At 40.4% G+C, this 144179-nt stretch overlaps 3 protein-coding genes and 1 pseudogene across 3 annotated transcripts in view; 2 read left to right on the top strand and 2 right to left on the bottom strand.

Annotated features, from left to right (window-relative positions):
* The window catches only part of KCNK12 (potassium two pore domain channel subfamily K member 12), a 54841-nt gene extending 54535 nt beyond the window's left edge, over positions 1-306 (top strand). Inside the window, exon 3 of the mRNA XM_040453808.1 lies at positions 1-306. This exon is cut by the window's left edge and continues 4394 nt beyond it. The gene's annotated coding sequence lies outside the window, so the exon portion shown is untranslated.
* Positions 307-23098: 22792 nt separating this feature from the next.
* MSH2 (mutS homolog 2) lies at positions 23099-105755 on the bottom strand. The gene is made up of 16 exons (XM_040453809.1): positions 105480-105755; positions 94414-94568; positions 90332-90610; positions 89226-89372; positions 86614-86763; positions 84863-84996; positions 72110-72309; positions 58037-58146; positions 39186-39309; positions 37560-37710; positions 34647-34744; positions 31498-31743; positions 30103-30307; positions 28668-28915; positions 26303-26478; positions 23099-23546 (listed from the first exon to the last, which is right to left on the bottom strand). Exons 1-16 carry the CDS (start codon positions 105688-105690, stop codon positions 23376-23378), a joined length of 2805 nt encoding a protein of 934 aa, XP_040309743.1. The 5' UTR covers positions 105691-105755; the 3' UTR covers positions 23099-23375.
* LOC121016219 (ragulator complex protein LAMTOR5-like) lies at positions 77584-78025 on the top strand (annotated as a pseudogene).
* Positions 105756-117111: 11356 nt separating the features above from the next.
* EPCAM (epithelial cell adhesion molecule) lies at positions 117112-132040 on the bottom strand. Its single transcript, XM_040453811.1, has 9 exons — positions 131744-132040; positions 129448-129555; positions 128902-129142; positions 127971-128036; positions 126690-126753; positions 125168-125269; positions 123045-123245; positions 120680-120724; positions 117112-119059 (listed from the first exon to the last, which is right to left on the bottom strand). Exons 1-9 carry the CDS (start codon positions 131817-131819, stop codon positions 119018-119020), a joined length of 945 nt encoding a protein of 314 aa, XP_040309745.1. The 5' UTR covers positions 131820-132040; the 3' UTR covers positions 117112-119017.
* Between the last annotated feature and the right edge of the window lie 12139 nt (positions 132041-144179).

Raw genomic sequence — 144179 nt, forward strand, 5'->3', positions numbered from 1 at the left:
AGGCCTGGCACTTTCAGGCACCTCGTTAAGCTCTGAGAAGCGATGAGATTTCTGTACTAACCTGGCCCAAGACCCTCTTCCCCTCTCTTTCAGCCTCTTCCTCCTCTCTCCCCTCCCTAGGGAAGCTCCACCTTGCTTTACAAATCATTTTCTATGCTACTGTGTTCTCTCAGGAGGGGGTTAGAGCATGCGGGGTGAGCCTGCAGGGTTTCTTAAACAATACATTTATTTTTCTGAGCAGTAACTCCAAGACAGGAGTTGAAGGGTGTTTAAATTAACGATGAATAAAATGCAGCCTGCCACCTCTTTGAGCTGTTTGCGGTCTGTCTGTCAGAGTCTCCTGCCTCCCCACCTCCCTGATCACACCTCTTCTCAGGGGGCCCCAGGAGACCTGTTTCTTGGATCCAGGCCCTAGCAGCAGCTCCCTGGGGAAGTTACTCAGCAAAACAACAGTGACATCCATCTGGAGGGTGGGGGGCACCAAAGGATCTCGCAGGCAACTGGGCTGAATTGGGCCAGTGTCCAAGGGCCAGGTCTGGAAGGAAGACAGGCACAGAAGACATTGGCCTCATTGTGGCAGGGGCTTTCAACCCTTGTGGTGCGCCAGATTCTCCAAAGGACACTTGAGAAGATACTGATGCCCAGGACCCACCCCACCTCTGCCCCCCACCCTCATCCCCTCACTCCCAAGATTTGTTCAGGAACGCTGAACGGCACCTTCCAGTTTTGGAAGCTGCCCAGGTGCTCCTAATGGACATCCAGGGCCTTGAACCCACACTCTAAACACAGAGCACTCTCGTCACGGTGTGGAAAGTGCACTCACTTGGAAGCTAGGAAGTCTGAATTCTCGTTCTGCCTCAGGCAGTCACTGTGCTGGCTCAGATCCTCAGTCTCCCCATCTCTAAAATGGTTAGATAATGATATTGTGCCCCCCCCCCCACACCTCTCAGGAGTCTTCTAAAAACTCAATGAGAGGTTGAGAACTCTGAAAAGTATAAGCTCACCATAAACACAAGGTGTCACCCTGAGAGGGACCAGGCAGTCCCCACTGCTTCTGCAGTGCCAGCTGGGGAAGGAGGTTCCATCTAGATGATTGCTTCTGGCCTCTGCAAACCTTGCCTTTTTTGGCACCACCTTAATCAGCATATTAGTGCAAAGTCCACAGCCTCATGGAGGTCATCTTTTTCCCTCAGGGTGTCTTCCCTAGAGATGAGAAGTAGTTGACAGGTCCCTCAAGGATGGGTCCCGTCCCCCTTAATCTACAAAATCACTCTCTCCCCCTACCCCAAAAGTTTCACAGACTGTAGTGTGACACAGTGTACTATTTTCTATTCTGTTTTGTTTTAATGCTGGTCAAAGCTATTACATTGATTTCCTGATGAATCACACTCAGCAGTTTGAAAAAACACTGGCCTACAGTGTTTCTGGAATGAAAGCTTCCTATCACCCTGCTTCCAGCTAAGACCCATTAGCTAACCCATTAGTGGTAGTGGAGGAGCCCAGCAAGCCTCCTTTCTCTCTGGACCCCATGCCCCAGCTGCATAATCTGCTCAGGCAGGTGATTTAGCTGCACAAAGGAGTCCTTGCCTTCCTTCCAAGTTGGAGGCCTATGATTCCTCTGACGTTTTAGACCCCCAGGCAGCCATGCCCAATGGACTGCCAACCCTCTCCCTTCTGTGTTAGGTTACCCTTCAGTTCGCCTAAGAAGAAAAGGAGCTTACATTTATCAAGCCAGGCCCTTGCATATTTATCTCACTATCCCCTACCTCCCCTAGGAATTTGGTATTTCCCCCCATTTTGTCCTGGGTCAGAGAGTTAAGTAACTGTCTAGTTTAGGGCCAGCCCCCCGCCTCGTCATATTAGGGGCTGGAGAGACAAGGGTGAAAAGGATAGCACAGCCCTCACCATCCGGGAGACCAGGCCCCGCAGTATGGCAGGATGGGAGCCACACATCCACGGGGCAGTCCGGGCTGTGGGAGTGCCCAGGGGGAAGCAGCCAGCTCTTCATCCAGGTGGAGAAGGCCCTCAGAGGCAGGGTGTCCAAGGTGAGCATGCTGATGAGGGACAGAAGTGAGCCAGGCAGGGGGAGTGGCAAGTGAGGGACCAGGGAGGGGAAGTGATCTCTTGGCTGGAAGAACTGGAGTGTGGGCAAAGCAAATTACTCCCTGGCCCCTTCCTACTCCATTTTCAAGGAAACGGTCAGTGGAATCACTTAACCAGAGGCGATGAGCGCTCCCTTCTGCCCTGTTGCTGCCTCTCTGGCTGCCTGCCAGCAGACCTCTTGCTCTCACTGAGGCTCCTCTTCCACATCAGCAAAGTGAGGGCTGGCCCTTGGGCTCTGTCACTGCGGCTCAGGAGAGGAGGGGAGGGGGGAGAAATGCAAGTGTCCATGAGGATTCCTTCAAGAACCATACTTAGCAAACATCTGCCAAGTGGCTAACCCAACATGGACAATTTATGCCAGCTCTTTCTCCATGGGCTGTGCTAAGCAGGACTGGCCATCTGGATGCAGGATGGAAGGAAATGTGCCCACTGAAGGCTGGCCAGCTTCCTGCCGAAAGCTGCAGCTTCCACACACATTCCCAACCCTGTGAGAACCTCTGTGAGCTTCAGGTCACCGTTTCCATGTGTCTCTGCTTCCTCCAGGACAAATATAGGACCATTCTCTAGAGTTTTGCTGTTCAAGGCAGTGCCCACTAGCCACACACAACTATTTAAATTTAAATGAATTTAAAATTAAATTTTAATTAAATTACAAATTCAGCTCTTCAGTTGCAGGAGCCACATTTCAAGTGTTCAACACTCACATGTGGCTAACAGCTACCACATTGGACGGCACAGCTAAAAACTATTTCTGTCACTGCAGCAAGGGCTATTACAAAGGATGGCTCTAGGTAGCTCTGGGTCAGAGAGCTTGAACTCCAGGGCCACCCTGGGATGGGGGGTGGTATTTATCAAAATCTCAGTGGTCAATTAGGAGCACCTGAGTAGCTCAGTAGGTTGAGCGTCTGACTTTGGCTCAGGTCATGATCTCATGGTTCATGAGTTCGAGCCCCGCGCCAGGCTCTGGGCTGACAGCTCAGAGCCTGGAGCCCGCTTCAGATTCTGTGTCTCCCTCTGTCTGCCCCTCCAGTGCTTGCACTTGGTCTCTCGCATTGTCTCAAAAATGAATAAACATTAAAAAAAAATTTTTTTTTTAATCTCGGCGGCCAATTAACACCCAAGTTTATAGACCTTCTCTACCTATACTCCATCGTCTCTGTTTCTCCAGATCCAGAATGTTCTTAAAGTCCTTCTGCTCATAATCAGGTCACAATCCTGCTGAGTTTCACTCAGTAAGCACATACCCACAGTTTGAGTGCTGCCTGAAGGGGAGGGTTTAGGGGTGTTGAGAAGGCCCATCAAAGTAGATTTTGGAGCCTTTCCTTTTGTCTGCCCAGGATGCTCTCCTGTCCCTTTCTTCTGGGACCGATATCCCTGTCCTTCCTTTTGAAAAACCTGCCCCACCTCCCTGTGGTCTAGCGGACTTATCAATCATAGGGTGCCTCCTGTGTTAATTAGGAATGTGTTTGGCTGCAATTAACAGAAAATCCAACAGAGAGGAACAAAGAGACAGAAATAGGGTTTTATTTGATGTTTGCCAGAGGTCTGGGAGCAGGTGCCATAGTAAGGCAGTAAGGCCAGCTCGCCTTCTCTCCCGCTCACCATCTTCAGCATGTTGGCTTTAGTCCTCATGCTGATCACCTCAGGTGCCGGAGGCAGCCACACCTCCAAGTTTCATGTCTATGTTACCACCAGCAGGCAGTAGGAAGGGCGACTTCCTGGTAAGTGGCTTGCCCAGGCCTTCCTGGGGAGTTTCTGCTGGCATCTCATTGACCAGAAGAGTGTCACATGTTCACCATCACCTACAAGGGAGGCCAGGAGCCAGAACAATCCTCTTTATAGGAGCATGGCAAGGGTGAGAGCCTTTGGATGGTAAGGAGTGAGACCACCTACATACTGGACCTGGCATCCTCCCTCTAGGCTGGATCACCCATGGTTCCACATCCTCACTGGTATAAGGGAGGGCACACGCCGCAGGCCAGGGGAGCACCCCATTGGCTTTACGAGGATCGGGTGTGATGGAGTGGCCCTTTCTTCTTTTAAATTACAAGCTAGGTCTGGTGCACCAGTCAAGGCAAAGTTAATGCAGTAGAATGCAGTCCACCTGGTTTAAGCATAACACATTTATTATAGGTGGTAAACTCTGACCTGGCCACCTAGGTCACTGACACTGACTCAGTGATGCTGCAGGGCACTGCTGCCATAGCCCCCAGGCAGGGTCTTATGTGCTTGGGAGAGACACTTGGGCACCAGAATCCTAAGACGGGCACCACAAGCAGCCAGGAGGCCCCGTCCAACCCTCCGTGCTTACACAACTGACAGACCCAGTCAGCATCACTAGGAGACTTTGCTTTCCTGCTGTGGGACACAGAGAGAATTTGCAATCTTTTAAAAAAAGACCTACTCAGGGCGCCTGGGTGGCGCAGTCGGTTAAGCGTCCGACTTCAGCCAGGTCACGATCTCGCGGTCCGTGAGTTCGAGTCCCGCGTCAGGCTCTGGGCTGATGGCTCGGAGCCTGGAGCCTGTTTCCGATTCTGTGTCTCCCTCTCTCTCTGCCCCTCCCCCGTTCATGCTGTGTCTCTCTCTGTCCCAAAAATAAATAAACGTTGAAAAAAAAAATTTTTTTTTAAATAAAATAAAAAAAGACCTACTCCATTTCCCCTCCCCAAACTTCATCTGAACAGCCCTCCCAGTCCCTTTCCTCGATCAGGTTTTCTGCTTGGCTGTAAAACTTATTCATTCTATTTTTAGTCTCCGATGGGCTTTACTTTGTATTTACCCTGGGCTAGCAAACAGCCTGTACATCACTGGGAAAGCCAAAAAGGCTCTCAAGACAGACACACCCAGAGAGCCAGGGCACTAAGGGGGTTGCTACATCTCCTATGATCGGGGAAGCAGCTGTTTTCACAAAGGCCACCATGATGAAGAAGCCACTCCAGAAAAATCAGACAGACCCCCTTGCCAGCAGCAAACAGCAGAGGCCCAGGCTCTACCTCCAATCTGCCTTTCAAATCTTGTCCAAATGCATCTAACATGCAGAATCCACATCTCATCCGATTGGTAGCTGCAAGAGAGTCTGGGGAATATAGCTTTCAGCTTTCTAGGCTCTGCAGTATAGGACAGCCCTCTAGAAGGAGGGTGGGATAGGTGCTGAGTGCCAGTCTACTGCATCCTGCCTGCAGGGGCGGTCAGGAGGTAATTGTCCTCCCTCTCTGCAGGAAGAGAGCGGAAAATCACTATGCAAAGGGAAGAAGAGGCAGCCCAGCTGCGCTCCCCAACGCTGGTGCCTACAGTTCTTCCTCCAAATCTGGGAGCCTTCTCAGCTTTCTTCCCATGAGGGTGAGCCAATAATTTTCCCCTTCGTCTATGGGCTGAATTAGGTTATCCTGCAACTGAAAAAATGTGAGCTAACATTGTCCCTACACCTAAGCTAACTCCTTCCTTGCTCTTGGACAACTGGAATGCCATTTGTAGCAATAGCAACTTTCACGGGAAAGTTCAGTCTTGGAATGCAGACATCTCCGGGACAGGGAGTACAATGACATATTCACACTAAAGTGTAAATGACCAGTAGCAGAGCCTCTTCCAAGACCAGGTTCTGATGGAGCAGGAGAGGAAAGCCTTGGCTCCTGGCAGATGGAGAAGGGAATCCTACAAATCAGATAAAGGCCACAGTAAAGGCCATTTGAGAACATCATGGAGCCACCTTGCTGACTTTGGGCTTCAGAGGACTGAAGCTGAATGTATGCCCCAACTAACACTCCTTCCCTTAGAAAACAAAGTTCTGGAAGTACCTGGATGGCTAAGTCGGTTAAGCATCTCTCTTTTTTTTTAATGTTTATTTATTTTTGAGAGAGAGACAGAGTGTGAGCTTGGGGGGGGAGGGGGCAGAGAGAGAGGGAGACACAGAATCTAGGGCAGGCTGATAGCTCAGAGCCTGACGCAAGACTCCAACTCACAAACCGTGGTGAGATCATGACCTGAGCCGATGTCGGATGCTTAACCGACTGAGCCACCCAGGTGTCCCCGAGCATCCGACTCTTGATTTTGGCTCAGGTCATGATCTCACGGTTGTGAGTTTGAGCTCCGCGTTGTTGTGCTGATAGCACGAAGCCTGCCTGGGTTTCTCTCTCTTCCTCTCCTTCTGCCCCTCCTCTGCATGCTCTGTCGAGAGAGAGAGAGAGAGAGAGAGAGAGAGAGAGAGAGAGAGAGGCGCAAATTTCCAGCCATTCCTCATTACATTTCTAACAATGCTATCTCCAGTGTTGACTTAATGTTTCAGTGACAGGGTCTCTGCCAGCCCAGCTTCTAATACTATTAACCAAATGCTCCAAGTGCAAGAGTCTCCTTCTTCCATGTTCCACCTTCTCTAGATTCTCTCCAGAGCCTCCAGAGCCTGGGGCAAGAGGGCTGTAGGGAGATTTCTACTGGCTAGAGAGCATCTCTGTTCCAGAAATTGGGAACATTTGCCCCTCCACAGCCCATTTCTCACCTCATCTCACCCTCCCCAGTAAGAGATTTCTCTTGCCATTGGTTAAAAGTCAAAATAATAAAACGGGGAGGATTTTATTATTATGGCAATTTTATTCATCCTAAACAAGCTAACAGGAATAATGCAAAAGCACTGGAGGCGGAATCAAGCATTCTGGCCCAGAGACATCTTAGGGAGCAGCTTTTTCCTGGGTGTCACAGCCCTGCAACCCCTGCCCCTGACAGCATCAAAGCCCCACTGCTCCCACAGCCTCAGCGCAGTGAGCACCCCATCCTCTCTGCACCACACCTGCGGGGCCTGTGTGCGGGCTCCAGGCTGGGCTCACATCAGGCTGTTCCACTGTCAGTGATACAAGAGCTTCACTCCTGCTGTGCAAACCAGATCCCAGTGCCCCCTTAAAAGGCAGTGGTGACATAAGCCACCTGGTCACAGAAGGAGCAAGAAGAGCATCACTGGCATCTCATTCCCCACTCCAGCTCACCCACTGCACACCCGGGAAGCCAGTGACACAAGGAAGGGGGAGCCACAAGAACAGTGCCCGAACTGCAGAGGCTGCACTGGCCACCCTTAGCCACGGTTTGGCTTGCCCTCCTGTGTTGCAGATCAGGAGGCTGGCTGGAGAAGGGAAGTGACTTCCCAGGCCTCCTGGTTGTATTCTAGGCTTCTCAGCCTAGAATAGAAGCAGAGCTGCCTCTGAGATGAGATTTCAGGACATCTCTCCCTCATTCACCACTTAAAGAAAAATAACACTGCCCACCAGCTTCTTAGAGCTGAGCATCAGTAAGACCACATGCTCTAGGGCCTTTGAAAGAAACATGGGGCTCAGGTCCCCTTTCGTTGGGGGGTCCTTGAGACCACCCTCAGGTTCAATGAAGGGTTCACAGTTGTGGCTTATTACAGAGAAAGGGTATGATTCAAGTCAGCAAAGGAAAGAAGAGAGAGCAGAATCCTGGAGAAACCAACTGCAAGCACCCAGTGGTCCTCCCCAGTGGGATTACATGGAGGGCATGTATTCTCCCAGTAATGATGTGAGACATGTAAAGTCTTGCCAGCAAGGGAAGCTCCCCTGAGCTTTAATGTCTAGGGTTTTTATTGGGGGTGGGGGGTCAGCCCCACAGCCATGGAGCACCCGCATAACTGACCGTAGCTACTCACAATTCAGCCCCTCCAGAGATCAAACTGATACGGCATTGGCCAGGGCCCCAGGTGAACAGACAGGTGTTGACCATGAATCATGTTGCAAGCGTATACTATCTGTCATAACACAAGGGTTCAGGTGTACAAGGACACTTCTATAAGGCAAGATCTTCCAGGGGCTCAGACGTTATTTCCCAGGAGCAGGTCAAGGGCCAGTTCTTCGGTATGTGTATGGTGCAAGCACTCCAGGCCTGCTGGTTGACCCTCTCCTGCACATGCCTGTGCTCAGGCCCAGTTCTTCACTGATAGGCAGCCTCTGCCTCTCTGGGTCATGCCAGCAGAGGCCAGTGGCCAAAGTGGGCAAGGAGAACAGTGGAACATAGCTGCCCTTGGCTCCTTGCCTCCCCAGCAGAATCAGCCCAGCCCCCAGCCCCAAAGACTCTTTCTCCTGAACAGGGACCTCAGGGGCTGATGCGTTCTCCTTGGTGGCCATTCAGTTGTCCCCCTGTGTCCGTCAGTGGTGACCTTCGCTACCCTGTGGAAGCCTATGTCTTGTCCCTTCTACCTGCTGATGCCCTGCAGTGAGTGGGGGGCCAACACATGTCTCACCCATGACTACTGTTGACACCCCTCTACTGTATCACTTTCACACACATCTCATTTTCTACTCTTTTGGGGGTTGGGGGTTCTCTCCCAAACAATGTTATAGTTCCTAAGACTATTTTCAAAAGGGGCCTGGCTGACTCTTTTTCCTATAGCCCTGTTGCTCAAGAAGCCAGGGACAAGCAGGGTCAAAGGGCACCCATAGGGCCCTACCTAGAACCCTAACCAAAAGCGCCTCTCCCGCTAGCATCACAAGGTCCAGGACAAGGGCCTCCAGTCTTTTCAACCTCATGGGGACTTTCTTCTCTACCTCATCAACTCCCTGATGGAGGGGAGGGGGCAATCTCTTCATCCACCTGGGGGATGTGCTCCAGGAGCCAATCACCCACTCCAAAGGCCACAAGGCCACCCTGTACAATATGCGCCAATACAGCCTGGGCCTACCAGAGCTGTCAGGTAAGCAAACGAGTCCCCCCGGGGATGCAATAAAGCGGCATTATAACAACCCCAAAAGACGACATACATGAAAAAATAATGTGTACTATTAAAGGCCTTATGAATAAAAATGATTAGTCGTCTTTGACTGACAAACTTTTTTCTCCACAATATGATCTTGAAGTGTAAATAACCAGGGAGAAAGGAGATACTGTGGTTTCCACTTAGACTCGCTTGCCAGTAAATGACTGATAACAGAAGCCTTGCAGAGGGTGGTTTATGGCAAAGCTTAAGGAAGAAATAGTAGGCCTCCCTGGTACCTCAAGGGAGGGGGTGGGAAGAGGGGCTTATGGGGAGTTCACCAAAGCTGAGTAGCTTCGTGGTTTGTCAGAAGCTCAAAGAGGACAGAGCAATGAGGGCAACTGAACAAGGGGTGGGCCTGCTGAGGGAAGTCCTGCCCCTCACCACACAAGACAGGGCATCTGTGAGGGACAGGCCCACTCAGTTTGGTGGGGACAGGTTTTGGAACCCGGATGCTTCCTCAGGGCAGACCACCATCAGGCAGGGAAGTTACACAGAGGATTCAATCTCCAGAACAAAACCCACAGTGTAGGCTCCCAAACCCTGCTGCCTGTTGGCTCCCAGCCCCGTCTTCTTTGATAATAACATCAGCAGAGCCAGGGCTGGCCAACACTGTTCCGGGGCAGCCCCCGGCTCCTGGAATGAAGCCTCCTCTCTCTCCTCCTCTGAGGCTGCCATTCAGGTGACATTTGCTCTTAGCTTTTACACTCCGCAGTAGGCACTGAGAAGGGTACAGTCTGCTGCCTAGCGGGGAAGGCAGGGCTGGGGGACACAGAAGGGGAGAAGGCCATCTGTCCCAGCATACAGCATTGTAGGACAGGTATGCTGAGGATATGGCCACACCTGTCCTGACTCCTCTGAAACCAAAGAGGGGAGCAGTCTTCTGGGGCTGACACTTGAGTCACCCAGGCCCTGGGGAGGCCAGCTGCTCCCTCATCCCCCACAGCAGACCCTCAGTCAGGCCCAAATCCACTCCACATTAATCTGCATTCACATAATTTCAGGGTCAGCGTACTGACTAAACAACACCGTAAAAGTCAACTTTTGGTGCCTGCTTGGTGCTGGATTGAGTTTTACAGTGTGGTGGGTTTTCCATTCAGACTGGTCTAGATGAGGGTCCCAATAAGTAAATTCTGGAACCCTCTGAACATCAAACACCTTGAAACGAGAAAACAAACCCATCTAACTGCACTGATGGAAGGAATTGGAATGGTTATAAAGTGCCAAATGCAGTATCTAGCAAGGACAGAGACATACAATGGATATCAATTCCCCTTCTCCATCCCCTCCTCAATCCACAAGTTCTACTTTTCCTATAGGAAAGGAGCCACCCATCCTTCCATCCATCCACCCACCATGTATTTATATTACATCATATATTGAGCACCTTCCACATACAAACCACTGCAAGTTGCCACAGAAGTAAATATAGGGATGCACCATCTAAAGGCAAAAATTAAACATTAAGGCCAGACGTAAATAACTTGGCAGAAAGGGAAGAGTGTCATGAGGGAGGTACAGAAAAAGTGCTGGGAGATGAAACATTCCCAGGCCTCTCTTCAAGCTCCAATAGAAAGCAATTGGCAGGATTACATATTGTTTAATAAAACACTTCTTTCTCTAATGGAGACCACCAGGACAGGTTTTTTTCCCCCTTTTTTTCCCTTCCCAAGGAAGAAGCCTCGAATTCTAATTATCCTAACCTAAGCAATGGCTTTGTCTTGCTTTTCATTTTACTCTTTTCATCTCTTAGTTGCTCCACTGAGGACAATGTACACAGCCCAGATTCCTTCCAAGATCTTAATTGAACCCTCCATGAGGGATTCTGAAACCAGCAAAATGAGCTAAATAAGAAGGTGATCGATATGTTAAAGACAGCTGCCTCAGGCCTGATGGTCCCTCCGCAGCAGGGCGCAAGTGAGTGGGTGGCTCAGCATCAGCAGCCAACCTCCACAAAGGTTGGCTTAGACACCTCTCCCCACAAAGGGAGTCTGGCCCATACCTAAGTCCTCAACCCCAGGAAGAATTAGAGAGAAAGTATCTTGCTATAAAAGTGCCCAATAAACAGCCTGGAGATGCAGTTCTCAAACATGAAAGAGGAAAATGTGACACATTTTGTTGCCACAGTGAGAAAGAAGGACCCATCAGCATGATAAATCAAACACTCAGAAATCTCAGCAGACCACTACTCACCCTGCAGGTGGAATCTGAGTGCAAGATCTCTACAAAGATGCTGAGGAGCCAACATGGCCGCCAACCCTGCCAGCCAAGCACGTTTGGGCAAAGTCCCCCAGCTCTCAAATCTCTGTGTCCTGCTTGGTGCAGGGGGAGTGCAGCAGCTGGTTTCATTCTGACAGTGCTCTTCGGTGAGCACTCGGGGGCAGGAGGTATGGGGGGAAGCCATCCTTCCATCACTCAGCTCAGTGACCTCTAGCAAGTAACTTCCCTTTTCAGAGCCTCCATTTCTGTATCCGCATCAATTATAGGCTTGTGTGCAGAGTGCACGGCACAGACTGGCTGCTCATTGGCTTTAGTTCCTTTCCTCTAGACCTTTGTTGTCCACGCTCAGTTCCCCTCAGCCTAGGTCAGGGTCTCCCTGGGTCCCCCAGCTAAGGCCTTGAGTAACACCTCTGATGCCTTAGGCTGATTTCCACTTGGAAACCAACACAGGCTCAGTAGCTTTTGGCTTCTAGAAAGTGATTTTCCCAAACCCTTCCTCATTTCACTACACCACCAGCCAGAAATTCACACTCCCATTCAGCATTCCTTTACAAGATTTCAGAATCATTTTTCCAGCTCTGGCCTTTGTGAGTTCAGGGATTTTAGCTCTTTGTGTCTCGACACAAAGACACTTTTTTTTTTCCCCATTAGAGGCCATCATTGCTCATACAGGTCCTTTGTGGGAATGAGAAGGAGGCGGCCCTCCGAGCAGACAAAGCCTGGGCCAGGGCACAGTGCAGCCAAGGCTGGCATATATCCCACTCAGCCACCAGCTGGCCGCCCTGAAGCAAGGCACAGAGCACAGCAGAGCCCTGCTCCTGTTCCTTCCATTTCCTCCTTCTCCTCCTGCTCCTCCTCTTCCCCGTCACTGCCACCACCGCCACCACCACCAGTCAGCAGCAGCTGATTGTTACTGAGGGCTTGAGACCAGCAGACACTGCTCAGTTTTTCTCCTGCCATATCTCTTCAAATCCTTGCCTCCTGTAAGGAAGTGTATGGACATGCTGTTCTCAGCCCAGCACCCCTTCTTCACTCCTTTGGGTCAACATGCTCCCCATTTCCTCTAGGGAACATGTCCTCCCCAAGGCAGGGAAAGGGGTGAAGCTAGACAGCAGGAGCCAGCCCAGGCAAAGCTGAGAGCAGGAAGCAGCTAGGCTGGACACAAAGGGAAGACTGAATTGTGTGTGGTAAGGAGAACTGGCCTGAGACATTCAAAGTGGTGAAAGTGCTCCAGGAACTCGGTCCTTCGGCTGCCTGGATGAGTAGGGAGCATTTGGGGCCAGAACAGCAGAGATATGGAAGCTCCACAAGAGGAACCAGAGAGGGTAAAAGCTACATGTGGAGTGGAAGCAACTCAGCTTCAGGCCAAGGAGGCTGGGACTTTTCTTACTTGGCCATTGGGCTGCCAGGGCCCAGGTGGGATATATAAGAGGACATCTTAAAGCTAATAAGAAGCTGAGTCCCCAGGGCTCCCAGGAGGTGGTTCCCTCTCTGAGCTGTCACCTGGGACCTCACCAAGTGTGACTACAGAACCTGGGCAGGAGTCATCATGGGACTAGCTCCGGGGGGCGCTGTGATGCCCCTATAAGCTCACCAAATGTTCCCACCCATGTAGATGGAATTGCCCTCTAATCCCTGAGAGACTTGGAGGGAGGGCTGCCTGGGAAACCATGAGGCCAGCTGAGGACAAATAGGAGTCTACTTCATGTAAGAAGGAACCAAGAGACAGGCACGGATTGATTTCAAGCAGTCTAAAAGACAGTGTCCTCAAGAAAGCCACAAATATCTACTGAGAAAAGTCAGAAGAAAAAAGAAACGGCCTCAAAAAACAAAAAACAAAAAACAAAACCAAACTTAGGAGGTGACCCTGGGCTGGGCTTCTGGACTTCTGTCAGCAAGATTCTGGGAAGGCAGGAATTTGGCCAATGACTGTGTAAATCCCAAACCGGCCATTCTTCCCCTGGAATTTGCTCTCCGGTTAGGTGTCCTTGAAGCACGATTTCTTCCCCAAGGGGAGGACGGTATTTACAGCACTGCCCTTTAGAAATATGACACAACTCCTAGAAAAAAGAAACTGTTCTTTCTTCCAGCTCATTTATGTTCTGGCTCCTCAGTTCTCTACACCAAGCGAAAAACTGGTGGGGGTGTGTGGGAGAGAAAAGGATCATCTTAATAAGTATTATCGTCTTCCAAAAGTCTATAAACAAGGTATAAGAACAGTAATTACCACTTAAACCTGGTGCTCAAAAATCAGTCCAGGTGCATTATTTCCAGCTAACTTAATCAATCCCAAGATGAGGGGAGGAGAGAAACAATTTCTGAATACGTAAAAATGTATTATCCATTTCTGTCTTCTTAGTGACCCCGTGGGATGAGGCTTTGCCTTGAATTCAGTGTTTGATGGAGTTCTGTGGTGGGAGGCGCCGCCTAAGGGTCAGGAGGCCCACCATCCAGGAAGCTCTGCCACCAACCAGCCATGAGACCCGGGGCCCATCACCCCAACTCTGCATGCTGGCTTCAACACTCTACCAGTCTGTTCTGTGCAGGGTCATTTTGTTCCAGCCAAGCCGATGTCCAAGTCCTCCACAACCCTTCATGACAGCCCAGAGGGTGTCATGTCACCCATGTCATATACCCTGGGGCACGCCAGAGTCCAGGCTCAAAGGTGTCAATAATAATCCAGGTCCCCCCAGAGTTCCTACTCCGTGCATAGGTGTTTCCTAAAAACGTACTCTATGCCTACTGTGTTCAGAACTGGGGTCAAGACAGACAAAGTCCTGAGTTTGTAGGTTAGTTGGATTCAGTGGAAACAGGATTACGGAACAGAGTGGAGTCCAAAGAAGTTATTACATGGGAAACAGAAGGAAAGAACTGAAGCCAAATGATGCTTTGAGAGGAAATAAATATTAAAGGTGGGGCTACGAAGATGGTGGGCAGAAGCAGAAACATAAACACCAAATTAAAAATCCCTTGCCATGCCCAAAATGCACTTTACAGAATGAATTTTGCTCAATTGCCCTTTGGGGGGGGCGAACAGCTAAAAGACAGCATTTCCCAGCCCCCTCAGCATGGGCATGCGACTCCGTTCCAGCCGAGAAGATGCTAGTGAAAGCAATGCGTACAAATTCCATGTTTCCTTAAAGCTAGGAAGAACATCCTTACAAGCTCTTCCTTCCTGCTGCTTGAAATGTGGGTGCAATGGCTGGAGCCCTGGTCGTATCTTGGGCCATGAGGGGACCTTGAGAAGAGAAGCTGCACACGGCGGAGAAACAAGCTCAAGGGATCCAGGGTCCCTGATGTCCGCAGAGCCACCTACATTTACCTAGACTTCCTACCTCTGAATTTCTTTTACATGAAAGAAAGTTTTTAAAACTTTATAGTTTTAAAAACTACATAGTTTTTAAAAAAGAAATTGGGGGCGCCTGGGTGGCGCAGTCGGTTAAGCGTCCGACTTCAGCCAGGTCACGATCTCGCGGTCCGTGAGTTCGAGCCCCGCGTCGGGCTCTGGGCTGATGGCTCAAGAGCCTGGAGCCTGTTTCCGATTCTGTGTCTCCCTCTCTCTCTGCCCCTCCCCCGTTCATGCTCTGTCTCTCTCTGTCCCAAAAATAAATAAACGTTGAAAAAAATAAAATAAAATAAAATAAAATAAAATAAAATAAAATAAAATAAAATAGAAATTGTATTATCATGAGGTTCATAATAGAAAACTGCAGTCCCTTTCTCAGTACTGCCCTGTTCATTGTCCAGAGGTAGCCACTCTCAGCTCCTGGAATCTGGTGGCATTTGTCTCCACATTTTATAATAACATGCTTACACTGCTACTTCTTTATTTTGCAACTTTAGACATTATCTTACAGAAAGAGTGGCGGATTTATGCTCTTAAAATACATGGGGTTTTTTTTTATACTATTTTTCTTAAATTGCTTGTTTATTATAACTGAACAAAATTCATAGTTGAAGTGGGCATTACTCTATCATATTTACTTTTTTAAAATTGAGTCTTGATATCTCCAGAGTTGATAATCCAAGCCGCCTTGCTTCTTTTTCTTTGTTGCTATTATTAATTGAACCCCATACTCCTCCACTATACTCAGACTCAGCAGGTCCACCCTTCCAGGGATTCCTGTCGCCCAGCTGATTGGTGTCTGGATTTGCTTCAAGCTACTATTTTTCCTTATTTTTTTTAATGTTTTTTTAAATTTATTTTTGAGAAAAAGTGGGAGAAAGAGAGAGAGGCAGACATAGAATTCAAAGCAGGCTTCTTGCTGTCAGCAGAGCCCGACGTGGGGCTCAAACACATGAACTGTCAGATCATGACCCGAGGGGAAGTCAGACGCTTAACCAACTGAGCGACCACGCACCCCTCAAGCTACTATTTTTCAGTCATGAAGGTTACTTAAGTCAGAGCCAAATCCAAAGGTTACAGCCTGCTTTATCTCCTCAGCCCCCACTCGCCCCAAAGCCTGGACTTAAGCTCATGGAGACTTGGAGGTGCTGTTTTGATCCAGACACCTCGCCTTTCCTTTCACAGGTAACCAGACATCCTCCCCCATTCTACCTGCTTAGAATTCACTGCGTCTTTTTTTCTTCGTGTCTGATTCTAGTAAAGGGACTCCAGAAGAGTTTCAGGGAAAAACATCATCAATGAATATTTCTACTCAACATACTTGGATGTTAAGATCACAGCTAGTCATAGAAAATAAAGCAGCCACATGTGCCATTGCTGATGAGAGAATGGCCAGCTAGATTAGAAGCGTGGTGCTTAGAGAGAGAAGGACGAGGACAAGGACCACCTCAGGGTAGCTATTTGGATGCCAGCATAGACAAGCTGCAACAGAGGCTTGAGTCCTTTTTTAGCAGGTATGCAAAAATAATTCATATCATCAGGAAATACTAGACCGCCCTAGAGGACACAAACTGGTGACCCTTGGACAAAGTCAGACCTACACACATATTCTCTTGGCCAGCAGTGTTTCTAAAGTTTTGAATGCTTTCACATTGGACGTTCACCATCACAGGGCTACCTCCATACCCTGCACCTGCCTGGCCCTCGTGTGGCCATTTGACTCTAACAATGCAACCCCTTAAAACACAGAAGGCTGGGGGGGGGGGGGGGGGGGGAGCCAAGGTGGGGCGGTTTCAAGTCACGCAGCTAAGTGGTGAAGCAGGGACTAAGCAACCCAAACAGCCTTCCTGATATACCACACTGCTGCTCACTGTAACTCAGCCACATGTCCTGGCCTGTGCAGGCTTAGTCATCAGTTTACTCACTAGGAACATATTTAGAGCACAGCGATTGAGAGAACCTCCAGGGTTATTCCCCATAGGCGGGATAAAACATTCCCGGCTCAAGAAGGAACATACATAACCTCCAAGTCAAGTGATCAGAACATTTGAGGGCACCAGCTTCAGTGTCCTGCTATAAACACTGCTGACTTTTCATTTCATCCTCCCATTTTGCAAGCTTCTGGCTGATCATCTTTCATTTAAACAATCTTTTGTCCAGAGTACAATGCAATCACTTGATTAGATGTCAGTATTTGGTGACGGGTAAACTTCTGAAAGAATGTAGCTTCTTAGCTTCTCGGCATCCTTTGGGTTAATAAGCCCCTGAGAGTCACCTTGTAGCCAGAAACCAGGTGGGCAGCAGGGCCTCGGTGCTTGGACACCTCTTGCTGTGTCTGCAGCAGCCCAGAGAGAAGCCTTCCACAGGAATGTCAGCTTCCACAACAGAATTAGAAATACCTAACATCTGCACCACACCTCCCTCTATTTTCCTTAACTCCTGTTCCATTGCCTACACCACTCATTTTGACACTAAATAATATTTAGAAAGATTAAATTTATCACATGTGTGCCTTTCAGATTCCTAACTATATTTTAAGGCTCTAAATGGAAAGCGGGAAAAGTACAGATTTTGGAGACACGTGTACTCCTGGGGTGCAAATCCCGGCTCTGCCACTTACTGGCTGTGTGACTGAGACAAGTCACCATACCTCCGAGCTTAGGTGTCCTCTGTTGAGCGCAGACTGAAGTGTTGACCTTTAAGAGCTGTGAGAGAAACCCAGCACAGTACCTTGTCCTTTTCAGATACTCATCAAGTATTCAATGTGGCCAACTTGTTCATCCATGTTGTAATACTAAGGATTCAATGTGTAAGGTCACTTTCATGATTGATTTGGCTGAGCCACACAATGTTTAACAATAAAATATCCCATGAAAATTGATACTAAATAGGAAGTCCTGATCATTATGTGAAGAGAGGATGGATAAAATACATCTCACTGGTTAGACAGTGCATATTAAATTTTCAGATCAGCGGCTGAACTGAAAATAGTTGCACTGTCTTAGATTTAACTATGCTTAATTTGGTCTTAAACTACTTCCATTCAAGACTATTTGTAAAATCAAACTAACTGCTAGTTACGTGCCACCAAAATTCTAGGAAATAAACACACTAGTAATAGCATGATAATACAGGTTAATTGCTATGGTTACATTTACTGGTTGGTTCTGAACACCAAGGAATTCACTGCCATTGTTCTTTCTTTAGAACTAATTAAGTGTCCACTGACAGAATATTCCTTCCTTCTAAATTTAACCATTTAAAGGAGTTTATAGTTTCTCTTTACCTCTTTGAGGTGAACCAAAGGAAACAGCAGGTCTTCTATTCACCAAGTCTAGAAATAAGATCAGGATGGTCCAGTGAAGGCTGTCCAACATCTCATATTGTTCATGCCACTGCTGAATTTCCCACATAGCTGGATGAAAGATGTGTGTGGGCACTTCTGTTGGACAAACCACAAGCCAAAGCAAAAATATGCTAACATACATTGAATTTGGACCATGTTCTGAATGTTGTCTGACACCATGAAACACTGCTTCCAGGGACGCGGGGAAGCTGTTGTGTCAAAGGCAAGGCGAGGGCTCCCCATTTCCCTCTTCAGAGAAAGGGAGGCATCGCTACCAGCAATGTGACGTTTTCTACAAGGGACTACTTTCTCCGTGACACCCAAGCAAGAGAATTATCACAGACATCTGAAGGCAAAATGGGTAAATTCCGAAGCAGAATTAAGAGAAAGCAGCAGCTCTATCTATCAAGGAAAAGTGGAGTGGGGAGAACATCAGGCAGAAAACTATTATTTTAATTTGGGCTCCACTTCCAGTTTTAGCCTAAAACTATACGTACCATTCTGGGCATTTTCATCCCCGTCCCCAGCCACACCCTACCCCCTTAACCCAAACACACCCGCCTAGGAAGGCAATGATACATTTCCTTACAAAATCTTCTTTACTCATTTCTTCTTCTTCATAAGCTGATTAGCAGTGTTTAATTTATTTCAGATCAGGAACTGGTTTTTCTTCTGACTGTTCGGCGCACCATTTTGATCAACAGAATGTAGCTAACAAGCTTAAAAGAGCCACTCAATACTGAATCAGCAGCTCATACCATATGCTGTGGGTAAAAACATACTTCCCAAAAAAGCTAAATGCAGAAAGACCAAGGATAGAAGATGCATTTAATACTTAAGGAGTCTAACAGGATGTGCTTAGTATGTGGAACATTGAGATTTTAAGGGGAAAAAGTTATTCTTTAAATAAATCTATCCTAAAACATCTTTCTTCTGTTCTGTTACAATTTTTATCCTCAAAACAGTATTTTAGGGAAAGAAATCAAATTAATTACAAAAACAATTGCATCTTGGATGGATTCTTAGTGCTAACTTTTAAAAAATGCAAAAATCATGGATTTTCTCAGAAACGTGGTTATGTGGCCAACAGATTTCATTTGGTAACAGTATGGCTGAGTTCTAAATCTTGGAAAATATATATTCGGCTTTACTCTGGTATTATCCAAGTTCATGTCTGAGGGAGGAAAAACCAAACCACATTACAATTAAAAATTTTAAGTGCAACTCTCTTTTGCTTTACATCCACCATTCCAAAAGGAAGGGGACTCTAATTGAACGCCTGGTTGCTTCATTAGCATATTCATGTAATAAGCTCAGCTTAAGTATGAAATATCTTAAAGGGCTCTATTATGTGTTTTTCATTTTCAAAAACATCTTACAACTAAACACTAAATCTCTTTTAGAGAAATGAAAGCAGCCTGATTTATCGGAGTTCAATAGACTCCGTTTTCGTAGCATCAACACCCCCCCCCCTCCATTTCGTGTAGGGCTAACAACTAAAACCATGGGCTGATTTCCATTTTATGCATGTTTCTGTGTAGCAACCTAAAAACACTTTCAGGGCTAACTAGGGGGTGAAATATTTCACTGGAATTTTAAAATTGCTTTTGAATTATATAAAAGTCTTCCACTTGGAAATGACTAAATGCTTTTGTCACCAATAAAAATTTCCACGTTTAAATTTTTCCTCTAAGTTCACCTTCTTTCTAAGCTTCTGGGATCCAGAAGAAAAAAAAAAAAAAAACTGAAAGAACTCATTCTAAACTATCGATGATGAAAAAGAGCATGGTAAATTAAAATGAGCATTTTAGGGGCGCCTGGGTGGCTCAGTCTGTTGAGCATCCGACTTCGGCTCAGGTCATGATCTCACGGTCCATGAGTTCGAGCCCCGCATCGGGCTCTGTGCTGACAGCTCAGAGCCTGGAGCCTGCTTCGGATTCTGTGTATCCTTCTCTCTCTGACCCTCCCCCGTTCATGCTCTGTCTCTCTCTGTCTCAAAAATAAATAAACATTAAAAAAAATTTTAAATAAATAAATAAATAAATAAAATAAAATGAGCATTTTAAAGGGCCCACTGGCCTTAAATTTTCATTTGTTCTCACACCAAACATAATGGCAGTTAAACAAGAATTCTAAAGCAAGCACCTGTATAACCACCACCCAGGTGACAGAACGGCATAGCACTCTGGAAGCCCTATAGGAGCTGTCTTCCCATCGGCACCTGGGTCTCCAGAGACAACTACTCTCCCGACTTACATATTCAATGTTCACAGCCTCTATGAATAGACAGTATTTTACCTATTTTTCACCTTCATATGAATGGGGAAAAACTATTATTCCTTATCTCTCATTATTTTGCTTACTGTTAAGATTCCGTCCATGTTATTTTGTATAGCTGTAGAGCTCATTTCCATAGCTGGGTTGTTTCCAGTTAGGGTCCATCACAAACATTCTTGTATATTCATCGTAGTACACGCACAAGCATTTCTAGAGTATTCACCTAGGAGGAGAACTGCTGGGTCACATGCGTATTTTCAGCTGTACTAGAGAATTATTTCCACCAGCAGCGTTGTCCCACATCCTCACCAACAGTTGGCACTGTCACACTTTGAATGACTGTCAATCTGGTAGACAGGAAGGGGGAATACAGCAGTTTTCATTTTTCTACATGGTGAATGAAGAACCTTTCGTGTATGGACCATTTATATTTCTCTTGGGTGAAGTGTCTGGATTTTTTTTAAACCAAGTTTTATGGAGGTAAAATTCACAAAGCATACAATGCACCTATTTGAAGTATACAATTCAATGGCTTTTGGTATAGTCAGATATGTGCAACCACCACCAATTGTGGAACATTTTCACTTCAAAAGGAAACTATACCCTTTAGCTAGCATATCACCTCCCTAGCTACCCATTTTCTACGCACCAGCCCTGCGTAACTGCTAAACCCCTCTTTCCGTGGTATTCTACATTCATATGAATGGAATGATGTAATACATAAACTCTTGTGCCTGGCTTCATCAACTCATATCCATCCAAGGCTCATCCAAGTTGTAACATGTATCACTTTCATTCCTTTTATGGCCAAATAATATTCCACCGTATAGATATCCCACATTTTTTATGTTTATTAATTCATCCATTGGCCTTGGCTAATTGGGGTGCTTCTACTTTTTGGCTATTATGAACAATCCCTGCTAATAAACTTTGTGTACAAGTTTTTGTGTGGACATGTTTATTTCTATTGTATATATACCTAGGGATGTTAAAATGCTGAGTCATACAGTAACTGAGAAAATGCCAGACTGTTTTCCAAAGGGACCGCACCATTTACGTTTTCTCAGTGTGTGAGAATTCCACTCCCTCATCAAAGTGTGCTATATGACTTTTGATTTTAGCTATCCTAACGGGTGGGAAGTGGTAGCACACTGTGGCTTTGATTTGCATTTTTCTGATACCCTGCATCTTTTCATGTGCTTATTGGCCATGTGCATAACTTTTAGTTGGAAAAAATATCTCTTCAGATCCTTTGGCTTTTAACTGGATTATCTTTTTGTTATTGAGATGTATTAAGACCTTTTTAGGTGAAGTAAGACAGACCCATTCTGTCAATCTGGGTTTTCACCCTGACTGTAGGTTCTTGAGTATACCTTTATCCAGTCCAAAATGGTATCCTCGGACTTCCTTTCTAAGAAAGCTTTTGCCCTCCTTCCCTAACTCATTCTCTGGTGTTTTAGTCTTGCTCCTCTCTCTCATTATCCTTGTTCCCCTTTCTCTTTCATCCCACTGTGCAAAAACATTATCCATCTAAAACCTGGCTTAGCAGGAAAGATCCACAGGAGAGCACGGAGGACAAAGGATAAGTTAAGAAACATACACTACCATCTTAAGTGTCTACTAGAGAGACAGGAGACTTGGCAGTGCTTTGATAGTCATGGAAACCACTACTAGGGAGAACTGCGAATAGAATTTGGGTGGGAAAGGAGGTAGTTCTGAGTAGAGCTCTGAAGAAGCCCCCCTTACCTCATGGGGGTGGTAAGAACCACAAAAACCACAGCTAAAAGGAAAAAAAGAAAACTCCACCACCGGCTTTTTTCCAAGTGTGGCCACCTTCCACTCAGCTCAGTGCCTGACACATGATGTGTCTGAATCCTTGAGGAGCAACCTTTGCAGGCGACCGTGCTTATGCTATCCCTGTCACCTCAAGCAACTTAAACTGCACCTCCTGCACTGGGGATAGGATCCAGGTGAGCGTAGCCACCAATGCCTCCTTCAATCCTTGTGCCACTGGACCCGGCAGCCCAGGGGCCCCACCAGCCACCACTGCTGCTGCCATCTTTCTTCCACTCAGCCTGCCAGCCCCAAGGCTGGACCTGCCCCTGAGCGATGGCTCCTGCATGACCGACTCTGTAATAAGACTCTTAAGTGCTCATGTTCTTAGTAACGGTATAGTAGTGCTTTATATATTCTGGTAATAAATCTTTTGATATCTTATGTAGTACCAACATATTCTCCCATCATGGATCTAAGCCTTTTCACTTTGTGATGACTTTTAATGAAAAAAAGTGCTTAGTTTCAATACAGCTGAGTGGGTGGTGTTGTAACTTAAGAAATCTTTCCCAAAGCCAAGATCATGAAAATATACTTCCCTGTATTATTTTCTGTAGAACTACAAAACTAAACACTAAAAGCTTTGCAGTTTTGCTTGTACATTTAGATAAAAAAATTCACTGGAGTTTATTTTCATATATGGAGTAGGGATCCAGTTTCACTTTGTTCTTTATATGGATACCCCATCATCCAATCACTATTTATTGAAAAGATGGTCCTCCCATCCCCCCACCCATATTCAGCAAACTAGCCACTAACTCTTAACCACTCCATCTCTTTCCTGTAAAATAAGGAAATAAGGAATTTGTAACAAATTCCTTGGCTAATGTGTATCCAGCTACCCTGGCTCCTGCCAACAAACAGACACTCTGGGGAATCAATGGAAATAATTTCCATGGTTCCTTCTAATTTGAAGATCCTTTACTTTTACAAAGTCTTTGGGTGATACTTGTTTCTTCCATACCATTTGGGAATAAACACATATAGAAGTCCTATTACAGGGGCGCCTGTGTGACTCAGTTGGTTAAACATCAGACTCTTGATCTTGGCTCAGGTCATGATCTCACAGTTTGTGAGTTCAAGCCCTGTGTGGGGCTCTGCGCTGACAGTGTGGAGCCTACTTGGGTCTCTCTCTCTCTGACCCCCCCACACTCTCACTCTTTCTCTCAAAAACATAAATAAATGTTTAAATAGAAAGTCTTATTACAAAGAAATATAACACATATCAAATTTCACAAACTACATGATTTTATTTATAAAATTCCACACACTGACTACTATTGCCCATGTCCATTTATGTATTCCTCAGTTACAGCTCTCATTCTTCAAAATAAAGATCTTTGAAATTGTACTCAAAGTGTTACTCAATATTTTATTAAGGTGATATCCCATGGGCATCAAATTGCCAACACTATGAAAAAAAGGGTTAGTATAAAAACAATACAAAAGTATTACAGACCATAGCTTATCAATATTATCTTCGTTCCTTTGATGGGATTTCCTCATGTAGTAACTTTGATTCGTGAAATGATTTCATTTACAAAACTATTATTCTTTGCTATTACCTCAGCTTTCAGCTGTTTTAACTTTTTCGTGATGTTTTCTTCTGACATTTCAGTAAAAGGCACTTGCTTCACCTTGGATAAAAATTCTTGAATAATTTTTTCACCTTGCTGAAAGACATATGAATGATCCATTAGTCTTTAAAATGTCTTTTTAAAAAGTCACACTGAACTGTAATGAATTGTTTCTTTAAATTTCAATCTAAACACACCACCCGATATTCAAAGAATATTCTTTAAACTACAAGTGTGCACTATCTAGAATATACACAAAGGCCTTAGTTGACCATATTTCTTAATAGCAAGTTATTAAAAGACATTTATAAATATCTTTTCAGCTGCTAATAAAAGGGGCTGAATATTTTAATAGTTTCCAAATCCCTCACCTTTTATAATCGATGCATAAACAGTCTTCTGGGAGAAAAAGAACTCAAGGTTTATAAATACTGTAAGGCATAAATAGTCACTGAAAATTCAGTACTCATACACATACAGAATTTTAAAATCAGTATTATTTTACTGGCCATTTATTGCCATTCTAAAAAACATGGCTATTACTTGCCATGTCATTTGTGGGCAAATCCCTTAACCCACATTCCTCATCCATAAAATGGGATGATAATATTACCAACCTCCACAGGGCTGTTAGGAGAAATGGAGAGTGAATATGCGTGCTTAGAAGTGCCTAGAACAATGCCTGGCAAAGGTAAGTACTATGTAAATGTTTATCATCACATATGAAGCAGAACTAAAAAGCCTGTTTTTCATACAGGGAGCTAGTTGGTGATAAGTACCTTAAGGGTTGAAAGGTAGATATTCAAATGGTAAGAAATGAAGAAATATTTCTCTATTAAATAACAAGTGCACTTTTTCAAATAAAGATAAAATCTAGACTGAGCATCTTCTTTAGCTTAAAATTTTTTCAAAAAAGTGTAATTAATATTATCAAAAGTACATGGTTTCTGTTCTAATTGGAAACCAGGAATTACATGAAGGAACCTATGTAACCCCAGATCACCACTAGGTGTGCTGGTGACACCAAGACCATTTCACAGCAACCTTCCAAACTTAAAACTGGCAACGAGATAGAATACGTTTCTCTTGCCAGTATAGGTACAACAGATGAAACTAGGCCTTTTCAAAGCTTAAAAGTCATACACAATAATCTACTGTAACAATTATCTATCCTTCAACAAAGAACACCACCAAAAACTCACTGGTTAAACCTAAAGACATGACAAGAAGTTCACAATGTATAACTACAGTAAATGCTGCCAGGACCTAGCAGTGAATTAAGATTCTTTTATTTTCATTACTGCAGAGAATCGTTTAACTTCTAAAAAATACACTGGGCACATGCTTGTACCTTCCTGTGCTAGTATCTAAATTTCACCCATCACTGAGAGATAAGGCCTGACTTAAGATGAACTTCTCCCATGAGAACTGAAACATTCTGCCCTCAAAGAGCTTTCCAGAATAAACATTTGTCATATACCACTTAATTAATCTCTATGACATATTTTTCTTTTTAAGATTAAAAAAAATTTTTTTCATGTTTATAAGAGAGAGAGAGAGAGAGAGAGAGAGAGCACACGAGCATGAATGGGGGAGGGGCAGAGAGAGAGGAAGACAGAACCTGAAGCAGGCTCCAGACTCTGAGCTGTCAGCACACAGCTGGACACAGGGCTCAAACTTGCAAACCGCGAGATCATGATCTGAACCAAAGTCGGATGCTCAACTGACTGAGCCACCTGGGCACCCCTAAGATTTTTTTTTTTTTAATTTTTTTTTTTCAACGTTTATTTATTTTTGGGACAGAGAGAGAGCATGAACGGGGGAGGGGCAGAGAGAGAGGGAGACACAGAATCGGAAACAGGCTCCAGGCTCTGAGCCGTCAGCCCAGAGCCTGACGCGGGGCTCGAACTCACGGACTGTGAGATGGTGACCTGGCTGAAGTCGGACGCTTAACCGACTGCGCCACCCAGGCGCCCCAGATTTTATTTTTAAGTAATCTCTACACCCAACATAGGGCCTGAACTTACAAACCTGAGATCAAGACTCACATTCTCTACCAACTGAGCCAGCCAGGAACCCTATGACATATTCATTATTCTTATCTCCCCAGCCAGATTCTAAACAATTGGAAGGCAGGAACTATGTTTCTTTCTTTGTTATCATCTTAACTAAGCACTGAGTAAATATGCAAATAACTGGATTTGATCTATTTGCTTATGAGGTAATCAAAAAAGTGCTCAGACATCTTTTACTCCTTTGAATTACTTACTTCAAACCTAGACTAGGGGTGGCTCAGTCAGTTAAGCCTCCAACTCTTGATCTCAGTCAGGATCATAAGTTCAAGCAAGCAAACACACACACACACACACATACACATACACACACACACACCAAACTTTTAAAGGGGGCACCTGGGTGGCTGAGTCTTGTTAAGCATCCAACTCTTGATTTCAGCTCAGGTTATGATCTCAGGGTCCTGAGATGGAGCCTGTGTTGGGCTCCGCACTGGGCTGGAGCCTGCTTGAGATTCTCTCTCCCTCTCCCTCTGCCCCTCCCCAGCTTGTGCATGCATGTGCACTCTCTCTCTCTAAACAAACACACACCTAGACTAATATTCCTGTCGTCATAGGTTTTAAATCTGGTACTTTGAAATGCTCTCCTTTGGTCATGCACATAGTGTAGAAAGAAAAAGAGATGAATGAAGTCTTTGCCATGCAAAGAAATCTAAGTGAAAGCCAACAATGAATGATCAACAAATAAATATTAGAATCACATAGGGAAGAAATAACTCATCTTGGTGACCTGACAGATATAATACAGGATTAAATAATTACAAAAACAATCTGACAAACCTCTCTTTCCAGATAGCACCTCTTTGCTGCTGGTTCCATTTCACCATAGTCTTGTGATTTTCCAATATTCTGAAACTCCTCTAGTTCCAGGGCTTTTTGTTTAGCACACTCTATTACATGCCTAGGGAAATTTGCAAGCTCTGCAACATGAATCCCGAAACTTTGGTCACAGACACCTATGAAATTTGGGGATCGTGAGGAACAGGGTAGAAAAAGACAGCAATTAATGTAAAGAGAACTTATCCATCTCACCCTGTAATTAGGAAGCTTAATTTTGTATTTCAAATACATTAGCCAAATGTTTCAGAGTAACTTAGATGAAGGAATTTTAATTAGGCCTTAATGGAAAGTAACTAGGACTTGGCACAAAACGTTATATTCTATCCTTAACAAATGTAGTAGGAAAAATTTCAGGGAAAAAAAGGTTGGTAAGAACCCTCAAAGGTCTACACAAATATCAGATTCTGAAGAAAAATTAATCAATTCAATCTTCCTGAGGTCTTCTCATTTCGTAAGTGAGGAACTAAATGAAGTATTAAGAAAAAAAAAAAAGATAAATGTGCATCACTAATTAAGAGCATTTAATTCAAAACATACAGACTTATTACTCAATGGTCTATCCTCTAGATCTGCCTACATCATTTTCTAGAGATAATGACTTCAGAAAATTGGCTAGATAAATATAAATATTTACAATACTGGTCTTAGAAAAGTTACTTACCATTCTTACATAATCTTACTCTGATTCTAAGCTACTGCAAACACATGACTACTGATTCTAAACTACTGCAAAAATTCCAAAAAACGGAATTTTTGACCCAAGTCACTAGTAAATTTATTGATTAGGTAGCTTATCTTCATCCCCATTTGCAGAAAATAAACTGACTTAAGACATTCCTTCCAGACATTTAATACAAGTGATGCTCGCAGACAGTTAAGATGGAGATTCCATTTTTGCCTCAACTATGTATCAACTATAAAAATTTTTTTGCCTAGTTACATTATCTCTGACGTTCTGGGGCTGGAGATGGATTGGATGGGTTTATTCCTATCATCTCTTCACATCATCTGGTCTTTTAAAATTCTGAACCCATTTCTTTATCACACAAAACACAAAACGCAACCTCAATTTCATGCTAAATTCCAGGTCCAACTAAAAGTATCTTTATTTTTTATCAATAATAACTCAAAAGGATTCCCAATGAAGCATAAGCAACAAAGAATAAAAGAACCAAAAATATATCTCACTTATGTGCAACCCACTAATGCAGGAAAATGTGTTCCTGGAAAATCAGAAAGTCATCTGAAAAAACTATTCCAATGATTGGTGAAATGTTTAGGCAGCATGTTAATCTCATCAACCCTGTAAGCTCATTAGCTGCCAGACCCACAAATGACAAACTCTTCTGAAAGGATGAAATGCTAACAAATAAGTCATTTTGTATGTGAGAACTACCAACAATTTCAGGATTTGTGGAAACCCTACCTTTAAATGAACCTATTCATGTAACACACTCTTTAGGGGCACCTGGGTGGCTCAGTTGGTTAAGCGTCCAATGCTTGATCTTGGTTCAGGTCATGATCTCACAGCTGGTGAGATTAAGCCCCGAGTAGGGTTCTGTGCTGACAGCACAGAGCCTGCTTGGGATTCTCTCTACCTCTCTGTTCCTCTCCCCACTCTCCCGCCCCCATCTCTCAAAGTGAAGAAATAGGGGCGCCTGGGTGGCGCAGTCGGTTGAGCGTCCGACTTCAGCCAGGTCACGATCTCGATCTCATGGTCCGTGAGTTCGAGCCCCGCGTCGGGCTCTGGGCTGATGGCTCGGAGCCTGGAGCCTGTTTCCGATTCTGTGTCTACCTCTCTCTCTGCCCCTCGCCCGTTCATGCTCTGTCTCTCTCTGTCCCAAAAATAAATAAACATTGAAAAAAAAAATTAAAAAAAAAATAATAATAATAATAATAAAAAAAGTGAAGAAATAAACTTAAAAAAAAATACAATTAGATAATTATAATATAATAAATAGTTTGTTAAAAAGCCTTGGAACTTCAAAGCTTATTATTGTCATTAGCTGTAGGTAATCTGATAAGAAATCATGCTGCCATGGTAGAGATAGTACAAAACCCTCTGTGATAATGTTGAAGAGTTATTCTTTCTGCAACTGTGTTATGATGAATGTCTACTATGAGACACAGAAATATAAATAATGTACCACATCCTTGTACCCAGATTATGAATTTAAAGGTAAATGTGTTCTGTACAGATATCAACAGTTGATACTTAGAATAAGGCAATCACTGATGATGTCAAGGGTAGTAAGTTTCTCACTGTCACACCTGAATCTACGGTACACTAGCAGTGCACACTCACCTTTCTTCACCTGATACAGCATAGTTAAGGTCTCTTCGGTAGTTAGTGCTGTGACATGTAGGTTATTAACAGTTGGTATCTGATTGGCCAAGGCAGTAAGTTCATGAAAATGTGTTGCAAACATGCAAAAAGCACCAATCTTTGTTGCAATGTACTCCGATATAGCCCAGGCTAATCCAAATCCATCGTAAGTAGAGGTTCCTCTTCCCAGTTCATCTATGATTATTAAAGAATCTTTGGTTGCAGACCTGAAACACATAATTAATGAAAACTCCCCATTATATAATATGTGGTAATGCAAAAAAAAAAAAAAAAAATTAAGGCAATGTAATAGGAAAGATGTGCCACACACATAACAGATTATCTTAATATATAAAAAATTTAACAGTGAATAAAAAGTACTGAAACTTAAAAAAATGGGCATGGCCATAAATAAACAACTATGGAAAAGGAAACAGTGAATATTTTTTAAATTACCAATCTCACTAGCAGTAATCAATTTCCAAATAAATCAGCTATCATTCATTTCTTGCCAATCAAATCAACCAAGATTTTAGAGATTAATACCACAAGAGGATGGGAAAAGGCTGTCAGCATATGGACACCTGCATGTACGCACAGCTGGTGGTCATGTAAATTCCTGTGCCTGCTGCAGCCCTACCAATCAGACATTAGCATTCTTTCTTTTCTCATTTTTAACTAAATGTAAGGAGGGGAATTTTTTTCCCTCAATCAGAGAATGTAACAGTTCTTCATGTGCTTACTGGTCATTTATTTTTCTGTGAATTGCCACTGGCATCTTTTGCTTATTTCTTTAATTTTTAAATTACAAATATTAGCTTATTGACTAATTACTATACCAAATATTTGTACCACCTCTCTAATCATCAATAGTAATTTACTAGGGATCTACTATATGTGATGTACTTTAGAAGATACTAAGAAACAGAAGGCACAGCTTCCCTACCTTTAAAGAAGCACCTAAAAGTGAAACAAAGAGATTTTAGTAACCTCTAAAATAAAAAATCTAATAAAGTTAAAGGCATGTTGAAGAGTTCACAGAAGAAATATCCATGACCTGAGGCTTATGTGACAAGGAAAGACATCAGAGAAGTAGAATGTCTGTCACTAAGGCCTTTAAAGATTGGAAAGGACATGGGTAAACACTCCACATAATTGTGAACAGCACAAGCAAAAGCATAGTAGTGGCGGAGGTTATAAGGTGAACAACTGCCAGAAATCTTAAGAAGACAAATTTAAAAATCAAAGAAGCTTTCCCCAACTATTACCAATCACCCTTTAAGACAAAAGTTCATAAGAAAACTATTAAACTAGATGAAGGTTCTCAGATGTTTTGTAGATGAATCTGCAGATGTACTTCTCACAGGACAGGGACATTCATTTTCATTTTGAGGGGACTGGGAAATTCACTCACCTGAGAATAGAAGCAGTTTCTAGCATTTCAGCCATGAATGTGGAGACTCCTTTCAACTGACTGTCGCCAGCCCCTACTCGGGCTAAGATGCAGTCCACAATGGACACTTCTGCTGACTCACATGGCACAAAACACCCAATCTGGGCCATGAGAACTATCACCCCAGTTTGGCGAATATATGTTGATTTACCTCCCATATTAGGGCCTATAAAATAAATTACATCGAAAAGCAAGATCATTAAATTTATTTCTGCGAATAAATTTTTAGTCTTCAACTGCACATTTATGACTAATCACCTAGGTCATATGACATGGCATACAAGCAGCAGAACCACCAACTACCTAAGTAATGGTATTTTCTCTTCAGTCAAACCTACACTGCACCCTTCACCAAGAGGACCCATGAAAAATATACCTTACCTGTAATTTGCCTAGAAAAACCATAGATTTTCTCACAGCTCACAGAACCGCCTACGTGATAATTTGATGTCATCCAGAAAAGTAGTACACACCTAAATGATTAACTAAACACTATAACTCATTAATAAACAAGGCTATTAGTGAATGGATTAGTATGGTCAAATGTTTCAAATTACTTAAACTCCACACTAAAGCCCTAAGAAACAACCCCATTTTCTGCAAAAGTACAATTTCTTTGTTTGGGTTAGATTATATTAACAACTTGAAAATCCATTTGGGGAACTAGAATATTATCACTGACTATTCCCCCAATATATTTGTCCAAAGACTCCCACCCATCCTCCACTTCTGTTTTCTAGAATCTGGTTAAGACGTAAAAACACTTTAGTTTGAAACATGCTACATTAGTCTATAAGCAAACTTTTCTCAAATTTCACATGAATATAGTCCCATGTCTTTAAAAGAACTGCTACCTTAAGCTGAGGTCATTCAGCAGTCCATTCTACTTGACCTTCAATGACCTCTGGCTAACGGTAATCTTTAGGTTGAAGGGATGTTCTTTTTTTTAAGTAGGCTTCACGCCCAGAGTGGAGTCTAACGTGGGGCTTGAAGGTATAACTGTGAGATCAAGACCTGAGCTGAGATCAAGAGTCAGACGCTTAACTGACTGAGACACCTAGGCACTCCGGAAAATTCATTTTTAAATACACTAATAAACCCCTTGGAACAAAAGTTTTATATAAAGATGACATTCTCTCATACGGGCCTCCCCCTCCTTCCAAATCTTCCCTGTAACCCAAATGTGAATATATTACTAACCAGTATGATTAATGTTGTTTTTCTAACATCAAGGATTAGAATTTGCTTCATCAGTCTTAAATATTTCCACTCCAAAATAAAAAAAAGGAAACATTACCCACCCCACCCCCAAAAAGCCCATAAATTAGATGTTTTTTGGGGTTTTTTTTGTTTTACCAGTAATGATGTGGAACATCTGTTTATCTTTTTCAAAGTGAACATCATTAGGAATAAATGCAACTTCATCTTGAACTTCAACACATGCATGTCTGGATGCTTTCAACGTAATTCTTCCTTGTCCTTTCTCCAGAATGACCGGTCGTACATATGGAACAGGTGCTCCATTTGACACATGTGCAAAGCTGACAACAGCATCTAGCTGAGCTAATACATCATTGAGTGTCTGCATTGGTTCTACATAACCTGTATAAAAACAGAAAATGTGCATAGGAATACTGAAAAAAAAAAATACATATAAACAGCCACAGAAATATCTTTAACTTCCCTATTTGGGAATTTAAAATCCATTTTCTAATTTATATACTTAAAATATTAACAGAAGTTTGCCATGCTAAATTTGAAAGGAATACCTAAAACCTCACGAGTTTAAAATGTATTACTACATCTTCCCCTAGTATGAATGGATTTCAAAAATAGAGTGTGATGCCTTCCCTTACCGAAATCCATTAAAATTAAAAAGCACACAGCTGCTTATCTTAGGAAACATACAAATACTAGGTTTAAAATATAATAATGTGACCATCAAGGCCTGTGCATGTATAAACTTGACCATATAACTGTTACTTGAGTTTTTTCTTCCCACCAGTACCACATGCAGTTGAAATTTAGCATAATTTAGATCCCTAATTGTCACTTAAAACACTTTCAATGAGATTCTCCTCTCCAAGAAGATTAATACTAAAAGCTATTATGTACACTAAAAAGTCCCTGACACATGCCAGGCAATGCATGTTTAAGCAATAAAAATGGTCAAAACTTATAGAATAGGTTCTAAATTTTAATAGCTTGGAGGAGTTGGTGTAACATAACACACACACATTATGTAGAACTATCACACGGGCATCAGTGTGTCAAAAGCTTCAAAGGACATTCAAGAGAACAGTGTTTTAGAAAAACATTTATGAGTTTAATCAAATGGCAGGATATATAATTCATCTTTGATTCCCTTGTTTCCATAAAAGTGATAAAATGTTTTGAAAATAAAAATTAACTTATGAATGGTTGAATACAAATAACTCTCTTACTGTTTCACCATTTTCAAATTTATTCCGTTTTACCTAACATGTACTTCTTTTAAAAAAAGAAACAGCTCACACTACTCTATAATGTAGGAACAAGAACCTGTGAAATTACTTAAATATTAATGGAGTACTTACTGTAATTACTTTAAAAAAGGAAAACCAAAGCCTCTTATTTAAGTCTATACTTGGTATCTTACATCATCTGGCTCTTAACAGCATTACCTTTTCTGGTGTAATAGCTAAGATAGAAAACTACAAAAATGAGGGGCGCCTGGGTGGCACAGTCGGTTAAGCGTCCGACTTCAGCCAGGTCACGATCTCGCGGTCCGTGAGTTCGGGCCCCGCGTCGGGCTCTGGGCTGATGGCTCAGAGCCTGGAGCCTGTTTCCGATTCTGTGTCTCCCTCTCTCTCTGCCCCTGCCCCGTTCATGCTCTGTCTCTGTCTGTCCCAAAAATAAATAAACGTTGAAAAAAAAAAAAAAAAAAAAAACTACAAAAATGATCCATTACATTTTAAAATAAAAATAATGCATATATTAGACAAGAAAAGGCTTCATTTAAATTCAAGGTAACTCTAAATAAAAAAAAACCTTCCATTTAAATGTTTAAAGCTAGCAGCTTTAACCTAGTAGGTGCTTGATGAATAGGAGCTAGTAATTTTTTTTTTTTTTTTAAGGAAGTGTGAATATATAGTATTTACAGCATCCTTAAAAACGCAATCTAGACTCAGGAATGTAATTCAACTGAGACTGTCATGCCACGATTATCTGATACTGCCAAGCAAAAATGTAATCTTTACAAATCTCACTCACCTCAACACCAATATATAAAGTGTATTAGAACCCTTTAAGTTTTATATTTCTGATTTACTATGAAAATTGCTAATAGTAAAATAATCTACAGAATTATATAAACACACAGTTTTCAAATGACTGTTTACTCCTAAATAATTCAGCATGAAAACAAGGACATCCTCCTACTTACTCACAATACACACCCAAGAAATAGGACACCAATACCGTATTATTTCCTTTTAAACTTCGCCAATTTGTCTCAAGGTTCTTGATAGCTATTCCCTACCTCCAACTCCTAGTCCTGGGTCCAATCAAGGACTGTCTACTGCATTTGCTTGCCGTGTCTCTTTAATCTAGATAGAACAGATCCTGCCCATTCCTTTTTTGCTTCCACGACACACACATTTTTAAAGAGTACAGGCCTTAAAAGTAGTGTCTCACAAATCTAAATTTATCTAAGTTTTTCCCTTCTCATTCATTATAACGTTAAACATTTTTGTCAAGAATACCTCATGGGCAGTACCGTGCTCTTCCCTCTACATCACATCAGGAAGCATTATTTATGATGTCATTTGTCCCATTATTGATGATGCCAACTTTGATCACTTGTTTGAAGCAGTTCTTTGGTTATCTTTTTGAAAGGCACAATAAAGGTGTCCGTGATGACAGGCAAAGCCTTCCAGTTTAACATATCAGCCCTACCCTGTGCTAACCACACATTCATTCCGTACTACAGGCAATACCAGTGTCACGTCATGCAGTCTGCTCAACAGTGCCCTCTAGAATAAACTCTGGAAATCTGCAAAACGGCACACAAAACCCAAAAGAAGGCTTCTTGCCTCATGTGTAATTTCTATTTGTTTTTCAGTGGTACTTATTTCCAAAACTTAGAGCATGAACCCATAGATAATCTAACATTATTAGTGCCTTGTAGCCCTTGGTGTTTCTTTTCCTTGTTACAATAAATTTGTGCTTTAAAAACAAAAAAACAAACAAAACAATAAATTGCACTTTTATGTATATCTGTTTTTCAGGCTGTTCCCATTGCATTCCTTAGCCTGCACTAACTTATCTTTCTACTTACAAGAGTAACTTCCAGCTACTTGTCCCACCACAATACCTATAAAATACTTATACGCAGTCTAACATAATAAACAGTCACAACATTTAACAGCTGTTAAAAAAAACCACTTTTCAAACATCCTGATGTTTCTATTACTAAAAACCAGATTATATTCAGAACAGTTAATGTACTGGTCTATTCAATTTACCTGAAGAAATATTGACAATTTCTTTAACAATTGCATCCTGGGCTTCCTCATACTCAGTTTTATTTTTGGTATACTCTTCATTGAGAGAAGTCAGTTTACTGCAAATCAAGATAATGATATTATTAAAAATATCAAAACATCTACTGGAGGTAATACATACTACATAAAATATATACAGAGTATCTATCCTCTAAAGAACCAAAACAATAATTAAAATGAAAATGTGAGTAGAAAATGGGCAACTCATTAGGAGAAGATGTGGCTGGAATTCACTATGTTAACATTTACGCTGTTTAGAAGAGCCCTTCTTTTGATACTGAAGGCTGTCAAAGTAAGGAAAATGTTTTGAAAACCAAATCTCATTGAGTTAAGAAAAAATGAAACTATAGGTTGAAATAAAAAGTGAAGAAAGATAATAAAGTGAAGGAAAAACATTCACTAATATCAAAGGAAGGGAAGGACATTGAAAACAAAAAGACAATGAGGTGCCTGAGGGGCTCAGTCGGTTAAGCATCCGACTCTCAGTTTCGGTTCAGGTCATGATCTCACGGTTTCGTGAGTTCAAGCCCCACATTGGCCTCTGCGCTGAAAGCAGAGCCTGTTTGAGATCCTTTCTCTCTCTCTCTCTCTCTCTCTCTGCGCCCCATCCCTACTCATGCTGCCTCTCTCTCAAAACAAATAAATAAATAAACTTAAAAAAAAAAAAAAAGATGGGGGGCACAGAGAAGACAAAAAGGGGGAAGCATTCACTAGATGAAGGAGGGCATCAACCAAGGCAATAATTGTGAAGTTGATGGATTAGCCAATGGCATAATACACATACACAGCTCAAGAACAGTGCACAGGCAAGGAGCAGCAGCAGACCATGAAACAGGCAAAGAGAAAGAATTAAAGGAAGAAAAACAAGAGGCAAAGATATTATAAAAGTGAGACCACTATGTGAAGGAAGAGTAGCAAGAGAGGAAAGTGGAGGGGGCCAGGGACAAGACTGTGCAGGTTACAATACAAGTTCCAGATTTTTCTGGATGGCAGACAGACACTGGAAGTTTTTAAGAAGGAAAATCATAGAGGCGCCTGGGTGGCTCAGTTGGACTTCAGCTCAGGTCATGATCTTGTGGTTTGTGAGTTGTCAGTGCAGAGCCGGCTTCAGATCCTCGGTCTCCCTCTCTCTCTGTACCTCCCCCACATTCACTCTCTCTCTCTCAAAAATAAATAAACATTACAAAAAAAAGGAAGAAGGAAAATTATATGATCAAAGACTCAGATACACAGTAAACGTTTCATTTGTTGACCAAAATGAATTAATAAATTTTCCACAACTTTTGGAATAAATGCAATCAGTTCTATCTCTTCTACATATATTATAAATTAATCAATGGTGTGCTTCAAAGACGGTTATAACACCCCACAAGTTCTGCCTTATCTAAGCCAAAATATACATATATATTTCTTGAGTCAGGGATAGTTTACTGGAAAAACAACTACTACTAAATTTAGCGACAGGAGATCTAGGAGTGAGTATCTAATGTTGCTAGCTGTCTAACCCTGGGAAATTGGGAGTTTCAGCTTCATGTAAAAAATGAGAGAAATAAACCTATTTATTTCAGAATTGTAATGAGAAATCTAACAGATGGATTGTTTTCATTCCTGGGGTGTCTGAACACCTAGAATAATGTCTGCACATAAGAGGCACTCAAAGACTTGCTAAATAAATGGATAAAAGGGGATCACATATACAAAAACTACTTGTAAAGTACAGGGACTATTGAAGAGGGGTGGGTGTTAGGCTGCCATAAATTCTAATATAGTACAGAAGGAAAAAGATAAATGCCCCCACCCAAGTAATGGAAGATTTATTTTCTTTATGAAAACAAATTTTTTTAAGTTTATTTTTGAGAGAGAGACACAGAGAGCAAGCGTGGGGGAGGGGCAGAGAGAGACAGAGAGAGAAAGAATCGAGAGCAGGCTATGCCCTGTTAGCACAGAGCCCAACACGGGGCTCAAACTCACAAACCGTGAGATCATGACCTGAGCTGAAACCAAGAGTTGGACACTTAACCAACTGATCTATCCAGGAGCTCCACAGAAGATTTATTTTAAAATAATTCTTTTTTCACCCATACATAATTTGCCTCAGAAACTTAACATCAGTGAAGGAAAAGAAAAACTCGCAAAATCTTTTGTCCATGTTTATTTTTGAGAGAGAGAGAGACAGAGAGACAGAGAGAACGAGCAGGGGAGGAGCAGAGAGGGAGACACAGAATCTGAAGCAGGCTCCAGGATCTGAGCTATTAGCACAGAACCTGACGTGGGGCCCGAAGCCACGAACCACAAGATCATGACCTGAGCCTAAGTCAAACGCTTAACTGCCTGAGCCACCCAGGCGTCCCCATAAAGAAAAATTTTTTAAAAAGCAATAATCTAATGAGTGACCTTGCTAAGGCTGGTAGGCATCTCCCTAAACTAATTTATAGATCCAATTGATATAGCAGAATTTTTTTTAATTGGTAAATTATAGCAAAGTTTTCTTAGAAAAACCAAACATGAAAATAACTATAAAGCAGAGATATGATGGGGAACTAACTCTAACAGATATGGAAGTATAGTATAAATAACTGTAATATAATTAATCTATTTCATATTAACAAAAGAATTATGGGACAGACACGTGAAAGAATCTTAAAAACAGATCCAAAGTGTCACTTCAGTCAATGAGGAAGAGAAGAGTTATTTAACACGGGGGTGTTGGAACACCTGACTAGGCACTTATAAGAAAATAATGTTTCACTCTTACCTTATGCCTTGTATCAATTAATAAGGTAAAACTTCCTTATCATACAGCATTCACATTTCACAGAACAATTTAGTTCCATGGAACTAATGAAGACTTAATAAAGTAATATAAATACAAACCTGTTGGTAAATTTAACACCATTCTTCTGGATATCTACTGTACTGAAGTTTTTATTGTTACGAAGGACTTTTTCTTCCTTACACGTTACACGGAAGTAATAACCAAACTGTGCACTGGAATCCAGTTTAATCTGTTTGCCAGGATCCAAGCCTTCAGGATAAGGAAATAAAGAAAAAGTATGTTACAGATGTCTAGAGCCATTTTTTAATAAAATGTTTAAAATAATTAACTCTAAATGGTGAAAAACATACTTTTATGGCAAGACAGTGTAGTGGAAATGATTAAGATTAACTGGGAAAGAGTCAAACTTCACTTCATTCAAAAACTACATGAATGAAGGCTGTCTATAAAATCCTTAAACTCTTGCATTAATGTTATTAGCTTCTGATGTCGAAGCGCTTTCTGGGTATACCCATTCGAAGGTGCAGAGTACAGCAGTGGGCTAAGATATGGCCCCTTCCCTTGGAGAGTTCTGCACCAGGGTTCTTTACTTCACTAAAGCATTTCTCTGGAACTATTATAAAGGATGATTAAAGTGAACAAATACACTTTCCAAACAAAAACTTAAGACTCTTGACAATGAAACTCTAGAAAAACTGTAACATGTATTTTCTGTTAAGGGTAGGAAACTTCACAAAATAAGCAATTATCAATCAGCTAGAGTTTGTACACCTAAGATTTTTAAGTTTCTCTAAGTCTGTCCTCATCATCTTGCACATCAATGTGATCTTTAGAGTACAAACCAGAAGAGAGATCATACCTACAAATTTAACTGCTAAAGCATGGCTATGAAATATCACTAGCAGCAAACAACTAAAGACAGACCTCACTGGACTGGGGAGGAAATCACTGTCCTGGAGAGGAAAGAGACTGTAGAAAAAATGTAGACAGCGCTATGAAACGAGAAGTAAAGTAAGGCAAAGATTCTTTACCTAGGGTCTAGTCCATACATGAATTCTCCATGGAAACTATTTGCAAAACTTTTTGTATATGTAGGTATGGACATATTTCAGGAAAGAGGATTCATAACTTTCATCAGATTCTTCAAAAGTTTAAGTATTACTGCTCAAGGGGTCTTCTAATATGCTAAGATTTATTTATTCATTTAACATACATGTGAGAGATGCTCAAAGCAAAGAGGTTTACAAATTCAGAACAAATCTGTGTGAATAGTCTGAGACTAATTGGGGGAATTAATAATCTGGTAGGGAAGGCAGCCATTAAAAAAAAAAAAAAAAAGCTGAAGTTACTGAAGTAGTAGGGAACCTCAAAGCCAAATCAACGAACTATTCCTAGTAGAATTAGGCTTGTAGTGGAGGTGACGTTTAATGCAGACCCTGTTTAAAGGAAATGATGCAAGGGACTCTTGGTTGAACTGTCTGGAAGGAATGTGGGATCATCCTTGGGTTAGCGAGTTAGTAAGAGAGAAGTCTGGAAGAGGGTGTGGCTCTGAATGCAAAGTATTCCTGTATGTTAACCTGAAGTGTTTGTAATTTTACTGTGCAGAAGAAAGGCCTGGCAATTTAAACAAGGAACTGGCAAGATCCACTGTGTCCTCCTGGGAAGTAATTCTGGCACCAGTGTGGATACTGTATAGACAAAAACCTCCAATGAACCCTTCTTACCTAGATCTCTTGCTGCACTTACTAACGTTGACTGCATCTTCTTTTCCAAGTCATCCATTATTTCTCTTAATTCACTCAGATTAGGATCAAACGAAGGTTTTACAAGGAATTCATGGTTTTCCACCTACGGACAGAACAAAGAGCAGCATTTTTTTTTTTTAATGTTTGTTTATTCTTTTTTTTTTTTTTTAACGTTTTTTTTATTTATTTTTGGGACAGAGAGAGACAGAGCATGAACGGGGGAGGGGCAGAGAGAGGGAGACACAGAATTGGAAACAGGCTCCAGGCTCCGAGCCATCAGCCAGAGCCTGACGCGGGGCTCGAACTCACGGACCGCGAGATCGTGACCTGGCTGAAGTCGGACGCTTAACCGACTGCGCCACCCAGGCGCCCCTAATGTTTGTTTATTCTTTAAGACAGAGAAGCAGAGAGAGAGAGACACAGAATCTAAAGCAGGCTCCAGACTGAGCTGTCAGCACAGGGCCCGACGCGGGACTGGAACTCACAAACCAAATGTGGGATCATGACCTTAGCTGAAGTTGGAAGCTTAACCAACTAAGCTATCTAGGCGCTATCTAGGCGCCCCGAGAATAGCCCCAAGAATAGCTACATTTTATAAATGATGGGTAAAGAATCCCAATGTATTTTCTTTTCTTTCATTTAAATGTCACTGTGTTTTGGGGCGCCTGGGTGGCGCAGTCGGTTGAGTGTCCGACTTCAGCCAGGTCACGATCTCGCGGTCCGGGAGTTCGAGCCCTGCGTCGGGCTCTGGGCTGATGGCTCAGAGCCTGGAGCCTGTTTCCGATTCTGTGTCTCCCTCTCTCTCTGCCTCTCCCCCGTTCATGCTCTGTCTCTCTCTGTCCCAAAAATAAATAAATGTTGAAAAAAAATTAAAAAAATAAATAAATAAATAAATGTCACTGTGTTTTGAGTTAAACTTATGTTTTAAGTTACTCAGCCAATACTTTAAAGAGTTTCTATTTATTAGGAGATGTAAAATCCTGTTTATAAGGAGCTTATAGAGCTCTAGATGTCCAAAAGTTACTTGGATGAAAAAATGCAGTGCTTCTTTCACTAGCAGCATTCAGTATTTTTAATTACAGTTCCCCCTAAACAATGTTCACTACATTCTTCCTAAACATTACTAAACAATGTTCAATGTTCATAGCCTATAACAGAATGTGTAGTTTTTACCCAAACCAAGGATGCATCTTAAGATCTCAAAGTTTACCAAAAAAACTATAGAATTTTATTTCTTAAAATGGTAAGTTCATCAAAATCTCTCAAGTACTTTGTTTCCCCTAAATTCTTATCAATAACAGCCAGCAAGAAATCATAATGAAAGCAGATCTCACTTACAATGGCAAATGTATACACAAGGTATTTAGAAACAAAGTCTTAATTATATAAGACTTTTATGTTAAACTCACAATTTACTTATTTATATATTTTTGAGGGAGGGAGGGAGGGAGCGCGCGAGCAAGGACACCCATGCAGATTCACAAGTTGGGGAAGGGCAGGGGGAGAGAGAATCTTAAGCAGACTCCATGCCCAGCACAGAGCCTGACTTCGGGCTATGATCTCACGACCATAAGATCATGACCTGAGTCGAAATAAAGAGTCCAACATTCAATGGACTGAGCCACCCAGGTGCCCTATATAGGACTTTTATTTTTTTATTTTTGTTTATTTAGTTTTGAGACAGAGGGAGAGCAAGCGGGGAGGGGCAGAGAGGGAGGGTGGGAGAGAATCCCAAGCAGACCTCGCACAATCAGCGCAAAGCCCAACATGGTGCCCAAACCAACCAACCTCAAGATCATGACCTAAGCCGAAATCAAAAGTTGTACACTTAACCCACTGAGCCACCCACACACCCCACTATAGAGGACTTATATATATAAACTGCTTATTGGAATATTTAAAACGATTGGTAAGCAAAAAGGTAAACTATGAAAAGAGGAAACTAAATCAAACATTAGCATTTCCTCATTCCTAGTGACAGTCCAATAGGAATCCCTTTTTGAAACAAAATGACTAAAAACCAGAGACAATTAGAATATTTTTAAAAATGAATGAAGCATATCCTTACAGCCATTAAGAACTATTAAAAAGGATTAGGGGATGAGTGTGTGGCTGGCTCAGTTGGGGAAGCATGCAACTCCTGATCTCTGGGTTGTAAATTTAAGCCCCACATTGGCTATAGACATTACTTAAAAATAAAATCTTAAAAAAAAAAATTAGGGGCGCTTGACTGGCTTGGTCAGTACAGCATGCGACTCCTATTCAAGCCCCACAATGGGTATAGAGCCTACTTGAAGACAAGGAGATATTCTTTTTTTTTTTTTTTTTTTTAACATTTATTTATATTTGACAGACAGAGTAGGCACACACATGGGGGAGTGGCAGAGAGAGGGAGACAGAGGATCCAAAGCAGGCGCTGTGAGTGCAGAGCTGGAACTCATGAACCATGAGATCATGACCTGAAATGAAATCAAGGGTTGGCTGCTTAACCAACTGAGTCACCCAGGTGTCCCAAGGAGATTTAATTTAGCAAACAAACTGGGTGGGGGGTTGGCGGAGTGCCTGGGTGGCTCAGTTGGTTGAGCATCCAACTCTTGATTTTGACTCAGGTCATGATCCCAGGGTCCTGGCATCAGAACCGTGGGTTGTCAGGCTCAGCACAAAGTGTGGAGCCTACTTAAGATTCTCTCTCTGTCCCTCTCTCTCCCACTGACCCTCTTCCCCACATTCTCTCTCTCTCTAAAAAAACAAAACACCTTAGTACATGGGGTTAATATAATTTCTTTCCAATTACTTTCTACTTAATGAGAACACACCTTCCTCACATACCAAAGGCAAACACAAGAAAAAGGAATTAAAATTACAAAAAGCTAACCAAAAAAGTTAGCTTAATTTCTCAGTTTATCACATAAATTCACATAAATTTCTCAGTTGAAACTGATAAGAGATTTAATTATATTTGTAAAAAAATGTAAAAGTAGAAAGGTTAAACACTTTCTTTTATAAAGGAACTTGGTTTTGCATGTATGAGAAAAATATCAAGGTCATTCAATGGGCAAATATGAAAATATACAACTCACAAATGAGAAAGTAAGTAGTAAAATAAGTAGTAAACTAAACCACAGGAAAATGCTAAAGCTCAACAGTAAAAGATATGAATATTTAAGCAACCTTAAGATCTTATTCTACAGCTGTTTTTTTTTTTTAAGAAAAATATTACCATCAAATACTAATGAGGCTACAATGAAATTAGTGTACTCATTCATTTCTGGTGAGAACCTAAGTTGTTATAACCTTTAGAAAAAAAGCAATATTCGACAAGATTCAGAGATATTTGTTATACCCTTTGACACAGCAATTCTACTCCCAGGAATTCAACCTAAGGAATAATGCAACAGATGCAAAGCCACATAGGGATGAATAAGATCTCTGCAGATTTATCTGTTACAGCAGAACCCAGAAATGATAAAACATCACAGTATTTGCACAATGGTACCTCAGTAATATTATACAGTTTATTCAAACAGACAGTGAAGATGATGCAGAAACAAGAACTAAGAGGATAATTTCAGGGAAAATAATGCAACGAGGGTGGATTGACATAGCTAAAGAATTTGCCTCTTCCAATGAACTTAAAAAGAAGTGACGCAGAGCCAAATCATATTCCTTTCCTCACCCCCACCTTCCAGAAGCCCATTCATTGGTAAATTAACCCTGAGAATCATCACTAGTAATCCCAAATCTGGAGAGAAGAAAGTTGAATGGGTATCCTTCCATTTTCCTTCCACGGGAAGGGGAAATACTGTTGTGAAAGCACTGCTGAGGAGACTGGAGTGAAACAGGGAAAGTGAATGACTGGGTCCTAATGCACTAAAACACTCTAGGCCCACACTCCAAACAGGGTACCCTTCAGCAAGACATCACCCCTCCCAAACAATCTGGGATATTAGAATATACCACCAAACTCAGTATTCTAACCCAGAACCAAGACATATGACCTTTAGTCTCTAGTTGTCTTTCCAACAACATCACCCACCTATCACCAGGAAAACCCACACTCTCATTACATCAGACTACACAAAAAAGATGGAGGAAAAGAAACCCAGGCCTGGAACTCCAAAATGGGAAGATGAAATTCAGAAAAAAGATCAAAGAACAAAGAAAGAAAGATCCTCATACTATCATTTAAATATGAATAAACAATATACCAGAGAAGAGAAGAGATACCTTTGAATCAAATTACCTGTACCAGGGGCACCTGGGTGGCTCAGTCAGTTAAGCATCTGTTAAGCATCCGACTCTTGATTTTGGTTCAGGTCATGATCTCACGGTTCTGAAGTTTGAGCCCAGTGTCAGGGTCTGCACTGACAACATGGAGCCTGCTTGGGATTCTCTCCCTCTCTCTCCATCCCTCCCCTGCTTGCACTCTCTCTCAAAATTAATAAATACACTTAAAAAAGAAAAGTGTTCCTGGCTTAATTACAATGTGGGACATATGGCAAAAGCAAAAGGGCAAATTTTATATGGGGGGTGGTGTATAATCTGCACAGACAGAACCCAAATAGATGAGAATTCGTAATCTAAATATACATAACAGGGGCATAAGAGTCTGACTCTTGATTTCAGCTCAGGCCATGATCTCAAGGTTCAGGGGATTGAGCCCCACACTGGGCTCTATGCTGACAGCACTGAGCCTGCTTGATATTCTTTCTCTTTCCTCTCTTTCTCTGCCCACCCCCCTCTAAATAAATAAATAAACATTTAAAATAAACAATGGACAAGGAAAGAAGCCACCAACAGTGAGAGTAAAAACACAAAAAACAAAACAAAACAAACAAAAAAAACCTCTGCAGAAACAAGGAGCAGATTTAAACCAAGAAATTTTTGACACGGAATGTTAAGTATATTAAAATGTTGGGGCGCTTGGGTGGCTCAGTCAGTTAAGCGACCGACTTCGGCTCAGGTCATGATCTCGCGGGTTCATGGATTCGAGCCCCACATCGGGCTCTGTACGAACAGCTCAAAGCTTGGAGCTTGCTTCGGATTCTGTGTCTCCCTCTCTCCCCTTCCCCAACTTGTGCGCTCTCTCTCTCACTCTAAAAAATAAACATTAAAAAAATGTTTTTAAGTATATTAAAGTGTTTAAAGTAATATAATAGAGAATGGAACACATGAGCAAAGAACAAAATATTATTAAAAAAAAAAAAAAGGTCTAGGCAGAGTTAGAAATGAACCAAATAACTTTTATAAATAAAAAATGTAATCACTGAAGAAAAAAACCCTATGGACTGGTTAAACATCATATCAGAGCTGAAGAGACACTCAGTGAATTGGAACATCTGAAGTAATCACAAAGAGAGCAGCACAGACACATGGCAGAAAAAAAAATGTGAAAGTGTAACATATGTCCAAACACAGTTTCAGGAGAAGAGAATGAAGGAGCACAACATTCAAAGAGGTAATGATTGATAATTTTCCAAAATTGATAAAAGACATGAATTCTCTGATTAAGAAAACACAGTAAATCCAAACAGGAAAAAGAAAAAGAAATCCACTTTTGGACACAGAGCAGTTAAAGGAATCAGTATCTGGAACCAAGACTTCTAAACAATAATAATGCAAGCCAAGGGACAGCACAATACAATCTCATAGATATTAAGGAAAAATAACTGTTAATCTTCAGCCTGGAATGTATACCCACAAAAAATATCCTTCAAGAACATGGGTGAAATACACATTTTCAAACAAACAAAACCTGACTAATAATAAAAGAACTCCTAAAGAATATTCAGGAAGAAGGAATCAATAGCTAAGAAACTGGTAAGCATATGGGCAAATCTAAATTTAACACTGACTGTATAGAATGGAAATTTAAGGGGGGAAAAGACAGAACTAAAATACCAGCCAATAATGAAGAAAAATACATTCTGATCTCAGATATCCTAAAGTCCTAGTATTTGGGGGGTTAAGTGAGAAGATACTGACAGACTTTGAGTTATGTATACACATTTTGTAAAAATTTGTGAATAAATTCCAAACCAGTGCATGTGTGATAGGATGGGGGAGGGGCTACAAGGAAAGGCAAAATGGAATTTAAAAAGCCCAATCAATATACAAGAAAGAAAGAGCAATAAGGAGAACCAGGAAGAATAGGAATCACAAAATAATGTAGAAATAAATCCAGAGTGCCACTTAAAAAAGATCATGAAATGTGTGCCTGGGTGGCTCAGTCAGTTGAGTATCTGACTTCAGCTCAGGTCATGATCTTGCAGTTTGTGAGTTCAAGCCTCGCATCAGGCTCTGTGCTGACAGCTCGGAGCCTGGAGCCCACTTCGGATTCTGTCGTCCCCCCCCCCACTCTCTGCCCCTCCCCCACTTGTGCTCGGTCTCTCCCTCTCTCAAAAATAAACATTAAAAAATTTTTTCTTAAGATGAAAATAAATTTAAAATAAATAAAATCCAGCTATAAGCTTTCTAACCATAAAGACTCACAAAGGACAGAAAAATATATACCATGTAAAAAAACTAAAAAGGAGGACTCTGGCATAGCCCTTTACTATCAGACAAATTATATCTAAGGCAAAAAGCATTACTAAGGATACTGTCTCTAAAGAATGATGAAGGTTCAGTTCACCACAAAGAAACTATAGCTTTGTGTCTTAAAAACATATGAAGCAAAAATGGACTGAACTATAAGAAATCCACACTTCTCTTAGTAACTCAGCAGATCAAAAGTTAGCAAGCATACAGACAATGTGAACAAAACAACTAAAGCCCTATCTAACCTAATAGACATATAGAAAATTCTGCAACCAAAATTAGGGAGCACAAGTGATCCTCAAGTACACTGAGAACTTTTATGAAACTGATATGTACTAAAAGCTTACAAATTAAAAAACATATATTTCTAAAAAAATGATAATGGGAATAAAATTCTTAAAACTGAGTAAGAGATTTTACCTTTAAAATCTATGGGATACATTCAGCTAAATATATAGAAAAAAAAGTGTAATCTTAAATGCTTACTGAAAAAGGCTGGAAAAACAGTGAACACTAAATTAAAGTAAAAAAAGTAGATAGAAAAAATGCATAAGAACTGAAATTAATGAAACAAAAAAGCAATGACACAAAAGAGGATTTAAAAAAAATCACAAGTTGGGTGCTTGAGTGGCTGAGTCAGTTAAGAGACAGATTCTTTATTTCTGAGCAGGTCTTGATCTTAGGGTCATTGGGCTACACACAGGGAATGAAGCCTACTTTAAAAAAATTAATACAAAATAAAATTTTGTAAAATTTGTATTTGTAAAATACAAATTAAAAGTCATAAGATGATTCTCTTAAAAAACAAACTATGGAAGGGAGGAAATGTTGGGGGAGGCACAAATTATATTAAAAATAAACAGGGAATGGGGTGCCTGGGTGGCTCAGTCGGTTAAGCATCTGTCTTTGGCTCAGGTCATGATCTCGCAGTCCGTGAGTTTGAGCCCCGCGTCGGGCTCTGTGCTGACAGCTCGGAGCCTGGAGCCTGTTTTGGATTCTGTGTCTCCCTCTCTCTGACCCTCCCCCGTTCATGCTCTGTCTCTCTCTGTCTCAAAAATAAATAAACGTTAAAAAAAAATTAAAAAAAAAAAAAAAAAGGCAAATCACTACAAACAACTTGTGGCAAGTAGAAAACCCAGAAAGAAGTATTTATTTCCTAGAAAAAGGGTCTAGTGTCCAGAATATATATAGAACTCTTACAACTCAAAACACAAAAAGACAACCCAATTTCAAATTGAGCAAAGGATCTGATCAGACATTTTCCTAAAGATTACAAATAAATGGGCACCAAATATATGAAAAGATGCCCGACATCATTAGCCACCAGGGAAATGAAAATCAAAACCATAATGGCAGCACCTGGGTGGCTCAGTTGGTTGAGTGTCCGGCTTCACCTTGGGTCACGATCTCTTGGTTCGTGGGTTTGTGGCCCACGGCAGGCTCTATGCTGACACAGTTCGGAGCCTAGACCCTGCTTTGGATTCTGTGTCTTCTTCTCTCTCTGCCCCTCCCCTACTCCCACTCTGTCTCTGTCTCTCTCTCTCTCTCTCTCAAAAATAAATAAACCTTAAAAAACAAAAACAATATCACTTCACACCCACTATTAAGACAACACCCCAAAAAACAAAAAATAATAATTATTAGCAGCAACGTGAAGAAACTGGATTCCTCCTATATTGCTGATGGGAATGTTAAATGGTGCAGACACTTTAGAAAACAATTTAGTGGGGCGCCTGGGTGGCGCAGTCGGTTAAGCGTCCGACTTCAGCCAGGTCACGATCTCGCGGTCCAGGAGTTCGAGCCCCGCGTCAGGCTCTGAGCTGATGGCTCAGAGCCTGGAGCCTGTTTCCGATTCTGTGTCTCCCTCTCTCTCTGCCCCTCCCCCATTCATGCTCTGTCTCTCTCTGTCCCAAAAATAAATACACGTTGAAAAAAAAAATTTTTTTTAAAAGAAAACAATTTAGTGATTCCCAAAAAGTTAAACATAAAATTACCATATGACTCAGCATTTCTATTTCTAAATATATACCTAAAAGAACTGAAAACAGATACTCAAATACTCAGTACATGACTGCTCATGAAAGTCCTAATCATAATAACCAAGAGTTAAAAACAACTTAAAGGTCCACCAACAAACAAAAAGCAGAAACAGACCCATAACTACAAAGAACTGATAACTGCCAGAAAGGAGGGGTGTCCGGGATGGGCAAAATGAGTAGAGGGGAGTAGGAGGTACAGGCTTCCAGTTATGGAACGAATAACTCACAGGGATGACAAAAAGTGCAGCTCAGGAAATACAGTCAATGGTATTGTAATAGCACCGTATGGTAAGCATAGCATTACCTACTGAGTTGTATGCTTGAAATTAATATTAACATAGTGTGTCAACTATAGTTTAATCAAAATATAAAAATAGAAAACAGAAAACAAGGATAACTATAAGCAAAAATGTCAACACGTATTTAGAATTAAATCTAGGTAGGAGAATATGAATACTTCCCTTTAAAAAAATTTTGTTTACTGTTTTATTTATTTTTGAGAGAGAGCAAGAGCAAACAGGGGAGGTGCAGGGATAAAATCAGAAGCAGGCTCCAGGCTCTGAGCTGCCAGTACAGAGCCCAACGTGGGGCTCAAACTCATGGACCATGAGATCATTACCTGAGCCGAAGTTGGATGCTCAACCAACTGAGCCACCCAGGCGCCCCATGAATACTTCCTTTATATATATATTACATGTATATTTATTTCCAAGAACAAAAATATTGAATCACTTATATACTATTAGTATCTTTACAGCTTACATATACAATAATCATTTAATTGTAGTATGATCATGGAACTGTGGCTTTTTAAAAACTATTTCAATTTTTTCTGTCCCAGTATTGTCAATAAAAATTTATCTAGGGGTGCCAGGGTGGCTCAGTCGGTTAAGCATCTGACTCTTGATTTCAGCTCAGGTCATGATCTCACAGTTCATGAGTTCAAGCCACATGTCGGGCTCTGTGCTGGCAGCACAGAACCTGCTTGGGATTCTCTCTATCCTCTTAAAATAAATAAATACACTTTTAAAAAGTTATCTAATATTACTACTTTTCCAATAATAGAAGATATACCAATAGTAAGTGTATGTGAAAACTAATATTCAACTCACACCACTGTTGTTTAACATAGTTTTGAAAGTCTTAACCTCAGCAATCAAACAAAATGAAATAAAAGGTATCCAAAGTGGCAAAGAAGTCAAAACTTTCACTTTTTGCAGATGACATGATACTCTACATAGAAAACCCAAAAGACTCCACCACAAAACTGCTAGACTGATCCATGAATTCAGCAAAGCCGCAGGATATAAAATCAATGTACAAAAACTGGCTGCATTTCTATACACCAATAATGAAGCAACATAAAAAGATATCAAGAGGGGCGCCTGGGTGGCTCAGTCGGTTAAGTGTTTGACTTCTGCTCAGGTCATGATCTCGCAATTTTTGAGTTCAAGCCCTACGTCTGGCTCTGTGCTGACAGCTCAGAGCCTGGAGGCTGCTTGGGATTCTGTGTCTCCCTCTCTTTGCCCCTCCCTGACTCATGCTGGATCTCTGTCTCTCTCAAAATAAATAATCATTTAAAAAAGAAAAAGATATCAAGGAATCAATACCATTTACAATTGCACCGAAAACCATAAAATACCTAGGAATAAACCTAACCAAGGAAGTTAAAGATCTGTATGCTGAAAACTATAGAAAACTTATGAAAGAAATTGAAAAGGACACAAAGAAATGGAAAAACATTCCATGCTCATGGATTGGAAGAACAAATATTGTTAAAATGTCAATACTACCCAAAGCAATCTACACATTCAATGCAATCCTAATCAAAGTAGTACCAGCATTCTTAGAGCTAGAACAAACAAACCTAAATTTGTATGGAACCACAAAAGACCTGAATAGCCAAAGTAATGTTGAAAAAGAAAACCAAAGCTGGAAGCATCACAATCCTGAGCTTTAGCCCATACTACAAAGCTATAATCATCAAGACAGCGTGGTACTGGCACAAAAAAAGACACATAGACCAATGGACCAGAATACAGAATGCAGAATTGGGCCCACATACAAATATATGGCCAACTAATCTCTGACAAAACAGGAAAGAGTATTCAGTGGAAAAAAGACACTCTCTTTAGCAAAAGGTGCTGGGAGAACTGGACAGCAACATGCAAAAGAATAAAACTGACCACTTTCTTACACCATATACAAAAATAAACTCGAAATGGATGACAGACCTAAATGTGAGACAGGGAACAGTAAAATCCTAGGGGAGAAAACAGGCAGCAACCTCTTTGACCTTGGCCACAGCAAATGCCAGAAAGCAAGGAAAATAAAAGCAAAAATGAACTATTGGGACCTCATCAAGATAAGAAGCTCTGCATTGCAAAGGAAAACAATCAGCAAAATTATAAGGCAACCAATGGAATGGGAGAAGATATTTGCAAATGGCATATCAGATACAGGGTCAGTATCTAAAATCTAGAAAGAACACCAAACTCAACATGCAAAAAAAAAAAAAAAAAAAAAAAAAGGGAAGACATGGGCAGAGGACATGAATAGACACTTTTCAAAAGAAGACATCCAAATGGCCAACAGACACATGAAAAGACACTCAACATCACTCATCATCAGGGAAATATAAATCAAAACCACAATGAGATACTACCTCACACTGGTCACAGTGGCTAAAATTAACAACTCAGGAAACTACAGATATTCGTAAGGATGTGGAAAAAGGGGAACCCTCTTGCACTGTCAGTAGCAATGCAAACTGGTATAGCCACTCTGGAAAACAGTGTGGAGGTTCCTCAAAAAATTAAAAATAGAATTACCCTATGACTCAGCAATAGCAGTACTAAGAATTTATCCAAAGGATACAGGAGTGCAAATTCACAGGGGCACATGTACCCCAATGTTGACAGCAGTGCTGTCAATTATGGAAAGAGCCCAAATGTCCATCAACTGATGGATAAAGAAGATGTGGTATATGTAAACAATGGAATACGACTCAACAATGAAAAAGAATGAAATCTTGCCATTTGCAACAACATGGATGGAACTGGAGGGTATTATGCTAAGTGAAATAAGTCAGTCAGAGAAGACAGATATCATGTTTTCATTCATTGATATGTGGAATTTGAGAAACTTAACAGAAGACCATGGGGGGAGGGAAGGAAAAATAATAGTTACAAACAGAGAGGGAGACAAACCATAAGACACTCTTACATAGGGTTTCTTCCCCAGAGAAGAAACTGAGGGTTGACTGGAGGTGGGGGAAGGTGGCGGAAAGGGAAAAATGGGTGATGGGCACTGAGGAGGGCATGTGTTGGGATGAGCACTGGGTGTTGTATGTAAGTGATGAATCATGGGAATCTATTCTGAAAGCCAAGAGCACACTGTATACTCTATAAGTTAGCTAACTTGACAATAAATTATATTTTAAAAAAAGAAAAAAAAATAGGGGCGCCTGGGTGGCTCAGTCGGTTGAGCGTCCGACTTCGGCTCAGGTCACGATCTTGCAGTCTGCGAGTTCGAGCCCCGCGTCGGGCTCTGGGCTGATGGCTCAGAGCCTGGAGCCTGCTTCCGATTCTGTGTCTCCCTCTCTCTCTGGCCCTCCCCCGTTCATGCTGTGTCTCTCTCTGTCTCAAAAATAAATAAACGTTAAAAAAAAAAAATTTAAAAAAAAAAAAAGAAAGAAAAAGAAAATATTCAAAGATGAAATACCCAAATATAGTATAAAATGAATTTTAAAATTTAATACATCTCATTGAATCATCCAATCTAACTGAAATTGTTTACTTTTTTGTGAAAAATCATTGCCATTTTGAACCTTGTCCTGGGGGTGGTAGAGATACATTTATATGTACTTCAGAAATAGAAAATCTTTCCATAAGATATATGGAAAGTAGACACAAAAATACCTTAAGTATTACATACGAAGCTAAGCCTAGAAAAAAAAAAGAAATAATGCAACTACTCATATAAATGACTGTTCCCTTCGGGGCGCCTGGGTGGCTCAGTCGGTTGAGTGTCCGACTTCGGCTCAGGTCATGATCTCATAGTTCGTGGGTTTGAGCCCCGCATCAGGCTCTGTGCTGACCGCTTGCTCAGAGCCTGGAGCCTGCTTCAGATTCTGTGTCTCCTACTCTCTCTGCTCCTCCCCCGTTCACGCTTTGTCTCACTCTGTTTCTCAAAAATAAATAAATGTTAAAAAAAAAAAAAAATTTAAAAAATAAATAAATAAATGACTGTTCCCTTCATCACATGAGCTCCTAAGTGCACAGCTGGAAAACATGAGGAAAGCTTTCAGGAATCATACATGAAATGATTGCTATCCTCTTGAGGTTTGCTCAAAGTAGTTCTGAGTCACGTAATTTAAATGCCTAAATTCACTACAAATATCTACAATGACAGTGAAGGGTTGAATTCACTTTATAACCCCAAGCTAAGTTTAAAGGTTTGTAACTGAGAATAAAGAAGATATTGTATCAGGTCAATTCCCTAGAGAATCCAGAGAAGGTTTTAAGTAGGAATTGTATTTATTTAAAAGGCAGCATCACACCATAAAACATGAAAGCCTTCAGTTACAGGACCCTATCTTAGCAGACAAGGCTGGTTGTCTACACAACAGTCATTCATTCCCTCCTTCCCCTTCCCAGTAGAGCTTTCATTTTGTTTACCTGCAACAGAGGGATAACCCATCCCTAGCTATCTTAGGCCCATCATCACATTTTAGGATCTCTGGCCAAAAGCACTGCTTAAATGGTCCCATCAAAACAAACTGCAGGACTCTTCCTAGGAATGTTACGTGAATTACTACTGGTAGATACTCAACGCAGGGCCAAAAGAGGAACTTGCGTTAGGTTGGTATTAAAATCACAAAAGATAGACGAGATCAAGAAATTAGGTCCTTTGCATGGTATTATTGAGCTGGTGGATAAGCAACTCTAAATTAAAGCCTACCCTATCTCTAGACTTTTAATTTCATGAGCCAGGGTGTAGTGAGTTTTAGGTTATGTGAAAAATAAAGAGTCCTAACTAATACTAAGTTTAACCTCAGATAATCTACTGGGGGCAGGGAGGAAATCCACAGCTCACTTATTGACACAGTACTTAACAGTGAAGGGGGGTTCAGAATATGTTATAGTGGCATAAAAATTATTCCAAGATGAAAGCATCTGAGAATAGACTTTGTTTCTGCACTCTCTTATCTCCCTAAAAACAGAGGCTCCCAAAAGAACTAATTTGTTGTTAAATCCCCTCCCAGGGAGTTTCATAACCAAGGAAGTAAAAATTATCATATCCTCAATCTATTCTCTCAAGGGCTCATTAATCACTTGTAAAAGTCATTTGTTTTCCTGGAAGTACCCTTTCTCCCTCTCCCATTCCCCTACTAAGATAATACATAAGCCCCAAATTCTAATAGCCTCCTTGAGTCACATTTTTCTGTGAACCCAAAAATCTGTTCTCTTGCTAATAATCTGTTTATCAGTTTAACTAGCAGACTTCCACACAATGAACCAAAGAAAGCAGAAAAAAAAAAAAAGTTTTTTCTCCCCCATAAAGTTAACTACTTTCAGATTAAGAAATCAAGTTTTGTCATAATCTTAAGTGACAGCAATAAAATTAGGACAAAGGACCTCTCCTTTCCCAGGCTTTATCAATATAATTACACTGCTTGCCTTCCTAAAATCTCCTCTTCCCAGACACAAAATCTTATAACACTCTAATCCCATAGCACCATTCAAAAATTGACACTAAAAAGTGGCGCCTGGGTGGCCCAACCGGTTAAGGGTCCAACTCTTAATTTGGCTTAAGTCATGATCCCAGGGTCGTGGGACTGAGCCCCGAGTTGAGGTCAGGCTCCACGTTGGGAGTGGAGTCTGCTTAAGATTCTCTCTTTCCCTCTCTCTCTCTAAAAAAAAAATAAAAAATAAAAAATAAAAAAAAAATCTCCTAAAAAACTATTTTATACAATCACAGTAAGGTTTAAATTAACAGATATGTATCAAGTGTTTCAGATAAAAGTACATCTTAACCCACAATAAGGAAGATGGAGCTGGAAGAAGCACATTAGGCTGTTAACACTGTTCATCTGAAGAGGGAAGAATGGTCACTTTCACCTCTATACTTCTTCGTATAGTTTTGTTTCACTTGCTTTTGATTTTTGGGGATTTTTTTGAGAGAGAGAAAGAGAGGGAGATGGAGTGAATGGGACAGAATCCTATGCAGTCTTCATGCCTAGTGCAGAGCCCTAATCAGGGCTTGATCTCACAACTCTGAGATCATGACCTGGGCCGAAATCAAGACTTGGACACTTAACCGACTGAGCCACCCAGGCGCCCCGTTCCACTTGTCTAACAGATGTGTTATCTTTATTAAGTAGAAAAGCTTCAAATAAAGAAAATACTTTAAAAATTTATATCTTGGTATTTTGGTACATCATCATTTGTGAGGGAATGTTTTGGCTTATTTGCTGTCAAGCAGCTATGTATCTCAAGGGCTGGACCTATGCAGTCAGAATATTGTATGAAGGGAGGGAAGGAGAGCAAGAAAGAGGAGAGGGAGGGAGAGAGGGAATAAATCAAAAGGCAAAAAAAGTTTTTTAAATAACATTTATTCATTTTTGAGAGACAGAGAGACAGAGCACAATCAGCAGAGGGACAGAGAGAGAGGGAGACAGAATCCGAAGCAGGCTCCAGGCTCTGAGCTGTCAGCACAGAGCCTGACATGGGGCTCAAACTCACAGACAGCAAGATCATGACCTGAGCTAAAGTCAGATGCTCAACTGAATGAGCCACCCAGGTGCCTCAAAAGTATCCAACATTTTATCATCCTGCTGCTTCTTGTAATTATCATAGTAGTGGCCCACATCTTGAGTATAAGGAAAACAAACAGCTCATTGCCGGAGACAGCTTTTAAAACTGTCCAAGAGCAGGAGAGGAAGACAGGTCCTAAAAGGCAGGCCTCCACATCTACTGGACAGGCTGTCAGTGTGATGACCCAGATAAAAAGATAGCTGCACAGGGTTTTCAATAGAAGATCTGTACTTTGACAGAGGGGCTACAAATTTTAAGAAACTCGAACATTCTCAATTTATATACACCAACTTTTGGCCAGATAATGCCCAGTGATTGCCCAAGAGCGCAGCCTTTGCAGTAGGATGCAAATTGGTGAAAGGAAATCGCACACTTGGCTCACTTTGAGATGAGATTACACTCCTAATTTATTAGGAGTAATTTATTTTATTAGCAAGTAGTTCTCAAAGTGTGATCCCCAGACAGGCAGCATCATTTGGGTACATGTTAGAAATGCAAATTTTCAGGAATGCAAACTGATACAGCTACTCTGAAGAACTGTATAGGTTCCTCAAAAAAATTAAAAATAGAGCTGCCCTACCTACGACCCAGCAATTGCACTACTAGACATTTATTCAAAAGACACAAAAATGCTGATTCAAAGGGGCACATGCATCCCAATTTTATAATAGCACTATCAACAATAGCCAAATTATGGAAAGAGCCCAAATGTCCATTGACTGATGAATGGTTAAAGAAGATGTGATATGTATATACACTAGAGTATTACTCAGCCATAAAAAAAAAATGAAATCTTGGGGCACCTGTTGTCTCAGTTGGTTAAGCATCCGACTTCAGCTCAGGTCATAATCTCACGGTTTCATGAGTTCGAGCCCTGCATCAGGCCCTGTTGCTGACAGCTCAAAGCCTAGAGCCTACTTCAGATTCTGTGTCTCCCTCTCTCTCTCTGCCCCTCCCCTTCTCACTCTCTCTTTCTCTCAAAAATAAACATTAAAAATATTTTTTTTAAAGAATGAAAATCTTCCATTTGCAACAACGTGGATGGAACTGGAGTGTATTATGCTAAGCAAAGTAAGTCAGTCAGAGAAAGACAAATATCATAGGATTTCATTCATATGTGGAATTTAAGAAACAAAACAGATGAACACAACAGTAGGAAACAAGATGGGGTGCCTGGGTGGCTCAGTCGGTTAAGCGGCCGACTTTGGCTCAGGTCATGATCTCAAGGTCCATGAGTTCGAGCCACGCGTCGGGCTCTGTGCTGACAGCTCAGAGCCTGGAGCCTGTTTCAGATTCTGTGTCTCCCTCTCTCTGACCCTCCCCCGTTCATGCTCTGTCTGTCTCAAAAATAAATAAACGTTAAAAAAATTAAAAAAAAAAAAGAGTAGGAAACAAGAAAAACAAAATAAAAGCAGAGAAGGAGGCCAACCATAAGAGACTGTTAAATACAGAGAACAAAACTGAGGGTGGCTGGAGGGATGTTGGGGGGGGGGGGATGAGCTAAATGAATGATAGGCATTAAGGAGGGCACCTGTTGGGATGAGCACTGGGTGATATATGTAAGTGACAAATCACTAAATTCTACTCCTGAAACCATTACTACACTTTATGTTAACTAACTTGTATTTAAAAAGAAAACAAAAAAGAAAGGGAAAAAAGAAAAAGAGAAAGAAAAAGAAAAAAGAGAAATGTGAATTTTTCACCCCACCCCGGACCAAAAGAATCTGATTCTGGGGATGAAGCTCAGCAACCTGTTTCAACAAACCCACCAAGTGGTTCTGATACATGCTTAAGCTTGAGACCCACAATATTAAAGCATGGCAACTTTTAGAAGAATAAAGCTGGCCACAAAGGGCAAAATCAACGGCAGCATTTCATCAGAACTAAGCTGTGACAATGAGGGGCTCTAGATTCCTGCCTCCCCACATCCCTAAACTAGTAAGAGTTTTTGTTAACCTCCAAGAACTATGCCTCTACAAGCTTTCATTTAAACATCGTTTACAAATATCCAACCCCACCCAATCACCGGGAAGGCCACATCTTCCGCTTGGGAGGCAGTGGTATTTCGGGATTAGATGTTTCTTAGCAGTATTTCTGCCTCCCATTGATCTGAAAGTTGCACACCTTAAATCATTCCACTCATAGCAACATTACAGAGGTAACAATACCTAAAATGCAAGTTTTCCCAAATGAGGGGTAAACAATGCAAGTCTTTTGGCTGTTTAGGCCCATCACTGATAAAACAGTCCCAGAAAAGTGAAGCATTTACACCTATATATACATATTCATGTACTTCTAAAATCCAAAGAACACAGAGTAAATGAGGTTTAACTTCTTTAAACCTCAGTTAACAATTCAATAAAAACAAAATAAATCGACATCACATGGGACAAACAACTCAAATCCAGTTATTAAGAATGCAAAGAATCTAATAATTTGCAAACCGAACTGTTACCTTAATATGAATATCAGAGCACATATTCCCTGCATGATCATTTTTGACAGGAAATTTAGTGTAGAAAATATTTTAAATATTATTTTTAATGTCACAAAATTGGAAAACACTACATTCAGTGGCCCCATAATAAATTTGTTCTATAAATAAACTTTTAACAGTAAAAATTACCATTTCATAAATTTTGCTTTCAAATTCATTTTCATAAAAGGTATCTTCAACTACTTCAAAAACTATTCCTATTTTATATTTATATATATAAATTACTATTTAACATTGTTAAAGACCCGAGGTACAGGTCACTTATAGTCTAAAAGCTCTCCTCAACTAATTAGAAATTTGGAACTAAACAGTATTTAAACTACAGTTAACTTTTTAGTTATATCAACAGCTACTTAGGAGACACACGTATAATCTAACCTCTTCTCCCAAAGACTTTCCTACATGGAAAATAAACAAAAGAGAAGTTGCCTTCTCTTACGTTCCACATCTACATTTATCCTCTTCTCTTTTCCAGAGACTATCTCCCTTCTCTCTTGAAATTAAAGCAAAATTTAGATTGCATATGTGAAATCTTTTATTTGTGAGATTTCCTTTAACAAAGCCAGTTGTGCCCAATATTCATTGCCTCTGTTAATCTTTCTTCGTCCACTAAAACAATTCTTAAAAAAAAACAAAAACAAAAACAAACTTTCCTCATCACTTAATCTTACATCCACTGTCTCAAAGGTGCCTTACAAGGGCACCTGGGTGGCTCAGTCGGTAAGCATCCGACTTCGGCTCAGGTCATGATCTCACAGCTTGTGAGTTTCGAGCCCTGCATCAGGCTCTGTGCTGACAGCTCAGAGCCTGGAGCTTGCTTTGGATTCTGTGTCTCCCTCTCTCTCTCTCTGCCCCTCACCTGCTCACAATCTGTCTCTCTCTCCTTCGAAAAGAAACAAACATTAAAAAAAAAAAAAAAAAGAGTACATTACATACCTGATCCATATCTAATGTTGTTTCTATCATTTCCTGAAACTTGGAGAAATCAGAACGAAGATCAATAAGAGGAGTCACAAAAACTGCCAAGAGTAATCTCTGGTGTTTTCCTAAAAGAAAGCAAAAAATAATAAAACGTTCTTATCTAAAAATTTTTTTAATGTTTATTTATTTTTGAGAAAAAGAGAGAGGGAGACACAGAAGGCAAAGCAGGCTCTAGGCTAAGCTGTCAGCAGAGCCCAACACAGGGCTAGAACCCACGAACCACGAAATCATGACCCGAGCTGAAGTCAGATGGCTAACCGAATGAGCCACCCAGGCGCCCCAAAATGGTCCCATTTTTAAAACTTCGTCTAAGATAACAAACAGCATTTGATCCAAAAAGCGCAAATAGTGCAGCGGGTCTCCAAAGTTACTATTTACTCCTGTAAATTTAAGTCAAATGTGTTAAGTATTTATTTTATAGAAAGGGAAATGATCTGGCTCTCTAAGCTTCCTACTAATAAACCACTACCTTCCCTGCCTGTCTGTAATCTCCTTCATCAAGAGCACTAGAGATGCAGAAACATGACATTAATTACAACTAAATGAATTGCATTTCTTCGTAGATTTAATAACCCAAAGTCAAAGTCGTTAAAATGTCTCTAACTTACCTTATATCCCTAATTTCCATTAATAATACAGTGTTCCAATTAACAGAGGTTAAATCAGGTCAAGTATTTACACTGGCACTTTACTTGATGCTATTTAAGAGCACATGCTGGGGAATTACAGAAGGAGTAAGTGAAGCAACAAAGTGTATAGTGTGAAAGGCCTGAGTACAGACCTGGGTGCCAATCCCAACTCTGTTATCTCCTGGCTCTGTGATCTACAGCATGTTCTCTGAGCCCCTTTCCCTTATCTATTACGATAGGAGTAATGACAATAGCTACCCAGAAGAGGAATAAATGAGATAAGGCTACACAACACTTAACATAATGCTTGACACTTAACAGAAGCCCAGCTATAGTTACCATGTATTATAATTGGTTACCTTGCAAGGATTTTTTTTTTTCTGACCTCCAATAAATTCTTTTACAAGAATTCTCCAAGTGATCTCTAGCATACTGCATTTTGCTTCAACCTTTTCTAGAAATATCAGTAGCTCTTGATTGAGAAAATGATGAAAAGCTACTATGAAGTCAGCAAAATTGTTTTAAGAATTCATGTTTTATTAATCACAACAGCATCTACACACATTTAGAAAATAGTACCTATGTGTGAAACATTATTTAGACAGTCTATAACCAACACTTTGCCCACATAATGTCTGTTGTGCTTCAACGCCTGGTTCTTTATTCTGAATTAGCTCATATGCTATTGGTAAATAGGGGAATGATGGAAGCAAAGTGTGGAGGTGGCACTGGTTCACAAATCATCTTTTTCCCATCCCATTAATGTTTTGAAGTGATCAAGGCAAGCGTCACACAATGGAAGAGTAAACTTAGCAACCTATGAAGACCTCAGAGTAGCTGGCTTAATGGCCAGTGTACTTGTCATTATGCTAAGATACACGGAAAAGCAGAGAATACACGAGAAGCACAAAAACATCTGCTGGTGTTTACTAAAATTTTTATTAATTCTTTACCCTGGTTCAGATTTTTAACTTTTGTGAAAATGACCTTTATTAGAAGCAAATGCCCTCACAGGGCATCTCAAAGGAGGTAACAAGAACCCTAGACTTTAAGGCTGCAAAGAGTCACATGATGCTGCTGCTGGGTACAAATGCAATGGAGACTTCTGTAGGCAACTGTTTTATTAAAGTTTACTACTGCTTCTGTTAACAATTTTTTTATGTTTATTTATTTGAAAGCATGCATGTGCACAAATAGGGGAGGGGCAGAGACGGGGAGAGGGAGAATGACAAACAGGCTCCATGCTGTCACTGCAGAGCCTGATGCGGGGCTCGATCCCATGAACCGCAAGGTCATGACCTGAGCCCAATTCAAGAGTTGGACGCTTAACCAACTGAGCCACCCAGATGCCCAATTAGTAATATTAAAATTTTTTTCATGTATTTTGAGGTCCACCTTAACTCTGTTTTTTCTATAAGTTCTGTTATGTTTTCTAATATGACTTTGAAATAAAATATGCCAAGAATAAACATGTGGTATTATTACAGAAATATCTGTATAAACTTCAGAACCTGTCATCCTCAACATGTCCTCTAGTCCCTCAAGCATATAGGCCCACCTTACTGCAGCTCTTCTCAGAGTCAATAGGCCCCTTCTGAGCTCACTGGCTCCCTATCCTGCAAACTTTCACTAACATCTTGAATTCTTTCCCCTACCTATATTTTGTACTAAGCCCCAGGCACTGATTTCCAACTGAGTTTTTTTTCCCCCCAATTGGTTATGTTTTAATTAAATTAATTAAATCTACTAAGCTATAATTCACATAGCAAGCAATTCTCCATTTTAAAGGGTACAATCAATGGTTTTTATTTATTCACAGATTTGTGGGACCACTGCCAATTGATTTTTGAACTCTGTCACTGCCCTCCAAAACACTGGGAACCCATACCCATTAGCAGTAACTTTCAGTTCCCCTCCAACCTCCTGCCACTCCTCCAAGTCCAGGCAATCCACTTTTGGTATACAGATTTGCCTATTCTGGCTATTTCACATAAATGGATATGATATTGTGACTGCCTTTTTTTCAGTTAGTTTTCAAGATTCATCCATGCTGCACCATGCATCAGTACTTCATTCCTTTTTATTGACAAATATATTCCATTACATAAAAATAGCACATTTTATTTATCCATTCATCTAGTGATGGGCATCAATTGGTTTTTTATGAACTCCATTTTTCACTAGTTACCACAGTCTAGAAAGCCCTATACAATATTCTAGGGTCTTAACACAAGGACTACAGACCCTTGAAATAAAATACTACATAAACATAGAAAAGAAATAAATTCCACCTTTATTTTCTCTAACCTCTAACTGGTATCTGGCATTAACTTTCATTACTAATGTAGGCAATAAACCACCATTAAAGATGTTAGAACTTCACTCCAATCATGTTATTTAATGCATTAATAAAAAGGACTTATTTCTTTGTCAGGAATTTGTTTTAGGGGTACCTAGGAGGCTCAGCTGGTTAAGCAACTGACTCTTGATTTTGGTTTGGGTCATTATCTCATGGATTAAGCCCTGCATTTGGCTCTGCACCGATAGCACACAGCCTGCTTGGTATTCTCTCCCTCCCTCTCTGCCCCCTCCTCACTAGTGCATGCTCTCTCTCTCTTACTCTAGCTCTCAAATTAAAGTTAAAAATTTTTGTTTTATATTTGGATGACAATATTTCAATATAACTGGGTTTCTTTTGCAACTCTATGTGTTTCATTTAATGCATTTAAAAACATTATTCTGAAGAAGGGTTCATAGGCTTTATTTAGGGTCCACAGCACAAAAAAATTAAAAACCTCAGCTAGATCTTACCTCTCTGGCATCTACTCCTAACATGGCCCTTATTCTCTATCTCTATGCTTGACCACTCTAGCTCTCCTTCACTCCGTCAACAATTCAAGCCTTAGACACTTGTACTGGCTGGTCCCACTAGCCTCCCCCTATATCTTACCAGCTGGCAACTTCTCATCATACAAGTTCCACCTTAGAAGCAATTCGAGAGGTTATCCTTGACCAAAAGACCTAGTGTTTCCCCTGGCCCCAGCCAAATCACTCTATCCTATCAATATATTATGCTTTCTTTATTGTATTATTACTATTAAATTCTTGCTCATTGATTTATTGTCTATCTCCCTCTAATCTTCCACTATTACTGACCCTCCATAAGAATAGGGATCTTATCTGCCATATCTACTATTGTACCTCCTAGGATAAGACTTGGCACAAATTAATCATCTGTTGAATGACTTACTGAAGGAAGGAAGCAAGGGCCTGATAAGGCAATCAATCACTGGTTGGTTATTGATTTATTTATTTAGACTGAGTGAGCAAGGGAGGGGCAGAAAGAAGGAGAGAGAGAATCCCAAGCAGGCTCTGCACTGACAGCACAGAACCCCACAAGGGGCTCAAACTCACAAACCACAAGATTACGACCTGAGCCGAAAACAAGAGTCAGACGCTTAACCAACTGAGACACCTAGGTGCCCCTGGTCATTAGTTTTGATACACACAACACTCATCTAGCAAGGATACCAGAGATGACACAAAGAAATAACTGTTAGCTTCGTAAGTACATCAAAATGTGAAATATTTAAGAAATTAAATCATTAAATAATTTCTGTAGGAACACTAGATTTGCTGCCAGCCACCAAAAGATTTTAATTTCTTGGAGTTGCTGACACCATACACAAAAATAAACTCAAAATGGATTAAAGACCTAACTGTGAGACATGAAACAAGAAAATTCCTAGAAGAAAACATAGGCAGTAATTTGTGACACTGGCCATAGCAACTTTTTCCTAGATATGTCTCCTAAGACAAGGAAAACAAAAGCAAAAATCAACTATTAGGACTACACCAAAATAAAAAACTTTTGCAGTGAAGAAAACCATCAACAAAACAAAATGGCAACCTACTGAATGAGACAAAATATTTGCAAATGATATATTCGTTAAGGGAATAATATCCAAAATATATAAAGAACTTACACAACTCAAGACCAAATAAACAATCAGATTAAACTGGTCAGAGGATCTGAATAGACATTTTTCCAAAGGAGACAGATGGTCAAGAGACACATGAAATGATACTCAACATTATTAATTATCAGGGAAATACAAATCAAAACCACAATGAGAAATCACCTTACACCTGCTGAATAGCTAGAATAAAAAAGATAAAAAATAAATGTTGGCAAGGATATAGAGAAAAAGGAATCTTCATGCATTATCAGTGGGAATGCAAACTGGTGCAGCCACTGTGGAAAACAGTATGGAGGTTCCTTAAAAAATTAAAAACAAATATTGTATGGTTCAGTAATTCCACTACTGGTCATTTTTTACCCAAAGAAAACAAAAACACTAATTTGAAAAGATATACCCATCCTTATGTTTACTGCAACATTATTTTAAGTTTTATTTATTTATTTTTGAGAGAGAGAGAGAGAGAGAGAGAGCGAGCAAGCACACAGCAGGGGAGGGGCAGAGAAAAAGAGAGAGAAAAGGAGATACAGAATCTGAAGCAGGGTCCTGGCTCCCAGCTGTCAGCACCGAGCCCGATGCAGGGCCTGAACGCACAAATTTGAGATCATGACGTGAGCTGAAGGCCACTCAACCGACTTGAGCAACCCAGGCACCCGTACAGCATTATTTACAATAGCCAAGATATGGAAGCAATGTTAAGTGTCCACTGATAGATGAATGAATGAAGATGTGGTATGATGTACACACACACACAAACAGACACACACACACACACAAACACTGGAGTATCAGTCGTAAAAAAAAAAAAGGGATGAGATCTTGCCATTTGTGACAACATGGATGGATCTAGAGGGTATCATGTTAAGTGAAATAAGTCAGACTGAGAAAGACAAGTATTTTATGATTTCACTTATATTTGGGATCTAAAAAACAAAACAAACAAATAAGCAAAAAGGAGAAACAGACACATAAGTACAGAAAACTGATAGCTGCCAGAAGGGTAAGGGGTAGAGAAATGGGTAAAATGGGTGAAGGGGATTAGGAGATACAGGCTTCCAGTTATGGAATGTGCAAGTCACAGGGATGAAATGTACAGCATACGGAATATAGTCGACGGTATTATAATAGTATTTACAATGACAGGCGGCAGCTACACTTTTGAGTATAGCATAACATACAGAGTTGTTGAATTACTATGCTGTATACCTGAAACTCATGTAACATTGTGTCAACTGTACTCAAAAAAATTTTAAGTGAAATAAAGAAAGACTATCTAATCTCAAGTTAAATGAGCAAATAACACTAAAAATCAAAACAAACTACAGGACAGTTCTGGACAGCACATAGGAGGTACCTCCTTACACATGTCCTTGTGACACTATCCTCAGATCCATGCCTGGCCCTAGTCACAGGTCAGCTAAATCAGACTGTTCAAATAGTCCATGACTGAGAAACTCAACCTAAAATCTATATTAATTATGAAGTTAGCCTATTCTATTAAATATTTTGGTAAATGGTAATAAAAAGACCTGAGTTTTAATTAACAAAGATTTAAACAATTTATTCTATGCCTACATTTCCTTGACTAATTGTACACAAATTCTTTGTATTATCAATTCTAAACCAGAAGTTTTATTAAGCATAATTAAACTTTATCTGATCCCTTTAATTTATGAAATAGATTTAAAAGTCCAGGTAAGTGGAATAAATACTAGTAAGATACTGCTAATGAAAGTTTAAGTATTCACACAAATATAAGGCTGGAGCCAATAAATTACCAAATTAAACAAAAAAGCCAAGCGCAGGTGAATCATGGTAAAATGTCTAAGTAATCAGATAGCTCTGAATGACGACCTCTGGCACATGGCCATTCCCGCTCTTCTTTCACTGCCATCAGCACTGGTCAGCACTCTACAGTACGGGCCTCTCATCCTTCCTCATGCTCCACCCCCTTCCTTCACTCATCTTCTCTTGTCAGCTTCTCCAGCCACGTCATCCCTTTTGTTTAAGCACAGCCACCTGTCTCAGTCCCCCCACATCCAAGTAATACCTTCTCTGACACCACCCTCATTCTCCTTTATGACTACTGTCATTTTGACAAAATAGTACTTTTCTATATTGACTTTTTCTTCTGATTTCATGGATTATTTATGAGTATCATTTTATACTTGTGCTAGTCCCTGTGAGATCAAAAGAAACCTATTGGTCTCTGCCCCCAGTTCCTGGCACAGAGCTCCTATAAACCTTGTAATTTCCTAAGTGGTTTTTTTTTTTTTTTAAATATTTGTTTATTTTTGAGAGAGAAAGAGAGCAGGTGATCACAGGGCAGAGAGGAGGGAGACAGAGAATCTCATTTGGGGCTCAAACTCACAAACCATGAGATCATCATATGGGGCAAAATCAAGAGTCAGACACTTAACCAATGGAATCACCCAGGAGCCCCCATAATTTCCTAAGTGTTAAGAGCACTAGGAGCATCTCTTGTTCTAAAAGGGTGACTCTAGGGGCACCTATCAGGGTCATGAGTTTGAGCCTCACATTGGGGTAAAGTTTACTTAAAAAAAATAAATAAAAATAAAAATAAAAACAAAGGTGGGCTCCTGGATGAGGGCTGGTTACCAGACAGACCAAACCATGACTAGAAGCTCTAGATGTTCATCTGTATCCTCTAATGAAACTGGTAAATATGGTTCCCTGATTTCTGTGAGCTGCTCTAGCAAATCAGGAGCCCCTGGGTGGCTCGGTCGGTTAAGTGTCTGATTTTGGCCCAGGTCATGATCTCACAGTTCATGAGTTCAAGCCCTACACCAGGCTCCCTTCTGTCAGGGGGAGCCTACTTTGGGTCCTCTATCTCCCTCTCTCTGCCCCTTGCACACTCGTACTCACTCTCTCAAAAATAAATGAACATTAAAAAAAAAAAAATCCAAGGAGGTTATCACAGGAATCTTCAATCTATAGTCAGTTGGCCTGGTGTCTTGTGGGACTATACCCTTAACCTTGGAATCTGGTGTTATTTCCAGGGAGACAATATCAGAGCTGAGTTACACTGTAGAACACCCAGCTGGTGTCACAAAAAATTGTTTGGTGTGGAGGGAAAAGTTCCAAACATCTGGTGACTAGAAGTGCAGTGTTCTGTATGAGAGCAAAGGAGAGATATAGGAAAACGACTCACAGGAGAAAAACTGAGTTTTCCTTTACAGTCCCAACTTCATAAGATTATTTTTCCTTTCTCTCACCCATCACTTATTATAGCAATTTTCTCATTTAATCTTTTGGTATCTATTCTTGGGCTAAGAGTCATATTACCCTTGTATTTCTGTCCCTCCATCAAATTACTTCCACCCAGATCCCACTAAACATTTGCAACAAAATATACTAACCACTAAAATACACTAACTAATCACCATAACAGAAAGCAAACAGTGTTGGTGAGGATGCAAAGAAGTTTTCTTCTAAATCCTGTGACTGGAACTATAAATGAGTACTACCTTCTTGGAAAAGTAATCTGTCAGTATAGAATTACTTGCTGTTAAAAGGCAGACCAGAGGACTTCTTCCTATAGGTTACAGGAAGCAATTAACGTGTTCTGAAGGGGAAGAAATGACATGATCAAATGAGATGAGCTAGAAAGGATAACTATGGTTTCATTGAGGAGGATGCACAGAGCAGGGGAGGAAAAATAGCAAATGTGAAAATTTTAAGAAGTATATTAAACAGAAACAGATGATTAATTGGATACAGGAAGAGGGAAAAGTTATGCACCTCAGCATGAGTGCTGTTACAATAAAATTTATCAATAAAATCATCTGGATACTTATAGGAGCTGCTTTAAGCACTATCAGAAATTTGCCCTAAATGCACAATATTATTTAGATTTTGCCTCAACTTTTTAATTTTAAAAGATACAAGGGGGCACATGGGTGGCTCAGTTGGTTAACTGTCTTGACGTTGGCTCAGGTCATGATCTCATGGTTTGTGAGTTCAAGCCCCATGTTAGGCTCTATGCTGACAGCTCAGAGCCTGGAGCCTGTTTCAGATTCTTTGTCTCCCTCTCTTCTCTCTCTCTCTCTGCCCCTCCCCTGACCATGCTCTGTCTCTCCCTCTCCCTTTCTCTCAAAACTTAAACATTAAAAAAAAAAAAAAAAGATACAAGGAAGAAGGGAAGCCAAGTATATTTTTCAAATAACTATTTCTTACAGGAGAAAGATGATTTAGAGTAGAGCTTCTATCACTCAACCCAAGTCAGCTTTGTAGACTGTTGCTGCCCTCTGCTGTCTCAGAATTTACTTTTATTATTTTTTTTAGGAATAACATTAATATAACTTTAAACCTAGACTTAATCAAAAACAAAAACATCACAAGGTGATAGGAGAACATACTCAATTTCTAGCAATATACTCACATACTTAAAAAATTTTTTTAAGTCATGACTCTGCTTTTAAAAATAGTGAATTTGGTTCATTTTCCTCATAAGTTGGCCTCAGTTTTGGCTCTCTCCATGAAATCAGTAAACTAGGAGCTATGTTAAACTCATCAAAATGTCATTCTGTTATTTTGTTTTGTAAGATTTTATTTTTAAGCAATCTCTATACCCAACAATGGGCTCAAACCATAACCCCAAGATCAATAGTTGCATGCTCCACCGACTGATCCAACCAGGCACCTCCATTCTGTTGGGTTTTTTTTTTTTTTTTTTAATTTTTTTTTCAACATTTATTTATTTTTGGGACAGAGAGAGACAGAGCATGAACGGGGGAGGGGCAGAGAGAGGGAGACACAGAATCAGAAACAGGCTCCAGGCTCTGAGCCATCAGCCCAGAGCCCGACGCGGGGCTCGAACTCACAGACCGCGAGATCGTGACCTGGCTGAAGTCGGACGCTTAACCGACTACGCCACCCAGGCGCCCCTGTTGGGGTTTTTTTTAGAGAAAACTCAGATTAGTTAGGTTCCTAATGACTAGGGCACACCTGGAGTATCCAATATTCCATGTTATAGAAAGAAAAGAACGTGGCCCTTGGTACCACAATATCTGGAACAGTCTTCCTCCCCTAATATTCTCTAGGCTAGGTGACTTAAATACTTTAAAGCAGACATCAGTTGCCAAAGTGGATAATGTGAAGCATTTGATTTAGATAATGTTACGATCTCTCAAAGGTCTATATAACTTAAGTGTAGCCCCCAAAAAGTAGGAAATTACTGACCTGTTGCAAAACTCTCCTTGAGTACATGAAGCCCCATATATGCAGGAGGAAGAGAGCCAAGCTACTCTCAAGACCAATTCCTAACTTCTGTGCTTATCCCAGGCAATGAAAAAGATTCACCAAAGAATGGGCACAAGAGTATTTCTTACCCTTTCTCTTGGAGGGGGAGGAGTAGTTTATATATGCTTTTGAATAGCTGATGAAAATTACAGATCTTTTCCCAGAAAAGACACATACACAAAATCTTGTATGAAATGTCAAGACACTTCTAAGAGTTCATTCAAAACTCCCAGCTTTAAAGTTCCTGGTATTGAACAAAAAAAGTGCCAAAACCCGAACTGGGGTGGGAGGAGTCTTAAGGGAAAGGCAAAACATAGAAGGACCCAGCAATTCTACCGCTGCGTATATATCCAAAAGTAACAAAATCATTATCTGAAAGAGATATCTGCACTTCCTTGTTCACTGCAGTAGACTTACAACTAACAAGATACAGAAATAATCTAAGGGTCTACTGATGGATAAACGGATAAAGAATGGGGCACCTGTGTGGCTCAGTCGGTTAAGCATCTGACCAGCTCAGGTCATGATCTCACCGTGTGTGAGTTCTAGCCCCGGGTCAGGCTCTGTGCTGACAGCTCAGAGCCTTAGAGTCTGCTTCAAATTCTGTGTCTCCCTCTCTCTCTGCCCCTCCCCCACTCAAGTTCTGTCTCTCAAAAATGGATAAACGTTAAAAATAATTTTTTTAATGGATAAAGAAAATGTGGTGTATATATACAATGGAATATTACTCAGCCATTAAAAAAAGGAAATACTGGGGGGCCTGGGTGGCTCAGCTGGTTATGCGACCGACTCTTGATTTCAGCTCAGGTCATGATCTCACAGTTCATGAGTTCGAGCCCCATACTGGGCTCCATGCTGACAGAGCCTGCTTGGGATTCTCTCTCTCCCCTTCTCTCTCTGCCCTACCCTGCTCACTTGCACTCTCTCAAAGTAAATAAAAATACTTTTAAAATGTTTTAAATTTTTTTAAAAAATAAAAGAAATCCTGCCACTTGTGATAACATGGTGGGCACTTTGCTAAGTGAAGTAAGTCAGACAGAGAAAGTCAAATACTGTATGATCTCACTTATATGTGGAATCTAATTAAAACTGAACTCAGAAACAGAAAATAGTGGGCATCTGACTCTTGGTTGCAGCTTAGGTCATGATCTCTTGTTTGTGAGATCAAGCCCTGTGTTGGGCTCTGCACTGACAACACAGAACCTGCTTGGGATTCTCTTTCTCCCTCTCTCTCTGCCCCTCCCCCCCTACTCTCTCTCAAAATAAACTTAGAAAAGAAAAAAACAGGGGCATCTAAGTGGCTTGGTCAGTTAAGCATCCGACTTCAGCTCAGGTTATGATCTCACGGTTCATGAGTTCAAGCTCTGCATCAGACAGATCCTCTGTCCGTCCCCACTTTCTGCCCCTCCCCAACTCGTGTGTGCTCTCTCTCAAAAATAAACATTTAAAAATGAAAGAAAGAAAGAGGAGTGCCTGGGTGTCTCAATCAGTTAAGCATCCAACTTCGGCTCAGGTCATGATCTCACAGCTCGTGGGTTTGAGCCCTGTGTCAGGCTCTGTGCTGACAGCTCAGAGCCTGGAGCCTACTTCAGATTCTGTGTCTCCCTCTCTCTCTCTGCCCCTTCATTGTTCACACTCTTTCTCTCCTTCAAAAATATATAAATAAATAATAAGAAAGAAAGAAAGAAAGAAAGAAAGAAAGAAAGAAAGAAAGAAAGAAAAAGAAAAGAAAAGAGAAAAGAAAAGAAAAGAAAAGAAAAGAAAAGAAAAGAGAAGAGAAAAGAAAAGAATGGTGGTTGCCAGCAGCTGGGGTGGGGAAAAGGGGGAAGGGGGTCTAAAGGTACAAACTTCCAATTGTAAGATTTAAGTTCTGGAGATGTAAGTACATCATGGTGACTTACAGTTAAAAATACTGTACTGTATATTTGAAAGCTGCTAAGAGATTAGATCTTAAAAGTTCTCATTGCAAGAAAAGAATTGTAACTATGTGAGGTGACAGATATTAACTAAACTTACTGTGGTAACTACTTTCCAAAACGTACGTATATCAAATCATGTTGCACACCTAAGCCTATAAAGTGTTATATGTCAGTTACAGCTCAATAAAACTAGAAGGAAAAAAATTGTCAAACTCAGCATTTAAAGCTGGTGTGATAAGGACTGGACTGTGCTGGCTGGATTTAGCAATAGTAAGTAACTTAGCAAATGCCATTTCAGTGCTGTGGTCAGGGCTGAAAGGCAGCTGAGCAAATGGAAGATGGAAATGTAGGCTTTCAGAATCTTGACTAGGAATGGAAAGCAAAAAAGAGGTGTAGGTACAAGAAGAGTACAGGAATAAGGATTTTTTTTATTTTTATTTTTATTTTTTTACTATGGGAAGGAAAAGATGTAAGGTTCAAAATAGCTATAAGTGGTTAAGAGTGAATTAACTGTTTATAGAGCCTACCCCCATGATAATCTGATTATCATAGCCCTAATACTGGTCAATTCCCTTGTGCTTCCAATGGATCCTATTGGAATGGGGCCAGAGGATATGGAATCAGAAAAGCACAGCACTATAAAAGATATTCTTTTAATGGACGAGGAAACTGAAACACAGGGAAGGTAAATGGCTGCCTAAGCCACACTAAAGGAATGCAGAAACAGGAAAGATAAAGACCCATTTCCTTTAATTCCACGTTAGTGGAACAAAATGCAAGGGCATTTAAGTCTCATCAGTCTGCGGAGGAGCCTTGGCTTGAGTGGGAATACTTCTTCCACAGTGGTACTTTAAAATAAGCAGTCCTTAGGTATCTTCTACACTTTAAGGGAAAAGGTCATCATGAAATTTAAATTAAATCTATGCTTATTTTATAGCTTGTCATCATAGAGTTGAATTTTTCAAGTCTGTTTGCAGAAAAAGCTTTCTCATAATACTGAATGGTTTAACAGTTCTAAGGGATGGTGATTTTTAACTCTAAAATTTAAAATGCTTTATGTATGAGACATATAACTTCATAATCACTGAACTGTTGTAGAAATTTAGGATTCACTTAAAAGTTAAAAACTACACTTGTAAGAGCAAACTGATTTTATCCATACTATATCAGTATGTAAAACTTTGCTCACTTCATTCTGGTAACTTCACTGTGACATCAACTGTTAGAGATCATCAAAACTTTTTGTCTTAACTTGATTTTATAGGTATGCTGGAAAGGTTCACTCCAGCAAGCCTGGAATTAGCCTGAACGGTTTTCTTAAAGTTCCTTTATGGCAATGTTCCCTGGTCAAGGCATCAAACATATCCTGTTGTTCTGTAATCATAGATCTGAGGAAATTCAAGATTGTTTGTTCAGCTTGTCAGCACTGTTTTTGATTGATGATTTGCAAGAGTCTCAGTGAGGCCTCCTTGCACTGGAAGGTTCTGCTATACAGGCTAGTTATAGAACAGGAAAATGCCCACAAGATCAGGAAAATATATGAAAAGTCCAGCAAGAGGCAACCTGGCTCTTGCTTTCAGCTCAGGTCATGATCTCAGTTTCATGAGTTTGAGCCCCACATATGGCTCTGCTCTGACAGTGCGGAGTCTGCTTGAGATTCTCCCTCTCTCTCCACCCCTCCCCCATTTGTACTCTCTCTCTCTCTCTCAGAATAAATAAACTTAAAAAAAAAAAAAAAAGTCTAGCAAGACTCCATTTTAAGCTCCCTAGCTCCAAGGTGTTCTGCACACATTGGTGGTTCCTAATGTGAGAGAAAAGTGCACCTCACCAAGGACCTTTGAAAAGGAAGGACAATAGGAGCCTACAACTGACCTCCCTGGACCCCTGCTGTGAAACTTTGGCTGTGATACATTATCCTTACGTTAGTGCTGCTGCTAGACTGCACCCCTTTCCTTCAATAAACTGTAGATTTGAAAGCAATGTCATTTTGGGCCCTTGAGTCTTCTATGACAACTGAGCCCTGCTAGTCCAATAAACCCACTTACTCTGACATTCACTTGTAAAAAGCAAAAATTGTAAGTTGTCTCATGATTCCGGACTTCTACAACACAGCTACAGGTCAATACAAACCTGTTATTAGAAAAACTTGAAGTGAGTTACCAGACCCAACTTTGTAAGGACAGTACATTTGCTAAGTATATTGAGAGTGAAGGAAAACAATAACAAAATCATTGTTACCTTCATATTTTTCCAGAGCCCGAATAACATTAGGGAGTTGATTTATACCCTGATAGAGTCGGTAACAATCTTGTAAGTTTGCTGCCTGTCTTTGAAATTTCTTGGCAAGTCGGTTAAGATCTGGAAATCGACGAAGTAAATCCTCTTGTAAACTCTGCCTCAATTCTGCATCTTCTACAAAAGCTTCCACTAAATTTAGTCTGAAATAAATTACATTAGAATTAATGTTAAATATTTTGGCTTAAAATTAAAATCTGTCTACTACGTACATAAGAATCAACTAAATTAACTCAAAAATTCCACACAGGAAGCTTGAATCTATTCTGAAATGTAAACTTCCTAGGATGGAAAGCTCCATAATAGAAAATGTAAGCAGTTTCTGATTAGTTAATAACCAAATTAATGTTTAGTTAAGTAGTAGTATCAGAAGATATAAACATACCCATTTCATTTGCCTTTCATCGAATTGCCATTTTTTAAGCAGAAGAATTTCATTATTGGGATATCGTTGTTACTGACACATCAGTGAACATGTAAACAATAATCTTCAATAAAACAGAATTACAATTCAAGAATGTTGCCAAATCCAATACTTATTCTATCAGAAGGTCTTATAAATTTTCAGAATGCATTCTAAAATTACCTTTTGACAGTACAAAGCCCCAAATTTCTAATTAAAAAGCAAATAAGTTTATTGCTTCCCCAAGTCAATAAATAAAATCTTGGTGTGTTCTAAGAACTATAAAACATGCAGCTCATATTACTTTTGCAATTTATTGTAATCCGTGGCTTTCCATTTTCTTCCCTGTAACTCACAGCAAGAAATGTTTTTACATCATGATCCAGCATATGCATGCATAGATATCGTAGGAGGCATAACACGCCACCTCAAAACATGCTACTTTAATGTCCTTAAGGACTGTTTTGAGCTGATGACAATTAAGAAGCAGAAAGAAAAGCCCTCTGCCTTCTCCCCATTTGCCTAAAAGCAGGACATAATTTACAGATGTCCTCTCTTCTCTCTTTACCAGAAAGGACAAAAGTTAACCACAACTTTAGATCCTTATCAGCCTGGAAACGGTACCGAGGAATCCACACACCAAATTTTACTTACTAGCCTTTATCATTAGTTTCCCATCACTTCACCTTAGGAACTCAAAATTCTTCTCCTCTGTCTAGTCTCTTTGAAAATTTATTGTTCCTTTTTGCTAAGATGCTATATATGCCCAAGTTCTAATCAACCCCGAGTCACTCATCTGAGTGCTCCTGCGTATAAGCATAAATTTCAGTGTGTTTTTCTCTTGTTAATCGGTCTTTTGTCAGTCTAATTTATAGGGTCTCTGCCAGAGAACCTAGAGGGTAGTAGGAAAAAAGAAATTTTCTTACCTACAATATATAATTAAAATAGGTCTGGGATGCCTGGGTGGCTCAGTCAGTTAAGTGTCTGACTTTGGCTTAGGTCATGATCTCATGGTTTGAGAGTTGGAGACCCACACTGGGCTCTGTGCTGACAGCTCAGAGCCTGGACCCTGCTTCAGATTCTTTGTCCCCCTGTCTCTGCTCCTCTGCTCATGCGCTGTCTCTTCCCTCTCTCTCTCAAAAATAAATAAACATTAAAATAAACAAATAAATAAACAGGCATGCCTGGGTGGCTCAGTTGGTTAAGTGTCCAACTCTTGGTTGGCTCTTGGCTCAGGTCATGATCTCACAGTTTCATAAGTTAGAGCTCCACATCAGGCTCTGTACTGATGGCAGGGAGCCTGACTGGGATTCTCTCTCTCTGCCCCTCTCCCGCTCACACTGTCTCTGTCTCTCTCAAAAATAAATAAACTATTAAAAATAAATCCATAAAACAGGTTTCACAAATAATACTTACTCCTACTATATGTAATGGACTCATTTTTCTCTTATATTTAATTTGTCAAAAATACTAGTTTTCACCCAATGCACTAATTTCATAAGCCACCACTGGGTCACAACGTGCAGTTTGAAAAACTATGTTGTAGAGGTTATTGCAACAACACATATTTCAGTATAGCCAAAAGGTAAATTTGAGTAATCAAAGGTAGAGAAGGGGCACCTGCCTGGCTCAGTCGGTAGAACATGCAACTCTTGATATCAGGGTGGTGAATTCAAGCCCCACATTCAATGTGGAGCCTACAAAAAAAAGGTAAGGAAAATAGCCATGGGCATAACAGATGGTCCTAGGTGCAGAAGGCTATCAATGAGCAACCATTTTCCTTATATTTGTAAACTATATGAGCAGTAAATTAACCCTCAAATTACATAAGGACAGAGAAAGGAAACAAATCAGCTTTCTAAATTTCTTAAGTATTTACTTAACTCTCCATCAGCATTTATAATTCCTCTATCACCAAAATGCTCATCCAGCATATTATATGAGGGGAAAATTATGCTGCCCCCACAGTAATCACATGATGACCACATATATTTAAAGCAAGATTTCTGAACCTCAACAATACTGACATTTAAGCTAGACAATTCCTTGTTGTGAGAGGGCTCTTCTGAGCTCTTTAATAGCATCTCTGAGTTCTACACACTACACTCTCCAGTGACAACCCAAAATGTCTCCAGGCACTGCCACATGTTCCCTTGTGGGGAAAGTGCCCCAGGTTGAGAACCACTGGTTTAAACTTGAATAAAAGTTCACTTTTTAAAAGATGAAAATTAACAGAAAAATAACTGAAACTCTATAGAATGCCAAGATAATATCTAGGCAGCTGGCAGCAGATATACGTGCTATGGCAAATTGGCAAATGTCAAATTAGTGGGGGGAAAAATCTGCTACCAAGCCGGTATTATACTGTGTACTAGTCACTGGGGCTGTAAGTACTTACTACTCCAGATAAGATTTCTATGGTTGTACTCTAAATTTAAAAGACAAACCAGAATTTGAACAGTCAAATCCCATAATCCAATGAAACAAACATGGGCCCTCCTACCTAAGCCTCTGGCTCTAACTGAGCATCTCCAAGGCTGGTCTAAGATCACCAGCATGGAAGTTACTTAGAGGTGGATAGTACAATATTCCTGGGGGTGGGACTCAGCTGTGAAATTTCTACGAGCTTCTTATGCACCAACAGTTTGATAAAGCCTCGGTTTTAACAATCACAAGAAATCTCTGAGTTCTCATGATAAAGCAGGGAAAGCAGTGTTAAGAGGGTGAGGAAAGGATAAAAGAAACCTGATGCTTGGCTGACCCACCCTTCATCTTTCTTTTTCTTTTGTTTTCCCAAGACTCTCCTATCCTTAGGCTACTCTCAGGTAAATGTTAAGAATCCACAGAGAAGATATTTCTGATTAAGAATCTTCCCATGCTGGGGCACCTAGGTGGTTCAGTCGGTTAAGCGACAGACTTCGGCTCAAGTCATGATCTCACGGTTCATGAGTTCGAGCCCTGCATCAGGACTCTGTGCTGGCAATTTAGAGCCTGGAGCCTGCTTCAGATTCTGTGTCTCCCCCTCTCTCTCTGCCCCTCTCCTGCTCACTCTCTCTCTCAAAAATCAACATTAAAAAAAAAAAAAAAAAAGAGTTTTCCCATGCTTCTTCCTTATTCCAACTATTTTATCACTGTTTCCTCTCAAACTCACCAGGGAATGGGTCTTACGTCATCAACACCACCTTTTGGCCCATACCACCATCTTCCAGTAATCTGCCAAAATGACCAACACAAAGGGCAAGAGGGGCACCTGCTATGTTCTGTAGGCCTTTTAGAAAACAGAGATGGTCCTTTAGCCACATACATGCACACGTACAAGAGATGATAATGACACTGCAGACATCAGGGAATGGCACTGTTCAAAAAGGAACGTCCCACAACTGTTACCATGGCAAAACTGGAAGAGTCTCCAGTGTCATCCAGCATGCTGTTAACAATGTTGTAAACAAACAGGGGCAAGATTCTTGCCAAGACAACTAGTGTACATATTGAGTATATTAAGCATTCAGCTTCCTGAAGCCTGTGAAATAAAATGATCAGAGGAAAAAGGAAGCCAAGAGAAAGATACATGGGTCCAAATGAAGCACCGACCTGCTGCACACAGAAAAGTTTGTAAGAACTAATGGAAAAGAGCCTGAACTGCTGGAACCCATTCCCTATGAATTCATGGTATGACAGGAAAGAAAAGAAAGAAAAGAAAGAAAAGAAAGAAAAGAAAGAAAAGAAAGAAAGAAAGAAAGAAAGAAAGAAAGAAAGAAAGAGACAGACCACCCTCTAGACTGTAAAAATGTTTCTCTTCATTGAATATAAGTGTGGTATCCCCTCCTCCAAAGAAATATTTAAAGCAACCTTTGTGTCCTTAAAAAATAAATAACAGCTTAAGAACATTAAATTTCAGTAAGAATATTAAGAAGTTGAACAGTACAGGAATGAAACCACTTCTGAAACATATAGTACAAGGCAATATACACCACCCCCTCGGTTTCTGGCCCAGGTATCATTAAAAGCCCAATAAATTACTAGTTTCACAAGTCTGTTCAGTACACCATTTCAGAAATAATTACAGTGTCAGTTTATGTTCTGGCTAATAAAGTTTTTAAAAAGGACTGCTCTGCTAACTGTTTCTATGACAATGCCACTCTTAGAGAATCACAATTTTAGAAGCTCCAAAGTTACTGTTGGCCTAACATAGTATACCTGTCAATCCTCAATAAAATTACTCAGCTATACACAATTTGACACATTAATTTGCAAACTGACTGGAATAAAGACAATTTTTTAGGGTAAAATTCGGACAGAATAAATCATGAAATTAATCATGAAATGTTTTCGTATGTTAAAATCCACATTCTGTCCTTTCTTTAAAACTAGCATTTCTGATCTTTCGTTGTAAAAATAGTCGACTAGAATTTCACGACAGCATATTTATATGGCTGAGAACAAATTTGGTATAGTTAAATGCAGCGAGAGCCACTCATCTGATGCATATTCTGGTAGGCCTGAGAAGATTAAAAAAGAAAGAGTATGGCAAGATATAAAGAGAGGAAATGCTTTTAAGGAATATTCAATCTAGTGGAGAAGGACATGCTCCATCTTACAGTTAGTGCTGAGTAACAACTGAGATACAAAATGCAATGCAATGTGATGTGGATAAGTAAGTAAGGATTCCTATGGGAGCTAGGAAACTTCACTTTGGGGTATTTCATTTGCCTGTATTTTGAAAAGTTGGGATTTACAGAGCTAAGACTTGGGGGAGACGACTTGGGATGGGAGGCCACAGCAGAGACTTGAAGGAAGAAAAGTACAGGATGCACTGGAAAACTGAAGCAGAGAAGAAATAGGAAAAAACTATGTCCAGAGGTAAAATGAAAAGGTTGGCTTTGGAAAGGAAAAAGCACTATCTCTTCTTTTAAGAGCCATGGAGTAAAGACTGAAAATACAGATATATTTTGAGATTACAAGGATTAAGGAGGAGATCATCTGTTCAGAGGCAGAAGGCAGCTGAAGGCTTTCAAGGAAAGTAAAAAATTGGGGGTTGGTCACTGTAACTTGTCATGTAGTAAAATAAGAGGAGACATGCTCCAGGCCTGGGCCAGAGGAGAACGCAAAATGCTACAGGACCCTGGGCCAGGTGGACCATGGATGGGATAGAAGTGACCTTGGAGCAGCACTTCAAGGAAACAGTGAAGAATCCATCCACTGTTGGGAGTCCTGTGCACAGGTTCACAAGGACTTAATCTGGGCTGCCATGGGACCCTGTCAGATGAGCATGCTGGGGTGCTATCTATTTTAGCCCAACAAGTAGCGAGCTAACCTCAGACCCCACTGATACTCCTGTGGTGCGTCTAGAATCAGATAATGGGAACATTATGATCCAAAAACAGGACAGGATCACAGTGGCAGTCACAAAATGGCCTCTTGACATCTCACGTCAGTTTTCCAGCAGACTGTCATAGAGGCTCGATTCTACCTACGTTAATGATCTTGTAGAACTATTCAAGTTCCAGTAGTTAGACCATTTATTTGGTGTGCATTAGGCACTTTTCTATTAATTTTAGAATTTTAAGCTGCTTTTTGACACTCAATGGACTGACTTATCAAGATATTAGTAAGAAAGGATCATGTTTTGAAGCAGGAGGTCCAAGTCACTTTGTACACAGAATTTTGATATGTTTAATAAATCTGGTCAGAGGAAGAAAAAAAGTAAGAATTGAGTAGCAATGAAAGCCAGCAACTCTTAATTGAGAAAGACAGCTAAGGAGAGAGGCCAGCATGACAAAGGGCCAATGGAGCACAAGAAATTCTATGGTGCCTTTGAAAGCACTGGAAAGGCAGTGCCTTTGTGGTGCAGGCTGAATTGGAGGCAAATGAACTTCAAAGGGCTGAGCAGATCAGCTCAGAGCAGAATAAAGCCTTGCCACTAAACCTGATTTAGAAGCAAAGAAAATAATGGTGGGAAAGCAATGGAATGTAAGCCCTCCGGCTCTTCCTTAGAGGTTAGAGCAATGCTTCACCGTTATAACGAAACTACACTCACTGTATGACCTCCAAACCACTGTTTCCACAAAATATGGACTATTAACTAGTTTGCCCTGGCACAAAAATATAACCTGGAAAGAAGTCTAGGGACCTTAGGAGTACACTGCCTCAAAAAGCATGATATACTATCACCTAAACATCCCCACGGCTTATCTAAATTTGCAGGACCAATACTTTTATTCAGAGACTTAGGTTTCTAATAAGACTGTTACATTTATCATACTAAATTTTATATAAAAAGAAGTAATTCAATTTTAAATTAGAAGGCAGTAAGAATACCATATTTAATATAAAAAAATTTTTTCATCAGCAATTTAATTTTTTTTAAGTTTATTTGAGAGAGAGAGAAAGCACAAGCAGGGGAGGAGTAAAGAGGGGGAGAGAGAGAATCCCAAGCAGGCTCTGCACCATCAGTATGGAGCCCAATGCAGGCCTGGAATTCACCAACCTTGAGATCATGATGTGAACCGAAACCAAGAGTCAGATGCGTAACGGACTGAGCCACCCAGGTTCCCCCATCAGCAATTTCTTAGGAGTGAACTATTTCATATGCTCACTATCATGTATTCAATGTTCTTTAGAGAATTCTAACTTGAAAACTACCAAGACTTCATATGAATCTATGGAAAGACAAAAACCAAAAACCTAGAAGATTAAGAGCAACAGTCCTAGTATATGAGCAAACGTGAGGACTCTGGGACATATCAGAAAACAAGTGATGGGACACCTGGGTGGCACAGTCAGTTAAGCATCCGAACTTTTGATCTTGGCTCAGGTCATCATCTCACAGTTCTTGAGATCAAGCCCCGGGTCAGGCTCTGCACTGATAGTGCAAAGCCTGCTTAGGATTCTCTCTCCTCTCTGCCTTTCCCCTGTACACATGCATGCCCTCTCTCTGTCAAAATAAACTTAAAAAAAAAAAAAAAAAAAGAAAGAAAACAAGTGGAAAAAATAGTAATATGAATAGTTCTTTTTTTAATTCAAGTATTTTTAATTTATGTACAAAGAGCTAGCTAGCACTAGGGTAGGTATCCTGAACATCTGCAGTAAGATGGGTACCTTGGATGACACACTCAAGGAAGTTCACTTAACCCAACTTAATGAAGCCAGTATCCTTTACATACTGATGGAAACACTACTGGCACATATTGAGGCTGTATTTCTGGACTGTATCAGGCAGGTTTATGCAAATGTGGCAAGGAGAATCCTGGCTGAATTTTTTTCTACATATACACTTCTGTGTTTTTTTAAAGTAAATTCTGTCCACAATGTGGGGCTAGTACTCACTACTCTGAGATCAAGAGTTGAACACTCTACCAACTGAGCCAGCTAGGCATCCCTGGCCAATTTTTTTTAGATGACTCCAGTAGGATGACCCTTCTTGCTCTCTCAGAAGCAGCAAGGCAAAAGATGGCAGTTATTCTAATTCCTAATTTGTTAGATAAAGTACAAAAAAGAAGAAACACCTAGATACTCACTCCTAAAAGGTAATAACTTATCATTCTCACTGGAGATAAAAAGTATTTAAGCCATTAGCTAAAAATAAGCAGCATTTGTAGTCTCTGTGCAAGTAGGTTTTAGTGAATGGAAACATGAGCATGACAACATATAAAGCAATTCCATGGATTTAATTTAAATAAAAACCAAAATAATATGCTTCCTTTCTGGTGTTAAAATCCAATTTGGATCAAATTAAATACCATTGATAGAAGCAATAAATACAGTATAGCAATTAAGTGCAAGGGCTCTGGTGTCAGGCCAGCCTGGCTTTAAAACCAACCCCACCACATCAGAGCTGATGAATAGCAGATGCTTAGCAAAGTGCCAGACACAAAGTAGACACCAGTCTTATCATCCTCCTTCTCCTAAGAGCTTGGTAATAACCTAAAAGTAATCCCATTTTCATCATTATTCCTGAACCTATCAACTGGGCTACTGTCCTTGATAAGATGTATGCACCAAACTCAGATCTTATCACATCTGTCCCTACCTCTCCTCTAATGAAAAAAGAAAAATGAAAACTTTTCCTTAACAGAATTCACCCAACAGCAACAAAATTAAAAAAAATTTTTAACGTTTATTTATTTTTGAGAGACAGAACATGAGCAGGAGAGGGGCAGGGAGAGAAGGAGACACAGAATCCAAAGCAGGCTCCAGGCTCTGACCTATCAGCAGAGCCCAATGCAGAGCTCAAACCCAACAACCCCGAGATCATAATCCGAACCACAGTCAGACGCTCAACCAACTGAGCCACCCAGGTGCCCCTAAAATGAACTCTTGGGGCGCCTGGCTGGCTCAATCAGTAGAGCATGGAACTCTTGATCTCAGGGTCATGAGTTCAAGCCCCATGCTGGGGGTAGAGTTTATTAAAAAATAAAATAAAATGTATTTAAAAAAGAAAATTAAATAAACTCTTCACTTACAGACTTCCACTACTTACTCTTTTGTGAATCATCCCATAACAATGTTGACAGTAAGAAACAGAAAACTTGATTTTACAGTTACCCTGAACAGATCAATCCTACATGCTCAGAGAAAGGGGTAATGAATTCGCCCTGAGAACCCTGAAGGTGTAAACTAGGAAGCCAGAGGTATCGCAGCAGATAGAACTGAGAAAGGGAGATAAAACAAGGGGACTGTCCAAATAAGAACCTGTATAAGGAGTATAACTTTCTCCTCCTAATCTGTGAATTTCAGCATTTGATCTTGAAAACCAAGGGCTTTTATACTTGCTGGCAAACAAAAAATTTCTCACCAAGATGAAAAGGAGAAAATATTTCTTCTCACCTTACAGGTGCAGAAAAATAGATCATATTCTGACTCATAAAGGCATCCTTGCAAATCCTATTTCTTTCTTTTTTTCTTTTTTAATTTTTTTTTCAACGTTTATTTATTTTTGGGACAGAGAGAGACAGAGCATGAACGGGGGAGGGGCAGAGAGAGAGGGAGACACAGAATCGGAAACGGGCTCCAGGCTCTGAGCCATCAGCCCAGAGCCTGACGCAGGGCTCGAACTCCCGGACCGCGAGATCGTGACCTGGCTGAAGTCGGACGCTTAACCGACTGCGCCACCCAGGCGCCCCTCCTATTTCTAATTAATAAGCCTTATAGACTACCAGATTTTGGAAAGTATTGCTATGTGCTGCGAAGAAACCTTTATCCTCTAAAAAAATCTAATTTTCATATCTTCTAAAGTAATTTGTTACTGTGGTAAATAATATAAAAATGACATCTCAGGTTTCAGAAGAGTCTTAATACATACATGCTCTAGTTGTTAAGCCAGAAGGGGACAAGTGTCACTTGCTCTGTTCACAGGAGACCAAGGTTAAAAATATAACCAATGACCTAGCGCTTGAGAGTTAAATTACCTAATTTTTCTAAAAAAACAAAACAAAACACTAAAAGATGAGAGACGATAGCATAAAATTTTGCTTGTTTATAGAAAGACTCTCCATTAAATGATACTCAAAAGCTGATTAAGACTGATTGCTCCCAGGGCAACGATGGCAACTCACATACAGTACAGTAAGAAATGTGTCCCTTGAGCTGTCGAACATAGAGGCCCTGAGAAAGAGATCCCAGGGAACTGGGGGACAAGAGGAGAAGAATTACCACTGTGTAACCTTCTGTTCTGTTTGAATCTTGAAACGTATACATGTTATTACTTATTCACAAATAATTAAAATTAAAAACTGTAAACCGCTTTAATTACTTGCAATTATCTAATCCTTCCTATTTCTTATTTTAAGTTACTAAATCCCACTCTTCTTCCCAGTAAACCTGACTTCAGAAAGTCACCATAGCATCTCAACTTCTGCATTTCCTTGTTTTTTGTTTGTCTGTTTTTTAAGCAGTCTCCATGCCCAGTGTGGGGCCTGAACTCACAACCCTGAAATCAAGAGTCACATGTTCTACCAACTGAACCAGCCAGATACCCCTCAACTTTGGCATTTTCAATAAAATACCAGCACATCCACAAACCACTAACCGCCTGAGTTATTTTTATTGTAATGCTCTTTGAATCCACAGGATTAACACTCAGTTTGGTAATTATTTACAGGGTGTCTTATGATACCGATCAACTATTTTATGTATGTCTGGCAATGTCCCAAATAGTCAAAAGATCATTATGCTTTTGTATATTATCAGCATTCAGTAGGTATTCAACAAATTCTTGAATGATCTGACATCATAGCTATAAAAAAATTGAAATCTTGGGGCGCCTGGGTGGCGCAGTCGGTTAAGCGTCTGACTTCGGCTCAGGTCACGATCTCGTGGTCCGTGAGTTCGAGCCCCGCGTCGGGCTCTGGGCTGATGGCTCAGAGCCTGGAGCCTGTTTCTGATTCTGTGTCTCCCTCTCTCTCTGCCCCTCCCCCGTTCATGCTCTCTCTCTGTCCCAAAAATAAATAAACGTTGAAAAAAAAAAAAATTGAAATCTTTTACCCATTCTGGCAGTGTCACTTAATTTGCCAAATGGAAAACATTAGGTACAAAATAAGGCCATTAGAAATAACCTAATTATTGGGACATCTGGGTGGCCCAGTCAGTTGAGCATCCAGCTCTTGATTTCATCTCAGGTCATGATCCCAGGGTCATGGGATCAGCCCTGCCATCAGGCTCTGTGCTGAGTGTGGAGCCTGCTTGAGATTCTCTCTCTCCCTCCCTCCCTCTGCCAATTTCCCCTGCTGACTCTCTCTAAAAAAATAAAAATGCATTAAAAAAAAAAAAGAACTTAATTATGGATAAAGGTGAAATAAAGTACATCTTGTCAATAAAATATTGTGTACTTAGTAAAAACTAAAAATGTTGATTGAATGAGGGGTGTCTGGGTGGCTCAGTCAGTTAAGCAACCGACTCTTGGTTTTGGCTCAGGTTGATCTCACAGTTCACAAGATATAGCCCAGTACTATGCTATGCATGGACAGTATGAGCCTGCTTCGGATTCTCTCTCCTCCTCTCTCTGCCCCTCCCCGCTCACACTCTCTCCTCTCTCAAAGTAAATAAGTAAACTTCAAAAAAAAAAAAAAATGTTGAATGAGAAGATAAAACAGCAACAGTAAAAAATGCTTATGAAAATTGACATATAAGTGGGAAAAATTGGGGCACATAACTATATTAAGATTTACAACTATGTTTAAAAAAAAAAGATTAATACAAGAGTGCATCATCTAAAATGACTCCATTTAGGGGTGCCTGGGTGGCTCAGTTGGTTAAGTATCTGACTTCAGCTCAGATCATGATCTTGCGGTGAGTTCGAGCCTCATGTCGGACTCTAGGCTGATAGCTCCAAGCCTGGAGCCTGCTTCAGATTCAGTGTTTCCCTCTCTCTCTGCCCCCACCCCCCTTGTGCTCTGTCTCTCTCAAAAAATAAACATTTAAAAAAAAGTCATTTAAAATGTCTCCATTTATATAAAGTTCAAAAAACAGGCAAAACGAATTAATCTATGTTAGAAGGACAGTGATTACTTTGAAGTGAGGAGGGGTAGTAACTAGCAGGAGATTCCAGGAGAGTCACTAGGATGCTACTTATGCTGTTTCTTGATTTGACTGTTGTTACACTGATGTGTTCACTTTGTGAAAATCCACCAAGCTGCAACACTTAGCATTTATACTCTTATGTATACTTCTCTTAAAGTCTTATAACCCATATATAAAACAAGAAATAAAAATAAAATATACCCAAATGTTAATCATATTCAAGTAGCAGAATTATAGAACCTTTCATTTTTTCAATTAAAGTGACTTTCTGAAATAAATGTTTAGGTTGCCTTAAAACCCTTTCCAAAATAATTAAGAGGAAGTGCTTCCTATGTGCTACACCCTCATCAAAGCACTTTATATACACTAAATTATCCAATCTTCATAACAACCCTACAAAATAGGTGTGTCATTACTGTCATTTTAAAAGGGAAGAAACTGCAACACAGAGGTTGAGTAACTGTCCCAAGATAACACAGCTAATAAGTGCTAGAGACGTAACTTGCATCAAGGTACTCACACTCCTAAGTTTATGTTCTGAAACACTATCCATCCATCTCTCTGATAAAACTTTACTTTTTTATAGTGAAAAAAATAGTAAAATAAGTTATCAAATCAATCTAAATCATTACTACTCTTATCACTATGTAGCTAGCTCTCTGTGCAGTCACATGCAAAAATACAGGAGCAAATTTGCATATTAGAGTAAATGGCATAATCCTGTGGAGTAATTAGAAGTTACCCAAAGCTTACAGAAGTGTACATTAGTAATATACCTCTCTTCTATTCTGTTCTTATCCATGAGAGGCTGCTTAATCCACTGGTTAACCAGTCTTTGTCCTTGAGGGGTTTTGCATTTATTTAGCAATGCAGCCAGAGACTGAGAGCCAGTGGTATCTTCAACAGAACCCTAGTAAACAAAAAACAAAAAAGAATAGCATGCTCATTAGTGAAAACTTTACTGTGCTACGAAAAATAATTAAATAATTTTGGGAACAAGAACACTTATATTCTTCAGATATTAAATGAGAAATTTGCACAGAAGTTCCTCTTCCTCAGCCGGCTTACTGTCAGGCTGGGGGTCAGTCTATACTACAGCACCTGAGTATTTTGAATCCACATAGTCAAAGTGGAGGCTTCAAGATGCCATCTCACATTTAGCCTATTTCCATTCTTTTATGATGTCCAAAGTGTGGTGACTCATTATGTCATCCTAACTCCTCTCTGGAGAACTGGGACTAACGGCCAGACCAAGCCCATTAAAGTCTTGAGTAAAGCAAACCAGTGATCAATTGCACATGAGAGACCCCCAGTTGTGTGAAAGTGTAGCCTGTGTCTCATGGTGCTTTAGAATGTGTGCATGTGTGTATAAATGCATGATACATACTCATATGTATTGCTATGGCCATATGTTGAAGGCCAACATAATTGGTAGACAGAGTCCATTAGAGGAAATGAAACAGTTGTCTTGGTAGCTATTAAAGTAAGATGTGCAGGAGCACCTGGGTGGCTCAGTCAGTTGGACATCTGACTCTGGGTTTCAGCTCAGGTCACGAGCTCATGGTTCGTGAGTTTGAGCCTCATATCAGGCTCTGCGCTGCCAGTGCAGAGCCTGTTTGGGATTCCCTCTCCCCTCCTCCCTGTTTGTGTACGTTCTCCCTCTCTCTCAAAATAAATAAACTTAATAAAAAGGTTTCTGGGGAGCGCCTGGGGGGCTCAGTCAGTTAAGCGTGCAACTCTTGGTTTAGGCTCAAGTCATGATCTCACACTTAGAACCCCACATCAGGCTCTGCACAGTGTGGAGCCTGCTTGGGATTCTCACCTCCCAACCCCCGCCCCTATCCAACTCATGCTCTCTTGCCTCTCTCTTTCAAAATAAACTTTAAAAAAAATATTTTTTAATTTATTTAAGTAAAATGTGTATAAAATAATTTTTTCTTAAAACAAAAAGCTCCTCGGGGCGCCTGGGTGGCTCAGTCGGTTGGGCAACTGACTTTGGCTCAGGTCATGATCTCACAGTCCATGAGTTCGAGCCCCGCGTCGGGCTCTGTGCTGACAGCTCAGAGCCTGAAGCCTGTTTCAGATTCTGTGTCTCCCTCTCTCTCTGACCCTCCCCCGTTCATGCTCTGTCTCTCTCTGTCTCAAAAATAAATAAACGTAAAAAATTTAAAAAAATTAAAAAAAAAAAAAGCTCCTCTTCCTAAAATCAAACTTTCAACCTATTAATCTAGATTTTCTGCTGTGTATTTTCCCCCAAACCAAAATTACTTTGTAATTACTGTAGTTTTAGACATAAAACTTCCTAAAATTAATTTTTTAAGAACTGCTATTAATATAATAAAATTATTCATAAAGCCAGGACAAATACTATTTATATAGCTTGCACCTAGAAAAATATAATAATTTAAAGCTGCATGTCTACGTATGATATTTCAAAATATTTAAGCTCCTTAATAATATTCCTCAGCACAGAATAAAGGAAACATTTTTTAAGCATTAAGTTTTTTAAGACATGTTATTTTTTTACCTGGAAAAGGTTAAGGGCTCTGACTGCTGCAATATCCAACCTCATGTACTGACTGAAGTCAAAAGTAGTCAGTTCAAACTGTCCAAAGTTTGAATCATCTGATAAGAGTTCTAAAAACTTGATTACTGCAGACAATGATGAAGCTGCAACCTAAGATTAAGAATTAAAAAAAAAAAAATTTAATTAAAGATTCTAGGGGTGCAGCTGGTTGAGTGTCCCAACTTCGGCTCAGGTTATGATCCCACAGTTTGTGGATTTGAGCCCTGCACCGGGCTCTGTGCTGACAGCTTAGAGTCTGGAGCCTGCTTTGGATTCGTCTCCCTCACTCTCTAGAGTATATATAAAAACATATATAAACAAATCCTAGAGGTATTTAAAAAACAAATGGCAAAATGAAAATAAATTCTGAACACTATCATTTCCCTTTGTGTTCCTTCTCAATCAAACCAAGAAAATCAGACAAAGTTTAAATAAATCTCTTAAGGTTAAAAAATTATTTTTAGAAAGTGAAAATTTACTGTTAGAATAGTATTATTTCTAATAGCCAAAAGTAGAAATGACTCAAATGCCTATCAAGAGTAAAATGAATGAAGTTTGGCATGTTCACCCCTATGGAATACTACACAACCAAAGATATAAGCACAATCAACTGTGACACATGACAATATGGGTAAAACTTACAAACAATACTGAATAAAAGAAACCAGGCACAAAAGAATATAAACCATATGATTCCACTAATGTAAACTACAAAAACAGGCCAAACTAGTCTATGCTAGCAGAGGTAAGAACGATGGTTACCCTTGGGGTAATGACTGAAAGGAAGCCTAAAAAAGGTCTGAGGTCCTGATACTCTATTCTGCTTCACGGGTGCTGGTTATCTGGGGATCTGCAATTCATGAAAATTCAGTTATACACTTAGGATATATGCACTTTTCTACATGTATATTTAAATAATAAAAAATTTAAATAATCTGTTATTATTGTAACATAAGTAGTTCAGGACATCAAACCAACAGCCCAACGACAAATCCTACATATTAAAATATATTTGATACTAGACTTGTGAAATGTACCTGCTTTCCCTAACTGAAAACAGTCATCTACCTGTCCTTGACAAACTCCAGCACTGCACTTCCTGCAGTGTCATCAGGAAGCACAGATAAAAACTTTTTGTAGCTTGGGGCGCCTGGGTGGCGCAGTCGGTTAAGCGTCTGACTTCAGCCAGGTCACGATCTCGCGGTCCGTGAGTTCGAGCCCCGCGTCGGGCTCTGGGCTGATGGCTCAGAGCCTGGAGCCTGTTTCCGATTCTGTGTCTCCCTCTCTCTCTGCCCCTCCCCCGTTCATGCTCTGTCTCTCTCTGTCCCAAAAATAAATAAATGTTGAAAAAAAAAATTAAAAAAAAAAACACAAAACTTTTTGTAGCCCTAAAAGCTTCTTCACATTTTCAAGAGGTAAGTTTCTAATACCAGTATTACTGCTCACACATACTGGCTTTTGATTATGTTACACACACAAAAAGTAAAAGAATTACGGAGTTTATAGGAATTAAACTATTACATGATAAGCAATAACCACAAAATCATGACAGTCATAACAGTCCCAGTTCATTCTAGTTTGAAATCTACTTTGGGAATTCTAAGTTTAACAGCTTGCCCTGTCTTTTTAAGTATACAACAGAATTTTCCATGTTACTTATCAGTGACCCACAAATATCCTGTCAAGAGCTTCCAATATTTTACCATAAAAATACATCTCAAGCCACACCGACCTCAAAAATTTGAACAAAGAAACACATCAACCACTGAAAATCCCATAAAAGTTACATTGTTTCCATATTCATTTCTACCACTACACATACATAATCTGCCAATTTTTTAGCCAAACTGTTTAAATGTAGTATTTATTATGCATTATGTGCTATATATATATACTTTCACTCTTATTCCTGATCTCCCCAACAATCCTTTAAGACCTATTATGGATTTAACAAATAATGAAACTGCCTCTCAGAAAGATAAAGTAATTGAGGCCCCTGGGTGGCTCAGTTGATTAGGCTTCAGCTCAGGTCATGATCTCATGGTTCATGGGTTTGAGCCACGTGTCAGGCTCTGTGCTGACAGCTCAGAGCCTGGAGCCTGCTTCCGATTCTGTGTTTCCCTCTCTCTCTGCCCCACTCCTGCTTATGTTCTGTCTCTGTCTCTCAAAAATGAATAAACATTTAAAAAATTTTAAAAAAAAGATGAAGTAATTTATTAAAGACTCTACAACTTGTACATTATAAAGCTCTGAAAGGTCTTTTTCCCCCCCTACAACCACTATGCTATCTCATCCACTTAAGTCACATTAATCAGGCTCTTTCCTGTGAAATCAATAAAACTCTTTCTTGCTCCAAGAATATATGTTATGTAAATATAATGCAATTATATTTAAGGTTATGTTTCAGTTTTTCTAATCATTTCCTCAAGTTTTTCAAAAGTTTAATCACAGTAAAAATAAGCTTAATTAATATCAGTGATTCACAGTTTACACTTTGGAGAGATATGAAAGAAGTAGCTTTCCAAAAGCCATGATTATAATTTAAGAGTAAATTCACATTATAATCCACATACCTGATTCTCCATTTCTGGCAAGACAGCACTATTCATCTGCTCTCCCTTTTTGCCTTTCAACAACCGGTTGAGGTCCTGATAAATATCTTTTGTAAAAAAGTCACCTCTTTTTCTTTCTGTGATCAGAATTCCTCCTCTCTGAATAACCTATTTTACAAAAAATACTTTAAATTACTTTGAGGAAAATAAAAAAATAAATGAGAAAAAATCATATCACTGACAAGTATAGTAAGAACAACTTAAATTATTGACCCACATTAAGTTTCTATACAATGTGCAAGACACTGGGAAGACATACATACTAACACATATTTTTAAAATCTATAAACTAAGTTGTCAATGTAATTTAAAAGTATGTTCATATAAAGGTTTTTAAAAATAGCACCCCCACCCCAAAAATAGTCCCAATAGTAAAAACCTCTTAACAGAATAATACTTTTGGAAAGTTGTTTAGATACTATCTATGCTAACAATGCCCATTATATATTTCCTATTTCCCAAGCAGTTCTTATGGTATCTGAAGCCCACAAAAAGAAAAGAATCCTTCAAGGATACAATATCCCTTAAATACCTAAATAAATCATATACTTAAACAAACAGTATAATCAAACAGTATAATCAGAATTTTCTAAAAAGACTCAATGAAATAAGAGGCTAAAGGTCCCACTTAAACTATCTTAAACTGAAGATCTGTATCTTATTTATTTGATAAATCCATGCTAAATACAGTAATAAATTGGTTTTTTTTTAAGTGGACCTCAATCACATCCCCTCACAACTGTGAAAGCATTCCTTTAATCAGCTGTGATCCCTTCAAGATGGCATTCTGTTTCTCTTTCAGGGAGGGAGGGAAGGAGGGAGGGAGGGAGGGAGGGAGGGAGGAAGGATCTGAAGTAAAACAAGAAACAACTTGTTCTACAATCCTCTTAAATATACAAAGTTTCTGTGAAAGATAAACATCAAGATAATCCTCAATATAAAACATTACTGTAATTAAGTACAAAAATATTTGACTTTTAAATTATTTTTTTTCTTAAATAAAATAGCATGTTAATTAGAACCTTTCCTAGGCTTAGGTTCTCCATCACTAGACTTGATTCCCTTACCTGCCTCAGCTTTCCCATGTCTCCAGCAGTCTCTCCTCCTGGTAAAACACATTCCTTTGGTCCAATCTGAATTAGGAGAGCCTCCAGATTGGAGAACTGATCGTTATCAGGGAACTCACAAAGTCCTAGCTTCCTCTGTATGGAGTCAACATACCCAACACCGACCTGTCTTTGGCCATCAACTGTAGATATTTTAACACCCACAACACCAACGGAAGCTGACATATCGTTGTTACCAAAGAGAATGTCTTCAAACTGAGAAAGATTACCTGGAGAAGCCTTAACAAAAATAAACAAAAATTTGAAGTATTGTTGAATGCACTTAAAAAATTTCATAGCAAACAAGAGTTACCCAAAAAAAATTGTTCCTAACAATATATTCCAATTACTGTTGGAAAAAAAATTGCTTATAACAATATATTCCAATTACTATTACCTTATTTTCTATAAAGTATCCTCCCTAGTTTTCCAATTATTTTCAAGACACTTGGGCAAAAAAGATTTTCAGTTTGAAATCTGACAGCTGGAGGGGCGCCTAAGTCATTCAGTCAGTTAGGCATCCAACTCTTAATCTCTGCTCAGGTCTTAAGCTCAGGGTTTTGAGTTCAAGCCCCACATTGGGCTCTGCACCAGGTATGAAGCCTACTTGAAATTTGGCAGCTGGATTTATACACACACAATAATTAAGATATACAAATTGATAATCCTGTCAGTTGTAAGCTTAAATTTCTACATCCTGCCAAAATGCCTACCTATTGGTTGCACATTGTATTTTCTCTGACTGGCTATACCACATAGGAGAGCAGTATTATTAGCTACAAATACTGACCTTGGAAAGTTAATTCTCTATCAATATATTTATCTGTAAAATGTAGAGACTGTTCTATATCAGTCATTTCAAAATAAAGGATCCTTGGCCTATTTTCAATATTTCAAAAAGATTAGAAATCTCTCTGTAAGACTGCACAAGTCAACTAAAGGGTCAAGTTTCTTCACTTTTGTGTCAAGTCAGTGGGTGACACTACATATTTCAACCTGATCAGAAGCTGATAGGAAGCCGTTAACATGAGGCATTTTCTGAGACAACTGACCACCCATGGTATTAAACAGGAGAGTCACCAAGAGTCCAATGACCACGGTGACAACCAAACTTAAGCAACCAATAGCCTTCAATAGTTTTTTTTTTTTTTTTAAACATTTATTCATTTTTGAGAGACAGAGAGCATGAGCAGAAGAGGGGCAGAGAGAAAGGGAGACACAGGATCTGAAGCAGGCTCCATGCTCTGAGCTGTCAGCACAGAGCCTGATGTTGGGCTCAAAGTCACGAACCATGAGATCAGGACCTGAGCCGAAGCCGGACACCTAACCAACTGAGCCACTCAGATGTCCCAACAGTTCTTGAAGGACTTTAGCATCATAATCATGATAATCATTGATTTTTCCATAAAATGACTCTAAATATCCTGTAACTATGGATTGTTGATTAAAATCTGGATCAAAAATGAAAAGGAAGGGGATGCCTGGGTGGCTCAGTTGGCTGAACATTTGACTCTTGATTTTGGCTTAGGTCATGATCACAAGGTCAAGATCAAGCCCCATATCGGGAGCCATGCTGAGTGTGGAGACTGCTTGGGATTCTTTCTCTCTCTATCTCTGCCCCCTCCCCTGCTAGCACTCTCTCTCCCTCACTCTCTAAAATAAAAAAAAATCAATTAAAAAAAATGAAATGGAGGGCTGGGTGCCTGGCTAGCTCAGTGAGTAGAGCATGTGATTCTTGATCTTGGGGTTGTGGTTTGAGCCCCATATTGGGTGTAGAGATTACTTTAAAATAAAATGTTTAATTTTTTTAAAAATGAAATGGAAAAGCAGTGTTATCTTGCATTCAAATTTTAAAAGCACTGATTCAATTGCAAATGTAAACATCATATTTTTACATACATTTTTCAGATTTGCACATACAGGTTACAAAGCACACCTTTAAACTTTCAAAAGGGAATAGTAGCTAATAAAATTGGGTTCTTAAGGGTCCTTCAACATAAGACTGTTAATCTGTGAACTAGATTGTATCCAAGATCCTTTCCCACTCTGTACATACCATTGAGAACATGGGAAAGAAATCAATCATAAGAGACCAACTACTTTAAATATCACTAATATTTACAATAGAATCAAAAAGCTAAAAAATGTCTGGGGCAACTGAGTGGTTCAGTCGGTTAGGTGTCCGACCTCAGCTCAGGTCATGATCTCACAATCCGCAGGTTCGAGCCCTGCGTCGAGCTCTGTGCTGACAGCTCAGAGCCTGGAGCCTGCTTCAGATTCTGAGTCTCCCTCTCTCTGCCCCTCCCCTGCTCATGCTCTGTCACTCTCTGTCTCAAAAATAAATAAAAACATTTAAAAAAAAATTTTTTTAAGCTAAAAAATGTCATGATAAATCAGTTTTTGCAGCTTTAGATCTGAACTTCTTAAAATGTCAGGATTAAGATACCACCTTTTTAACCTGATAGACATATATTTGAAAAAATCTCCCCCTGACTTAAAAGGTAGGAGTTAAAGTGAATTCATCTTGAAGGATTCTGAAAGGACACAGAGGAGTGAGGTATGATGGGATGATAATCATGGTAACCTCTTAAATTTAGGATTCTACATTTTGGTGTTATTACTAATTGAGTTCTGTGAAAAATGAAAAAACATCACTTTGTGGTACCTCAATTTTCTACTAAAATCTTTCAAGACACAGACTAAAACTCTTAGTAAAAGCCCTACTTTTCTCAGTAAAACACAAATGAAAATTCCCAGAAAACTCCATAATGTAGAATGCTAAATTCTCCCAGATATAATCTTCAGTAAATACAGACATACTTAAAAAGGCAGGTGGGGGGGGGGGGCGCCTGGGTGGCGCAGTCGGTTAAGCGTCCGACTTCAGCCAGGTCACGATCTCGCGGTCCGTGAGTTCGAGCCCGCGTCGGGCTCTGGGCTGATGGCTCAGAGCCTGGAGCCTGTTTCCGATTCTGTGTCTCCCTCTCTCTCTGCCCCTCCCCCGTTCGTGCTCTGTCTCTCTCTGTCCCAAAAATAAATAAAAATATTGAAAAAAAAAAAAAAGGCAGGTGGGGGAAGGAGGACACAGTATGGAACATAGACTGAATGTTATATTTGAGGTAGTACCAAGATCAGATGTTTAGATACTCTATTAAACCTCACAAGAAAAAACTCACAGGACTTTCAAGTTGGAAAACATCATTAAAAACCTTCTAATCTTACTGTTTATGGAGAAACAGATACAGGAGATGGTTGGGAAATACACCAAGGACACCCAGGAGGGCAGAGGAGAAAAGAAATGAAATCTGCGGACTATAAGCCCAAAGCACTGTCTCCCTTACCACACATTTATTCCCTTTCAAGAATAAATTGTAACTCCCCAACATTTTAACCATTCATTTGTTGCAGTATTTATTGAGAACCTACTCTGCAGGTTACAGAACCTGCAGTTGAACAACCAAAAACAGGATCTTACAGAATGGCAATGAAGACAGTTATTATATAAAATAAAATAGTGCTATCTCCATGAAGGCACAGAAGCGTGCATGTCAATAGTCATTTCCAGGAAAAAAAAAAAAAAAGAAATAAGCCTTTCCAGGGACACCAAGAAATGATCATCATTAAACAAAGTCCCTGACTTACAAAAATTATAAACTTAATGGAAGAGAAAGGCACATACAAAGATACAAACATGTTACAGATGTGTAGGAGATATATGGCATACAGTAAATCTGGACGTTATTACTTTAAAAACAGTAAAATCAAATCTGTCTAATGCTGGCACTCAACTTTATGTAAAATCTATTTTATTATTTAGGTTTCAGGAATACTGACAAAGCTCAGAGTATTCATACTCATAATAACGATTTAGTGAATTTCAAAGTTGCTATTAAACTGTGATTTTAAAAACCGTATGCTAAAGAATATTAGTTTCTCAAATATTTTATTATCACAACCTGGTTAAAATATTAAAGCACACAGAATTCCCTCACATCTTTATTTTTTCTACTCTTAAAAATAACCAAATTAAAAAGGAAGATAATTACCTTAAATGCCAAATACCAATCATTCTCCTTCGAGGCCTTATTTCCAGCTCTATTCTTATAAACTTCAACTCTATACTGACGAACTAGAAGAAGATCTTTTACAAAAGACTCAAAATTCATTTTACTAAGCACAACACTCTCCAGAGTCTTTGTTCCTAAAGAAAAATATTAAAAATACATGTTACAGATTTAAGGATTTAAAGTAGTAACACAATGGTTCCCCCAAGCCACATTCTTCTCTCAGTGATTCATTTCTTCAATAAACTGTTTATCAAGCCCTTATTACATATCTGAAGGACTTTGGTAGTTGAAGGGTATAAAATGAACAGATATGGCTCTTCTGCTTTCATGGAACCTACACATCAAAATAAAAAATTAAGAAAGATAAAAGAATAAGTAAATACATATATAGATAAACTTACTTGTCCTTTCTTATAATTAGTTTCTCAGAGGTCTGAATAGAGTTCTATAATTACATGGGGCGCCTGGGTGGCTCAGTTGAGCAGCCAATTCTTGGTTTGGGCTCAGATCGTGGTCTCGTGGTTTGTGGGTTTGAGCCCCGCGTTGTGCTCTGTGTGCTGATAGTACAGAGCGTGCTTGGGATTCTCCTTCTGTGTCCCTCCCCCACTAGCTCTCTTTCTCTCTAAATAAATAAACATTAAAAACAAAGAGTCTTATAACTATATCGTATTTGTATGAAATTAAACTTTTCCGAAAAGGTCCATAAAAACAAATTAGTCATTATTCATTGCAAAATGTTCTAGGTAACACAGATCAAAACTCAAAGGTTCGAAAAAGTACAGCAAGGTGGGAATGCAAACTGGTGCAGTCATTCTGGAAAACAGTATGGTGGTTCCTCAAAAAATTAAGAATAGAACTACTCTTTGACCCAACAACTGCACTACTAGGTATTTACCCAAAGGATACAGGAATGCTAATTCAAAGGGGCACACACACACCCCCAATGTTTATAGCAGCACTATCGACAACAGCCTAAGTATGGAAAAGGGCCCAAATGTCCATCAACTGATGAATGGACAAAGATAACGTGGTATACGTACACAATGGAGTATTACTCGGCAATCAAAAAGTAGGAAATCTTGACATTGGCAACAATGTGGATGGAAGTAGAGTTTTCCTAAGTGAAATAAGCCAGTCAGAGAAAGACAAAAATCATATGATTTCACTAATGTGTGGAATTTAAGATACAAAACGGATGAACATAAGAAAAGGGAGGCAAAAATAATATAAAAAACAGAGAGGGAGACAAACCATAACAGACTCTTAAATACAGAGAACTGAGGGTTGCTTGAGGGGTGTTGGGTGAGGGGATGGGCTAAATGAGCATTAAGGAGGGCACCTGGGATGAGCACTGAGTGTTAGATGTAAGTGATGAATTACTAAATTCTATTCCTGAAATCATTATTATACTATTAAACTAACTTGGTTTAAATTTTAAAAAAAGGAAAAAAAAGTACAGCAAAAAGGAGACTTCCCTTTCACACTGATCCCCTACACATAGAGTTCAGCCAAGTACCATCAGTTTATAAAATATATTTCCAGTGTGCCTGGGTGACTCAGTGGGTTAAGAGTCCAGTTTCAGGGGCGCCTGGGTGGCTCCGTCGGTTAAGCATCCGACTTCGGCTCAGATCATGATCTCACAGTCTGTGAGTTCAAGCCCCGCGTTGGGCTCTGAGCTGAGCGCTCAGAGCCTGGAGCCTGCTTCCGATTCTGTGTCTCCCTCTTTCTCTGTCCCTCCCCCACTCATGCTCTCTCTCCTTCTCTCAAAAATAAATAAACGTAAAAAAAAAAAAATATATGAAGAGAGTCTCAAAATTTAAAAAAAAAAAAAAAAAAAAAAAGAGTCCAGTTTCAGCTCAGGTCATGATCTCATGGTTTGTGGGTTTGAGCCCCGCGTCAGGCTCTGTGCTGACAGCTCAGAGCCTAGAGCCTGCTTCAGATTCTGTGTCTCCCTCTCTCTGTGCCTCCCCGTTCACACTGTCTCTCTCAAAAATAAACATTAAATTTTTTTAATATATTTCCAAACACAGGCCATGCACACACAAACATTACTTTGTTCCTCTCTTACATCAATGGTTGCAAACTACAAACAGTGCTCTGTATCTTGGCCTTTTTTTTTAACCTAATATATTTTGGAGATTGTTCCATCACTACATAATCCGCTTCTTTCTGTTTATAGCTACAAACATTCCACTGACTCTGAGGATGTACTATAATTTAGTCTCTTACTGATGAACATATAGGTTGTTTCCAGTCTCTATTACAATGCTGTATGAATAATCTTGTACATGCTTCACTCTCCAGTATGAGTACATCTGTAAGGTAAAGCCCCATAACTGGATTTTATCAAAGAATACAGTGATTTTGATAAATATTGCCAGACTATTCCCTTTGGTTGGCTGTGTAAATTAACACTATCATCCATAAAGTATGAGTGCCTTTATTTCCCCTATCCAAGCAACACAGAGTTTTCAAACTTTCTGGTCTTCATCTCAGATTACTGGTTCTGAGCTAGGAATAATCTTGCTTCTCTAGCAGACATTTGCCAAAGCCTGGGGACATTTGGGTTGTCAACTGAGGGAGGGAGGACAGCAGAGTACTAATGGAATCGCATGGGTAAGGCAGGGGTGCTGTTAAACTTGCACAGGATACAGGGGCACCTGGGTGGCTCAGTTGGTTAGGCATCCAACCTCAGCTCAGGTCATGATCTCCCATGATCTGCACCGACAGATAAGAGCCTGGAGCCTGCTTCGGGTTCTGTGTCTCCCTCTCTCTCTCTCTCTGCCCCTCCCCTGTTCACACTCGGTCTCTCTCTCAAAAATAAAAATATTTTTTAAAAAATTTTAACATGCACAGGATAGCCCCTCACAACAATAATTACTCAGTCCAAAATACCAATAGTGCCAAGGTTAAGAACTCTTACTAGAAAAGTGTCCCACCTTAGTTTTGATTTGCAATTGTCAATTTCTTACAAAATTAATAAAATCACTCACACCATCAAATTGAATAAAAATTCAATTTTCTTATAATAACAGGTAATACCAGTGATAATACCACTTAAAAGTATTTAAGGGGCCCCCTGGGTGGCTTAGTCAGTTGAATATCCGATTCTTGATTCCAGCTCAGGTCAATATCCCAGAGGCCTGAGATCAAACCCTGCATTAAGCTCCACACTGAGCATGGAGCCTGCTTAAAATTCTCTCCCTCTCCCTTTGCTCCCTCCCCTGCTCTCTCTCTCTCTCTCTCTCTCTCTCTCTCTCTCTCAAATAAAAACTAAAAAGTAAGTAATTCAGAATAGGGATGCCTGGGTGGCTCAGTCAGTTGAGCATCCAACTCTTAATTTAGGTTCAGGTCATGATCTCACGGTTCATGAGTTCGACCCCTGCATCTAGCACTCAGTTCTTAGCAGAGCCCACTTCAGATCTTCTGTACCCCCTCTGCCCCCCCCAACGTGTGCTGTCTCTCCCTCCCTCTCTCTCTTAAAAAGAAGCATTTTTAAAAAATAATAGGGATGCATGGGTGGCTCAGTCAGTTAAGCATCCGACTTCTGCTCAGGTCATGATCTCACAGTTCCTGGGTTCAAGCCCCATGTTGGGCTCTGTGCTGACAGCTCAGAGCCTGAAGCCTGCTTTGGGTTTCTGTGTCTCCCTCTCTCTCTCTCTGTCCCTCCCCAGCTCACGCTCTGTCTCTATCAAAAATAAATAAACATTTTTTAAAATTTCTTTTAAATAATAGATCATGTCAAGTATAAATATCAAATACAAATAAGCATGAAGATTAAATGACATAATTCAACTGTTCTGTACACCTAAACACAGCTAATATTCCCAACATTTCTTCATTAGTTGTAAGTACTAGTATTAGTTATGTTATTAGTATAAGAATCCCCACTGTCTGCCACCCTCAAAAAGGGCTCAAGTCTTGCCTAAGGTTCTTCCCTAGAACATTCCTCGTCATCTCATCCAGGACTGACAAACAAGTATTTACAGGGACCAGGCCAGGTATCAAATGAGCAAAGGAAGCCAAAGAAAGAGAACAGAGCTGACATGACAAGTGGCTTCAAAAGAGATCATATAGAGTGGTGGGAACAGTGACAAAACAAGGAAAGCACATGAGAGTAAAGGAGGAATCTGGAACACATCAGAGAGCAGCCACTCAGCTCCAAACCCACTGCTTTGCTGCGGGGATATTCACACCCAGAGTTTTCAACTGGGCAGACTTTTCAAAAGCAGCTCAAAATATGATTTTTTTTTCATGAAATGTCCCAATGTTTAAAATACAGGCAATCAGTTCAAAGGTACAGCAAAACACTATTTAGGCCACCAGTCTTCAACTCAGTCACATTTTTCTTAGACTTGAATAGATTGCTGTTTCTCTAGCTTGCATTTAGAAAGCAAGTTGCATGAAAATTATGTTTACTCTATACTCCCATTCAACAACGCCTGTACTCACACTTCTCAGAGGCATCCTCCAAAACGAAGGCCTCCAGCCTGCAACAGACTCACATCTCCTAACTAACACTCACTCACGATGAGAACCTGAGTGGAATGGTAGGTCCCATTTAAATTATTTCCTGGTTTTGCCTAGCACTCATTCCACTTTGCCCAAAACTCTCTGGTGTTTTGTTTTTTTAATTTTCTTTTTAACATTTATTCGTTTTTGAGAGACAGAGAGAGACAGAATGCAGGTGGTGGAGGGGCAGAGAGAGAGGGAGACACAGAATCAGAAGCAGGCTCCAGGCTCCAGGCTGTCAGCACAGAGCCCGAGGTGGGGCTCGAACTCACGGACCCGTGAGATCATGACACAAGCTGAAGGACACTTAACTGACTGAGCCACCCAGGCGCCCCTCTCTTTTTTTTTTTAAGTTTGTTTATTTTGAGAGAGAGAATGAGTGGGGGGAGGGCAGAGAGAGAGAGAGAGAGAAAGAGAGAGAGGGAGAGAGAGAGAATCCCAAGCAGGCTCCATGCTGTCCACAGAGCCCAACCATGGGGCTCAATCCCACCAACCAGAAGACAATGAGCTGAGCCAAAATCAAGAGCCAGACCCTCAACTGACTGAGCCACCCAGGTGCCCCCTCTCTCATTTTTAATACTAAAAGTCCCATGTTCCAGGAGCCCTCTCAATCCCAAGAAAACTAGAATGATTGGTCACCCTACCAACCCATCCAGTTGAATTCAACATGAGTAATATTATTCATGATGAAACATCATTAAAATAAGGAAAAAAATTTTGCTCAAGGAAAGCACTGACACAAAAATCACAGAGGAATTTCTCCCAAAGACACTTATAAACACCACTGTGAAGATTATCAGCAACTTCCAATAAATACAATGAATTTAAAAAATACTGCTTTTCAAATCTTCCTTTACATTTTAGAAGGCAAAATGTAAAGTCTAACTCAGCAAAAACAATTCTAAGGCAGGGGAAAAAAAATCATCAGTCTGGCAAAATTCTGAAACAGCTCTTAAATTATCAACCCAGTACGTACGATGTGTCAGCAGAACTGTCTGGCCAGTACAGGGTTTTTAAAGCCTATGAAATTGAATGCTATCACCAGATGAACAAGCACTCTCAGATCCACAAGCCCCACCACTCCCTATTACATTCAACTACTTTGCACATCAATGTTATCTACTTGGCTCTAGAAAGAAGGAATCCGGTCAAGTCTTTCAACCTCTTTCAACCGACAAATTCAACAGAACACAGGTTCACAACAGTGGTAATTTCTTAAGAGTGGGTGGGGTGAAGAGACAAATGAGGTAATTCCCCTCCCCCCATTGCTAAGGTACAGAAGAGCTGCCCACCTGCAAGGTTATCCTCCAAAGATACTATTTCTCTCAAAGGAGTTTTTGTGACATACTGGGTGGCAGTGCATTTTAAGTCTTATTTACTGACAGGCATCTAAAATACAGCTACTTGGGGTGCCTGGGTGGCTCACTCGGTTAAACATCTGACTTCAGCTCAGGTCATGATCTCCTAGTTCGTGAGTTTGAATCCCGTGTCAGGCTCTATGCTGACAGCTCAGAGCCTGATGCCTGCTTCGGATTCTGTGTCTCCCTCTCTCTCTCTGCCCCTCCCCTGCTCATGCTTTTGCTTTCTCTCTCTCAAAATTAACAAATAAACATTGTAAAAAAATAAAATAAACACAACTAATCAGATGGGAGGTAAAACTGACCTCCTTGCATGAAATAAGGGACAGAAAGCTACCCAGCCTCCACCTGGGATACAGCAGAAGGAACAGCCTCATGTTCATACAAGATTCTTCTCTTCAGGAATAATTTGGAGCCCCCAACCTCATTCAGCTGACAATTACCATGTGTCTGCTACACGTGGGCACTGTGCCAGGTGCTGGGGTTCAGAGGAAGACACTGGTTAAAACACAGTTCCTGCCCTCTAGAAGCTTTCAGTCTACTGGGATAGATGGGCAATATGGTAGAATACATGTCGTGTCTAGGGTAGGAAGAAAGCCTCAGGTCAGGGAACACCTAAGAGGCACAGCTAACCAGACCATCTTAACGTGGGAATCAAAAAAGACTTCCAAAAGGAGACGCTTTCTAAGCTGAGATCTAACAACAAAAGAGGCAAAAGGCTAAGTAATTTTCTTTTTCAGTGATTCAGATTCCTAATCTACAAATTGGGAGCTAGGTACTAACCCATCTCACAGGGCTTTATTACAATAATGTTATCACTAGATGTTGAAAATTAAAAGTAGCTAAGAAGATGCAACTAAGTCTAAATGCTAATAGAATGAACCAGACAGAAGAAAGGATCAACAGAAAGCCACATCTGAGAAGTGGGGATGGGATCCAGACCATAGCAAAAGGCCACCTCCTCAATGACACAACAGGGAAGGAAAGAAGGTACAGATGACATTAAAAAGTATAAGTTCAAGGGATGCCTGGGTGGCTCAGTAGCTTAAGCATCCAACTCTTGATTTAGGTTCAGGTCATGATCTTGTGGTTTGTGGGTCCGAGCCCAACATTGGGCTCTGCACTGTCAGTAGGATTCTCCGTCTCCCTCTCTCTGCACCTAACTCACTCATGTGTGCTCACTCTCTCAAAAATGAATAAAATTTTTAAAAAAGTATAGGTTCAGGAAATAACCCAAATGTCTGCGAACTAGCAAATGGATAAAAACAAGATACAGTATATCCATACAATGGATTATTATTTGGCAATAAAAAGAAATGAAGTACTAATAGCAGTGATGAATCTTGAAAATATTTCTAAGGGAAAGAAGCCAGTCATGAAAGACTACATATTTTATGGTTCCATTTTTATGAAATGTGCAGAATAAGCGAATCTAAAGAGAATGCAGGTTAGTGGTTGCCTAGGTTTGGGAGAACAGGAGAGGGTGGAAGGGGTGGGGAGTGACTGCTAATAGGTACAGGTTTATTTTGGGGGCTGACAAAAAATGTTTTATTTTTTTTTATTTTTATTTATTTTTTTTTTAACGTTTTTATTTTTGAGACAGAGAGAGATAGAGCATGAACAGGGGAGGGGCAGAGAGAGAGGGAGACACAGAATCTGAAACAGGCTCCAGGCTCTGACCTGTCAGCACAGAGCCCGATGCGGGGCTCGAACTCATGGACCGTGAGATCATGACCTTAGCCGAAATTGGATGCTTAACCGACCAAGCCACCCAGGCGCCCCCAAAAAATGTTTTAAAATTTACTATGGAAGCACCTGGCTGGTTCAGTCAGTAGAGCAGACAACTCTTGATTTCAGGGTCTTGAGTTCGAGTCCCATGTTGGGTACATACATTACTTTAGAAAGTAAATATAAATAAATAAAATGTGCCATGTGTAATGGTTTATTACAAAAACCACGGATTTGTAAAAATAAAAACAATCTGAACCGTTTACTTTAAGTGTGTAAATCATATTGTATATTAATAATATCTCAACAAATCTGTTTTACCTAAAGTATAGGTTTAAGGGCAGGAAATTGAGGGACTTCTCGTCTAAGGATTTCTATTTTCTCTAGTCAGAAACAAGTTCAACTGCTCAATAATATGGGAAAAGGTCACAGGGTCCAAGATTTGTAGAGTGCAAGTACACGTGGTCCTCATCATGCCTTACAGTTCTGCAATAAGCAATGATGCCTAGAAACATAACTAACCTTAACTTGATCAGGTTTCCAGGTGGAACAGAGAAACAAAGAAAAAGGTTTTTTTAACCCTTTAACATTATGCATAGTATTAAATTGAAGGAAAATTCCTCCCAAGAAACAAGTATTGGCAGCCTTACACCAACGATGACACATTATTGGGAGGCCTACGTGGCTCAGTCAGTTAAGCAGCTGACTCTTGATTTTGGCTCAGGTCATGATCTCACAGTTCATGAGTTCGAGCCCCACATCAGGCTCTGTGCTGGCAGTGCAGAGCCTGCTTGGTATTCTCTCTCCTCTTTCTGCCCCTCCCTTGCTTACATGCATGCTCTCTCTCTCTCTCTCTCAAAATAAATAAATAAACTTAAAAAAAAATCAAGGTGCATCTGGGTGGCTCAGTCAGTTAATCATCTGACTCTTGGTTTAGGCTCAGGTCATGATCTCACAGTTCATGAGTCCGAACCCCATTTTGGGCTCTGGGCTGACAGTATGGAGTCTGTTTGGGATTCTCTCTGCCTCTCCCCCACTGGCTCTCTGGGTCTCAAAATAAATAAACTTCAAAAAAAATTTTTTAATAATAAATAAAACATTATTTAAAAAGATCTTCGGTTACACTGCATCCTGCATAGTGAAAACTGCAAGACATCAGCTTTGAAGATCTACAGTACATTTTTGCTTTTGAGTCCCTTCCTCTTCCAGTTGTTTCAGCCGATTTCTAGTAACAAATGACTGATCTTTTTGTAACTATTATCCTACACAAACATATATTAGGACAATCATTTACCTAAAATGTGTATTTGGCATAAATGTCTAACATAAGAACTAGATCCTTAGGAATAACCCATTTACTTGCTAATCTCTGAAAAGTTAAATTCACCTGTTTTTAAAGTTTGTTTATTTATTTAGAGAGAGACCATGCACACGCACACAATCAGAAGAGGTCAGAGAGAAGGAGGGAGAGAATCCCAAGCAGGCTCCATGCTGTCAGTGCAGAACCAGATGCAGGGCTCAATCCCAAAAACCCATGGCATGGGATCATGACCTGAGCAGAAACCAAGAGTCAGACACTTAACCAAACTGAGCCACCCAGGGGCCCCAAGTTAAATTCACCCTTAATGCCATTCTCAGCATGACTAAGAGGAGGTGACAGTCTAGGTTACTCTATTCTTAGAAATGTGCCCAGTAAACACATTTCAACCTTCAAGAGCAATAAAAGGAAAATTTTTGTTTTTTAAAAGCCTACACTCCAGTATAAAAGATTCCTGGATATTTATACTAAACTTCCTTCCCAATAAATGAGTATAATGCTTAATATCCATTATTCCTTTCATAATCTAAAATAGAAAAACTATTAGAATCATTAACAGGTGCATAGAAAAATCAGTGATTCAATGTACACAAACATACAAGTATGTTTAGAACTTTTTACATCATTTTAAATGCTTAAACTATTCTACACTGCATAATACAAAAATAAGAGAGTTAAGTGCACTAGTCTGGAAAAACTTTAAAACTGGAAAGCAATTTAGACCATCGTTAACTATGAAGCCATCCATAATGATCTCTGGCTGGTCTTCATTGATCCCAACACCTCTACTCTTGCCCCTTCTAACAACCCCCACCCTACAGCCAAATGATCCAACATATCACTTCACCTTTTACTTAAGTCATCCAACTTCTCAGGGACCTACAGCATAAAATTCCAACAACTCAGTACAACATAAAGAGCCTTTCATCATCTGATCCCATCCACCTGAGCCACCCTCCTCAGGGTTTTCTGCTCTAGCAACAGCAATCTGCCCCTTTTCAGATCCTCTCCGCTGCAAACACCCGGTCCTTCAAGACTCAAGTGAAATTCAGCTTCTCATGCAGTGCTTCTGAGGTCTCCAATCTTTGGCATTCCTGCCTTTTTGTCTCTTCAACTTGCTACGGAGCACACCTCCACAATTTTTCTCAGTGAATTGTTATTTCTGCCTTGCTCTCCACCACAAAGATCTCTGTGAAGGCAGGGATACCGTCTTTCCCAGTGTCCATAACCCTGCGTGATACAGCAGCACTCAACAAATTTTTGTCTAAGGAATAAAACATCCTTTTTGTCAATAACATCCCATCTGCATGTGACAAAAGTAGCACTAGAAGCTACGACTCCTCACTCCTGCCAGAATGCTCTTTCCATCATCAGAATGGAGCCAGGCAGCAAAGATCAACACACAACATCTAGAACATATAGCTCACATAGGGTGAGAAGTTTGTATGTAGCCTTAGAGGGAGAGATGATGCTGGAGAGATGGGGCTGGGATTACAGAGGACATGGAGTGACGAACTGAGGCACAGACATAGGTAACTAGCCCAAGGTCACACAGCTATTAAGTGGAGGATCGCGACTTGAATCCAGGCAATCTGGCTCGAAGCGAGGTTCTGACCACTTGGCAACAGTTACTGCCCATCAACAGTAACCCATTCCAGATCCCTGCACTGAGTGTGGGCAAAATCACACTGGTGACATAAAACGGTTTCCCAGACCACCTTCTATTTTAAATCTCACTCCTGGTCGGGAGTTGCGAGAAGATCCACAGGGCCAAGGCGGGGCGGGGGGCAGACACCCACGCGACTGCAGGGGATCAAGAAAGAACAATGTATTATTAAAACGCCTCGCCCAACGCCTGGCAGGCGGGACGCTCTCTCCGTGTCCGTTCTCCCTGTGTCCGCTGTTAGTTCAGGTCTAGGGCCGCTGCAGAGGGACAGACTCAGGACGGAGGCAGGGCAGGGGCGGGTGGCGCCCCACTTGGCCAGGCAGCGGCCGCAGAAAGCGCCATCCCCGGGAGGCACCGACGTCTCCGCCCCCGTGCCTCCTCGCCCAAGAGTCGCACGCCGCCCATTGCCTGAGAGGAGCCCCCTCCGCAGGGTCCCCCGAGCCCGCGCCGTCCCCGCCCTCACCTGGCGGCCCTATGTACTTGACCACCCCCTGGGTCTTGAACACTTCTCGGGCGGCCAGCAGCGCGTCCTCGTGGTGCGCCGTGTAGAAGTCGCCCCGGTCGAAGAGGCGCACCGTGGTAGTCGGCTTCTCCGGCATGGTCTGGAAGAAGCGCACGAAGCCGATCTCGGCCGCGCTCTCCAGCTGCAGCGTCTCCTTCGGCAGCACCGCCATTTCGGAACCTCTCCACCGCCTGCCAGAAAAAAACTGCGCGACCCCGCACCCGCTAAGCTGTTTCCCGCCTCCCTTCCCTCCCTCCCGTGCGACGTCCGCCTCTGCGGAGTCACCCAATCAGCACCGAGCGCTGCATTTCGGTGGGTGGGAGTCCGCCGCGGCAGCCAATCACAAACGGACGCGGCCCAGCTTCCCGCGCACGCTGGTAACTGTCTACTGCGCATGCTTGAGCCTAGGTCGCGCGCCGACCCTGGCAGACAGCCATCGTTAAAAGATTTTAGGTCCTCGAGACTTTTTCTGCTGCATCCGAAAGGAATCCAGGTGGATAGATAACTAGGGAAGGCGGCCGGGTGGGACGTTTTGGCTCTCTTGAGTTTATTATGAACCCGGAAGTATGAGTGAGATCAGAAAGAAACTTGAAAACAAGGAAAAACTAGCCTTTCTTCCCGTCCTAATATATATTTTTTTAACTGCACCCCTCTCTGAGCAGTGAGTAATGCTTAGAATCGTTGAATCATTATATTGTACACTTGTAACTAACGTAACACTGGAGTTATACTGAAATTAAAAAATAAAATCACTCCCTTTCCCTGTCTCCCTTTTCCTTTTTAAGCAAACTGCCAACATCAAGATTACAGGTTTCTTCCGCAACCTCCTTATTGTTCTATATTAGCCATATTCTTTCTCGTTTCTCCTTGACTGATTCATTCATTTAAAAACATATTTATGTGGCCTTCTATGTGCCAGCCTCTTCTAGAATCTGAGGATCACTAGAAATGGAAAGAGAAAAACCACTGCCTTTGTTCAGTTTGTATTCTCATGAATGAATTCAGATGATATATTAAGTAAATGTATAGTAAGAAAATTATTAGAAGATAACTGTATAGGTGGAAAATAAAGATGGGGTGAAATTTTTTTTAATGTTGAGCAAAGATCTGAAGGAGGTCAGAACGCATCCTGCACAGTTACCTGCCTTAGGAAAGGTATCCTGCTCTCCTGTTTGGCTCACTCTTTACCCAAGGAAGCAGCTCCAACCCTGATTCAACTGCAGAATTACTCCAGGGGCTTTTCAAAGATATAGCTGGGCCACACCCACATACAAAAGCTTGGAATTTATGAAGGTGGGGTTTTGGGATCCTTTTAAAAACATCCTTGGGTATTCCCGACAATCAGTTTTGAAACCAGTGGCCTACAGTTAAAATTCAAATATCTTGGAAAACAGAAAAAGTTTGGATCCTCTGCTGACTAATTTTCCCACAGACTTAACATCTCCCTCAGCCTGCAGTGCTCTCGCCTCTCACCCCAGGTCTGTTATCTGGGCCAGTAAATTCCTCTTCCAGGGCACCTGGCTGGCACAGTCCGTAGAGCCCGAGACTCTTGACCTCAGGGTCCTGAGTTCAAGCCCCACATTGGGCACAGAGCTTACTTAATAATTAAATGTCCTTTACCTTTCAAGGGTTGTGGCTTCAACACAAACTTATCTCTCTGCTCCAGAATGGCCCTTTCCTGTCCGTGTAGCAAACTCCCAGTCATCATTTTGTCTTCGATTCCAAATGTCTCCTCAGTCCAACCTGCCCAGTTTCTGCAGGTGTCGTCAGTTGCGTTATCTTCTGGAGTACCTACACCTTATTCATATTATAACAATATTTTCTGCATTGTTTTATAATACCTGTTCACTTCTTTTACTAGACACCTGGAAAGGACACCAATGAGTTTTTATAGTTAATGATAATGACTAATGTTCATTACCATTCACTGACAGGTGTTTTCCTTATTTTTACATATGTTAACTCTTTTAATCTTTGAAACGCTAGGTATTAGGTACTATTGTTATTCTTATTTTACAATGAAGCAATGGAAACTTGGGGATGTGAAGTATCTGGCCCAAGATTACAGAGCTGGTAGTAAGTAATACAGTTCTGTCTTGTTCCAAATTCTGTATGCTTAACCGTCTGTGTGCCATTAGGCCTGGCACCTATTGGGTATGCACTGTCAACAATAGCCAAAGTATGGAAAGAGCCCAAATGTCCATCGGTGGGTGAATGGATAAAGAAGATGTGGTATATAGATACAAGGGGTATTACTCGGCAATCAAAAAGAATGAAATCTTGCCATTTGCAACTACGTGGATGGAACTGGAGGGTATTATGCTAAGTGAAATTAGTCAGAGAAAGACAAATGTCATATGACTTCACTCATATGAGGACTTTAAGAGACAAAACAGATGAACATAAGGGAAGGGAAACAAAAATAATATAAAAACAGGGAGGGGGATAAAACAGAAGAGACTCATAAATATGGAGAACAAACAGTGTTACTGGAAGGGGGAGTGGGAGGGGGGGATGGGCTAAATGGGTAAGGGGCATTAAGGAATCTACTCCTGAAATCATTGTTGCACTACATGCTAACTAATTTGGATATAAATTTTAAAAAATAAAATTGAAAAAAATAAAAATTGAAAAAATCCACTCTAGATTGTGAGCTAAAGCCCTATTTCAGAATATTTGTACAGTTTAGGGGTGAAGCACCATGCTAATCAAGATGGATCTCCAAAGCGTGAGCCTTCTAAACACCATAACCGTGGTGGTTGCTCCTGGGCAGGGGGAGTTCTACCAGCAGTTCTGAAAAAGATAATGTGTTTGAAACCTGAATTTTGTAGTCTGATGTCTTTAGCCATTCTTTTTGAGACATTATTACCATTTCTTTGTTTCTTTTTTAAGTGTATTTATTTATTTTGAGAGAAAGAAAGTTCAGGTAGAGTAGAGAGAGAGTGGGAGACAGAGAGAATCCCAAGCAGGGTCTGCACTGTCAGCACAGAGTCCTATGTGGGGCTTTAACTCATGAACTGTAAACTCATGACCTGAGCTGAAGTTGGACATTCAACTGACTGAGCCACCCAGGTACCCATTAAAACCATTTCTGAGAGACTATAATGGGCATAAAGTCCAGAAAATTCCTCCGGAGGACTATCAGCCTCGGCAGAGGACAGTGACTTTTAACAAAACATAGAAGATACCTAATGATCCTTTGCTTTGTATCCAGGCTAATAACAATGATCCTAACATGCTTTTTTCCTACAAAGTGTCTTTTTTTTTTTTAACGTTTATTTATTTTTGAGAGAGAGAGAGAGACCATACACCAGGGGAGGGGCAGAGATAGAGGGGGACAGAGGATCCGAAGCAGGTCCTGTGCTGACAGAAGAGAGCCAGATGTGGGGCTTGAACCCACTGACTGAGAGACCATGACCTGAGCCAAAGTTAAATGTTTAACCGACTGAGCCACCCAGACATTCCCCTACAAAATGTCTTTGAGAAGAGGATCGAGCTCAGACTCACAACCCCGAGATCAAGAGTTGCATGCTCTTCCCACTGAGCCAGCCAGGTGCCCCAAGAAGTGGGTTCTTTAAATTAACCTGTTTAAACACAAGCTTGAAATAAAACTTTGACATGCACTTGTAATGAATTTGTCTAAGAGTTTGTCTTAAAAGCATCTTTTTATTTATTTTTTTAATCTTGTTTTTAATGTTTATTGTTTACTTTTGAGAGGCTGCAAATGGGAGGGGCAGGGAGAGGAGACACAGAATCTCAAGCAGGCTCCAGGCTCTGAGCTGTCAGCACGGAGCCCGACGTGGGGCTCAAACTCACGAACCCTGAAATCATGACCTGAGCCAAAGTTAAAGTTGGACGCTTAACCAACTGAACCACCCAGGCGCCCCAAGAGCATCTTTTTTTTTTTTAAGTCATGTGCATGGATTCAATGTTGTTGGAGCTCAGTGCAGTCTGCCCCAAGATATGCCACAGTGGAATGTTGATTGCTTTAAATTGAAGTTACTGAAAAAGCAGCAATGCAAGAAGGGCCTCTTGACCCTTTATCTCCCTGAATGCAGGAAATAAGTCTCCCATGTGAAAGGTGCCCCCCACATCACCTGGAGACTGAGAGTAGCATCCGTATCACCAGAGGTGGGAATTCAGGGCTGAAGAAGCCTAGATAAACAAATCTTGTCGTTTTTACTAATTTACTACTCCAGCCCAAATTCTGGTTAGAATTCCTTTACTAATTGAAACACCCAAACATGTTTTCTTTGTCCTGTCAATTCCTCACAGATTTATGTTTCTTTGTCTAAAATGTATAAACACTGCATACATTTGTCATTTCCTTTGGTCTCAGTTTGTTTTTTTTTTTTATTTTTTTTTATTTTTTTTCAACGTTTATTTATTTTTGGGACAGAGAGAGACAGAGCATGAACGGGGGAGGGGCAGAGAGAGAGGGAGACACAGAATCGGAAACAGGCTCCAGGCTCTGAGCCATCAGCCCAGAGCCCGACGCGGGGCTCGAACTCACGGACCGCGAGATCGTGACCTGGCTGAAGTCGGACGCCTAACCAACTGCGCCACCCAGGCGCCCCTGGTCTCAGTTTTTTTATTGAACCTCTGTGCCCATGTAATTTTGTTTTTTTCTTCCGTTAATCTGTGTCAATTATTAATCCAACCAGAAGAACTTCTGAGAATAAAGGAAGTAATTTCCTTCTCCCCAACAATATTTATGATAAATTTCTAAAGTTATGTCAAATAGTGGTATCTTACAGAAATTTCATGTTTTCCAGTCCTACATAGGAAACTATGCATTTCTAAAAATAACTGGCAAGAGAACTTTCACACAAATATAACTGGAAGACATGACATGACTGATAGGGTGCAAAAAATCATGACCCCAACATGTTTTTTTAATTTTCTCATATATTTTCCAAATTCACAATAATGACTATTTTCTTTTTATAGTCAGAATAAGTGTTGGGTACAAAAGCATATGTACTAACAAAGAGGCTCATTAAAGAAATAATAATTACTATTTTAAAACAACCAAGTATAGAAAAGTATTGTGTACGTTAAGGTGCTTTAACCTTAAAAGTAAATTATTATTGTTAATTTAACAATTGAGAGAGGGAGACATCTTCAGAGCAGTCTGATGAATGAATAAATATGGCATAGCCATGCAACTCGATATTATTTGGTAATAAAAGTAGTGACTGCTTCGGAGCAACTGATGAGTGTATATATAAAATATGGTATAGCCATGTAATTCGCTATTGCAGGGCTCAAACCCATGAACTGGAGATCATGACCTGAGCCGAAGTTGGCCACTCAACCAACTGAGCCACCCAGGTGCCCCTGGAGTATGTGACTCTTGATATTAGGATCATGAGTTCAAGCCTCACATTGTGTGTGGAACCTATTTAAAAAATAATAATAAAGCATATGATTATATTATCAGGAGTTGTATAACCATCACCACAATCTAACTTTAAAATGTTTTGTTGCTTCAAAAAAAAAGGTATCTTACTGTGTTTGTGATTTAGATTTTCATTCCCCTAATGACTACCGACATTAAGCACCTTTTCATGTTTTCTGAATGTTCTTCTGAGAAACCATTTGCAGATCATATATCCAAAGGGACTTGTATCCAGAATATATAAAGAAATCTTACATTTCAATAATAAAAAGATAAACAAACCAATTTAAAAGTGGACAAAGGACCCAAAGAAGTCACTGGTTTTGGAGAAAGTTCTTTGGTTAGTTACTGTGGAGAACAGAAGCTCTATGGATTGAAGAGTTCATTCTGAAAGCAAGATGTGCTTGTTGTTTTTAAGAAGTTTGATGGGGTGCCTGGCTGGCTCAGTCAGTAGGGCATGTGACTCTTGATTGTGGAGTTGTGAGTTCAAGCCCCACATTTGGTGTAGAGATTACTTAAAAATAAAATCTTTTAAAAAGTTTGATAAAAAACAGACACAAAGAGTTAGACAAAATGAGGACACAGAGGCATATATCCCAAATGAAAAAACAGTACCAAGTAACAGCAAGAGACCTAAGTGACATGAAAACAAGTAATAATGCCTGATAGAGAATTTAAAGTAATGATCATAAAGATACTCACTGGATTTTAGAGGGACTTCAATGACATCCTTAACAAAGAGATAAAAAGAACAAATCAGAGATGAAGAACACAATAAATGAAGTAAAAAATACACTAACAGAATAAATAATAAACTAGAAGAAGCAGAAGAATGAGACCTGGAGGACAGAATAATGAAAAGTAATCAAGTTAAGTAGGTGAAAGAAAAAAAATTAAGCAATATGAGAATAGACTTAAGGAACTCAGTGACACCATCAAGTGTAATAACATTTGCATTATAGAGATCCCAGAAGAAAAGAAAGAAAATGGGGCAGAAAACTTACTTGAAGAAATAATAGCTGAAAACTTCTCAAAACTGGGGAAGGAAACAGAAATCCAGAACCAGGAGGCACAGAGAACCCCTAACAAAATCAACCCAAGGAGGTCCAAACTAAGACACATAGTAATTAAAGCAGCAGAAATTAATGATAAACAGAGAATTTTAAAAGCAGCAAGAGCAGGGGCACCTGGGTGGCTCAGTCAGTTGGTCTGACTTTGGCTTAGGTCATGATCTCACAGTTTGTGGGTTTGAGCCCCACATTAGGCTCTCTGCTGTCAACAAAGAGCCCACTTCGAATCCTCTGTCCCAGTTGCTCTCTGCCCTCCCCCACTCATTCTCTCTCTCTCTCAAAAATAAATAAACATTAAAAAGCAGCAAGAGAAAAAAAAAACAGTTACATACATGACCCATAACGCTGTCATCTGAGTTTTCAGCAGAAACTTTGCAGGCCAGGAGTGGCATGATATATTCAAAGTGTTGAAAGAAAAAAAAAATTCTGCAGCCAAGGGGTGCCTGTCTGGCTCAGCCGATTAAGTGTCCTACTCTTGATTTTGTCTTGGGTCGTTATGTCATGGTTTGTGAGTTCCAGCCCCACATCGGGCTCTGTGCTGACAGACGATTCTTGGGCTTGCTTGGGATTCTTTCTCTCACTCTCTCTCTCTCTCTCTCTCTCTGCCCCTCCCTGACTCATGCTGTCTATCTCTCTCTCTCTCTCAAAAAAAAAAAAAAAAAATCTGCAGGCAAGAATACTATATTCAGCAGCGCTATCATTCACATAGAAGGAGAGATAAAGAGTTTTCCAGAGGAAGAAAAATTAAAGAAATTCAGGACCACTAAACTAGCTCTACAAGAAATATTAAAGGGGACTCTTTGAGTGGAAAGACCATAAAGAAAAGTAGGGAGCACAAAAGCAGTAAAAATAAGTATATCCATCTCACAACATAAAAGGATATAAAATATGACACCATATACCCAAAAGGTGGGGAGAAGAGGAGTAAAGAATGGGTTCAAACTTAAGCTACCATCAACTTAATATAGACTGCTCTGTGCAGAAGATGTTACATATAAACCTAATCAATCAAAAACCCAGTTATAGGGGTACCTTGGTGGCTCAGTTGGTTAGGCATCCGACTTCAGCTCAGGTCATAATCTCACAGTCTGTAGGTTTGAGTCCTGTGTCCGGCTCTGTGCTGACAGCTCAGAGACTGGAACCTGCTTCAGATTATGTGTTTCCCTCTCTCTCTGCCCCTCCCCCACTCATGCTCGCTCGCTCTCTCTCTCTCTCTCTCTGTCTCTCAAAGATGAATAAATGTTTAAAAAATTTTAAAAACCAAAAACCCAGTTATAGATCTGCAAAAAATAAAGAGAAAGGAATCCAAGTATATCACTAATGAAAGCCAATTAATCATGAGAAGAGAGCAACTGAAGAAAGGAACAGAGAAGAACTACAAAAACAACCATAAAACAAGTAACGAAATGGCAGTAAATCCATACTTAATCAATAATTACTTCGAATGTAAATGGACTAAATGCTCCAATCAAAAGACATAAGGCAACAGAATAGATTTTAAAATAATAATAATAAGACCTATCTATATGCTGCCTATAAAACTCATTTCAGACCTAAAGGCACATGTACATTGAAAGTGAAGGGATGGAGAAGCATTTGTGATGCAACCAGAAGTGAAAAGAAAACCAGGGTAGCAATATTTATATCAGACAAAATAGACTGTAAAACAAAGACTGTAACAAGTGACAAAGAATAACACTATATAATTATAAACAGAACAATCCAACAAAAAGATACAAAAATTATACACATTTATGCACCCAACTTGAAAGCACCCAAATACAGAAATCAGTTAATAATGAACATAAAGTAATTGATAGTAATACAATAATAGTGGGGGCTTTAACACCCCACTTACATCAATAGACAGCTCATCCAAACAGAAAATCAATAAGGAAACAGTGGCTTTGAATGACACATTGGATAGATGGATTTCAAGATATATTCAGAACACCCCATCCTAAAACAGCAGAATACACATTCTTTTCAAGTGCACATGGAACATTCTCTAGAATGGATCACATTTTAGGCCACAAAACAAACCTGAACAAATTCAAGATTGAAGTCATACCATGCATCTTTTCTAACCACAACACTATGACACTAGAAATCAACCACAAGAAAAAATCTGGAAAGAAGACAAATACAAGTAATCTACTATTACCCAAAGCAATTAACAAATTTAATGCAATCCCTATCAAAATATCAACAGCATTTTTTTCAGAACTAGAACAAGCAATCATGAAATTTGTATAGAACCACAAAAGACCCTGAATAGCCAAAGCAATCTTGAAAAAGAAAAACAAAGCTGGAGGTATCACAATTCCATATTTCAAGTTATATTACAAAACTATAGTAATCAAAACGGTATGGTATTTGCACAAAATACACATTGATCATTGGAACAGAATAGAAAGTCCAGAAATGAACCCATGATTGTATGGTCACTCTTCGATAAAGAGGCAAGAATATGCAATGGGAAAAAGTCTCTTCAACAAATGGTGTTGGGAAAACTGGAGATGCAAAAGAATGAAACTGGACCAATACCTTACACCATACACAAAATAAACTCAAGATGGATTAAGGACCTAAATGTGACACCTGAAACCACAAAAATCCTAGAAGAGAGCATAGACAGTAATTTCTCTGACATAGGCTGTAACAGCATTTTTCTAGATATGTCTCCGCAGCCAAGGAAAAGAAAAGCAAAAATAAACTATCAGGACTACATCAAACTAAAAAGCTTCTGCACAGCAAAGGAAACTACCAACAAAACTAAAAGACAATATACTGAATAGGAGAAGATGCAAATGATATCCAATAAAAGGTTAGTATCCAAAATATATAAACAACTTAAATAACTCAACACCAAAAAACCCAAAGAATCCAATTTAAAAGTGGGCAGAAGACATGAACAGACATTTCTCCAAAGAAGACATTCAGATGGCCAACAGACGTAGGAAAAGATGTTCAACATCACTCATCATCAGGGAAATGCAAATCAAAACAGTGAGATATCACCTCACACCTGTTAGAATGGCTCAAATCAAAAACACAAGAAACAAGTGTTAGCAAGGATGTGAAGAAGGAACCCATAAGCACTGTTGGTGGGACTGCAAACTGGTGCAAATACTGTAGAAGACAGTTATGATTTTTCAAAAAATTAGAAATAGAAGTACCCGGTCTATGACCATACCACCCTGAACATGCCCAATCTCGTCTGATCTCAGAAGGTAAGCAGGGTTGGGCCTGGTTAGTACTTGGATAGGAGAAATAGAACTACCCTACAATCCAGTAATCACACTACTACCCCCAAAATACAAAAACACTATTCAAAAGGATGTATACACCCTTATGTTTATCACATTACCAACAATAGCCAAATTATGGAAACAGCCCAAGTGTCCATCAACTGATGAATGGATAAAGAAGTGGTGGGTATGTATATGTATGTACACACACACACACACACACACACACACACAAAATGGAATATTAGCAATACAAAAGAATAAAATCTTGCCATTTGCAACAACACGGATGGATCCAGAGTATGCTAGGTGAAATAAGTCAATCAGAGAAAGACAAATACCCTATGATTTCACTTAAGTGTGAAATTTCAGAAACAAAACAAATGATCAAAGCAGAAAAAAAGAAACAAACCAAAAAACAGACTCTTAACTTTAGATCACAAACAGATGGTTACCAGAGGGGAGGGAGTGGGGGGATGAATGAAATAGGTGACAGGGATTAAGAGTACACTTATTGTGGGGTGCCTGGCTGGCTCAGTTGGAGGAGCATGTAACTCTTGATGTCGGGGTCCTGAGTTCGAGCCCCATGTTGGGTATGGAGATAACCTAAAAATAGAGTACACTTATTGTGGTGAGCACTGAGTAATAGGATTATTTTACACCTGAAACTAATATAAAGTTGTACGTTGACTATACTGAAATTAAAATTTTAAAACATTTTAAAAAATTAAAAGTTTGATATGAAAGAGAGAAGGAATGGTAGCTTTTTAGGGAGGTCAGTGGAAATGTTTAGAGGGCTTGGGGGCCATGTTTCAGGATGACAGAAAAGAGTTGTGAAATTATGTTGTATCTATTATTAACTGTTATATTTGTTGAGGAGAAACTTTACCCTGTTAGGTTCAGTTCTTGGGAGTGTGTGAATTAAATCGACAGAAGGCAGATTAACAGAAGAAAAGGCACAGTTTTTAAATAGACACATCCACAGGAGTAGAAAATACTAAGGCTAAATCCTGAATCAGTACTTCAGAGTCAGTAGAAGGTGAAAACAACCAGGGGAGACTAATGCCAGTTCTGCCAAAGAAGAAAATCTGTAAGCAACATACTGAGGTAGGAAATGGGACAGTCATAGGGATAAGCTGTGGAGGAATCACATGATTAAACACTGGGGAAAAAAGGCCATTGGCAATTAGTAGTCAGTGTTGTCTTTAGAAGTGTAGCTTCAAAAGAGGACAGACACTTGAAGGCATGGGATTGAAGAATGTGCCTTAATTACTGCCTCTTCCATGCAAATTCACCCTTTTGCCTTCTGTGTAAAAATGCACCTGAAGCTTTGTCAGTACAGGGTGCAGGACACACAGTGCAAGAAAAAGGGGGAGTGCGTTCCCCTTGCAACACCTGCTGTTTCCCCAGTTTGCAGAGCCCAGGGCTTCTCCAGCTCCTCAGCTTCCCTGAGCACCTGCTCCCACACCCAAATGACAAAAAGCAGCTTTAAGGGCACATGGGTGGCTCAGTCGGTTAAGCATTGGACTCTTGATTTCGGCTCAGGTCATGATCTCATGATTGTGAGATTGAGCCCTGTCTCCGAGCTGGGCATGGAGCCTGCTTAAAATTCTCTCCCTCTCTACTGCTTGTGCCCTTGCGGGGGGGCGGGGGGGTGGGGGGGGGGGGGGTGGGGAGGCACCTTTACGGAGTGCCTTTGGTGTCTAATAGGACATGTTCCTATAAACAGTTTTTCCCCAGCACCCTAAAGCAGGGGTTCAGCAAACTTTTTGTTAAGGGCCAGAATGAATATTTTAAGCTTTGCCAGCCAGTGGGTCCAACGCTACTCTTCTGCCATAGTACAAAACAGCCACACACAATAAATGAACATAGCTGTGCTCCAATAGAACTTTATTTACAGACACTGACATTTTTACCATATAACTTTCACATACTAGGAAATATTCAATCCTTCAAAAATGCAGAAGCCATTCTTATTTCCCAGGCTATATAAAAACAGGTGGTAGGCCAGGCTGCAAGCTGGTTTGAGGACTCCTGTCCTAGAGGGCATTATTTCCAGCAAGTTCCTGAGGACTCCTGTCCTAGAGGGCATTATTTCCAGCAAGTTCCATGGGGCAGATTTTCAGTAAGTCCCTCCAGGGTAGCATCATAGCAACTTCCCTGCTCTTCAGTGAGCTGCACTACCCTCTCCCACAGGGTCCAGATCTCAGCCCGGGGAGTGGGGCTTAGGCGAAGTAGAGATTCTCTTCTTTGGGTGCTGTCTCAGGCCTGGGGGTAATGGCTGCTCCTTATTATCTATTCCCTTCTTGCTACTCGCTGTATCAATTTCTATTGCTGCATAATGCATTACCACAAATTTAGCATTTTAAGACAATAAACACATTATCAGTTTCCACGGGTCAGGAGTTTAGGCTTCACATAAGTGGGTCCTTTTCTCGGACTCAAGACTGCGGTAATGTTGGCCAGGGCTGTGATCTCATCTGGAGCTGGGGTCCTCTTCCAAGCTCAGTGATTGTTGGCAGAATTCAGTTCTTGTGGTTGTGGGACTGAGGCCCCCCTCTTAGCCCTCTGTTTCCTGATAGGTGACCCTCTCCACCACATGGCAGTTTGCTTTAAGGCTAATGGGAGAGCTCATCTATAGTTTCTACTTCTTGTCTCCTACCTTCAGGCACTCTTTTGTAATCTCTCTTTCAATACAGTCAAGTTTTAGGGATCTCAATCACATCTACATCTAAAATCCCCTCACCTTTGCCATAAAATGTAACTTAATCTTGGGAGTGACTGCTCATCATATTCACAGGCCCCGCCCACACTCTAGGGGAGAGGATTATTTGGGCATGTACATCAGGGATAAGTAATCTTGGGGGCCATCCTAGAAGTCTGCCTACTACAGAAGGGATAAAAATCGTTGGTAAATGTTCAATCTAGCTTTTACATTTTCTTTAATGCTGTTCTCTTCATAGTGTTTTTAAAAATTTCCTATCAAAAGCAAAATTTCAGGATACTCTTAACTCACACAAAATGTGTCTTACTGTATTTGTCACGTCAGATTTGAATGTCTGGTGCTTTAACTCAACCAACCATAGCATTCATGGTTCACAACATTATCCACCAATTCTGCCCTAAGGTGTGTTTGTCAAAATGCCAGTTTGTTTAAAACAGAAACTTAGATTCATTCAGAATAAAACTGATTTTTCTGTGTAGAAGTTACATAGAGATTATACACTTTATACTGAATACACATAATTATAAATACTCCTATAAAACTCCAATTTGCAGTTAGCATTCTGAGCATTTCTTAACCTGTTATCTTATTTGTATACTATGAAATTTGATTCTGTATGATTCAAACAAAGTTAGGAAATTTAGTTTTAAAATGTTTTATTTCAGTTTGTAAAAAAAAAAGTTTGTATGTACAAGACTCAAAGTAAACAGAAAGGCAGAGTTCAATCACAAATGATGAGACACTAGTCATTAAATCTCTACTGTGGAAGCATATTTAAGGTACACACTTCAATGTTAGGCAGAAACAATTTTAACTCTGCAGTCCAAGTTCTGAGTTTTGTATCAGATCTGCATAAATAAGACACTTGTGGTCAAATTTTAAGATTGGTAAAGTCAATTTGAAGCTGCTTATATATTGAGTACAGGTTTCACTATTACAAACAGATGTTAACTAACAAAACAATAGTCCTCAAAGATCTCTTTGTCCCATGTCTGTACATTTGTAATGTTTGCTAACTTCCCTTCTTGTAGTTACTCTTCAAATTATAGTCATTATGCATTGAGTTCCCTATGCATCTCACCCATCTCCTTTATCTGAAATAGAGGAAAAAAAGAGAAAACAAATTTAAATAATTTTCCAGTCTTTTGTTCATCCTTAAAATAGTTACAAAAAAAAAAAAAAAAAGAGGAAAGCAAGATGATTCTCTCCACGTTTATGAGCTCCATTTGGAAAAAGAAAAAATGTACTACAAGGAAGCATGCACTGAATGCACGACCCAAACTACTATTTGGAGGTAAGACGGCCAAAGTGATGGGGAAGTACCAGGTGAGTTAGATCTTTAAGAATGGATAAGGTCTTTATTAAATGGATGCCATTTTTACATCCAGTAAGAAACAATATATTTTCTTTTTACAGATGAGGAAATTGAAGCTCAGAATTGACTTGTCACAGATCACACAATTAGTTACAACCAGAACTGAGACAAGATGAATGGAAACTACGACCACTGGCAAGCATTCTGCTGTGTGCCAAGCAGTGGACCAACACTGTATACAGACTACTGTGTTTAAACCTACAATGGGTCTGTACATATATCCTCATTTTACAGATAAGGAAACATGGAGGCTTAAAGAAGTTAAATAACTTGCCCAGCTAACAAGTAATCAAACCCACATCTATACTGCTCTTGACCACAACACTACATTGTCATTCCAACTTTGTTATGCTTCAGTTCAGGGAGAGTCTGTCCCCCAGACCTGTGGTCACCAAACCAGGTAAGCCAGATGGTCAACTATGGTTTAGGAAAAAAAAAAAGCTGCAACTTTTCTAGTTCTATTCAATTTTTTCTTTTTTTTTTTTTTTTAAATTTTTTTTTTTCAACGTTTATTTATTTTTGGGACAGAGAGAGACAGAGCATGAATGGGGGAGGGGCAGAGAGAGAGGGAGACACAGAATCGGAAACAGGCTCCAGACTCTGAGCCATCAGCCCAGAGCCTGACGCGGGGCTCGAACTCACGGACCGCGAGATCGTGACCTGGCTGAAGTCGGACGCTTAACCGACTGTGCCACCCAGGCGCCCCTATTCAATTTTTTTTCAATACTCTTTTACATTTCTGTGTTTCTTGGTAGAAGATTAGTAAAATGTACATACACAATTACAAATAAATGCATAAATATATAAAAATCAGTGGGTATACTGAAAATGTTATTGACAGAGTTCAGGAACAAGTGTGGTTCACATCCAACTCCAAGCAACTGACACGCTAACAATCTCACACTTTGTCTTCACACTAATGTAGGTGACTAGTTAGCATGGAAGAGACTCATTAGGACATGTATTAAGCTCTTTTTTAATAATTATTTCACTGGAATAAAAACAATAACTCAGGTCATCAGCCACATTAAGTTTCTGTAATGTGAATCCACAGAGTACGCCTCTGAAAGATTCCATTAAAAGTTGACACTTTGTCAAACAAAAATTGCAGGTTTCCTATCCCACTATGCATTGAGGCAGAATTCAATATTAGCTGGTCTGCCATGGAACTCATGAAGGAGAATTTAAGGAAACGTTGAAAGACTGTCCCTAAGACCTTAAGGACTATACTATGAAGGGGCTCCAGTATAATGGAGTCCTATCAGTGTCTAGGTAGGTATAGTGATTATCAGGAGTAAGAGATTTAAAAAGGGGCCTTTTTATTAAGTAATCCGTTTACCTCAGCCTTCTCATACTTTGCCATTCTGTTCTTTCTGGAGATAACCTGAATGGAAGAAAAATTGACACATAAAATGTTTTTAATGAACATTATTCCTATCTGAACAAATTTAATTTTAAAATCTACAGATATTATTTCTTAAATTAAAATTTCCCTACTAAACTAAAAAAAACAAAAGTCTATACTTACCATGACGAGACCTAAGTAATATACAGAATTAAAGAGGTTTTTAAAAAATGTTCATTTATTTTTGAGAGAAGGACAGTATACTATGTGCGCACGAGCAGAGAAGGGGCAAAGAGAAAGAGGGAGACAGAGAATCCCAAGTAGGCTCTATGCTGTCAGTGCAGAGCCCTATGCATGGCTTGAACTCACAAACTGTGAGATCATGATCCAAGCCGAAGTCAGACACTTAATTGACTGAGCCACTCAGGTGCCCCTAATATACAGAATTGTTGCATCATTATTTTATATACCAGAAACTAATATAACACTGTTTATTATACTTCAACTAAAAAAAAAAAAAAAAACTTTGAGCCCAGCCCCCACCAAAATCTTCTGGAACAGTAACAACAAAAAGCCTACAACAACCAGTTAAACAAACCAAACCAAACCAAAACAAAACAAAACAAAACAAAAAAAAAAACAAACAAAAAAAACGCATTGAGAAAACAACAATCTTTAATAATAAAATCTAACGGCCTGTTACGCATTCTTCCACATTTTGCTCCATCCTAATACAAACATACACAAAACCATACATGCGTTTTGGGAAAGGGGGCAGTCTAAAAAAATGGGATCATACAGTATCATTTCCCTCTTTGCACAGCCTATATCAACATCATAGGAGCCTTCCGATGAGCAAAAGCTATAAATTGCACTCATTCTTTTTAACAGCTTTATTCCATAACATAGATATTCCACAATCTGCTCATCCATTTTCCTACAGGGGTGCACTCAAATTGTTTCCAGATTCACCCTTACGAGCAACAGTGCAATACATAACCTATACTGTCCTTCCTATGTACCTGTGCTTTCATTTCTATAGGACAATTTCATTTCTAGGATTCTCTCGTGTTTATTTCCCATCTGGATTTCTTCTGTGAATCATCTACCTGTGCCGTTTGCTATTCTTGATAGCAAATTTTCTCCTCTAAGAATTCATATATTATGCATAACTATCTTTTTTGTTTTATGCATCATGGATATTTCCCCCCAGCATATCATGGCTATTTTTCACTTTATAATATCTTTGCCATAAAAAATGTTTAATTTCAACTTAGTCAAATATGTAACTTTTCATTCATGGACTCTAGATTTCTTGCCTTGCTTGGTTTCCTTTACCACAAGGTTGTACAAACATTTCCTAAATTAATTTTGAGGCTTGTTCTATTTTTCAACATTTATTACTATAATCCATCGGGAATTTGTTTGAACATGGGCACCCTGCTCCATAATGTACCATTCCCAGAGTTGGGCAATATGGCCTGCCCTGGGAGGATGAAATAGAAATTCAACTTTTGTTTTCGTCCAGATGGATAGCCAAGTATGATGATTCCACTGAACTGAAAATTTAAGTTTTCACATACCCTCAAATCTATTTCTGAATTATGCTATGTTGTTAAGATTTCCAAATGCTGAGCATCCTTGTATTTCTAGAATAAATCCTGTCCAGGTGGTACCTTCTTCTGCTGAGGCACTGCTAAATTAAATTTGCTAATCTTTTGTTTAGAATCGTTTCTCGTATTTACCACTTTTAACCCTTTCCATGCTAACTTTAATAATTGGTGTTCTGTTGTTTCATTTCATTGAACGGTTTGGGAGTTCAGGTATTTTGCACTGATGCTGGCAGGGCTGTTGGACTGTTTGCAGCAAGAGAACATAAAGGACATTTGCTGCTTGATGGCAACGTAACTGACCCGTGCAGTGCTCAGCTATGAGCTTTTCTCAGATTAGTATCCTTTCTTACTTCATAAAGTGACTGTTTTATAAAAAAGGGCCAGATGCAAGAGATTCATTCACTATAGAGCATTATAAAAACTGAAGATTTTGCTTCATTAATATGTTCTAAAATATGGAGATAGTTCTCTCACGTTGTCACCTTTTCTTGAAAAAATATGCCTTCAAATGGCTGGGTGGCTCAGTTGGTTGAGCCTCTGACTCTTGATTTTGGCTCAGGTCATCATCCAGGGTCATGGGATCAAGGCCTGCACTGGGCTCTTCACTGACAGTGCAAAGCCTGCTCAGGATTCTCTCTTTCTGCCCTCTCTCTCTCTTCCCCACTCCTGCACACTCTCTCTCTCTCTCTAAAATAAAATAAAATAAAACAAAATAAAAAAAGAAAGTGGACTTGTTCTACACTCACCAGCACAACGATTCCAGCAATAATTGCAAGTGTCACAACTACAATGACAGCAATAATACCAGCTTGCAGACCCTGCATTGAAAATTCAGGTGGTTTTTCATCAACATAGTAAATTGCAGTTCGCCCGGGATCCAGATCCAATTGCTCCCCGTTTACTCTCAGATCCATTTTATTGGAATGGAACAAGGATTCGTCTTTAACCTATATTTAGAAGGAGAAAAGCAATTTAAAATATTTAAGAAAACCTACCATGGCCACATAGAATTAGATGCCAATTATACATGGAAAGAACTGCTGTCAAGGGTCTTTTTGGTTTCAGCGGTAACAATCGCGTACGCTGAAACTTCAAAAAAACTTTTTATTGTGGCAAATTTTCAAACACATGAAAGTAGAAAGAACAACATAACGAAATCTCATGTACCTATCATCTGGAGTCAACAATATAAACAGATGGCCAACCTTACTTAATCCATGCTTCCTTCTCTCTTTCCTCCCTTCCCCCTCCCCCTGGGCCAGATTACTTTGAAGCAAATCCCAGGTTTCATCAGAAAATGGCTCAGTGTAGGGGTGCCTGGGTGGCTCAGTAGGTTAAGCGTCTGTCTTCGGCTCAGGTCATGATCTCACAGTTTGTGAGTTCGAGCCCCTAGTCGGACTCTGTGCCGAGAGCTCAGAGTCTGGAGCCTGCTTCGGATTCTGTGTCTCCCTCTCTCTCTGCTCCTCCCATGCTCACGCTCTGTCTCTCTCTCAAAAATAAATAAACATTAAAAAATATTTTTTAATAAAAAAACATAGCTCACTATGTTAATTAATTTTTTTGATAACACATTAAAGTCGAAACAAACTATTTTAATCACACTACTGGGGCGCCTGGGTGGCGCAGTCGGTTAAGCGTCCGACTTCAGCCAGGTCACGATCTCGCGGTCCGGGAGTTCGAGCCCCGTGTCGGGCTCTGGGCTGATGGCTCAGAGCCTGGAGCCTGTTTCCGATTCTGTGTCTCCTTCTCTCTGCCCCTCCCCCGTTCATGCTCTCTCTCTGTCCCAAAAATAAATAAACGTTGAAAAAAAAAAAAAAATCACACTAGTTACATAGCACTTCTTATATCACCTCTTGTTCATGGACATTATAATGGAGAAGAGGCTATCCACATAAACTAAGTAACTACCAAGGATACAACAGGTAAGAATTATGAGAGAAGATATTCTCTCACACACAACAAACAGGTTAGAAAGGTGTTTGCAGATGGTGCAAGGCAGAGATGAGGATGTTATTAATTGCAGCACAAGAATCATGTGGAGAACAGAGGTGTGGTTGATATGTAAGTGAAGAAAAAGATAACGAAAGAAGGGGCGCCTGGGTGGGTGGCTCAGTCAGTTAAGTGTCTGACTTAATTTTAGCTCAGGCCATGAGCTCCAGTTTGTAAGATTGAGCCCTGTGTCGGTCTCTGTGCTGAGAGTGGAGCCTGCTTTAAGATTCTCTCTCTCCCCCTCTCTCTCTGCCCCTCCCCAGCTTGTGTGCTCTCCAAAATAAATAAATAAACTTAAAAAAGAAAAGAAAAAAAAGATGATGAAAGATCCTGAATCCATTGAAGCATGGCATACAACATTGCATTCATAAAGCAGTTTTTAAAAATTTTTTTATTTATTCTTTTTTTTTTTTAATTTTTTTTTTCAACGTTTATCTATTTTTGGGACAGAGAGAGACAGAGCATGAACGGGGGAGGAGCAGAGAGAGAGGGAGACACAGAATCAGAAACAGGCTCCAGGCTCCGAGCCATCAGCCCAGAGCCTGACGCGGGGCTCGAACTCCCGGACCGCGAGATCGTGACCTGGCTGAAGTCGGACGCTTAACCGACTGCGCCACCCAGGCGCCCCTAAAATTTTTTTTATTTATTCTTGACAGAGAGACAGGGTGTGAGCAGGGGAGGAACACAGAGAGAGGGAGACACAGAATCTGAAGCAGGCTCCAGGCTCTGAGTCAGCACAGTGCCTGATGTGGGGCTCGAACTCGCAAACCACGAGATCATGACCTGAGCCAAAGTTGGATGCTCAGCCAACTAAGCCACCCAGATGCCCCTAGCATTGCATTTCTAAACACAGGAATTAAATGAGGAAGATTATACTCACATCTTTTTCAAAATAATAAGCCACATCAGCTATGTCCACATCATTCTGAGTTTTCTGAGATGAATTCTGCACCAGATCAATAGTGATAAGATCATTCTCATACTGGGGGAAAATATGAAAAATACAAATTAATACCAACACAACCAAAATCATGTAAAAATATTACTGTCAATAATCAGAATATTTAGTTTTTTATTTTCTATAATCTAAATGTGTCAGTGTTCCTTTCCATTAGCAGGTAACTGAATTTATAACTAATAATGTAAAACTCTTTGGAAGTTTTAAAATCTATCCAAGGGAAGTAAGACAGCTACACAACTAAAAATAATTATGATGCATATTTTCTTTCTAAAAGAGAATTTTCTTCTGCCCAAAAGATTTCAAACAAGATCTTAAAGTATCTTAGTTGGGTGGCACCTGGCTGGCTCAGTCAATAGAGCATGTGACTCTTGATCTTAGGGTCATGAGTTCAAGCCTCACATTGGGCACAGAGCTTACTTTAAAAAAGGGGCACCCGGATGGCTCAGTCAGTTAAGTTTCTGACTCTTGGGGGATGCCTGGGTGGCTCAGTCGGTTGAGCATCCGACTTCAGCTCAGGTCATGATCTCACAGCTCGTGAGTTCGTGCCCCGCGTCGGGCTCTGGTGCTGACAGCTCGGAGCCTGAAGCCTGCTTCGGATTCTGTGTCTCCCTCTCTCTCTCTGCCCCAACCCACTTGCATTCTGTCTCGTCTCTCTCAAAAATAAACATTAAAAAAAAAAAAAATTAAAAAAAAAAAAAAGGTTTCTGACTCTCGATTTCCACTCAGTCATGGTCTCACAGGTTATGGGTTCAAGCCCTGCACTGGGCTCTGTGCCGACAGTATGGAGCCTGCCTGGGATTCTCTGCCTCTCCCTCTCTCTCTGTCCTTCCGCTACTTGACCTCTCTCTCCCCCAGGATAAATAAGTAAACTTTAAATAAAAACAAAATAAAAAAATAAAGCACCTTATTTGGTTAGAACTACTTTTAAAATAAAATACTAAAGAAATACAATCCAAAATGCAGTATGCATTTACCACATTCTGCTTTTAAGGAGCAAAAAAGTATATTCCTTCCTGTCCTTAAAAATGACATCACTTTTCTGCCTTGAAAAAGTTCCATTACACTATTCAAGTATTTTTCAACCAGAGTTCAAAGAGTCAAGGAAGGGGTAACCTGGTTAAGAATTAGCTCCTTAAACCAAAGAAGATGGGAGCTAGGTGGCATCCTAAAGAAAATGTACCAAAAGCAATCATTGAGAGAGGTTTCCCAGGCTAAAATGACTGGCATGCATGACGGAAATTAGAGATACTACATTTTCCTTAAGGGTAAACTTGAGGTTTTCAAAGGCTATGGAAGGAAAAGAACAGGAAATCTGAATTAAGCGTCCAGGGTTTAAACTGGTATTCAAGTGCAGTTTAACCACTATCAAAATTCATACCCAAACCATACTATCCCACCAACTTTCTGCAAAAGCTCACTTAAAAAAAAACAAAAATCTTACCAGAATGTTTGTGATATATTTTGGATCTAGTTGATAACGAGTTGTGATTACCTCCTTAAGTGCACTGTAAATAATTAAAAACCTGTGTTTTAAAAAAAGTGTACTACACAACATTAAGAAGCATTACTTTTTAACTAAGCAGGTAGCTCAAGCTCTAGAACTGTCATTAACCAAACTTGTTTTAAAAATTGTATGCCATTTTGCAACTACTAATAATTGATTCAGGCTAGAATCATCCATTGATGCTAAAATAATTGAGTTCTAGTTTGATTAGAAATGGGATATTTACACAGTACCCAAGTATCTGCCCATATGTTATATTTATTAATTACAAAGAAGTAAACAGTAACTCTACCTTACAAACCTAATATATATATATCCCCTTAACTACAGTTAACATCGCTAATAAAGGGACAAGGCATCAGGTGCTTCCTAATGTGAAGTACTGAAAAGAACATAAGATCACTTATGCAGTTTTTCTGTCAAAAATGTTTAGCTTGCACAGATAAATCCTAATCTGAGGGACATTCTATGAACTAATTTGCCTATACTCTTCACAAATATCAATGTAATGAAGGACCAACGAAGGCCATGACAGTGTTCCATATCAAAAAGGACTGAAGAATCACAACTAAATGCAATGCATGATCTCAGATTGCATTCTGGGTCAAAGGGGGAAACAACTGCCATAAAGATCAACACTGGGAAAAGTGGCACAATTTGGTGTTAACATTAAATTTCCTGAATTTGGTAACTGTAGAGTGGTTATAGAAAAAAGTGCCTTTCGGGGCGCCCGGCTGGCTCAGTCAGTAGAGCATGCGACTCTCCTCTTGAGGTTGTGAGTTTGATTCCCTCATTGCACGCAGAGATTACAAGAAAGAGAAAGAAACTAAAAGAGTGCCTTTTGTTCCTAGGAAAAGATACATTAAAGTATTTAGGGGTAAAGGGGCATGATATCTACAACTTGCTCTCAAATGGTTCCAGAAAAAAAAACATCTATACGTGTTTAGATAGATATAAAAAGCACACACACACATACACATTTAAAAAGAAAGTGGGGCAAAATGTTCATTGGTGACTGGTGAATCTGAGTGAAGACTCCTATAGGAATCTGTATTATTCTTGCAACTCTATTTCCAAAATAAGGTTAAAATATTACTTATAGTATCTTATTTTTCATAAATATGAAAAAGCATTAAGACTTGTTTTCCTTTTTCTAATGGTGTAGAACGAAGATCTGAGTATTAACTGTGCAAATAGAATGCACTTAATAGTACGTACGTCTGTAAACTTTTAATATCATAAGGTGTTTCTCTTGTTTTGTGTTTTAGTTCAATGATGATCCAGCTGTAAAGTAAAAAGACAGTATTTATTGATTGACTAATAGGAAAATTCCCAAGTGAAATTACAGTATAATTAACAGAAAAGGGTTTATGCAATAGGTATGCCCTTAATTTCTTCCTTGGCCTTCACACATTGCTCATAAAGCACTCATCCAGGAGAGAACACCCTTCCAACAGGTCAACCTCTGGCACTGGGCCACTATACTCAAGGTCACGTAAAGCCAAGGCTTAGCTGCTCACGCTGGGTCACGTTCAAGGGAACAGACAAAAAGGCACCGAGTGAAACAGAGAAAAGTGACCATGAGGCTTCAGAACACCAAAGGAGAGAGTGCCTGCTTTGGTCTTGATAACTTTCCAGCTCTAGTCACTTTTTAAATAAAAATTTTTTTCCTTAAGCTAGCTTGAGTATGCTTCCACTCCTTTTTATTGCATGAGCCCGAGACAACCACACCTCGTTTTAAAACGCAATAAATAGGCAAATACATAAACAGCTTAAATTTTTCATATACATTTAACACTAATCCAACTTTAAAATCTGAACAGTGTTAAGTAAAAATGTAAGAGGAAAATCCTTGTTTAGTAGGCTACTATAAGAAACAATTCTTAAAATAACAAAAATATATTGCTAGTGAATTCATAAAAGTATCTCTGGAAAGTTATATAATAAGCTGGTGACATCGGTTCTGTGGAAGTAAACTGGGTAGCTGCGGGGGGGAGGGGTTGAGAAAAAAAATGGAAGCTTTTCACTGTATACCCTTTTCTACCTTTTGAATTCTAAACCACCAAATCACATTACATACTCAAAGATAAATGTCATTAAACGAATCTGAAAAGCATGAAAACAAGGAACATTTGACAGCTCAACTCACTAGGTCCTCACGCGTTCGGAGCAGGAGATTTCCGTGTCCTTATCAGTTCTTCTGACCCCAGCAGTGTTTACACACCAGCATGTGGTGGTGCCATTGCACTGCTTGGCTTTAAAGAGCCCCTTCTCATCACAGTCGGGATCATAAAGCCCATCATTATTTTGGAAAGCCCCCTCAGGTCTCGCTCTTCTCCCAGACTTTGTGCCAGTCATTTCTGCTTTCATCACCAGACATTTGGTTGCCACTGAAAAGAAAGCTTCATGTCATACTGAAAAGTAACTGCAGTTTTATGCATAAGGAAAAACATTTTAATTTAACTCCAAACTCCCAGAGCCAAAGATTATTGCAGACTTACATGGTTCCATATTCACTTTCTAAGTTTTCAGATGGTTCAGCTACAGGAGATAATTTTGACAAAATAACACAATTCAAATTTGAACCAAAAAAAAAAAAACAAAAACAAACACAACACTTCCCAACTCAAGACACATCAATTAAGGAAGGCTAAACCAAAATACAGTTTAAAGGCAATGAGGATATTCTACTCACGTTTTGAGCAAATGACAGAATTTTGTGCACCAATTGAAGTACACTCGCACTGACCATGTGTGTTCAAAGAGCAGTTTGTGGTCAGTTTGTAGTTTTCACAGACACATCCTAGATAAATTAAAAAACAAAATCCCACTTTAAAATGTGGATCCAACTATGAACTCTAGTGTCCCAGCTAAATTATGTTCTAATAATAATGCTTAAGTTATAGGGCCACAAAGCCTTAAAAAATGGTCCTGAATGTTTTATTTTTCAGCTGCAATTTGAGTGGCTGATATCATGGTGAATAGTTTGTATATATTATACAGACACATAGTCTAATTGCATGCATTCCCATTTTGATTTTTTTAAACCAAGAATACAGCCCTCCAAACATCATATTCAGCCCTTGTCTCCATGATGATACTCTCAGTCTCAGATCCTTCCCTCCTCCTGTTCTGTTAGATAAACCCTTGCTTGTCAGCTACTGACTCATTTCCCGAAAATCAACAATTGCAATTCTAGGATCTGTAAGTAACTCACATTTCCTCCCTCCTCCCAGCCCATTTTCTTAAAATCTGAACTTTAAAGATTTAAGCTTAGTGGGAATATATTCAGCCCTTGGACAACTTTATACCTTAGAAAAATTATACTTTCGGTGAATTTAGAAGTCACTTTTGTTTGTGGGCTTCCTAACTAAACTGAATTCTAAGTTCCCAATTTTGAAGGTGATATTAAGCAGCTTATCCTGGGTATTAGTGCCAGTTTAATAGTCATTATCTTTCACTATCTCAAAACCTCATTTTAATTTCAAATTGGCAAGCCCCTCTAATTTCGTTTATTTGTGTAGCTAAGAGAATACAATCATTAACAAAAATTACTGTGACAAACCAAAGAATTTTTATATTGATCCTTCATCTCAAGTTGGCTTTAATTATTCCCTGTTTAAATTATAATTGATATGAACCACCTATATAATCGGTCCAGCACTAAACTCCGTATTGGGATCACAAAAGGAGATAGTAGCTGTCCTCCAAGAGTTAAAGTCTTATGCAGCACTCTACTATACCTGCTCTAAAGCCCATTTTCATGCCCAAGGGATGTGGAAATTTAGAACAGACCAATCATGTACAGGATTTCTGAACATACTCTATAGCAACTATCATCACTTTAAAACAATTTAAGATTAAGTACTTAGCCTTAGACTGGAGCTAGAAAAACATGAATTAATTAAACTGCATAGTTTGAAAGTGTAATGAATTAAGCCCAGGCCCTGTTGGTGAAGGTCTAAAGACCTTTCCAGAAAGCTTCCGCCAACTGCCACTTTACTTCTGGCCACCATCTTACCATCAAGAGATGGCAGCCAAGATGTTTATAACAAACTAAGAAAAATGTAATCAAACCATATGTCCAATGTTCGGATAATGGCGTGACCTTCCACACCAGGGACTGTTCCTTCACCACTTAAATTGTGGTTTCCAAGATTAAAAGAAAAGGAAAATCTGGATGTTATGTGGGAGTAAACACACACACACACCCCCCAAGATATAAAACTGTGTTTCGGTTACAGCAACGTTTAAAGCAATGTCTAAAAAGTATAGTCAGTTATTAGGAGATTCTCTTGAAGCGGTCAGATTGTGAGTTTTTCTTTTTACTCTTTACAATTACCGATATTTCTGGGTTCCTACAATAAACTTGGCATTACCTACACGATCCTTAAAGAAGTGGAAACACCCACTCTCACACCCCAGGTAGTCGAGGCCCAGGACGACTTGCTACCCGCGCAGATGCGCAGCGGGCCCCACGGCCTCCCCGCAGCCACCTGCCCCCGCCGGAGACCCACATCCGGGGCCAGCCTCAGGTGCCCAGGGGAGGAGGGGCCGGGCCATCTTCGCCACCGACTCCCCTCCCGGCCGCGGCTGGTTCCGCCACACTAGGACCCCAAGCGCGCGCCTCGGCGGGAGTAGGTGGGCGCGCCCAGACGTGGCGCGGCCGCCGCGCCTCCCCAAGCCCTCCAGGCCCACTCCGAGGCCAAGGAGTTACCGAACGATGCCACTTCGTTCACTGACTCCCCGCCCCTGCTCCGGGCCATTTCCCTAGACAGCGGTGCAAAGCAGCATAGTGAGGAGGTTTCCTCCTCGCCGTGCGAGCGGGAGCCTTCCCACCGCCTGCAGAGCGCAGAGGGCCTGGGTTGCTGCAGCCCCGCGCCATCCGCTCCAGACGGGAAAGCGCGGCCGGCCGCCCCTTCCCCACCATCTCCGTCTCGGATGCCGTGGGACGTCCCCACCCGGCCGCAGCCCACAACTCTGCTCCTTACCTTTCTGAGCCGCGGCCACCGCCGCGGTGGCCGCCGCGAGCAGGAGCCCAAACGCGAGAACCTGGGGGAGCGCCATACTGTGCGACAGAGGCGCGAGGCGGGCTGGGGTCTCGCGGGAGGGCGTGCGGAGGAAGCGGGGCGCTAGGAGCCGGCGGACGGGCGTGGGTTGCGCGGGTCAGCGTCGAGAGGACGGCGGAGAGCTATACCCGCAACGCACCGACGGTGCGAGTTCCCCGAGGAACTGCTCACTCTGAGCGCGCGGCGGGGCGGAGCAGACCTGCGGGACCTGGCGGCCCCGCCTCCCGGGCCCTGCTCCGGGCTGCACACCTCAGCCGCAGGTCTCCGGCGATGAGTCACCGCCTGGGGGCGGGGGAGAGAGAAAGAGTAAGCTCCCCTCCCCCACACCTGGCGAGGCCGTCGGGGGTGGGGGTGGGGGGAGCGCCACCCCGTCCCCAGGTGTACGTGGGCGGCGCCCCGCCCCACGCCGCCAGCAGGTGCTTCCTGCAGTGGCTGCTGGTGGGGCTGGAGGGGCCGTGGGCTATGACCTTGACAGCCGGCAGGGAGCCTTGGTAGCTACGGAGAAAATTTCAAAAAACTGAGGCTTCCCTTTACCAGAAGGAGCACGACTCTGAAACCTTGAAGAAATGAGGTCTGAAGGAAAGAGTGAGGGGTCTGGGAAGGCGGAAGCTAAAATGGAATGTAAAGGGAAGCTGGAGAACCGTCGGAACAACAATAAAAAAGTCGACCTTTGAACTTTACCTGGCCGTTTACTCTTTTAAGCTAGAAAAGAAAACTCTCCCTGGCTGTCAGGAGATGACAAATCCGTGTGTTCTTTATAATTATTCTCATTCTCTCCCCATTTTTATAAGCATTTTTAGCACCTGAAGATGTAAGAAAATATGTTCCCAAAGAGCCAAATGCTGAGAACTGAGATGATTCCAGCTTTGATTAATATTGGAGAACAATGTCGATAGTCCTTTCAAAAAATACAGAGAAAGAGAAACGAAGGACAATAATTTCATTGCAAATGAATTCAAATTACAACACGCTATTATTACAGTCTTAAAATAATTGTAATGACTCAAGTTTTTTTTTTTAATTTTTTTTAACGTTTACTTATTTTTGAGACAGGGAGAGACAGAGCATGAACGGGGGAGGGTCAGAGAGAGAGGGAGACACAGAATCTGAAACAGGCTCCAGGCTCCGAGCTGTCAGCACAGCGCCCGATGCGTGGCTCGAACTCACGGACCGTGAGATCATGACCTGAGCCGAAGTCGGACGCTTAACCGACTGAGCCACCCAGGCGCCCCATGACTCAAGTGTTTTTAATGTTATCTGGACTAGCTGTAATATGACAGCCTGTTTTTAAAAGGCTTTTTTTTGGCGGGGGGGAGGCTTTTTTTTTTCCTGGCTTTTTTTTTTTTTCTGTTTTAGATATCATCAGAGTAAGTGCAAAAGAGGAAAGGTGAAAAAGCAATTTTAAGATTCAACTAAATTTGATTTTTCGAGTATATATCAAGTAAAAATTTATGCTTTTATTGAGCAATAATTTAAGTTGTACCTTCCTATTATTGTCAGTTGATTAATGTAAATAGTCACTGTGTTACAATGGCTACCTGTATAATTTGAATTTTACTAGGACATTAAAAAAACTATTTGATTATTGACTTCATAAGGAAATCTTATCAGTCTTTTAAACCTGTAAATCTGAGTTGCTAGACCTAGTTTTGGAACTTTATGATCTGTTCAGCAATTTAAGTGAAATGAATAGTATCAAATCAAGAACAATTTATCAACCTGATTTTTGTTGCTTTTGCATTTTGGGTATTTTCAGGAAGTTGCACACTGCCAACCCCCAAACTATACATACTATTCCCAAGAATAATCTCACTAATTTTTGTGGCTTTATTTGCAAAATGTTTCATTGCCAGATCTAACTCTGTTACCTCATGTTCTTATAACTTGAAGGCTGTTTATTAAATTGTTCATCAAAATTAAGAGAATTGAGTAAATCATTATTAATTGACAAAATACTACATTAATCTCTAACTCACTGTATCTAAATACACATCCAAGATATTATTTACTTTTTATTTAAACATTTAAAAAAATTTTTTTAATGTTATTTACTCTTGAAGGAGAGAGAGAGAGAGAGAGAGAGAGAGAAAACATGAGTGGGGGGAGGGGCAGAGAGAGAGGGAGACACAGAATGTGAAGCAGGCTCCAGGCTCTGAGCTGTCAGCACAGAGCCCGACACGGGGCTTGAACCCACGATCTGTGAGATCATGACCTGAGTGAAGTTGGTTGCCCAACTGACTGGGCCACCCAGGTGCCCCTGTTTAAACATTTTTTAAAGTTTATTTTATTTATCTTGAGAGATAGAGAGCACAAGCAGGGGAGGGGCAGAGAGAGAGGGAGAGAAAGAGAATCTCAAGCAGGCTCCACACTGTCAGTGTAGAGCCCCAATGTGGGGTTCAAAACCACGAACTGTGAGATCATGACCTGAGCTGAAACCAAGAGTCAGAGGATTAACTGACTGAGCCACCCAGATGCCCCAAGATATTATCTACTTTTATAGTTCTTTAACACCTTTGTAATTTCTCACTCACTGCTCAAAATTACTCTCATTTTATGCTTTGATTGTTAGTCTTTTGTGATTCCAGTGCCATATGGAAGAAATGTCAGTATTTTTGCAAGATTTCATACCCAGGTATACTCCTAAAACTATTCTCAAATTTTACAGATGTTGCTTTTAAATTTTGACAGAAGCCAGTTTGATATATTTGACTAAGAAAGAAATATGACAAAATTAAACTTTATTTTTTTTTAATTTTTTTTTTAACGTTTATTTATTTTTGAGACAGAGAGAGACAGAGCATGAACGGGGGAGGGTCAGAGAGAGGGAGACACAGAATCTGAAACAGGCTCCAGGCTCTGAGCTGTCAGCACAGAGCCCGACGCGGGGCTCGAACTCACTGACCGCAAGATCATGACCTGAGCTGAAGTCGGCCGCTCAACCGAGTGAGCCACCCAGGCGCCCCGACAAAATTAAACTTTAAAAAAATGTTTATTTATTTTTGAGAGAGAGTGAGCAGGGAGGGGCAGAGAGAGAGGGAGACAGAGAATCCCATGCAGGGTCTGCACTGTCTGATGTGGGGCTCGATCCCATGAGCCTGGGATCATGACCTGAGCCAAAATCAAGAGTCAGATGCTTAACTGACTGAGCCACCCAGTCACCCCAAAATTAAACTTTTCTGACCAAACTCCTGCATTCCATCAAATAAGAATCAAATTTGAAAGCCAACATCAGGGGCTCCTGGGTGGCTCAGGTGATGGAGACCCTAACTCTTGATTTTGGCTCAGGTCATTATCCCAGGCTCATGGGACCAAGTCCTGAGTCAGGCTTCAGGCTCTGTGTTCAACATGGATTAAGATTCTCTCTCCCCGCCTCACCCCGTCCCTCTTTCCAATTCTCATGCTCTCTCTTTCTGAAAAAACAACATCAAAGCCAAAGACTGGATGGAAAAGGAGAGAAAGTAGTCAATACAAATTTAATGGGTGGGGGACCTGAGTGGCTCAGTCATTTGAGCGTCAGACTCTTGATATCAGTTCAGGTCATTATCTCTCAGTTGGTGGGATCAAGCCCCGAATCAGATTCTGTGCTGACAGTGCAAAGCCTGCTTGGGATTGTCTCTCTCTCTCTCTCTCTCTCTCTCTCAAAATAAACACTTAAAAAAATTTATGGGGGGCGCCTGGGTGACTCAGTCAGTTAAGCATTCGGCTTTGGCTCCGGTTGTGATCTTGTGGTTCGTGAGTTCAAGTCCCATGTTGGGCTCTGTGCTGACAGCTCAGAGCCTGGAGCCTGTTTCAGATTCTGTGTCTCCCTCTATCTCTGCCCCTCCCCCTCCCCCGCCAAAAATAAATATTAAAAAAATAATAAAAAAAATTCAATGAGTAATATAAAATATTAATTGATTGAATAGGGATTTGGATTTTGAGTTTTTCTTGACTATATAAAGGATACTTCTAAAACAAAAATATATCATATTAAATATAATCAGCATTGGAGAAAAGAATTATGTTCCTTAAGAAACAATTAGAAGTGCTCTTTAAGAACATTACCTAGGGGCGCCTGGGTGGCTTGGTCGGTTAAGCATCGGACTTCGGCTCAGGTCATGATCTCACAGCCCGTGAGTTCGAGCCCCGCGTCGGGCTCTGTGCTGACCGCTCAGAGCTTGCAGCCTGTTTCAGATTCTGTGTCTCCCTCTGTCTCTGCCCCTCCCCTGTTCATGCTCTGTCTCTCTCTGTCTCAAAAATAAATAAACGTTGAAAAAAAATTAAAAAAAAAAAGAACATTACCTAGTTAATATCCTATACTAGTTTCTTCACATAGGTTTAGAGTATATGTCTGTGTGTGTGTGTGCGCACTCCTGCACACACACATAATATATGAACTTAATGAAACCTTAAATAGGATAAATGTTATTCTTGCAGATGGCTAAAAGGAAGTGTAATGTGTAAACGTTTACTATAATGGGCTATTAGTTCTTAAAATTTTTGATATTTCATGGGTAATAATATATTAGTAGAAAACAAAGGTACATTATATACAGGGAAGAATGAGGAGCACCTGGCTGGCTCAGTCAGTAGCCCATGCAATTCTTGATCTGGGGTTGTGAACTTGAGCCCCACATTGGCTACAGAGATTACGTGAAAATAAAATCTTTAAAAAAAAGATTGAAGAATGAAAGTTCTTCTTGACCACTACCCAGCAAACCTCTCTCTCTCCTAGATAATCATTGTCAAACAGTTTGATGCCATGTGTTCATTAATTCTAAAGAACCGGGTTTCATTGGATGTACTCTTTTTTTTTTTAATTGTTTTTGTGTTTATTTTTGAGAGACAGAGAGAGACAGAGTGCAAGTGAGGGAGGGGCAGAGGGAGAGGGAGACACAGAATCAGAAGCAGGCTCTAGGCTGTCAGCACAGAGCCTGACGCGGGGCTCAAACTCACGGGCTGCGAGATCATAACCTGAGCTGAAGACGGATGCTTAACCGAATGAGCCACCCAGGCATCCCTCATTGGATGTACTCTTGATAAAATGGAGATATTACTCAGTTTGGTTTAGGTTTATAAAACTAGTTTGCATTTGTATATTCGGGCCCCACCTTAATATATACACATATGTATGTGTATAATTTTTATCAAGTGTCATTTTATCTGTAATTAAAAAAGTTAACTTTGTCTCCAAATCAAAACTTCTAGCCCCTAACCATGAAAAAACTGTTTTTTATATATTTTAGCCCTTGAAATTCTTTCATAAAATGTAAAGCGCTACATAATAATTATTTAGTACACTATTTCCTACATTAATATGTAGATACTCATTAGGGAAAATCTATTGTAATTAAAAATAATACAGATTTTTACTTTTATCAAATAAATGCATGTACATAGTATAAAAGTCAAATCGTACAAGCGTTAAAATAAAAACCAGGAGCTCCCTTCCCCACCCTGATTCCTGTTCCACTAGAGGCAGTCAGCTGCTTTTTCTCCCCAGCTTCACATGGTACATGTTCCTATCCTACTGTACAAGACAGTTCTCTCTACAAAGTTCTCTCACATGCGTCTCTCCATTATTATTTATGCGGAAATCATCCAACTTTTTGTTGTCTTCTCAACATTTTATTCTAGAACTTTCATAGTTTTAGCTTTTAAGTTTAGATCTATGATCTACTTCAAGTCAATTTTTATGTATGATATAAGAGTCAAAGTTTTTGACTGGGCTGGGATCTCATCTGCGGCAACATGGCTAACCGCACCAGGAAACTGTTCAAGTGCCTCATTCAGGAAAATGGTGAAGAAAATTGAAATAAGCCAGCACACCGAGTACACCTGCTCCCTCTGTGGCAAAACCAAGATGAAAAGATGAGCTGTGGGGATCTGGCACTGTGGTTCCTTCATGAAAACGGTGGCTGGTGGAGCCTGGATCTATAACAAACACCATTTCTGCCGTCACAAGGAAAATCTGCCATCAGGAGACTGAAGAAATTGAAAGACCAGTAGAAGCTCCACCATTTGAAACATTGATAGCCTATAATAAATACGTTAATTTATGTTAAAAAAAAATGTCAAGGGGCGCCTCGGTGGCTAAGTCAGTTGAGCGACCCACTTCAGCTCAGGTCATGATCTCACGATTTGCGAGTTCAAGCCCTGCGTCTGGCTCTGTGCTGACAGCTCAGAGCCTGGAGCCTGCTTCTGATTCTGTGTCTCCCTCTCTCTCTGTCCCTCCCCCACTCATGCTCTGTCTCTCTCTGTCTCAGAAATAACTAAACATTAAAAAAAATTTTTTTTAAAAGTCAAGGTTTTTGTGCGCGTATTTTTTTTTTCATTTTGTTTTGTTTTTTAACTCACATGTCTGGCTAGTTGTTCCAGCACCATACAGTGAAAAAACTATCCTTGCCACCTATCAAACCTCAGTTAACCATATGTGTGTGGGGTCGATGTCTGAACTCTCTGGTTTTGTTGACGTACGTGCCTGTCTTTGCTCTAGGACTCTGCCAGCTTGGTTAAGATAAGTCTTGACATCAAGGAGCAGAAGCCCTCCAATGTTGTGGTTCTTTTTCAATGTTGTTTCAGCTATTCTTGGTCCTTTGCATTTCCATATACATCTTAGACTACGCTTGTCAATTTCTATGAAAAAGCCTGCTGGGATTTTTATTGGGATCACATTAAATCTATATATCAAATTTGGGGGAGAATTAACATTTTAGTAATATTGAGTTTTCTAGTCTATGTCAAGGTCTATCCATTTACTTAGAACTCACTTTAGTTTCTCTCAAAATGTTTTGTCATTTTCAGTGTAAAGATCTTATGCATAGTTTGTTAAATTTAACCATAAGCATTTCATCTGTTGATGTTATAGCTGACCCTTGAACAACACAAGGCTTAGGGGTGCTGACCCTCAACAGTCAAAAATCCCCAGTGTAGGGGCGCCTGGGTAGCTTAGTTGGTTGGGCAACAGACTTTGGTCCAGGTCGTGATCTCAGTTTGTGAGTTGGAGCCCCATGTCGGGCTCTGCGCTGACAGCTCAGAGCCTGGAGCCTGCTTCAGATTCTGTGTCTCCACCTCTCGCTACCCCTCCCATGCTCGTGCTCTGTCTCGCTCTGTCTCTCAATAATAAATAAAATGTTAAAAAAAATTTTTTTGAAAAGAAAAAAAAATCCCAGTGTAACTTTTGACTCCCCCAAAACCTAACTACTAATAGCATACTGTTGATGGGAAGCCTTATCAGTAACATAAACAGTTGATTAACAAAATTTTATGTTATGTACTATAATAATTATATGTATTAGATACTATATTTTTACAATAAAGCAAGCTAGAGGAAAGAAATGTTATTAAGAAAATCATAAGAGAAAATGCAATTAAAGTACAGTACTATAAAAATTTTTTTAATAAAGTACTGTAAAAAATCCACTTATAAGCAGACCTGTGCTGTTCAAACCCATATTATCAAGGGTCAATTGTATTGTAAATTCATTTTCCTATTGTTCATTACTGGTATACATAAATACAATGTATTTTTATATATTGACGTTATACCCTTCAACCTTGCTAAATTCATTAATAGATCTAGCAGGTTTTTTGTGTGTAGATTTCTTAGGCTCTGATATGTACACAATCATATTATCTTCAAAAAATGTTTTACTTCTTTCTTTTAAATATTATTTATTGCACTGAATAGAAGTGATGAAAGTAGACATTCTTGCCTTATTCCTGATCCTAGAGAGAAAACATTCAATTGCTTGATATAAAGTATTATATTGGCTGTGAGTTTTTTACTATGCATGCCCTTTTTCAGGTTGAAAAACTTTTTTTTTTAATTCTAGTTTCCTGGGAGTATCATAAATGGGTGTTAAATTTTCTTTTTAAGAATTTATTTTATTTAAACTTTTTATTTATTTAATTCATTTAAATTTTTAAAAAAACATTTATTTATTTTTGACAGAGAGAGAGAGACAGACAGACAGAGAATGAGCAGGGGAGGTTGCAGAGAGAGAGGGTGACACAGAATCTGAAGCAGGCTCCAGGCTCTGAGCTGTCAGCATAGAGCCTGACATGGGGCTCGAACTCACGAACTGTGAGATCATGACCTGGGCCAAAACCAAGAGCTGGGCGCTCAACTGAGTCAGTTGACCAGGAAAGAGGAGGAGCCAGGATAGAGCATTGAGGAGCACTGGCAGATGAAGTAGCAATAAGCTAGGAGAAGGAGTGTCACAGAAGCCAGGAGAAAAGGGTTTTCAAAAGACAGCTAATGGTCAATTGTACTGACTGCCACTGAGAAATCAATAAGATGACACGGAATGGTCCAATGGATTTTGGTAATTTTGGCAGAATCATGGCGATCATGGAGAGAAATTGACAGGAAATAGTAATTGAGGAGAGAACACATGCAGATAAGTCTTGCAAAATATTTTCCAAGGGGATGAGGAAAACGGGGTAGTGGAATGAGAGACATGAAGAGTCAAGGGAGGGTCTTATTAATGTGAGAGATGGTGTTTACATGGTGATGGAAATGATCCAGGAGAGGGGGGGGGATTGCTGAGGTAGGACAGAAGAGGAGTAGGTGAGGGAGGGGCATCTTGGAGAAAGGGAGAAGGGAGAGAGAATGGGACGCAGAGTGGAAGGGTTAGCCCTCAGGGAGAGCAAGGATGGCTTTCCTCTTCCACCAGCAAGATGGAGGCAGACACAGACACAGCAGCTAATGGGCTGTGAGAGAATGAAAGTTCTGTTCTGACACTTTTATCTTGTCATGGATGTATGAGGCAAGGTCATCAGCCGAAAGAAGGCTATGAAGACGAGATGTGAGAGTTATTAGTTTTAATTTTTATTTTGACATAATTTTAGATTTACAGAAGAGTTGAAAATACAGTACAGAGTTCCCATATGTCCTTTACCCCGTTTCCCCTAGTGTTAACATCTTACATGCCCAGAAGGACTTAACATTGGTATGATATTACTACCAATGCTGCAGACTTTATTCAGAATTTCCCAGTTTTTCCACGAATGATCTTTTACTGTTCCAGTTTCTGATCTAAAATCCCATGTTGCATTTAATTATCCTCTCTCCTTGGTCTCCTTCAGTCTGTGACCATTTCTCAGTCTTTCCCTTTTTCTAATGACTTTGATGCTTTTTAAAAGTACTACTGGTATAGTACTCTTTGGTATAGTACAGTTTTGTGGAATGTCTCTCAGCTGGGGTTTGTCGGATATTTTCTCATGTGAAGACAGAGGTCATTCATGGGTTTGGGGAAGAATACTACAGAGGTGTTAGGCCCCCCCTCATGAAATCATATCCAGGGTACATGATATCAAACTGATTTGTTATTTGCATGCTTTATTACTTGATCACTTGAATCACCATGTAAGGTAGTGCCTGCCAGGTTTCCCCACTGTAAGTGGCTATGTTTCCCTTTTCCACTCCATTCATTTGAAACCAGTCACTATGTGTGGCCCACACTCAAGGGGAGGCAAATGAAGCATCACCTCCCACATGGAGGAATACAATTTGTGGACCTATGTTAAAACCATCAGAATCATTTTTTAAAAACCCATCAGTGGGGCACCTGAGTAGCTCAGTCTGTTAAGCATCCGACTCTTGACGTCGGCTCAGGTCATGATCTCACAGTTCGTGAGTTCAAGTCCCGCACTGGGCTCCGCACTAATAGCGTGGAACGTGCTTGGAATTCTCTCTCTCTCTGTCCCTCCTCTGCTTACGTTCTCTCTCTCTCTCTCTCTCAAAATAAATAAACTCTTTAAAAACTTGAAAAAAACATGAGAGTCATGATAAACATTCTGGGGGAGATGCTTTGCAACTATTAAAGATTTGCAGTATGGGAGGCTTTTAATTTTTTTTTAATGTGTATTTATTTTTGAGAGAGAGTGTGAGGCGGGGAGGGGCAGAGAGAGAGAGGGAGTCCACAGAATCCAAAGCAGGCTCGAGGCTCTGAGCTGTCAGCACAGAGCCTGATGTAGGGCTTTAACTCATGAACCATGAGATTATAACCTGAGTCAAAGTCAGACACTTCATCAACTGAGCCACCCGAGCGCCCCTGCAGTGTGGAAGATTTTGAGGAAAAAAAGGAAAAAGTGAGAACGTCATTTTACTTTTTTATTAAAAAAAATTTTTTTTGAGCAAAATCTCTGACAACTCTATCTATCTATCTATCTATCTATCTATCTATCTATCTATCTATTTTTACTGATCTCTACACCCAATGTGGGGCTCAAACCCACAACTTCAAGGTTAAGAGTCACAAGTTCTTCCAACTGAGCCAGACACCCCTGAAAACATCATTGTAGCATGGGACAGTGAACTTTCCTGGAAAACTTGATAGTATTTGCCAGGCAGTGCAGAGTGTTCCTTTGAGGTTTCAGGTCACAATTCAAAGTGAAATCAATCAGCTACATGGTGTGATTTCCTCTAGCAATAACTGGCTGCCTGGGTGCAAGCTCTGAGAGCCAGGGAGTAGGGGGTCAACAGAATGGGATATTCCAAGCCAACAAGACAGATAAAAGAAGGATGAGGTTAGTGTGGAAGGTGTTTGCAAAAGTGGAGTGGCAGTGCTGGGCCATGGCACCTAAGCAGGGTTGGGAAGTAACGATGCAGGTCAGACAAGGGTGAAGAACTGTGACAATGAAGCTCGGAAGTGAGGAGCCTAAAGGGTAAGGGGTGACCACAGGGGATTTGAAGCAGCTGGACATTCAGAAGGATTAAAGAAATAGTTTGGAAAAGACAAGCAGAACACCTCGCACACCCCCTGGCCCTGAGGTGCCTGAGAGTGAGGGAAAAAGTAAAAGCATCTTCCACCTGGGAGGGAAGCCAGTTTCACTCACCGCCTAGAGGTGGAGGGGTGGTCAAAGAAGAGGAGGCTATCAGGATGTTTGATGGTGACAGAGCAGGAGTCGAGAAGGGTGCAGTGGGAGAGTTTGGGGAGGGCAGAGAGGGACTGGATTAGATTAGGTGATAAACTCAAGGGTACTGGGATGAATGGCCCATGTGATGTTGGGTAACCTAGAAGGTGTTCTTCTGGCAGTGACTGAGGCAAATGGGGTATAAGACGGTCTGACTAGCATGACAGGCTCTTGCAGGGAGATGGGAAATCAGCCTGAGCTGTGCAGATTTTGAATATTAATATGAAGGTCAAGGAACTTCCGGATGACTGCCCTGCCCTGCAGAGTATAGTGGTGGGTGGTGGCAATCTTTGTAGGGAGGGGTGGAAGTGCTCTCTCTGGCAGGATATGAAGTGGGAGCTCTGGGGTGACCAATCTTAGCTTAATAACCACCTGGATGATTGAGTCACAGTCATTAATAAGTATTGGGCATTTACTTTGTGTATGAGTTAACCATTCAATACTGAGAAAGAATACAGTGTTCTTAGAGCCAGCTGAGAAAGGAACTAGTTGGTTCCAGAAATTGTATTGTGGCCTAGACAGAAGGAACTAGAGTGTGGCAAACAGAGATGGACCTTAACCCTCGCCTTATCGGGATCAGAGAGGGGTGGGGTCTTTATGATGCGTCATTTACAGTGTATCCAAAGCCCTGATGAAACCTGAGAGCTTATTTTAGACAGTGTTCAAGTTTAATGACATCTCTGAAGCAACCAAGTATACATACACGATTCGGAGGAAGTTGTCTCTCCTGGTAACTGGCCAGGGTCAAACAGGACTGTCGCCTGGGTTCTCATATTGCTGGCTGAGAATAAACACATTGGCAGCTCGCAAGGCATGAGAAAGGAACAACAAAGGGAAAGTACACACTTACATGGCTCTCCTTTCTGGAATTATCTGTATGTTCTGATAGGGACTCCGGAGATGTCCCTAGAAACTCAAGGTGTGTGATAAGAATGAACTAAATATCATGAACTTAATTTCACCGGCACTCCTACTCAGGATGAGTGAGTTATCAATGACATGAGCTGTCATGGCCCAGCTGAACCACATGCAATGTACATCACTGTGTATACAATACTGACTCAGAATGTACCCAGTTTGATAATGTCCCTGAGAGTTCTAGGCTGTCCACTGTCCTAGTGCTAAGGATCATCAGTTCTTAGCATTAGGGTGCTAGAGTGCATTACAGGGAGAATTATGGCTATGAATTGGTAGAAGGAAGTGAAAGAAGGAAATAAAGGAATGTGGACAGAGGAGGGAGGAAAGAGGATATGTCACATCTTTGTTGGTTCCCTGTTTGTAAAAAAAGAAGGGAAATCCAGAAGCCTGTAGAGAAGTCTGTGAACCAATAAAGTAATGACCACACTTCCATTTCCATGCAGGATTTATTAGATCAAAAAGATAGCAAAAAGTATAGATATAGATATAGATATGTAGATATATAGCCCAGAAAAAATAGCATGTGGGTCTAAATGCTACA

The sequence above is a fragment of the Herpailurus yagouaroundi genome, unplaced genomic scaffold (assembly GCF_014898765.1).
Source record: "Herpailurus yagouaroundi ecotype Mexico unplaced genomic scaffold, PumYag 210, whole genome shotgun sequence".
NCBI lineage: Eukaryota > Metazoa > Chordata > Mammalia > Carnivora > Felidae > Herpailurus > Herpailurus yagouaroundi.

What these genes read in the sequence shown, in the direction of transcription:
- EPCAM (XM_040453811.1), bottom strand. Translation starts at nt 131,819, where the DNA reads ATGGCGCTCCCCCAGGTTCTCGCGTTTGGGCTCCTGCTCGCGGCGGCC. An exon ending in AATATATCACAAACATTCTG is followed by an intron (nt 125,270 to 126,689) that starts GTAAGATTTTTG and finishes ATTTTCCCCCAG; the next exon opens with TATGAGAATGATCTTATCAC. An exon ending in TTGCTGGAATCGTTGTGCTG is followed by an intron (nt 120,725 to 123,044) that starts GTGAGTGTAGAA and finishes TCTTCCATTCAG; the next exon opens with GTTATCTCCAGAAAGAACAG.
- MSH2 (XM_040453809.1), bottom strand. Translation starts at nt 105,690, where the DNA reads ATGGCGGTGCTGCCGAAGGAGACGCTGCAGCTGGAGAGCGCGGCCGAG. An exon ending in ATTGGTATTTGGCATTTAAG is followed by an intron (nt 90,611 to 94,413) that starts GTAATTATCTTC and finishes ATTTTTGTTAAG; the next exon opens with GCTTCTCCAGGTAATCTTTC. An exon ending in TGCCAGAAATGGAGAATCAG is followed by an intron (nt 86,764 to 89,225) that starts GTATGTGGATTA and finishes TCTTAATCTTAG; the next exon opens with GTTGCAGCTTCATCATTGTC.